The sequence below is a fragment of the Chelonia mydas genome, chromosome 3 (assembly GCF_015237465.2).
Source record: "Chelonia mydas isolate rCheMyd1 chromosome 3, rCheMyd1.pri.v2, whole genome shotgun sequence".
NCBI lineage: Eukaryota > Metazoa > Chordata > Testudines > Cheloniidae > Chelonia > Chelonia mydas.
Window position 1 is genome coordinate 105217732 of NC_057851.1, and position 118570 is coordinate 105336301.

The following is a 118570-nucleotide window of genomic DNA, read 5'->3' on the forward strand; positions in this document are numbered from 1 at the left end:
AAACCTGCCAAGCAGAAAATCCCAGTCTTTTTTCTAGGCAGACATCTCTTTGCATTTGCTTCTCTATCCTGTCTCCCCCAGGAGACTACTAATCTTGAGTAAACCTCTCCGACACACAGAATGACCACAAGCTCTATGCGCAAAAGAGAATGGTAATCTCTCGACAGGTATTGAGAAAGTGAGGAAAAACTAGCCTATATTCAAGCAAATATAATGAATAGTATAGGCTTTAATAACCTATAAATCATATATGCACATAGTTTGAAATAACTTGCTCACCAAGTACTCAGAATATTTAGATTATTCTGAAAAAAGAACAGGAGGACTCGTGGCACCATAGAGACTAACAAATTTATTTGAGCATAAGCTTTCGTGAGCTACAGCTCACTTCATCGGATATTATTCTGGTATATCTTCCTTCACTTCTCTCAAAACTCTCTATTTATCCTTTCGTCAGCACTCTGGTATTTACTGTGAAGGTTCCCGAAACTGATGGAGGGACGCCAACACAAATTTATCCTCCAAGATCCACTCGATCCTAGTCTATAAGACTATCACCTGCAAACTCTATCATGTGAAGCATGGATAGCACATAAAGCAGAACGTGGCATGCGCACTGACACACTGTACGGATCAAAAGAAGAAAGACCACACTAACCCTAACATACAACTATGAGCTTGGCAGGGTTGCTTCATGACCACTGCTGTCTCTGACCTCACATTTTTCCTGATTTTTATCGGCAGAGAGATTATTTTATTTATTTAAATAAGTTTTGAAGGCACAGTCAGAATTTTACCAGTAGCAGCTGGCCAACAAAACGCTGCCTTAGGAGACTGATAGTATTTCTAAAAGTACAAGTGCTAAATGTAAGTACAGTTATTGTTTTTTCTCAGCCCTGGCCTCCCACCTGTCAATGAACAAGTAGTGAAGGGTTAGAGTATTTGTGTAGCCAGATGTGTATATTTTTGTCATATTTGAATGAAAATGTCTGTATAGAGAGACTCTCTTTCCCAGATCTCCTTTATTTATCAACTGATTTTGATTAAAATTTTAAACGGACTCTTTTCTTTAGAGACCCTAAGCTGTAATTTAGTTTATACTTTAATCAGGCGCTGGCTGCTGGTCATCCCAGTTCTGCCCGACAATGTAGTCCCATCACTCAGTGCTTGTGGTTCTGGTCCAGAACATCCAGAACAGGGAGATTCCTCAGCTATGAAAATCTTGTGAGTTGTCTCCACTCCACGCAATCTGCATGCAGACATGGTACGGGTCTCCTTACTAAAGCATATTACTGCCTTGTAAGAGTGAGAAGCCACTGCCAAAAGAACCTCCACTGCATCTTTTACTCCATATACACCTCGTGTTCCTAAAATGAGTACTAATGTGTTGCTGGTACCATTAGTACTAAAGTGATGCTGGTAAACCAGCTGCCAGCGCTTGCCAAGGCTGTAGGTGTCAGTAAAGCACTTACAAATTCATAGCTGGAAACCAGACCAGCTCACCTGTATGTTAATATTGTTAAAGATGGGTGTTGAATTTTGTAAGAATGTGTTTAGACTCTGTGGCCTGGTCTACACTATGAACTTAGTTTAATGGAAGCCACCTTACGTCAACCTAATAATGTATGTGTCTACACTAATAAGTCCCTTCTGCCAACCTAACTCACCTGTAATGCCAACTTCATTACTCTACCTCTGTGAGAAGTGTAGCACTTAATTCAGTGCTGATGGGTCGACAGAGAGCTAGTGTAGATGCAGTGTTGTGTAATTTGACTGAATTGGCCTCCAGGAGGTGTCCAACAATGCTTCGGTGTGACCGCTCTGGAGATCATTTTCAACTCTGCGGCACAGCAACCAGATTCACAGGAAACAGCCCCTCCCCTGTTAAAGCCCCAGAAGCTTTTCAATTGCCATTTCCTGTTTAATCAGTGTGGAGAGCTCGCCAGACCACCTGATCATGATGATGACTCAACATCCCAAATGCGCTCCAGCCTGGAGTACACAGGAGATGGTGGATCTTACTAGTCTGTGGGGAGAAGGGTCTGAGCAGTCACACCTCCGATCCTGCTGAAGAAACATAAGACATCTACGTAAAGATTGCAAGGGGCAACAATGAGGAGGACATTCAGGAGGAGGAGGAGAAGAATGGGAGACAGGTGAGCAGTGGATCCATTCTCCCAGAGAGCCAGGAGCTGTTTTTAACCCCAGAGCCCAGCTGGTCCCAGGACAGCATGGTGGTTGACTGTAATGCCAGGGAAGGCACCTCTGGTGAGTACACATTTCTAATCTAACTGTAGGGGTTACATGCTCTGATATTTTGTTTAATCTGAACAAAAAATGAGGTGCAATGGGTGTCTGCTCCCTGGTGGCTGCTCCAGCTAAGCCGAGGGTGCTCCCCGAAAAGACTGCTTATGTGCACAGACAAATCCTCCATGGAGAGCTCTAGGAAACTTCCATGTAGTTACTCTACAATCCTTTGCAGAAGGTTTCTGGGGAGAGCTGCCTTATTTGTTCCACCATGATAGGACACTTTTTCCCATGCCACTCCAGTATTCACTCGGCTGGCATCAGGGCCGGCTCCAGCTTTTTTGCCACCCCAAGCGGCGAAGGGAAAAAAAGAAAAAGAAAAGAAAAACCCGATTGAGCTGCCGCTGAAGTGCCGCCGAAGAGGAAGAAAGGGAACAAAGGACGTGCCGCCCTAATAACGCATGGAGTGCCGCCCCTGCCTAGTGGCTGCCCCAGGCACCTGCTTACTTCGCTGGTGCCTGGAGCTGGCCCTGGCTGGCATCACTGCAGTACACAGCAGAGCAGCATAAGGACCAGGTCTGTAGCATCTGCTCCTTTTCCAGTAGAGAGAGGGAAGTGTTAATACCGTTATACAAGGCATGGGTGAGACCTCATGTGGAATAGTGTGTACAGTTCTGGTCTCCCATGTTTAAGAAAGATGTATTCAAACTGGAACAGATGCAGAGAAGGGCTACTAAGATGATCAGAGGAATGGAAAACCTACCTTATAAGAGGAGACTCAAAGAGTTTGGCCTGTTTACCCTAACCTAAAGAAGGCTGAGGGGAGATATGATTGCTTTCTATAAATGCATCACAGGGATAAATACCAGGGAGGGAGAAGAATTGTTTAAGTTAAGAGCCAATGTGAACGCAAGAACAAATGGATATAAACTGGCCATCAACAAGTTTAGGCTTGAAATTAGACAAAGGTTTTTAACCATTAGAGGAGTGAAATTCTGGAACAGCCTTCCAAGGGGACCTTTGGGAGCAAAAAATCTAACTGACTTCAAGACTGAGCTTGATAAGTTTATGGAGGGGATGGTATGATGAGACTGCCTACCTGCCATTGTAGGCAATCTGTGATTACTTGCAAAAAAATAGCCCCAATGGCTGGTGATGGGACACTAGATAGGGAAGGCTCTGAGTTACTATAGAGAATTTTTCTTCCAGGTGTCTGTCTGGTGGGTTTTGCCCATATGCTCAGACTCTAACTGATGGCCATATTTGGGGCTGGGTCAGATTGGCAGAGACCCTGGCAGGTTTTTGCCTTCCTCTGCAGCGCGGTCACAGGTCACTTGCAGATTTAAACTAGAGTAAATTGTGGGTTCTCTGTAACTTGAACTCTTTAAAAACGAAGATTTGAAGACTTTAGTAATTCTGCGAGAGATTAGGGCTCTATTAGAGGAGAGGGTGGGTGAGGTTCTGTGGCTTGTAATGTGCAGAAGGTCGGACTAGATGATCATGATTGTCTGCTGATTACCAGAGAGGTAAGGCTACTGCTGAGAAGCTAAATAATTCTTTGCATGTCTTCACCACAGAGGATGTTGGGAAAATACCTACTCTAGAGGTATTCTGGTAGTACACCTTTATCACTAGAAAAGATTTCAGAGGTCAAAAGAAGAAATGGTGGAAGAAACTGAGAAATTAAAAAGCAACTGTGACGTTGCGTTCCATATGTATTACGGAAATATGCTGAGTGTGAATCTAATGTAACTGAAATATGCTTCATGCAAAAGGTCTCTTGTAAGGTATCATTACAAAGCTGATAATCCACTGAGTGTGTTCATCCTATTTGTATGAATGTATCATTCTTGTATCTAAAACTAGAAATATGAAGTATTACTCTGAGGTCCTATTGTAATGATACAAAGTGTGGGCCATTAATGGTGGCTTAGGATCCTGATGGTTCCCATTGACTAGGACAATTGGTTGTGAATGGGTTTATTTACCTGCAAGCCTTCCAGTGTACGTGACCTGGGTAATGAAGAATGAGGTCTTACAGTGATATGTGACCGTGTCACATGATACTGGAATCCATCTTAAATCTGGTGCTTTTCCATTTAGAAGGTGGGGTGGGGACAAAGGATTCCCATCTCGTGCCAAAGCTATAAAAGGGGGTGGAGCAGGACAAAGGGGTGCCAGTCATGAGAAATCCCCTAGATACCACCTGAGATGGAACTACAAGGACTGTACCAGAGGAAAGGATTGTTGCAGCAGGCTAGCGTGTCTGGCTCAACAAGACAGGGTTCTGGAGTCCAAAGCTGGTAAAGAAACCAGGCTCAGAGGTAGTTTCAGCACATCAGGTGACAGTCCCAAGGGCGTCTCTGTGACCAAACCTGTCACAGCAACAATTCAGCAGGCCCAGATTGTATATAAACAAAATGATGCCTAAGAATGAAGTGGCTACACTGCTAGCAAAAATGTGCATTTTCTCATTAATATCAACTACTGTACCAAAGGACTGAAAAGTAGCAAATGTGGTACTTATATTTTAGAAGGAGTGCTCGGGTGATCCAGGAAATGGCACACCAGTGAGTCACTTTTTTTTATCCGGTGAGCTGGTTGAAATGACAATTTAAAACTAGAATTAGAAAATGGTTAGAAGATCATGATATGATTACAGTCTAGCCAGTATAACTTCATGCCTTTTCTAACTGTTGGTTCTTTATATGTTTTGGTAAATTAGTGGACAAGGAAGAACATCTTGACATAATTTAGTTAGACTTTCAACAGGCTTTTGACAAACTTCTTCACAAGAGATTCTAAAGAAACTAAGCAGTCATAGGGTGAGAGATGAAGAAATCAAAGAGGAGGAATAAACAGTCAATTTTCATCATGGCAAAAGATTACCCATTGGGTGGCTTAGGGTTCCATGCTAGGATTGGTGTTGTTTTGTATATTTATTATCTGAAAAGGGGAGAGGGGGGCACAGTCCAAATTTTGCAGATGACACAATTCTGAAATTCAGTCAAGATCTAAATTTCAGGAACTTCAGAGAGCTAATCAGGGTAGGTGAATGGCCAGCCTGATGGCAGATGAAATTGACAAATGCAAAGTAATGCATGTTGGAGGGAATACTCTACCTTGGGTTCTTATTTAACAGCATCAGCTCCGGGGAAAGACTTGGGCATCAGTGCGGACATTTGGGCAGGGGTCTTGATTCAATGTATAGAAGCAGCCAAAGAAACAAACAAATACTAGGCTGTATGAGGAATGCTGGAGGGAGGATAACATTTTTCTAGTAAATAAATCAATGGAGTACTGGAGTACTGTATACAGTTCTGCTCACCCTATATCAAAAAGGATAAAACAGAAATAAAGGGGATTCAAAGATGGGTGGTGAGAGTGATGGACATGGAAAAGCTCTCATATGAAGAGACTGAAAAGACTGACTATTTTAACTTAGACAGGAGATGCATAAGGAGGGCATGACAAAATAATCAATACTATAGTCAGGGAACTTTTATTTACCCCTTCTCATAATACAAGAACAAGGAGAGATTCCACTAAACTGAAAGATGGCAAACTCAAAACTGATAAAAGGAGTACTTTAATTATTAGTCTATGGAACTCATTGCCACATGATATCTTTGAGAAGCTTAGCAAGACTCAGAAAATTAGACCTTTATATGGATAACAAGAATATCTAGAGTTCTAACACTGACAATTTCGACTCCATTGGCTGTATTTACTAAAAGTGCTAAGGGAAATAAAAATCTTCCAGTGCCTGCATAATTATAGTTCTGTTGAAGCATTAGGGCGTGCCAGTAACTCCAAATACAGATAATGGGGTGATCCTGCAAGATGCTAACCACATTCAGCTGCCATTGATATCAGTGGGAAGTGAGAGCACTCTAAAATGGACCCTTTACATAGGCTTAAAAATAGTCAAAGGCTCAGCATTCATCCTGGAAGAAGCTGCAGCACAACAGAAGTATCCAAGAGTTTTTTGGGCGGGAGGAGGTCTGTCCCACATTCTCTTAATGGGTGAGGGTCAAAGATATCTGATGTAAGGAGGTTAATTATCATGCCCTCTATCTTGAATATAAACATTTAAAAGGTAACCTATTTCCCCTTGTTTTTTCCTCCCCCCCCCCCCGACATTCTTGTTAAACCCTGGATTTGTGCTGGAAATGGCCCACCTTGATTATCATACACATTGTAAGGAGAGTGATCACTTTAGATAAGCTATTACCAGCAGGAGAGTGGGGTGGGAGGAGGTATTTTTTCATGCTTTGTGTGTATAAAAAGATCTTCTACACTTTCCACAGTATGCATCCGATGAAGTGAGCTGTAGCTCACGAAAGCTTATGCTCAAATAAATTGGTTAGTCTCTAAGGTGCCACAAGTACTCCTTTTCTTTTTGCAAACATTTAAAAGCTATAATTAGGGTCAATCCATGAGAAAAATAGGGATAAACAATTAACTCCATTGAAACGCGTTGGACCTTTATAAAGTTTTTTCAGAGTGAAAGACAGATTTTTAAAGAAAGGGAGAAATTAAAAATATAAGGACTGTCTCTCCTAAATATAGTAGGCATGGTTGGCACATATGTCTGGAGATTTAAGGTTAACTCCAAAACAAAAAGATGTAAGGCTTTGTTCAACAGAACTATAATTATGCAGGCACTGGAAGATATTTTTTATTATTATTAGTATTCCCCTTAGCGCTTTTACTCACAATTTAGACTCCAATGGATGTACTTAATTTTTAAAAAAAACCCTGCACTTTGCAGTTTACATTTGCATAGCGTAGGATTACTGTCAGGAACATATATCTGAAGATCCGGGGGAGGCATGAGCTGTTTTCAACATTTCAGTGGGATGGAGAGAAAACAATTTGAAGAAGGGTAGAGGGGAGGACTTTTTTTTTAAAGGAGCAATAAAAAAAAGCAGACAAATGTGTCAATCATGAGATATACTTTCTCTTTAATTTTATCACAAATACCAAAGTTCACAGTGTGTGTCTTGTGCAGATTATGCAGTCAAGGAAGCACAATGTGTCATAAGATGTGAATGTTGCCATGGTAATTGCTCCCTTTACTGAATATTAAGTTAACGAACAAGCCAGTTGACAATCAGGGATGTTAATTTATGAACTCACCTTCTTGGAAATGTTAAACAATATTTATCTGTTCCCTTGAATAGGCAAAACATTGTTTTCTACCCTAGGCCTCATAAGCCCCAATAAAATAAATTTCCCGGGCTCCCATGATGCAGATGCTTCTGTAGATAGAGATTTAATTGGATTCTGCATTTAGCTCTTTCCTAGTTTATCCTGTGTCCTTTGAATTGCAAACTTGTTAAGGAAGCCCCAAAGACACAGGCAATTCCGCTGTGGTGCACTTCTGCAAAAATCATTTTGCTGGTGTCAGGTTGCATGGCTTAGGTGATCCAGCACTCTTTACTTCTGCTTCATAAAGGAGGAATGTGTTCCCCTTTGCCCTGCTACCATTGGCAGTAGACACACAGAGGGACTGAGCCTGGGTTACTCCTCCCAACCAAAAAGGTCATACCACGTTGTGGCCATGGAGCACTACCAATCCCCCATTTAGTGCTCAGGATGCTCCAGGTTGGAATCCTAGGCATGCCAAGATAGGAAGAGGCTCCCTTCATATCCTGCTACTCTAACTGTGCATGATCTTTACATTAGATATAATATTCAGCTTCATTTCCTGCCCTAAACTTTGGTGTACTGTTGCTTTTGTAATTAAACCAACAGGCCAGCTCCATGCCAGAGGTGGTTACATTTCAGTGGCAGAAAAGATTGATTCCTGTGTTATAGGAAGAACTGGGAGCACCACCTATTATTAAGATTGCCCGAGATTTCCTGTTATAAGTCTGTTTTCAGATGCTTATAACTTTGCCAACCTTTAACCGTTTTCCATGCCTGGTATTTGCCTCCAGGAGCCTTTTTTTTTAAAAAAAAAGTTTTTTTAGTTTAAAGTAAAACTAAAATGATGGTGGTTTCCAAGAATGCAGTTAGGGGAAAATACATAATTTTGCCCATGTTAAAAAAAATATTGTGTAACTATTTCATTCAGAAGCTCTAGCACCTCAGTGCTATGGAGCAAAATCATGACGTCTTTCTCTAGCATTAGGCTTGTGCCTTCTTCTGATCCTGTGACCATCTGCCCAAATTTGGCCAAGTTAGGAGCCTTTGAAAAATCTCAGTTCACGCATTCAGCAGAGACTTGCTAGAATTTGGTCCCTAAATTCTCCAAAGATTTCATCTGCACCAGACATTCACCATCCTCTCACAGCTACTACGTGTGAGCAGACTGAGCATGCACCATCCCTGCAGAGCCAAGTAAGCATCTCCATCCTCGGGCTGAGCAGGACTTTTCCTGAACTTGTTCTTCTTGACAGCCAGGGACTGCTGTGGCACCAGGCACAAGAGCCGAGCGCAGGAAGACTGTGTCTCCTGTGCTATCAATGTCTTGGTGTACTGGTGCCCAGGCAGAGTGGAGAAGGAGGAAGCCCCCTGCTGAGAATATAAAGGATGAGTGGTGAATGAGATGGCTGCAAGGGAGAGAGTTACAGGAGCCATAAGGTGGAGAAGAGCAGAAGGGGTGGGGGCAGGAGCCAGGGTGGATAGGAGGAGAGAAGAAGGGGGATTTGGGAGAGGAGCTTAGGAGGGGGGCTGGGCTGTAGATTGGAGAGAAGGGACAGAGACAGGCTTGGAGCAGTGATGGGGACACAGCAGAAGGATCTATCACCAGCAGAACACACTCCACTCAAGAATCTAGAACTGAACCCAGGAGTCCTGAGTCTCACTATTCTCTGCTATCAATACAAATATCTGTGAAATCCACCAGGAAAGTGTGTGTCTCAGCCCCCCTAGTGCTGGTCCCCATAGAGGAAAACGGCCTACTACTGCTATCAGTTACTCCATTAACTCAGGTGACAGCAGTCTGTGCTCCTAATCTAAAGGTCTGTTGATAATTCTAGTTGGGGTCAATATGATGCCACATGATGGAATTTTCCACTTAACTTCCCACACACACACAACTTTTAAGAAAGTACATAGTCTTAATTATTTGTCATATACACTTTTCCACAGTATCCCTAAATTTTTCAGTGAACAGAATGGAGTGTACTCTGGGGATGAATTAGGGTTCTATAGTGAAGGAGACTGGTGTTTGTAGGGCCCCTAGCTTCTTTGCTAATTGTGTGTTCCTCATTTTCTGGGTCCTCAACATGAGACACTTGGGGCCAGATTCACAGAGGTGCTGAGCATTCACAGCTGCCACTGAAGTCAATGGGAATTGTGCTTTGAACATTTTTATGTGATATAAAACTGCTAAGCGCTCTGGAAAATCAGGTCCTAAGTGTCTCAATTTGGGCACCAAAAATTAGTTACTCCTAGGGGAATTCTGCACTACTCTGTGTGTGCATAATTAATGAGGCCCTGCATATTTAATTTTTTTGCACAGAAAAAAGCTTTTGCAGAAATGTTGCTGAAGTTCTGCCCTTTTGCCCACCAGAGGGTGCTGTGGAAATAGAACAAAGCAGCAGCTCCCCACCAGCTAGGGAAGAGAAAGAGCCTTCTTTGCAGCACCTGTCAGGTCAGGTCAGGAGACAGGGGCTACAGGGAGACAGAGTGGGGTGCTGGGGGGAGGGGGGTGTCAGACAGGCTTAGGGCTAGTGTCAGAGGACAGACTGGGGCAGGGGCTGAATGGGAGTGGAGGCACAGGGCTGCAGGGGGTGCAGGGCCACATGGTGATGGGGGAGGGGGTACAGGGACACATACGGACAGGGGAGTGGGTGGGTGGAGGCAGACACACATAGGGGAGAGGGTGCAGGGCCACATGGGGATGGGGGAATGGGTGTCTGAGTGGAGGTGGAGGGACACATGTGGACAGGGGGTGCAAGGACATATGGGGGTGCAGGATCAGATGTGCCTAACTGAATGGGAGAGGCTAGGGTTCAGCCAGGGTCTGTGTGGGGGAAGCTCCCTAACAATCCCTCCCTGCCCCACCAAAAACATGCTCCATACTTTTCCCACCCATACCCAACAACCCTCCAAGTTCACATCCACACTCCTTCCCAGCAATTTACTTCCCTCTCCCTCAGCTCCTCCATTACCCCTGACTCCCCAAAGCCTTTGCACTGCTTCTGAGGGGTGCAGGAAATACGGTTCTGTATGGTAGTTTAAATGAATTATTACTCAGAGTTCTATATTAATATGCCTAGGATTTATCAAAAAAAAATTCCTGAATCTTTTTTGTCTGTATTGCTACAGACATACTTGCTGACAGGTATTTTGAAATGAATGACCAAAAATAATTGAAACTGGTGTGATTATATTGTGTTGTTTTAACATACAATTTGCAGAATTTTTAATTTTTTGGTGCATAATTCCCCCAGGAGTAAAATTAGTGGACACATGCAAATGAAAAAAGGCAAATGACATTACTGTAAATGATGGCCTTGGAAAACTATATGTATCAAATCACCCAGGTGATCTCGGTGGAGAATTAAAGATACCTATTACATGTGTTTGTTTGATCCTACTATATGCAGTTACTGAGTAATAAGATCAACAGAAAATTATAATAATCCTTCACTGGGAAGAAGTTGACCAAACTCAAAAGATTCTCATCAGATGCACACATTGAGGATAACTGTCATGGTAGGAGCTATTTGTATATATCAGAAGAATGTTTTCATGATGGCAAGCCCATAAGTATGTGTAGGGCCCAAAGAAATCCCAGGGTGCAGAATATCTTCTGAAATCACAGAACCAGCTACTCCCCACAGAAATCTGATTCCTGTATGTATTACAGGGAAAGCACTCATTTTCTGAAGAAAACCCTTAAATAAATAGAAGAATTAGAAATTAAGGGCCTAATTCTAAAGTGCATACTCAATGCTAATTTAGGCAACAAAACTATCACTGAATTAATTATTAATTTTGCTTCTCTTTTGTGCAAGGCCAGTCGGGACAGTAATACTTACTCTAATGTCTGTGGTGGCTGGTCTGATGCAGAGACAGAGGTTAACTTCTGAGTGACGTGGCTTGGCAGTGAGATGTCAAAGACTTCACCTGCACAAAGTGTACAGGTTTCTGAAGTACTTACATGCGCAGGAGCCCTATCACAGAATGCTGCACTCACAGCCATCCAGACCTCACACTGTACTCTTCCAAACTTTTCTCTACTTCCATCCCACCTCATTTTGTTCTACAGGGCTTTGACCCGATTGATTTCAAAAGGCAAAACTATTGCATATACTGTGTGGGTTATTTTTGTTTGTTTGTTTTAGCAAAGTGGCTAGAAAAACAGGAGACCAAGAGATTTGTTTACAGAGTTCTTCGGTGTCTAGAAAATATAAGAAGTGGCTGCAAAAAATTTCTTTTTCAACTTGCATATAAAAATGCAGGCAAATCCATGGAATATGGATCAATGTTGTAGTATATGGAAATTGGGTGATAATTGGGTGAAATCTCTTTTAATAGTGTGCGCTCATCTAATGGGCCTCCCTGTCTTCTGTGGCAGAGGACATCAGAACCCTGCCAGAGCAGCAGTGTACTTAGGTAGCTAGGTCTTGCATATCTGTACATAGTTAATAAATGAAGTTATCTGGAATCCAGCTGTGCCAGTGTGGTTTCCCCATGGTCTCAAGGCTGTGTAGGGAGCAAGGACAAAACAGAGAGAGTCCTTTTCTGATTAACATCATCAGATACTACTGCCAGTCATGATGTTCTATTGCAGGTTATCTAGGACAGTCTCAAAATTGGGAAGACCATGCCCCAGGATGCACTGAGACGCTGACATTTCACTTTCCAGAAAGGTTCTTTTCTCTTATTGTTGGGTATTTTCTGTGTAATTACTGCAAGAGGACTTCTTAGTCCGTAGACTCCCCAGTGGTCCCAAACACTCTCCCTTCACTGCCTTTCCCTTGAGGTTAAAGGTTGTTTCACCTCTTTCAGAAGGTGTTTGAAATTCACAAATAACTGCATTAACTCACAGGAGCTGTAGTAAAACAAGCTTTATTAAGAGTGGGAGGTAGGGGGTGTGAATCTGATTAAAGCAAAATAAACAGTGCACACGACACATCAATTCTTCCGCTCTGCAGAAGCGAATCCCTTTTGTGTTACAGGCAAATAATCAATAGTTTATGTTTCTAGAGATTATCCTTTCTCCTCGCTGATTCTTTTGTGGGCAATAAGTCATAGACACAGCTAGTGCCCCAAATCTATTAAGGATTGCATTCATTACTGTGGACAGTTTCCGCCCTCGTTTTACCTGTACCATTTGTACACCCTAAAAGGTTCTATTGAAGGTGTTTACCCATAATCACTGTCTACAGACCCCACTTCATTTCTTATTTCTAAATAAGCATCCCCCTTTCTACGGGCTGCCTTCTCTTTGTTTTGCCTATCAAGATGTGAGGTTTCTAAATCAGATGTTCGGGGCGGGGTGGGGGGGGGGTCTTCTTATGTGCTCTTGAGAAAAGATAGTAACTCCTGTCAGAAATCTTGGCACTCTCACAGGATGCACTGACATCCCATGGCTTGATTTCTGAGACTGGAATGAACATGACACAAACTTACGAACACTGAATTCCTGTTTTTTCTTCCCTTCACCTCAGTCCCTTACCCTTCTCCCTCCCTCCCTCTCCTCATAACTCGCTGCTGTTTCCATCTCCACAAACTTTTGCTGGCTGGGAAGGCAAACAAGCACCTGCCCCTGAGCTGACACCACCGCTGCTTCTTGTCCAGCTGGCAGGGGCTGTAGTGTGCTGGGGAGCCTGACTTCACCACTTCCGTGACTCGCTCAAAAACCACCGACTTTGGGTGAAAGGCTCCATCCATCTTTTTGGTATCCTGAGTTCTCCTCCAGTGAATCATTGCCCGCAGCGACAGTGACGGGTGAAGATGAGCTGTATTAACCCATCAGTGGGTGGAGTGTTATTTTAAATACTGAACATTTTTTGAACTCCTCCTTAAAAGGACAAGCAGATGGAAATCCCCCAACTGCCCTGAATTCAGATTCCCTGTACTCCAGTTAAGGTTTGGGGCACATTTTATACACACTTTTTTGAATGATGGGCCATAGCATGGTCTGGTTTAAAGCTAATAATATGGTATTTCCTCCCCAATCACTGATCATGTACATTCAATAGCACCCAGTACTAGTCCCTGGTCACATTTCATTTTACCTCCACAGTGGGAATAACAGCAGGCTGTAACTTTTTAGCCATCACCCGATTTTCTGCATAACAGCTATTCGCTTTGGGCTCTCAGCATTTTTATGAGATATTAGTTCCAGGGCTTGTGGTTTGGCATAAAGAGCATATTATTCACACACTCACAACAACAACTGCATTAAAATAACATTAAGAATCTGGCTAAAGCTGACAAAAGCTAGGAAACTCAGAATTATGGCTGGAAAGTATGTCCTTAACTCACCCCAATGTGCTGTGGCTTCTGCAGCTTATTTAGTACGTTAAACTCTCTGGCTCCAATCCCTGAGTCCATTTGAGTACACGACTTGGTGGAGGGGAAGGAAAAAGAGACTGTATGCCACATCTGCACTCCCCACACACCCTCGGTTGCTGGGAGTTGCTTCAACTCCTCGCATAAAATAGACCAGCCCCTAGGCTACTCTAACTGAGGGCTGCTCTAATGAATGCTGGCTAGTAATGCCCCTCAAAGGGCTATTACCCCAGGTGGGGATTGCCAACTTCCCCTCTCCCCAGGCACCCCCCCCCCAATATGCCCCTACAATGGGACAGAAGGGGAATGCATATAGCCACTTGAGCTGGCTCTACACCTGCTAAGGATTTCCCCACGCCAGCTGTGCAGCCCCTTCATGCTGCTAGATTAGTGCAAAGGGGCTGTATAGTAGGCCTGAATGAGCCCCCTACCCCCACCCTGATCTGAAGCTCTCCAATCAAAGGCCATATCACCTGCAACACCTAAGCACAATCGGCTGAGGTAGGAACTGAGCTACCAAGTTGAAGGGGCCATGGCATGAGGCTCAAAACCAAACTGGCTGCTTCCCACCATGGTGCCACTTTGGAGTAACATCTTGAGATACCATTATGTTACCGCACCATGGTATGCTGCCATTGTGATAGCACAAAACTTTTTCACAAGGAGGTACATAGCTAGAGGTGATGGAAAATAATTGTCAGATACCATGGTGCCTTGCTCATCGTGTGGTGTCACCTGCTCCATGCTAGAGAGGAGAGAATTTTTTAAAATGTAATGACCTCACCCCCAAAGCCTCTCCAGCACACCTAACAGCATCTAAACTTACCAGGCTAGCAACAAGACTTTGGCAGAGGTCTCAGGCCATGCAAAAACTGCTGAAAAAGCCAAGACGAGCAGAAACACACCACCAAGAATGGAATCTTAGCCATGAGGCAGGAGCAGGTATTTCCACTGCTCAGAGAAATGTCAGAGAATATGGCTAGCATGATCTCTGCTATGGGAGCAGTTCAGTTGACCCTGCAGTCACTGGCTGCCTGAATGGCAGAGGCTTCAGACTGGGTTTAACATTGAAGGAGCAATCCCAGGCTGCACAATAACTGGGACAAAGCAAGGCGGACTAAGAAAAGCTTTTCACTAGAAAGAGCTGGAGCTAGTGAACAGATCCCAGTGCATAATTTAAGGATTTAATGAGGTATGGCCAGGAAGTGTATCAGGGATATAGAGCTGGAGTTTGAAAGGACATACAAATCACTGGTATTCACACTGGGGGGAGAAGAGGAGGACCAGACCTACTCCTTGGAGGCAAAATTGTTTTGCAAGGCCCATGAGCTGGGGAGCTGCATTCCTTGTGGTAATTAGATCTTTGCTCTTAAAACATATGTCATAACATCCCATGTCCGAAAAATAAGGGAAGGCCCTGGAAAGATGGGTGTGGTGAATGAGGAACACTGTGGCTTTGGCAAACTGAATGTAACTGGAGGATGCTGGCACTTTTTTAACCATTTCACTACTTGAGCCAGGGTGTTTGTCATCTTATTGTCCACCTTATAACATGTTGGCTTTTGTCACAGAACACAAATATCAAACCTTCCATCTGGCATTGCCTTTCCACAAGACACATTTGATCACTGGAAAAGATTACCTCAGCTGCTGAATCTTCATGGCACAAAGAATAAATAAAAGTAGCAATAACATCATGGGTCATATTCCAAGTATAGAATCGGCAGGTAGGTTCCTAGAACCCATGAGAAGGACCAGTGTGTCCACTCTGCTTCCTAGTGACAGCCCAGAGTGGTTGATTCTTAATGGCTTATTCCAAGGCCAAGAATTTGCCTCCAGACTGCAGCTAAATCATCTCCTCTGAAAACGTGTTTGAAGTGAGTTTCACTTTTTCTCTCTCCCCATTTTTTTAATGTGTGTGCTTTGCCATTTTACAGTAAACAGCCAAGAGGCTCAAGCGTGAGGCAGCTCTCTCTGATAAGTAACACCAAACGCACCAAGTGTAACAGCCAAAAAATAGCATGCATGTAAGCCTCATTGGGTATGATTTTTCCTTCAAGTGCTTCAAATACTGGAAGCAAAACAAATAGAATAAATATTACCTTTTCCAGCAAATGTTAATGCAGCTGGATTTAGTTGTGGTCTTTTTATTTGTATATTATAAACCAGCCCATTCCTTAGCAAATTGGCATTTGGGACAGACCACAACCATCACCACAGCTGGTAGTTTCAATGGAAAGACCAAGGATTGAGTTATTGTCTGCGCTTAAATATCCTGTGTATTGGGGAAATTCTATGTTATGCAAGAGGTCAGGCTAGATGATCACAATGGTCCCTTCTTGCCTGGGAATCTTGAATCCTCCTACTATTAGCGATCCCTCCATGTCAGGATTGAGACATACTGGGGGTAAGGAGATGAACACTGCCCCTGTCTTTGCTGTTCCTGTTCTGTTAATAAAGGACTTCACCTTTAGTTAGGCACCAGGAGCTTGGCAGCTTTTCTGAGCACTGAATTTATTGTAGGCCAATGCTGAGTTAAGTGTTAGGAGGACTTTTACTGTGAAATAAATGTTTGTTATATTGGGCCACATTTTTCAAGGTATTAACAAATTTTGGATACCCAACTTCAGACTTCCAGGGCCTGATATTCAAAGCTGCTGAGCGCCTATAGGTCCCATAAAAGCGGCAAAGAATCCTGTGGCACCTTATAGACTAACAGATATATTGGAGCGTAAGCTTTCGTGGGTGAATACCCACTTCATCAGATGCATGTAGTGGAAATTTCCAGAGGCAGGTATAAATATGCAAGCAAGAATCAGCCTAGGGATCACGAGGTTAGTTCAATCAGGGAGGATGAGGCCCTCTTCTAGCAGTTGAGGTGTGAACACCAAGGGAGGAGAAACTGCTTTTGTAGTTGGCTAGTCAGTCACAGTCTTTGTTTAATCCTGAGCTGATGGTGTCAAATTTGCAAATGAACTGAAGCTCAGCAGTTTCTCTTTGAAGTCTGGTCCTGAAGTTTATTTGCTGCAGGATGGCTACCTATAAATCTGCTATTGTGTGTCCAGGGAGGTTGAAGTGTTCTCCTACAGGTTTTTGTAAATTGCCATTCCTAATATCTGATTTGTGTCCATTTATCCTTTTACGTAGGGACTGTCCAGTTTCACCAATGTACATAGCAGAGGGGCATTGCAGGCACATAATGGCGTAGATTACATTGGTGGACGTGCAGGTGAATGAACCGGTGATGGTGTGACTGATCTGGTTAGGTCCTGTGATGGTGTTGCTGGTGTAGATATGTGGGCAGAGTTGGCATCGAGGTTTGTTGCATGGATTGGTTCCTGAGTTACAGTTACTATGGTGCGGTGTGTAGTTGCTGGTGAGAATATGCTTCGGGTTGGCGGGTTGTCTGTGGGCGAGGACTGGCCTGCCTCCTAAGGCCTGTGAAAGTGGGGGATCGTTGTCCAGGATGGGTTGTAGATCACTGATGATGCGTTGGAGAGGTTTTAGCTGAGGACTGTATGTGATGGCCAGTGAAGTTCTGTTGGTTTCTTATTGGGCTTGTCTTGCAGCAGGAAGCTTCTGGGTACGCTTCTGGCTCTGTTGATCTGTTTCCTTATTTCCTCATGTGGGTATTGTAGTTTTGAGAATGCTTGGTGAAGATCTTGTAGGTGTTGGTCTCTGTCTGAGGGGTTGGAGCAAATAGGTCCCATGGAAGTCAGCTGGAGTTGTGGGGGTCCAAATCTCTGAAAATCAGAGCCAAGCGTAGGTAGCCAAATTAGTGACGCTGGAACTAGGTGTCACACTGTCTGAAGTAGCTCACAACTGAGTGCCTACCTCAGGGCAGACTGTCAGAGAACAGGGCAGACACTTCAAACTGGTGGTGTGTTCTAAAATTAGATTTCACCAAGCCAGTAACAAATGTGAACTCCTGGATCACTATGCCAGTCTTATCATGGAGTCACAGACATTCCCCTTAGTCTCTCCAGTCTATCTTGCCAACCAAACAAACTGGACTTTGTGATAAAAGGTCACCTAAACCAAAAATCACATGACATCGGGTTGCTCCCCAGTTCCAAAAGACCAGTCACTTACCCCAAATCAGCTGGTACTCTAGATCTTACACCAAGGACAATGCTGGCAGCCAATTCTATAGTAAACGAACTAAAGGTTTATTAGCTAAGAACAGAAAGTGAGAGTTACTGAGGGGTTAAGCAGATAAAATATATGTACAGGTGAGTCACAGTTTGTAATTCCAAATAGTACTAGAGAGGTAGTAATCTGCCAGTTTCCCAAAAGTCTGTTAGGGCTACTCAGAATAACTCTGGGAATCTCTGTCTTCTCGTTCAGTTATTCTGCCCTGCTAGAATCCAAACAGTGCAGAGATGCAGGATCTTTCCATGAGTCCATACTTATAGCTTCTTCTCACAGAAAACAAGCTGACAGGGTCACTACCCACACGGGTTTTTCCTTTGATGATTGAGAGTGAGGAATGCATTTTGGACTTTGACCTCCAGTCATCACACACCAGGACCACTTGCTTTGAAATTAACACTTTTCTGTTACAGCTCTTCATTTTCATTTCACAAGGCTTCTTTCTTGTCTGATGGGTTATTTCGTTAAAGTGGTATTTCAATTATGTTCTAACAGGATACAGATAAGTAAAAGCAATGCATGTAACATCCCACTAGTTTTCACGAAGTTTAAACACCAAATACCCTTTTATGCATTTAACAATTACTTTCATTATACTCACAGACAAGTGAATGCACCTGGGGCTTCGGCATGAGCTGTCACCTGATCTTCCAGTGTCACGGTAGGCCACAGTGTACAGTGTATGTCAAGAGCGTCCAAGGGATGAACAAAGTGTCTATGCATACACCCAGGCCCTGACCCTGACCAAAATGCCTCTGCATAAACCTAGGCGCTAGCTATGCCTCCCAGAAGGCCTGGCCGAGTAGTGAGGCAAAGGCTGAAGGTAGCTTTATGTCACCCTTGCATGCCCCTAGATTCACGGGCTACTGAGAGCCCCTAGTACCAGCCCCAGCAGGAGCTAGAAAAGCACAAGGAGCTCATTTAGCTTACACAGTCCCAAAGGGAACGCTTGGCAGCCCAGAACAGCCAGAGCACAGAGCAATATGGTCACATCCCCTCCTTCTCCGAACAGATCCCCCTCCCATCCCTGGGCGGATCTAAAAGGAGAGCAAGCATAGCACTGTCACAGTGGCCTATAGCACTTGAGGAATGCCTCTGTACTGGGCAGACTTCCTGGATTATGAGATCCAGCTGTTTTAGGGTCCTTCTTCGTTGCTGGAGCACTGTAAAGAGACCAGAACACAGCCCAGAATCGGTGCCATTGTTATGGTGTGTGTCATTACAATTTCATGTCTAGGAGTCTGGGCAGGGACAGCTGCCATTTTGGTTAGGCAGAGTTGATGCAACATGTTACAGAAGATACCCACACAGCAAAGGAAAGTTTATTAATAGCAATTTAGCTGTGGGCCAATTACAATAAAACTACATCTAAAATTATAAAATGCTAAAATACTTATAAATAAAGATTACAAAGGACATACACCTTTAAATCATATATGATCCCCAGGCTACTTGCCCTTTCCTTTTTTTAGTTCAGACGGAGCAACTGTTCTGGTCACAGTTACATTGTCAGTTCCTACCAAATGGTCTGTTTTCTGAGGAGTCATAGACAAAGGCATCTAGGACAAAAACACAGAAAGCCACTTTGACCTCAAATGGCAATACACATTTCAATATAATAAGTAGTGCGGGATAGGGCTTCCATTTGCCTTAAGCCGCATGGACAGGAGCAGACACATTTCTCTGTGCCAGTATATTACTGGCTTTCTAAGTAAGCTGTCTGCATAGATTGAAAATGGAGAGCTGTAAAGGCCCTTCTTAGATGTGATTATACAACAATCTAAATATCTGGCATACCCACAAATCTTTTTAACAAAAGGGAACCAAGGTGGTATATCTGAAATAGATCTGTTTGCTTATTAATATCCAAAGACACACACTGCTTCCGCTTCCATCAACTGCAAGGTGTGTTTAGCAGGCACCAGTAACTGCCTCCTCCTCTGCACATGGGTACCAGCATCCAGGCCTATGAACTCTTGTTTGCTCTTTATATTTCCTGGAGGTAAATTTACAAAGATGTCTGAGTGGCAGGTGCAGACGAGACAATTGCACATGCACACGCTCTGCGTTGTGCATTCTCAACAGATGGCCTAAATCAGAAAACAAAAAAGAGAATGGGCCTTTGTCATAAACATACAGCTAAGGGTAGCATAAAATCCCTTGTTTACCTGTAAGGAGTTAAGAAGCTCAAATAACCTGTTTGGCACCTGACCAAAAGGACCAGTAAGGGAAGAAGCTCCTTTCAAATCTGTTGGGGGAGATTTTGTTTGTACTTTCTTTGTTTGTGCTCTCTCGGGACAGAGAGAGGGACCAGGCAGGAAAAAACCCCCTCCTAAAACCCTACCTGAAATAAGCATCCAAGATTACAAAAATTGTAAGTAAAGCAAGGAAATGCATTAGATTATCTTTTGTTTTAGCTTGTGAATTTTCCCTATGCTAGAAAGGAGGTTTATTCCTGTTTTTTGTAACATTAAAGTTTTGCCTAGACTGGAATCCTCTGTGTTTTAAATCTTATTACCCTGTAAAATTACCTTCCATCCTGATTTTACGGAGGTGCTTCTTTTACTTTTTTCTTTATAATAAAGTTCTGCTTTTAAGTATCTGATTGGTTTTTCGTGTCCTAAAAACCCAAGGGTCTGGTCTGTGCTCACCTTGTTTACCTATTTGGTTGGTATATTATTCTCAGACCTCCCCAGGAAAGGGGGTGAAAGGGTCTGGGGGGATACTTTGGGGAAACAGGAACTCCACATGGCCTTTTTCCTGAATCTTTGTCTAACTCACTTGGTGGTGGCAGCAATATTGTCCAAGGAAAAAGGAAGAATTTGTGCCTTGGGGAAGTTTTAACCTAAGCGGGTAGAAATAAGCTTAGGGGGTCTTTCATGCGGGTCCCCACATCTGCACGCCAGAGTTCAGAGTGGGGAGGGAACCCTGACAGCCTTCAGGGGTATTTCAGCATGCACAGGCACTTTCAACATAATGGCACAAACTCTGCTGTAAAATGTAGGTGGCCATTTCCATATTAAGGATTTAGAAATGAGTGACATGCTCTGCTTTTACCCTCTGATTTCTGCCAATCAAATTTCTGACGGAAAGAATGGATGGAGCATATTTAGAATATGTATTTTTAAAATGTCACTTCTGCCAACGCGTATTGACGTTAAGAAGTCATACACCAAAAAAACCACCCAACCAGCTGTGACTAAAATATAGCAAACAAAATAGAACAAGTAATCAGAATGAAAATATAGAACAATGTGGATAATTCCCAGCTAAAGCAGTTATGTTAGACAAACATCAGATCCATGTGCTCTCCACTAACACTTATGCAGATAAAAAAGAGCTCGAACCAAAGGGTGTGTTACATGCTCACATGCAAGGGCAACATTTAATCCTTTCCTTCCACCTTTGTTACCTCTCACTCTCCAGCCCTTTAATTTGGTGTGATTTGAGGACTGAAATAAAATTCTCTCCCCGACCCAGGGAGTGAGGTCCCCATGTGTTTGTCCTGATTACAGAGATTACAGTAAGAGTGGGATCCAGCTGGTAAAAATTCCTCATTAGGATGATGAGGATGAAAGTGCAAGACTTGGGTGAAGCCAAGCAGCTGCCTGAACAGAGCTGTTCTCTAGACCAGGAAAGACAGAGGTAGGCAAAGAAGCTGGCAGCAGGCTTATTTATAAATAGATATTTATTGCTTTTTTCATGATTTATGACCCAAAGAAGGTAGCACCATAAATGTGCATGGTGCTTTAAAATACAGATACAGATGGATTCCCTCGCCCCAAAAGCATATAATCTAAGGGCTATATTGTGACTAGCCCTAATGTGGCTAATCAGAGCAGTAAAGGGATCTAAGGCCTCATTTCATCCCCTGGCTCCAGCGCTACTCAGATCTTGGGTCCAGGTCCTGTGCAACACATGGGAGCTGTGCCCTGGATATTCCTCTCATTAAGTAAGTGCATGAGGAAGGGGCAGGGAGAATGGGCAAAGCCCAGATTCTGCTTTGTGCCCCACTATGTGCCAGTGAAAGCGGACAGCCCTGGTAGCAGGGGGGTATCTACTCAGACCATGCAGGAGATGAGCTGACTTTTTGTATCCCTGGGTAGCCTGTGACATCTGGCCTCCCTGGTCCTATCGGGAACACCATAAAGGGACACTGTTCCTATGTAAGTCACTATAACTAGAAACAGAATAAACCATCCCAGTAGGAGGTTTTAGATAGGAGGAAATAGGACACACAGTAATGAAAACAGCTGCTGGTCTCTAGGAGTCCCTACAGTCTCTGTGCTGCAGCTAGACTATCAGGGAAACTCTCTTATCTGCATCTAACAGGGCCAGTGAAAATTAAGCAGGACTATGCTGCTGCTGTCCATAGCTGACTGAAATCACTGGGTCCCAATTCAGCCCTCAATACCTCCATGTAATACCCTGGAAGTCAATGGGAGATGTGTGTGGATAGCTGAGGAATAATTGGTTCCACTCTTCATAACTTCTGTGTAGTTAGCACCTTGGCCTGACTCTTATTTGATTTTGTGCAATTAAGGAGTTGCATTGAGCACCACTTCCAGTTAAAATGCAAAGAACTCTGCTGTACATGCAAAGGAGGGCCGAAGAGGACCCTACTATAGTCTAATAATTGTATTTGTTTTGCTGCAGGGGTGTGCGCAGGAATTTAAATTTGACCCCTTTTGACAAGAAGCTCACTGCGCCCCCCTCTGGCCCCAGGAGGAGCTCGCTGCCCCCACACCCAGCCCTGGGAGGAGCTCAATCTTCCCTCCCTCCACCCTGCCCCGGCCCCAGGCAGGAGCTCAATCTTCCTTTCCACGCTGCCCTAGCCCGGCAGGAGCTCGATCTTCCCTGCCTCCATGGCCCTGGGGCTGGAGAAGTTCTGTGCCCCCGATGATTTGCCCCACCTTGCGCCTGCCCCTGCTTGATAATGATGATAAAACAGATACTGATATGATCTTACTCAGTTTGGGAAATCCCTCCATGTTCATTGAGTCTCCTTATTCACCGTCTTGTCCTTATTTTACACTTAAGATTGATGGCCTATGCCAGACACAGCAGGGTTTAAACCCTAATTTAACACATTTATTATTATTTGTATTACTGTAGAGCCTCGGAGCCCCAGTCATGAGCCAGGACTCCATTGTGGTAGGTGCTGTACAAACACAACAAAAAGACAGTGCCTGCCCCAAGAGCTTACAACCTAAGCATAAGAGACAACAGATGGATACAGACAGATAGGGGGGTACAAGAAAACCAAGAGACAATACTGGTCAGCATAACAAGCTGTGGTCTCAGCACACCAGCAGCCTAGCAATTGTCATGAGCTCCCCAAGCAAATCTTTGTGACAAAGGATGTTATCTCCACTCTTTGATGCAGATGCTGGGCCAAAATCAGCTCTCAATTACACTACTGTAACTCTGTTTCATCTCCTGTATTCTATTCCTGGGGAGAGAAGATTTTAAAAGCATATCAAATTAGCCTTTTTTTGTGTCTGGCAAAACACTAAAAAAGCCACTAAGTCACATCTTAGATCTAGATCGTTTACCCTAGTTCAGCTGAGGGCATCGCAAATATAAACAAGGTCTGAATGAGCTCTCCCCTGATGGCCACTGATGAGCTGGGGGGAAGGCTTCAGGACCAGACTATGTTTACATGAACAACCAAAGGCTATGGCTACACTACAGCTTAAGTCAACATATGTCACTCAGCGGTGTGAGCCAGTTGCGTTGGCAGCAGAGCTGAGGCATTGCTTGAAGTTTCTTCCCCCAGGCGGGAGGTGAACTCACGTGAAATGCACCTCCGGACTCTGGGTCTTCGCTGAACAAAGACAGCAGCTGTGAGCAGGGTGCGGTGGAGGGAGAGGGGAGTGGTGTGTTAAAGGGATGTTTGTTTGTTAGGGCACGTCTTCACTGGCAACGTTAAAGCGCTAACGTGGCTTGTGTAGTCGCAGCAGAGTGCTGGGAGAGAGCTCTCCCAGTGCTCAGAAAAAAACCACCTCCATGAGGAGCGTAGCTGCCAGCACTGAGAGCGCGGCTCCCAGTCTGTACTGGCACTTTACAGCTCTGAAACTTGCAGTGCTTGCGGGGGGGGGTTCACACCCCTGAGCAGGAAAGTTGCAGCGTTGTAAAGTGCCAATGTAGACAAGCCCTTAGACTCTCACACCACAAGGTGAGAAATGAAGGCAAAGGACACTGCCCAATGTAGTCTGGGGTACATTTAACAAACACAAATGGACGGCTAAGTTTCTGTGTTAACCCACCTCTTTCTTCTCTATTTCTTTCAGTGAAGGGAGGTTTTAAACCCTAATACGGAGAACAGTTATTATTGAGTCACTCGGATAACCGTGAAACTGGTTTACTGCTCCAGTCAGGCTGCTGCACTCCTTGTATTTAAATGTGAGGATTGTAACAGTGAGTAGTGACTGTCACTCTTTACTCCCTTCATGCACCAGTGAACTGTGCTTATGGCAGCACCAAACAATTAAACAGATTAACCTAATTGCTAACAAAGCACAACTCACTTTATCCTTATGGACTCTCCAGAGCTGAGTCATACTCAAACCATAATCCAACTACTGGGAAAAAAAAGTCATGTTTCTTCCTTCCCTTCACTTGGCGCTCCAGGCCAAATTCTCCTGAGTAAAGAGGCTCTGTGCTGTGTGTCCTGTGCAAGGACGGGGTGGGGAAAACAGCATCTCCAGGGGGGCTGTGGCTGCTACTGTAGCTAGCATGTGCCCACAAACTGTGCAATATTTGGGGGCAGTGGATCTGTGCTGTGCTTGTCCTAGTTGGCCACATTCCTACCACTCCCTGAGCTGCTCATAACATCCCCTCTCTTTTGCAGAGAAGTAGGGACGGGGCAGGGAAATGGGTTTCTGTTTGCCAGTCGCCTTAAGCAGAGGAAATGGAACACTTCTGCCTTGTGCACCTATAGAAGGAACCAAACGATGTTGCCATCAGTGTCTGAATTTAATCTTTCCACATCCATCTCCAAACTAAGCTCGGCCTTTCTGCGGATTCATTATGGTACATATGAATCTATTTGATCAGCTACCTTTCCCTAGAGATACTTTACACTTAATGAGAATCTCGTTGGAAGGCACCGAATTGCTTTGCAAATGCTAAGCTTCACAACAACCTTGTGAGGTATTATCATGTGCATTGCATTATAAAGGGATAAACTGAGACTCAGAGTGGTTATATTATTTGCACAAAGTCAATAGCAGAAGTGGAAAGAGAACCCCCGAGTTCTACTCAACCACTCCCTTCCTAAGTAGTACAGCAATAAACAATAACCATGTATGTATTATCAGGGTACTGGTACATGCCTCTGCTACATTTGACTAATGCTTTCACTCACCAATAGCCTACTGATGCACCTCCTGGTGTAGCTTATTCATATTTGAGTATGTTTAATAATTTAAATAGTAAACTCAGTAGGACAGGGACATTGTTTATTTCTATGTCTGGGAAGTGCCTAATACACTCTGGGAATTATATGAAAATGGTAATGGGATTCCAAAACAGGAATATTGAACAGTTGGGAATTTAGAATTATAAATGATAAAGGGCAGGGGATAGTTTAAATCTAATCACCTTTCTCCTCTTACTCCCTCTGGCTGCCTGTATTATCCCTGTCTCTTAATTCACTTTCTCAACCCCCCATTTAGTATAAGGGGCACAGGTTGGTTGGCTGGGTTTAAGTTGTTGCGGTTGTTGCTGATAAGGTCAATGCTAGGAGCTGGTGTACAGGTACAGAATCATCAAAAAGGCCCAGCCAGAATGTTGCTTTGGAAATGCTCTAAAAAAGTGTCAAGCATTTTCTTACCATACAGTAATTCTTTTCCAGTGTAGGGTCCTATGACAACGTAGGGAAACTGACTGTACAATTTATTAATTCTATGTGACATTATGAATTCTTTATATGTATTATGTATCTTTACCAGACTGTAGACTCTGTTTTGGATATGGGGTTCTTTACATTCTTTGTTTTCCTATTACCTACATGTTGGATTAAAATTCCAAAAGCAAATGGCAAAAGAATAACAGAAGAGGGTCACTGACTTAAGTGCCCAACCATTGAAACTGCTGTAGACAAAACACTGGATCCCAACTAGGAGAACTAATTTATCAGGGGAGAGCTTGCCTAGCAATGAAGTTACCTGATAAATATCTGGGATCACCTAAGAGGCTGATACAGAAATCACCTGACAGAGGGACTGGAAGACCATAAAGAGTAGAAGCTGGTTTTGGTGGGGTTTTTTGGTTGTTGTTGCTTTTTGGTTTTGTTGGGGTTGGGTTTTTTTGTTTGTTTTTTTGCTCTTTCCCTGGCCATTTTTTACTCTCTTAAGATGAGGGAAGCTGCTACAGGAGCTGGATGAACCGGGCAGTGGGGAGGACCCTTCCTACCTGAACACAGATCCCAAAGGACTCCCAAGATAAGGGTGAGCTATAGTGAGAGGAAGTGTGTGCACGGTTTTGCTTTTTTTTTTTTTTATGCATCTGTGTATTTCTGGGGTGATGAAGTAAAGAGCAACGTGTTTAGTTCTGTGCAAAGTGTCTGTCTGTTACATGCTACAGGTACCTGAGAGAGCTAAACCATAACCCAGAAGGCTGATACTTTTAATGGGCTTTTGGAAGAGGATGCGTTTAAGCTACAGAGGAATTTGATGGATCAGCATTGGTAGCATGGGCTGGGTAGCTGGACTGTGTGATAGCAGCTATCAGGAGGGGGTACTAGACAGAGTTGTCACTCTGACAGTGTCCCAAGGAATCCCAAGCGTAGGACAGTGCCTGGGGTCTGTTCAAAATCCATAGGCTTAAAACACCTGAGTATCCAGAGGCTGGGATTCCCCCACGGCAAAGTGGTGGGCTGCGGACAGGGAGATTATGACCAGATCTGTGACAAAGGCCCAGCCAGAGTGTGGCTTTGAAAATGTGTGCCCCATGCTAGGCTCCAAATAAGTATCAAGCATTTTCTTTTCTTACACTATAGTAATTTGTTTCCAGTATTGATTGTTTAGGTTCTATCTTGCAGCTTTTACTCCCTGTGAATAAAGGCTGCAGGATCGGGCCCAAGTTATTTGGGAGACTGACTGCCTCTCTATGGATCAACAGAACAACTGTAACACTAGCCGCAGCAGAGCAAGCTTTTCCCAGAATGCTGTGCCAGAATGCCTGTGCTGTGGGCTAAGGCTACATCTACACTGGGCACGAGACGCGTAGCTTATCAACTCCCATAGACACACTCACGCTAGGTGTCATCGAGCTAGCATGCGAACAGTCGTCGTGTAGCGATGGTAGCACAGGCAGTGGTGAGCAGTGGCATGGGTTAGCTCTGCCGAGTACATACCCAGGAATTCCAGGCAGGGTTGTACTCGGGGTGGCTAGCCGGTGTCGTTGCTCACCACGGCTCATTAAGAGCTCATGCAAGGACATCTACATGAGCTAGGAACCATGCCCCAAGCTCCAAGTGCAGACATAGCCTAAAGGTAAGAGGGTAGTTCATTCTCCGCTTATTCAGGCCTCTCTAGTGAGCCTATCAACAACTACACCAACGAATGCCAACCAAGGTGATTTTTTTTTTAATTTGTCTCTTGTCGATTAGGATTGGGAATGAGACCACCAACTCGTTTCACATGAGCCACTAAACAGCCAACAGATGGTAATAACTTTCAGTCACTGACAATATGGATTCAAAGCAGAAATATGGAAGTGAAAAACGATTCCATTGGCCATTTCTTGAACCATTCCTGGCTTTACTAATCCTAATACTGAATAGATTAAGGGCTTGGGCTCCTAAATCATCTAGGTGCCTTTGAAAATTTTATCCCATATTCCTTCTGGTTTAAATCCATTGAAGTTAATGGGGTTTCACAGGGGACTGAATCTAGCCAAATAAGTGTCAGTAGCTAGGAAGATTTAACTTTGATGTTCATTTTTTCTCTCTGTGGAATTCTAGTTAGAATGAGTGGCTTATTATTGATTTAAATATATTATTGCCTAGTCTTCCGTTTCATTGCTCATGTCTGGGTTCTAGGTATTTAGAAATCTATATAGCTAAATTATACGGTTATATTATGTAGTTGCATTAATCTTCCAGTATATTATATAGTGTGGAATAAAAAAAGGCATTTCCTAGCAAAGATAAGATGTTAATGAATGGTAAAATAGGCATTAATTTATTATCTACATCAAATCTATCTTTTTCAGCTGGTATAATTGCTATAATATGTAATGTATGCATATGAAACAGTTATTATAATGACAGGTTTCAGAGTAGCAGCCGTGTTAGTCTGTATCCGCAAAAAGAAAAGGAGGACTTGTGGCACCTTAGAGACTAACAAATTTATTTGAGCATAAGCTTTCGTGAGCTACAGCTCATGCTCAAATAAATTTGTTAGTCTCTAAGGTGCCACAAGTCCTCCTTTTCTTTTTGCAGTTATTATAATATAAATACAGAATTGAGACAGTTCTAGTCACCATCAATCTATAGCACACTATTTAGAAATAATTTATGGACTGTAGTTGTCTATTCCTCCTTTTTCTTTTTTTAGATTAAATGTACTGAAGGGGAACACAATTTAATGAACATGGAATTGATTTCATGTCAGCTAATTTTACACAAGTTAATATAATGGTATTAATGAATTGCCTGGTCACCCCTTGCTGTTGAGTTGTATTGTAGTCTCTCTTCAAATTGCTTAGTATTCTACAGGGAGTAACTATTTAATTGTTCAGAAAGTGACATGACCTACTGAAAAATAATTAAATATCTAAAAGGTGATTGCATGCTTACAAGGGGAGATAACGAATCGCTTGTTTCCATTAAATCGCTTGTTTCCATTTGCTCATACAAGACTCGAGTTCAAAGGTCAAATCCTTCTTTTATAGCAGGGATCGGCAACCTTTGGCACGTGTTTCACCAGGGTAAGCCCCCTGGCAGGCCGGGCAGGTTTGTTTACCTGCCGCGTCTGCAGGTTCGGCCGATCGCGGCTCCCACTGGCGTGGGCTGAGGAATGTGCTGGTCACTGCTTCCTGCAGCCCCCATCAGCCTGGAGTAGCGAACTGCAGCCAGTGGAAGCTGCGATCGGCCGAACCTGCGGACGCAGCAGGTAAACAAACAAACCGGTGCTTACCCTGGCGGGCCACGTGCCAAAGGTTGCCGATCCCTGCTTTATAGGCATTCATGGCCTCAAACACATCAGCACAAAGGCCTGGAAACAAAGTGACTCCGCTCTACCCTTGTGGAATAGATCTGGAGTGACAGTATATATAGGAGCACAGAGGGAGAGGGATTCTAAGCTGGTAAAGTAGTGGTATGTCCAGTGGGTCTGCACCTGGCATGGATCCACTGTTTCAACATACCAGGGGACACAGAAACTGGCCCTGTCCACTACTTCTCACTTATCTTTCAGATGTAGCTTCAGAGCAGCTTTAAAAGGGCTAGTAGTGAGGAGTAGAATCCTTAGCCCCACTGTATTCCCCTGAATGCACAGCTCATTTCTTCAACTAGTTTGAGTGCACAATATTTATTTTTTCCTCAGACCATTTTTCTCCTCTTCCCCCAATGATGATTCATTACAAACATGTTGTTAGCAAAACTTGTGGAAGCTTGTGGCCAGTGTATTAGAAATAGAACCATCTTCCTTTCCAAACGCTAACCTGACACAAATAGGTGCCCTGCATATGGAATATAATCTGGGCTTCAGTGAAGTAATACATGAGAGATGACTTTGGCTCACTGTATTTACTGTTCTATTAGAATTTTTCTGACCCACTCTCTACTCTCTTTTTCCCTCTGTCAAAATTTTCCACTTCCAACCCTATTCTTTCATTGTGAAGTAGGTAAATACATTTCTATAGGCCAGACTGATACCCTTAATTGCATTGAATAGTACTTTATAATCAGTCAATGGGATTAGCAGAGTAAGGTAATACATCAATCTGGCTCCATTCAACTGAATTTCTGATAAAGTCGGTATTCTTATGCCACATCAATCATCGTGATATGTGAGAGCTTCTGAATTCCAATGAGAGCTCACTATGCATCCTCATTCATTCAAATTACTCACCAAAGGAGCTTGAGTAATCTATAGGAGTGGCTATGTGGAAGTGATATGGAGGTGGGCGTTCTGTTGCTCACTGGAATCCAGACACAAAATTACATTTTATTTGTACTTACTTGAGGAGTGAAAGCAAAGATTCCTGACAAAATGGTGGATGTGGTCTTTCCCTATTATGACAAAGAAACCGTGAGCACAGGGAAATGGCCAGGAAGCTGCTGGCAGTGCAGTTTAAGAACAAGAAAGCGTGTGTAATATCATCTCTCTGCTTGGTCATCTGGTGCATGAGTTACAAAACCTCTGGACCTCAGTGATGTCTCTTGAGTTCTAAAAACCTACATAATTTAATCTGAGTCAGTTGCCACATCTGAACTGACTCAACGTCTCTTAAATAAAATGGAAATACCTATAATTCCTCAGGAAATTAGAGCACAATTAGGTAGTCCTATAGCAGAGGGGAAAAAAGAAGCCATAAAATCTCTGGGCTCTGGAAAAGCTCTGGGTGAAGACGATTTTCTAATAGAATGTTATAAGCTCTTTTAGTCTCATTTGGCTCCTAATCTACTGAAATGTTTTTAGAGATGTAGAGGAAAAGGGTTTCATTGCAGCATTAATTGCAGCCTAGATTTTTCTTACCTCTCTCCCCACCAGAAAACTCAATGATGGACCATTTGCAATAATTAAATTACAGGCCAAAATCCTTTGATTAATATGAATATAAAGACATAGACTAAAATATCATCCAGAAAATTCCAGAACAGTACCTTTTCTGGAGAATATTTTAGCATCTAATCTTGAGGTTCACATTAATCAGAAAAGGTGCTACAGAATCTATAGGCCTATTATAATTTGCTATTTTTAAAATTCTCAAGTAATCATAAAAATAAAACCCAACAGCCCCTAACTGGGCTGCACCCACCCATAAACAGCAGCTGACTTCTTTGTTTACCCAAAAACCATTTAGTGCTCTGCCTACTCCTCTGCCATACTACTATAATTGTATCCTTAATTTTTGTCTTGTTGCAAGTCTGCTGGAAAGCCAAGTGTGCGAGTCCTCATTAGCAGCAATTCATATGTAAATGGTTTAAGATGACATAAACAAAGTTTTTTTAAAAAAAAAGTTGTCCCAAAGACTTGCAAACATTGTGAAAGCTATTGCTCATCCTTCTCGGGTGTGATGATGGCTCAGCTGGGGTTATGATGCTTGGTGAATCTACTGTGCAGCGTGACGGATGCAGAGCACCCTCTCCATGCTATTTCCTTAGATGCTGGAGAAAGCATTTGACAAGAGAATACTTATCTCCAAATGCTATTATGCCACAGTTGCAGTATTGGAGGCACCTGAGTTGTAGCCTCATTAGCATAAGAGCAAGGGGCTGCTGGCAGGGTATTCTTCATTAGGTACAGGAGCTTTTGAAAGCATGTCTTCCCCTTGGTCTATACAGTGACCTGAATTTATTAATTTCCATGTGCATTGCAAGACTCATCTTTTCTACCCTGACCATAAAGAAATGGGTAGTGATGGAGTGGGAGTCTGGTGGGGACCTCATCACTGCTAAGGCAGAATAATTTTCCAAATTCATGGAATGTGTGTCAGGTGTGTTGCTCTATTGATACAAAGATGTATAAGGTAACTGTTAATGGTTTGTGTTAGAGTCCACATTTGATGAAGTTGGTGTTGCTTTTTGAGTACCTGTTGGAGCTGGGAATGAAACCCTCATGGACCGCTGGGGAGTGTCATTGATAGCTTTGTAGGCAATATGAAGGTTGAAAGGAACACACAATTCTTTCCCTTTATTTCCATACTTGTAGGGTGTTGGATGAATCGACATGAATCATCAGTTCATTCCAGCAAAAGTATTGTGATAACCACTGAGAAATTTGGGCTCCTATCCAGATTTTTAAAAAGTAGGATAAAAGCAAGGATACTCCTATCCAGTGGCGAAAACCTATGTTAAAACTGATGGCATCCAAAATCTCCATTGATTTTGATTCTAATGGGGAGTTTTGCTTTAAAAACTAATAGGACCACATGGATTCAGATTTAACCCTTAAAATTTTTAATAAATGGCAGATACATGATCCTGGAAAATGTAAAGTCAATCATGAGTTAATATCTCCAACTCCTTTTGGGCAAATCCTCTTTTGTAATTGGAAAAAAGATCTCCAATAGGAAGGTGCTAGAAATACATCAGACAGGACAGAGATTCATCACCTCTGATCCATGGAGCACTTGTTGGTCACATGGTGCAGGTTCATCATGTTTCCAACTGAGAGAAACAGAACAAACATGAGGCAGAAATGAAATGCACAGGAAAAAGAGAGAACCACATTCTTTAGTCTCGCTGGCTGTACTGAGTGCTAGACCAGATGTGGTGAGTGCAAAGATTGCTTTAAGTTACTTTTGCAGAACCCTGATCCTTGGCTGGCTCAGCACTGGACTAGGCTCACAACAGAGATTCATGTAGTCTGAAGGCTGCTGAAAACTGTGCCAGATAATGACTGGGGAAGACTGGAAAGATGGCCTAAAATGTGTAAGTATCAAAAGCATAGGAAATAACATCCTAAACACATCATAGTGCTCCCATTTATGCATCTGGCCTATGATACAGGGAATTTAGCAGTAAGAATAAAGACATGCCATATCTGCATTAAGAGCTGCCACAGTGAACAAAGAAACTATTGAAATAGGAGTGATAGTAAAACACAACAAAATGAGATAAACAAACACTTAAAAGACAGCCCTGGCACAAAGCTAAGGTAAAGAATGGGTGGGGTGGGAATGGACCAAGGAGTCAACTCACTGTGTAAGGCTCTGAGGCATCTATTGACATTCAGATCTCCAGCTGCCCCCTGCTGTGCAGGCAAGGTACAACACTGAACGCTGCTGGAATATTTTTTTTAAAAATCCCCAAACCTAAAGATTTCTCAAGCTGCAGTTGCTAGACATCCCCCAAGACGGAAATGCTATTAAGGTATCTTCAAGTCGAAGTAATTAAGAGTCCTGTTGTGCAAGAAGCTAGGGCCTTTGCTGAAGTCAATGGGAGTGAAGGCTCCTCAAGATCTCACTGGAGGTGCTAGATGCCCTACTAGAAAAAGCCCCAAGTTAGCAAATTATTACACAACGGATTTAAATACTACAGAACACACTCAGTAAGTCCATATGTGTGTGCATGTGAGTGATTCCTTTAGACTGCTATTGCCAACAGCAGCAGCCCTGCAAAAGTGGTTGGAAATAAACTGTAGACTCTGCAGTGTGGAGGATAAGCAAATGAATCACATTGAAATGAAGTAGCAGCTGTCTTTGTGGAGAGGATTAACAAGAACAGGTTTGGCCACTTAGGAGCTGTCCATCTCCTTTCAGAGCCTGGGGATTCTTGGCCTGATGACAGCATGAGTTTATGAGTGAAGCCAGAGAACACAAAGGTAGCTACACAATTCTGTTCAAACATTAAAGTGACATTTGCTTGTGTAATGCTGTAAATCATAAACAACCTGGATTGATTTCATGTTTAAAAGTAAGAACATTTTCTTAATACAAATAAAATAAAAACTACTCTTCTCTTCCCCTGGCAGCAAAATTATGTGAGATGCCCAAATTCATCTTCACCCATTTTTGAAAAAAGTTTACACCAATTTGATGCACTAGCCTGACTCATATGGATCGTTTGCAAAGCAAGGAGCAGGGCTATTACATGACTCCAACGTAAGTGCTCCTCTCCACTTGTCACTGCTCAATTTGATGGGGACTTTGGAGAAGCAAATCAAAGAAGAATGCATGAAGTGCAAGTGCAGGCAGGAAAAAGATGGCACATGGAATATCCCTACACACACAAACATCTATGTAGTTGCTAATGACACCTGCACAAAAATTCCACGTGGCAGACAGACCATACATAGGGACAGAGGTCAGGGAGTGGAAGAACCGGAGAACAGATGCTCTTAGCATATGTTCTCCAACTCTGTAAAATATTCTGGTTATTTAGTGATGCTTGGAACAGCATTATTTATTAATTATTACTTAGCTGTACTAATAAACACTCTCAGAGAAAGCTCTAGGTTTCCTAATTAATTATAGTTACAGAATGATGACCATCCAGCAACATTAAATAATAGTAAAAGGGGAACAAGCTAACTCATCCAGCCAGTAAATCAAAACAGAAAAGCCCCTTTCACTTCTCTCCCGAGGGATATATCCTCATCTTTTCCCTCAAACTGTGTCAAATGGGTGGCTTTTGCAGTATGCCTGGAAGGTTCTGAAGTTTGAGCAATATCAGACCAAGGTGGGAAACCAGTTAAAGTCCTGGGGCGCTTGCAGAGAAAACAGTACCAGCAGCCCCCTCATATTTATAAGGAGGAAAATCAAACTTGAGAGCCTCTGCTGATCACAGCTATGGCAGTATGTCATAGAAGAGATGAGGTCCCTCAGGTAGGCAGGTTCAAAGCCATTTAGGGCTCTATAGGTCAGAACTAATACCTTAAACTTCACTCAGAGACCGATGGGCAACCAGCTGAGATCCTGGAATTCTAGTGCTCCCAGGAAGATGCCCCACTCAGCAAGTGAACTGCTGTGTTCTGCACCAGCATCGGTCTCTGAAGGATTTTAAGCGGTCGCCCCACAGAGCATATTGCAGGTGGCAAAGGCATGGCTAGCAATAGCAACATGCACATCCAAAAGTAAAAGTTGCAACATCCTGGCTAGGCACAGAGTGTAAAAAGCCACCTTAGTTACTGCTGCAAGATGATCTTCTAACAGCAGCTGGCAGTCTAAAATCACTCCCTAAGTCCTGAACTTTGGTTATGAGTGGTGAACTCACTTCTTCAATGGAAGAGGTTGATCTATTATCTCTGCTATCTCTTCTGCAGCTTCCCCAAACCCAGTCCTCACCTCCATTTCTGATGAGCTGAGCTTCAGCCAGCTTGTTCTCATCCACAGCCCTGTCTGAACTGAACAGTGGCTGAGGCACTGGACCACAATGCTATTCAAGCAAGACAAGAGAGCCATACAGTTGGATGTTATCAGCATACTGAAATGGCTTCCCTGTGCTACCCCCTACATGAGAGCCTTTTGGGAAGGGGAGTCATAGCATTAGCTATTCTTAAAGTAGCCAGTGGCCACATGGCAAATCTGTCAACTGTGGTGACATTGCTAAGCATTCTTGTGTGAAATGATGGAGGACAGTCTGGGAGTTAGGGCCACAATTTCCCAGGAATCCTCAGTCTCCACATCTTTTATTAGTCCTTCCCCCTGCCCACACCCATTTATGCCTGGTCTATTCCCATCACCAGGGTATCTGAGCAATTAACATGTCACAGTGTAATGCAATCTAATGGCTGCATCTCAAAATTCAAGGCTTCTTTTTCACAGAAGTGGAATATAGGGTCCTGTGGACACTGAGTGAATTTTTCATGATAGTCACTTATAAATAAGCTTACAAAAGCCAAAAGCCTCGCAAAAAAATGTATTTTTAACCATATTAAAATGGAAAAACAGCAGGTGAAATCTTGGCTCCAACTATCCCAATGGCAGTTTTGCCATTGACTTCACTGGGGGCAGGATTTCACCCCATATCATTAAAATCTGACCAATTCCTTAATTCCAGAAATTGCCCCTACTTTACCCAACAGCATCATCAACACCTACATGTGCACATGCACACACACCTCTAAAAGGAGTGAGAGTAACTAGCAGACACATTTTTTTTCTCTCTCTCACACACACACACCCGTAAAAGGAATAAGAGTAGCTGGCTTGCTCTGTCTCTCTCTCACACACACATCCACTCTAAAAGAAATAAGAATAGCTGGTGGACACACACACACACACACTCGCTCTGTCTAGTTTTCTCGAAATAAGAATAGCTGGTGGACACATTCATAGCTGAGGTCACTGAGTTGCTCTTCAGCCAGAAAGCAACAAACCCACTCCTTCTGTCCTCAGGCTATATGAGGCTAACAAACATAACATCCCCTAAGAAAGGCAAGATTAATCAAACAGCTCTAAACCTTCATGTCTGCAGAGTCCTAAGCTTTTTATTTTATTTTAATCTTACCTTTTTCTTATTTTTTAATCATGCATATTTTGAAAGAGACAAAAGTAAGACAGCATTGAAAACATTTAACGTCTCTATGGAAACATAGGCTAACTCATATTTTATTGCCAAGTGACTACCTAACTAGAGTTTTACATCCTATTGGATCACTACAGGCCATCTGCCATACCAGAAACTTCTGAAAAAAAAATCAGTTAAAGAAAGAAATTATCATTCTTGGCTTAGAACAATTTTGAAAAATTCAAATAACCTCACTTCAGAGGTGGTTCCTTAAAAAGATAAAGGCCTGCCTTACAGAATTAATATAAAATGACCTATTTCTATGTGTATTTTAATTATAAGCTTGTATATTGGCAGCCACAAGGCAAAACAAATGATTAAACAGCTGTTTCTTGTTCTCTAGCACTAATTGTCTTCCTCTCTCCTTTCCTCTGTTAGTGTCAAAAGCCTTTTCTTTTAAGATTTAACAGTTACTGCCCACACTGGTGCTCCTGGCTGCAGGCTATCTCCCCAGAACTTGCTCCAAATACAACAGAGGAATAGGTTTCCTGCCAAGCCCTGTGAAAGTTTGAGGACTTTACTTTTAAAAATATAATCTTTTATCAGTGCTCCAAGCCTGCCAAGGTAATTATGGGCCATGCTGCATATACGTCTCTGCAAGAGACCTGCAGACATTTCAAACACTTAATAGAAGAACTCCATAAATGTACATATTTAAATAAATAAAACTGTCATGTAAAGGTATCACTTAATCTCAAATAGTGGAAGGAACTCATAATGAGAATGGAATGGCTCAATAAGCCTTTCAAAGCCCCAAGTTGTAATTTAAATTAATGCTTTCTCCTGCCGTGCCAGTCACAAAACATACTTATTATATCTTTGGATTGTCAATCACAGTCCATTTAGCACAGACAGAGCCATGTAGCTTTGTGCTCTTGCCCTTCAAGTTGGTTCAACAGATTTTCATGTCAAAATCTATTGACAAGCAAGCCAATGGCTGAAATAAGGTCACAGAATTTTGTGATTTAAACTGGAGAAGATACAGTCCAAGGTAAGTCTGATGTGGCAGCATATTTTGGGGGGTTGGGGAAGCCTGCATTTAAAATACTTAAATTAATTCTATGTTGTACAAGCTGTGGGTATGTTTTCTGTACCTTTTCATGTCTCTTGGCCACACTGTAAGAAACAAACAAAAATAGAAATAATGAAGCAAAAGTCATTTGAAAATAATTTGCATAATTAATAAGATTGCACTGAGATTTCCAGGTGGCATTGATAGCCAAGGATGCTCTGTTTAACATTCACTTGGGTCTTGAGGCAAGCCCAGTGAAGTCTAAGATTCCCATTGACTACAATAGGCTTTGGATAGGCCCCTGGTGAGGCTGTAATCATTTCTTCAGCATGTGGAACCTACCAGTTTTTCATGCCTTGGTCACCTCCACCTTGGTTTGCTGTAATGCTCTCTACACGTGAAACCTACTTGCCACATTGTGGCTACCTGCCTACTTGGCAAAGATTTTTCTATGGAACACATTACACCTGTGCTCCAAAAGCAGCAACGGATTCCTATTTGTTTCCAGCTGAGGTCAAGGTTCGATTTGGACAAGTAAATCATTATATGTTTTAAGTCCTGACTATAATGTCCTGCGTTCCATACCAATAATTGAGGTAGGCTGTGGAGATCTTCATGGTTCTGCCCCTGGAATTCTACTTCAAAGGAAGCAGGAACAGCATACTCTGGCAGAGAGTTCACAAATCTGAAACCTATCTTCCTGACGGTCTGACAGAGTCTGGGTTTGTAGAGCATAAAAACGTGATGCAAGGTCTATCAATTTTATTAAATTTTTCATGAAATAATGTTTTGACTGGTTGTTGAGGACATCTGAATTACTAGAACACCCCAACAGACAATCTAATATCCTGTCTCTGAGTGACCACTAACAGACAATTCAGAGGAAGGTATGCAAAAACTCATAATAGACAGTTATGGAATAACATGTCCTTTAGAGGAAGTTTCTTCTTAACCGCCATCTGTTAGTGGTTGGTTTATGCCCTAAAATATGAGGGTTTAGATCCCTTGTTAAAATAATAACTTCAGCTATGTAACTTATTGTGACTCTAACAGCATCCCAATGCCAGAGGGCAAGGGGCTCACGGGTATCTGGTAGTGAGTTTCAGTTGGCCTGATGAGTTCAGTGTAGCCCAATTCACTTATGTCATAATCCGTATTTCTTAGGTGTCGTGTAAGGTGTTATTGGAAAACCATAACAACCTGGTCCTTAATATTCTTGTGTGGTGCAGAAATAGTAAATGCCCAAAGGACTGTACAAATGTGAAGGAAACACGGGACTAAAATGTGTTTAGGGACAAGTCTGGGGAGTGGGTAAACAGATTTTTTCCAAAGGAAAGGCCGACACCTCCATTCAAGCACAATCACAAACAACTGGCAACCAGTCAAGTGGTGACTCACTGGTATATCGGAGGCTGCAGAAAAAGATTAATTTTCATTGTAGAAAGCACAGCAAGGAATAAACCTGCATGAAACTTTCTCCATCAGACTTCATGGCACATTTCCTCACAGCAGGGGCACGGGACTTTGCAAAAGATACATTTCAAAAGTTCATTGCATTATAAAAGAGAAGGGCATAGAACCCCAAGTTCCCTTTCACCTAAGATGACAAAGGAAACAAGTACTTTGGACTTGGTGGGAGATCCTTACCGACTGGGTGATCACCCATCTTGCTGGTAGGAAGCATGGTAAGAATCTTACCTTGAACCAAGACTGTAGTTTTGTTAAGTCTTAGTCATCAGAAAGTGTTTTTCACTTTTTTTTGCTTGTAACCATTTCTGACTTTATCCCTTATGCACGAACTCACTTAAAATCCTTTTTGTTAATAAACTCATTTTACTTTTAATCTCTACCAACCCAGTGCTGTATTTGAATTGAAGTGATTGTTAACACCACTTAAAGCAAAATAACTGCTACGTGTAGAGTAGCAGACCTTATTACTTGCCTACATATTCCAGGCCAGAGCTGGACGCTTCAGGGCAGAGTTTTGGGGAAATTCGGGACTGGGGTGTGTGTTGGGATCACATGGCTAGTAGTAACCAAGACTGGTGGAGACCAGAGTGTTGCTGTGGTGTGACAAGCAGGCTGCTGGAGTCAAAGTTGCTGAACCAGGGCTTTTTATCACACAGAGATTCAGTGCATGCTTATATGCTGGCTGGGCGCATCCAGACTGGGATGCTAAAGCAGTAGAGCATTTTAAGGCACTCAAGGTTACAGGATAAGTAGTGACACAACCTATCGCTACTCTGGGTTGCACCCCAAAATGTGACACTCATTAGCCATTAATAATGCACTGTATTAAAAATTCTCTTATTTGTAAATTTGATGCCTTTAATTGATCATTACCTTGTTCTTATACTGAGATGATACACAGGACATCCCATATACCTTTTCTATACCATCACTATTTTTAGACCTCTATCGTGTCCCCTCTTATTCATCTCCTCTATAAATTAATCCGTCCCAGCCTTTTCATTCTCTCCACATAGAAGTCTTTTCATTTTTGTCATTCACCTCTGAATTTCTCTTTCTACTATGTCTTTGAGATTGGGGGGGAGAGGGGATACAAACTGAAGAGTTTTTCAGGTGAGGGCTTGTAACCGTGCCTCAGTGAGCCACACAACTGAGAATGCCAGAATTCAGGACAAACCACTGAGAAATAGGGCAGATGCACCCCAAGACTGGTGGCTAATTCCCCATAGGATATACCAAACCAGCAACAAAAGTAAACGTCTGTTTCACCTCACTGGCTAACAAGAAGTCATAAAAGCAGTTTCCTTAGGCATTCCACTTCTTATATTGCCACCAAAAACACTGGATTTAGAGATGAGTGGTTCTTTAAAACCAATCTCTTCAAATAAAAGGTTATTCTGATCCCAAAGAACCAGCCACACACCCAGGTCAATATATAACTTAGATCTTACCCAAAAATCACGCTGTTGCCAATCCTTTAGTATCTAAAATCTAAAGGTTTATTCATAAAAAGAAAAAGAAAGAAAGGTGAGTGTTAAAAATGGTTAAAGGAATCAAATACATACAATAATTGCAAAGTTCTTGGTTCAGGCTTGTAGCAGTGATGGAATAAACTGCTGGCTTAAGTCTAGTCTCTGGCTGCTTCCAAATCATTGGAAGGTCCTCAGTCCATTGGTTAGAATGCTCCCACTAGTATAAGTTCATAGTCCAGAGGCTTGGGCTAGAAAGAGGCAAAATGGAGGTGTTTCCAGAGCCTTTTATATCTTCTGCCATGAGGAGAGAATCCCATTTTTCTTACCGTGGAAAATTACAGTAACAAGATGGTGTTTGGAGTCACATGTCCATGACCGATTTTGCTCAATCACAGCAGGAAATCATTACCCATACCACAGACAGCATGTTTGTAGGAAAATTCCATTAAGTGTAGATGGACGTCTCTCATGGTCCATTGTCAGTTAAGTGTCCTTTTGATGGGCCACTCAATTTGAATCGTCCCTCCAAGATGTGCTGGCTAACTACCTTGTGGGCGTTACCCCAGAATCAAACATTTGAAATCCAGGTATGGAGCCAATACTTGTAACTTCAAATACAAAACAGATACATGCATACAAATAGCATAATTGTAACCAGCAAATCATAACCTTTTCATAGACATCTTACACGCCACATTTGTGCAAGATTTGTTGCAAATATGTAACAGTGGTTGCAACAATGATCTATATGGTCATATTTTAATCAGATAACGTCACAGGCCCTACCATTGTTTGCTATAATAGGATGATACTTTCATTATCATTCTCTATTCTGGTCTTCATGCATTGTTCCTGTCTGTTTGCTTTTCTGACTGCAGCTTAACATCAAGCAAAGGTTTTTATTGAGCTTCCATATTGATATCTTGGTCTCTTTCCTTTAGAAAACTTAGAATCCAGCAATTTGCACAAGTAGCAAAAATTATTTCTTACAAAAGTACATTACCTTGCCTTTGTCATCTTGAATTTTATCAGTCATCTAGTTGCTGATTCACCTATCCTGTTAGGTCCCTCTGAAATCCCCCAGTCTTCTCTATTCTTGACTAATCCGAAGAATTTTGTTTCATCTGTAACCTTTACTGCTTCATTGTTCACTACCTTTTCTAAATCGATAATAAACATATTGAAACAATACAGGTCCTGATATTTCGGGTACTCCGTTGTTAACTTTTTGCCATGTTGAAAATGGCCCTTTTAATTTCTAATCAATAACAGAACTTCATCTCTCACTCCCTTCCTACTTAAATAGCCTTTTCTGAGGGACATTCAAAGGTTTATAAGAAACCCAGTAAATTGTGTCATCTGGCTCTTCTTTTCCCCTATATTGTTAATGCATGCAAAATATTGTAGTAGATTTGAGAGGCACAATTTTATTTTGAATAATTTTGCTTAGAGGGGTTGATTGGTTATTTTACACTGAAGGCTTCTTCTATGGTTTTATAAATGTGATGTGTTAATTTATGCAGTTTTAACGATTAAGTAAATGTGCACTGAGCTGGTGAAAAGGGCATATTATAAAATGGAATATATATATTAGTTCCAAGAGCAGCAAGAGTTGAGCCCAAGAATTTTAGGACTAAGATTTTTTGTTTAAGGTGACAGAATAACTAAAAGGTGGGTTACGTCCCAGTTCTAAATGGACACACTATAAAGCCTGTAGATTTTTTACATAGCTTGATTTCTCTATTAGGTTAAACTTCTCAAACTCAGCTGCCTAAAACTCAGACACGTATTTAGGTACATAATTTTCAAATGTATTGAACACCTACAGCCGCAACAGCAGTTAATAGGACTTGAGGCACCCAATATAAATACAGTACAATACAACAACGCCAACATTTTCTAACAGGCTTTGGGGGCATGTAGCTGTTAGGAGTATCTTTATCAATTGATCTATCAATGTATTTTTTCAAGTCAGGAGAGAGAGACTAAAATCCATGAATATTTTCCATGACAAGGAAATAGGTTTTGTAACCTAATTTTGCTTTTTCAGAGGAGAGAAATTGGTTCCCTTTCAAGTCCTTCATCAAGGATTCATCAATACCCAGGAGAGTCCGTTTTGGAAACCCAACAGACCAACATGAGGCTGGGGAACATGCAAATTTAGCATCAGTTCTAATGCTACAACAAGTGTTGGTAATAGAGACTAAAGCCTTGATCCTGAAAACAGTTAAGCGCATGAGCGGTCCCACTGACTTCAGGTGGGTTAGCACTGAAAAGATTTTTAGGAGCCTGTAACTGGCCTTTTTTTCTTTTCTGCTTTACCTGTTGAAGGGATAATCAACCCTACTAGAGACTTAGAAATGTCACCACCAGATTTAGTCTGGGTTTTTTCACTTCATTATAACTTTGTCCTAGAAGCTAGAATTTGACCAGATTAGAAAAAGCCAGTGGTTTGGGTAGGGCTTTCTCACCCCTGCTATCTGAAATATGACCCAGCAATATATTTGGCCTGTCACAAGGATCAATATCCTGACAATTTTAGAGAAAGAAGAACCTCCCTCTAAGATGGGTTTCTTCTAAAGAATCCCACTTGCCATCTTTTGTCCCAGTTCAAAAGCCCTAGATAGACTCTCACTGTGTCAACCACCTTCAGCTGTACCGTGTGCATTATGCAATCCTGCGACCCAACAGCTTGATTCTTCAGCCCTGGTTCTTGCTCAGTTATTACTCATGTGAATAGTCCCATTGACTTCAGTGACTACTCCTCATGCAAGTAAGCATTCCTCAATGTAAGTAAGGATGGCAAAATCAGGCATGGCTTCAGAAGTATTTAATTTTCCTATTAGCAGTGATCAATGTACTTAAATGGTTCCCACGACCAGTTTCAAATATTAATTAATTTGTCCTTTCAACACACTAGTGAGATAGGGAAGTATTGGTATCCATTTTACAGATGGAGAATGGAGGCAGAGAGTATAAGGCCCAGATCCTCAAAAAGTATTTAGGTGCCTAACTCCCATTTATTTCAAAGGGAATTAGGCACCTAAATACCTTTCAGGGATCTGGGCCTTAAAATGACTTGTTCAAAGTAATCAAAGAAGCTTGTGTTAAAGCCAGGAATTTAACTCCTACCCCAGCCACCAGTCAAGTGCCTTAACCACTGGTATATCCATCCCCACAGTGAGATCTGGACCTATGTTATCTAAATTGTGGATATTTAGGCAGTCTGTTTCAGGGTCCCTTGCAGCCCTTGCTTACTGAAGGAAGGGAATTGACAGAATCTCCTTTCAGCAGTACATAATCTCTGTTGATGCTGATGAATCTACAAATGCAGTAACATTTTATTTGGTTATAGGAAAGAAAAGACTCAGACCAGCAGCAACTGAGGTCCAATGGGTCAGGAAATTCAATAGACTGAAAATGTAAACAAAAGGAATAATTTTAAAATCTTGTAAATAATAGTAATATTTAAAAATAGCAAATAGGAGCCCAGCACAATTTTTTTTTTTTTAGTTCCTTTTCCCTCCATTCAGTAAACTATAAACAGTGAGAAAATTGTACAAAGAAAATAAATTTCAATGTGTTGGGGGAACTGGTGGCAAATTAGTTTTTTTATTTTACCATAAAACCCAAAAAATTCCACTTTTTCAACATGTTACTCTAATTGTAGAAAATATGTAATTGTACCGTGATTTTAACTTTTGTATCCATAGAATTCTAATCTCTCTTCTGTAATAAAAAATAAGACATTTCTCAAAATTTCTGCAAATCAACCAACTAAATCACAAGATGTTTTTTCCTCAAGATAAATATCCACCAAAAGCAATATAATCAAGGATTCAACTTGGACCTATATTTTTTACTCATTAGTGGAACAGTAAGGCCCTCTTCTGGATTATGAATTACAGCATGGCCAAGCAAAAGCATATGTAAGTGACATTTAAATAACAAATGCTCCAAAAGGTAGACTGTCATGCATCTGGTTCTCTTTTTCTTACTGCCATTTTCCTTTCCTAGTTTTCACATTTGTGATTACACATTTCAAATGCCATGATTTAGTAGTTTAGAATGAGTCCAACTGACTGGTGGATTTAATTCTTAACTGTAATCTTTTTCTATATGCTAACATTCAAGAGAGGGGTAAGAGGGACCAACTTTCATGGCAACCTCCAAAACCTTCACGTACAAATACTATGCAGGCAAAACTGGAATTTGTTTATGCAAATCACCATTTGTTTATGCAAATCAAGTAGTCTGACACGTAGTTTTGTATAAATATCTGCCTTTTCATATGTGACTTTTCAGAAGCTCTTTGAAAGTTTGGCCTATAGTAGATATACAGTGGAAAACAATGAACTGTTACACTGGTCTGATCTCAGTTTTCAAGATCGGTATAGTTGCTTAACTGTCCTTTTGTTACCCTCTTGTAACTCCTAATTGTATTCTAATTCAATATGCAGTACGGTATGTATATGAAAGTAACTTTCTAAGGGGCTTGTTTATCCACTTTTGGTACTGATCTATTCTCTACAAGTACCTTCGGTCTGACAGCAAGAGGCTGCTCCACAGACAAAAGGACACAGATATTCATCAATGTGCTGTACAGAATGGCAGTTACTCCAATGGAGCGCTGAATCTATATGGCTGAAAAGAAGTTCAGTCTGAACTAAAATTCAAAATATTCCCCACGAAACATAAGCCATATGTTCTTCATAAAGGCTATGTTTGGTGATTAAAAATCATTCAACCTACTCGCCATAGAAAATGACAGAAACCAATAACGTTCAACTAATGAAACCATACAGATAAACATATTTGAAGTTCATTAATGTTTCCATTCCATACCCAAATGCTGTATCAAAGGGAACTCTGAAGAGATCTTTTCCCACAAAACATTATTTTGTTATCTTTCAGTTTTCCATCAGTAGAGGACTATCACTTATTGCATTCCTTTTTCCGTACTTTTGATTTCGGTGCTGCCAGAAAGGACGGAGGGGAAAAAAGGACATGGAAAGTGAAAGATGACAATGCCTGTGCCAGAATTATTTTAACTAATGATTAGGGTTACGGTAATTGCAAAAAAAAAAAAAAAAAAAAAAAAAAGGGAAACTTACCATTTGGATTTTCTTGTCTGTAGAAGGTTTTTAACATGTCCACTGCTTCTTCAGCTCGATAACCAGCAATGCACTGTTGAAATTAGAACTCTATGTTCATTAAAGCATCCAAAACCAAGATGCCTTGTGCCACACCGTAACACCTGAGGTGTAGGATAATTGCACAGAATTTGTACTGCCTTTTCTGTTTACTGAGAGTATACCTCTAATTATCTGTGATCAGAAACCCTCATTTTCAGGATGAAGACCTTGTCTTGTTTTTAAAATTAGGCTGAGGCTTAGCATAGTAGTTGGCAGACCTGCTCATCCTCCATAGGAATTATAACAAAAACTCTTCTGCAACCACCCTTCCCTCCTCCACATACTAGCAGTGTACTTTCCGATTACTTCGTAAATCACACTAACTCTTGGGAATATAAGAAACATGCATGTGGGTATTTGTAAATTAGGTTCCTATCAAGTAGCTCTTCTATGATCCTATTCCTAGAAATCAGTTCTGAGGCCTCCTTGGCCCTTCAAAAGTAACACTCCCACCCACAAAATGTACAGTAACCTGCCCAAATATGTGAATGGGAATGATAGGAAAAATAACGAGCTAGGATGTTTTCAATAATACCACTAATTGCAGAGAGTACACCCACATAAAAAGAAGCTAACTTGTACACATTCATCCCACTGCAATTCCTTGAAAAAAACATTTACTATAGAAGTAGCCTTTTCCTTTACATAGTTGGGCATATCTGAGAGCTAATACCCATTTTCAGCTTGAATATCAGAATAATCTTTCAGGAGAAGACTGTACAAAGCTCTCAAACTGTAGTCTCACAAGCAAGTTTCCTTTCTCTCCCACCACTGATCAGCAGGTGGTCAATCTAAAAAGCAGGTGCTTATGAGGTGATGCCATCAGTACGTTCTTGCTGATGTCAGAAACCCTTTTACAGCCTCACTATCTCAGTTTCTCATCACCAACTGTAACTACATTCATTGTTTTAAACATTAAATACAAGAAGGCACACATCTTGATGTTCTACCTGAAATGGTTCCCCAGGGTCTGTTAAGTTAGCAGAGGAGATGTTCAAGACTGAGCCACAACCTCCAAATCGCTCATTTTGACAGCCATATACAACCAGTGGGATTTATATGAAAGAGTTAAGGAACTAAGTTAATGAGAAAAGAGTGGTATGAAGCAGAGTATTCTGATTTTACTGGCCCATCTGAGTTCAGTAAATTGTGCCTGTACTCTTAATAAAATTAGTCTGCACTCAACCCTCACTCCTGGGCTGGCTGTTCTGGGTAACACATGGAGCATGCCTTCTGCAGATGGAAGGATGGGGTCATCCTGCTCTAGCCTTTGAAGATGGGAGAGAAGAGATCCCAAAGGGGACAAACTTGAAACGACAGATAACTAGTTTGTTACATTTTCTAAAACTGGACACTTGCGTGGGATTAACTAATTGTATACAGTAACAGGCTCTTTCTGAGATTTACTTTCACACCCCTAAGAGAAAACAATGTATGTGCCAGGTTTGCAAATTGCTTTCTCTTATCCTTAAATCACTCATCCTTGGTCATATGGCCTCCATATAGGAACTGTAGCATGGGCACGTTCTCTGAGCAGATAAGCTGGTACCCTATAAAGCTTTGTTTGACAACATCAAGCTCTTCTCCACTGGTTCATTACCAAATGATTTACTTGAAAGTAACATACCGAGATATGGTTTCCCAGCATGAATCAGAACCAAAGGATACTCATCAAGCGCAGGGCAGCTGCACACATAATACAAGGCTCTACAGTTACGTACAACACTGTGTGTGCAAAAACTTCCGCAGGATCCTTGTCGTGTTGATGACACCAGTCTAGGACCTGATCGATTGCTACCATTTCTGCATGTCGAGTAGCCTGGGAATTTATAGGGAGACAAAAAAGGCTTGCATTGATCTGCAACTTTAAACATATTACCCCTATTAACCTTATCCACTCAAGTGAAATGAGAACACACCACCATAAAATTATCTCTTTTTAATAAAAACAAGATGGGCTACACCTTGTTTATTAAAAATCAGTTATTTTCATTTCTATTACAGTGGCAATGTATCAAGTATCAGAGAGTAGCCGTGTTTGAATGAATATTGCCTAGATAATTTTATTTTTTTAAATCCTTAGTTAGGAAAAGGATTTTTTTTGTGGCCCAGGCACTGAACTGGAATGTGGGAGATCTGAGTTCAACTCCCGGCTCTGCCACTCACTTCCTGTGTGACGCTGGCCAAGTCATTTCATCTTTGTGACTCTATTTTCAATCTGTAAAATAGGAATACCACCTTATTAGGGTGCCATGAAGCTAAATTCACTGTTGATTGTGATGTGCTTGGATATTAAGGTGATGGGGCCCATGTATACAGATAAATAGGTTACTAATAAAATCTTATGTTGCTAAAACTAATAATTGTAAATTCATATTTAGATTCACATTTAGAATCTATATGTGGATCTAAATCAATATTTAGATGTAATTCCCACCTACTTAGTGATGAAATGTGACCTTAACATTGCCTTAATATGGTAGCTGAGGATTCCTCAGTGAAGATTGACACTAAAAATGATTTGGGGATTCTGGTGGGTAACCTGCTGAACATGAGATCCCAGTGCAATGCTGTGGCCAAAAAGGCTAATGCAATCCATCGATGCATAAAAAGGGGACTCTTGAGTAGGAGTAGAGAGGCTATTTCCTCCCTGTATTTGGCACTGGTACAACTGTTACTGGAATACTGTGTCCAGTTCTGGTATCCAGAAGGATCCAATTCAAGATGTTGAAAAATCAGAGAGGGTTCAGAGAAGACCCATGAGAATGATTAAAGGATTAGAAAACAAAGTGACAGACTCAAGGAGCTCAATTTATTTAGCTTAACAAAGAGTAGGTTTGTTAAGGTTTATCAAGTGCAATGATTACAGTCTATAAATACTTACATAGGGAACAAATATTTGATAACGGGTTCTTCAATCTAGCTGAAAAAAGTATAACACGATTTAATGGCTGGAGATTGAAACTAGACAAATTCAGAGTGGAAATAAGGTGTAAATTTTTAACAGTGAGGGTAATTAACCGTTGGAACAATTGACCATGAGTCGTGGTGGATTCTCCATCACTGGCAATTTTTTAAATTGAGATTAGATGTTTTCCTAAAATTTATGCTCTAGGAAATATTTTGGGGAAAGTGTATGGCCTATGATCATCTAGTCTGATACAACAGTCCCTTCTGGCCTTGGACCCTAAGAATCTATGAAGGCTGTGTGCATTGAGAATGCCTGGGAGTTAGCTCACTGCACTCCATTAATCCCTGGCCAGCAGACTGATTCCCAGGAAACCATCATAGTCAATGTAATTTAGAGCAGCCCAGTTTGACTGCTCTAAAGTATGCCCTGAAGATCACAGGAGGCATGAAGATAGAGTCACTTCTCCTTGCCCCCACACCAACTCAACTGCACCAACCTTGAGCTGGATGTAGATAAGGATTGAGTCCACATTAGTGGAACAACACATGGCCTTAAAATATGACTTTGTAAACAGGTATATTGAAACAAACTTATGTGCCATTTTCATATGGGTTGTCCATGTGGTCACTTTCATATTACATCATATGAGTCCATTTATAATCTCCTTTAAGACCAATATATAAAAATTACTGTTTGCATAGCATTTGTGTCCTACATATTAATTAATTATTGTGTAAAGGAAAAAACAGATAAACAGAAACGATGGAATAAGAAAATAATTATTGTTATAGAAGAGCAATAAAAGGTGTTGGAAGAATAGGCATTACCTGAAAGTGAAGTCATTAGGGAAGAAACTTCTGATGCTATTAATACAGTGCCCAAAAGTATCCTGCCCTGAAGAACTAACAATCTAAATCTTACACAAGAATCAACAAGTGAGAGTGACAGGGCTAAAGCTGGTAGTTCTATTTTATCTCAGGGCATCATTAGTAATTTATGAGTGGAAACAATATTTCCTTTTCAGTGATTACACACGGTACTTGCAAGATGCTCTGGGCAAAGACGCATGCTGGCATGACTAAACAGGAGATAAATAGAGAGGAGAAGCCTCCATGTGGTAACAAAGAATCTTAAAGGGATAACAGTTTAGTGGGAGGGGTATGCCTGCTCATAAACAAATTCCAAAAATGTTTCTTGCTGGGAAGGCCACATGTATTATTACAGAGGAAATAGTAGGGTTGTCTGAGGAAAGACTGAGAACAATCAGGAAAGCGTGGGAGCTGCCAGAGGGAAAACAATGCTGGCTAGGTCTTGTGCACCTATTGCCAGGTTGTTTAAAAAGAATGCCTTACAAAGATATTTGTTGCATTGTTGCCCAACGAATTCAAGTAATGACAAGCCTAACAATCTTGAAGGGCTGAATCTAAATACATGCTCCTCCTAAGCAACACGAAAGATTCTGTAATATATACAGCCCTTCCTCCTATCCCCAACCTTAGCAAGAAGGAGGAACCAGATGATAAACAATTTTAAGATAAGGCTGGTAGACGAGGTTGCCTCACTGGTTTTACATATATTGCTATTGGCGTATGGAACAGAAAGAGAGCATATGTGACAATATGCAGAATAACTAGAGATTTCAATTGCTGGCAAAATTTGGAGAGATTTCAGAAAATAAATTTTTCGACAAAAATGACCAGTTTTGGAATAGGGAGAAGGGATGTTGAGTGCCCTTAGCAGTTCACTTTGTGCCTAGTCAACTAATGCCAGAAAATGGTGTGCGAAAATACGAGGAGAAATATTGAAGACATTTTGGTCTTTTCCTGCTTACATATTTTCTAGTAAGTAATCACTGTCACTATAACATGGGTGACCAGATGTCCCGATTTTATAGGGACAATCCCGATATTTGGGGCTTTTTCTTACATAGGATCCTATTACCCCCCACCCCCACCCCCGTCCCAATTTTTCACACTTGCTATCTGGTCACCCCACTGTAACACCATCTTTCATTCAAGACCCAGACTGCTTGTAGTCACTGAAGAACAAGGGTGAGATATTCAGAAGTGCTGAGCAACCTCATTTCCCAATTACTTCAATGTGAGTGGTGTGTGCTCAGCACTTCTGAAAATCAAGCCACAAAAATGTGAAACTTGGGTGCCTAAAGTTCCCTTCATACTTTTTTTCTGTAGGAGTAGGGATGCTACTGCTGATTTTTTGTGATTGACTTCTACCGTTACATTCTGTCTTATAACAGTACATTCTCCCTAATTGGATTTAGTATTCTTCACTTTATTTTCTAAATAATGGTGTAGTACTGATTAAATACGTGTTGTAGGTCATCCAAGAGGTGCCTGTATTTCAACGGTGGGAGAAGTGTTCATAAGGATTTTAAACTGAACCCCCTGACATGTACTACACTTCTAATTTTCATTAACTAGAGATGAGAAGCAAAGCTGCTACAAAAAGGTTGTGCATTATCGTCTAACACAAATGGAAGTGGGTCATTCGACTTACTACCATCTCTCTGAAACTGAATTTATAAGCCTCCTTTTTTTAATTTTGTTTTTGGACTGGATGAGACATAATACAAATCGAGGACCTGAATCTGCAATCAGATCCATTCGGGGGCAAACCTTTCTACCTGCACAGAGCCCCATTGACTTGTGTAGGGCTCTGTGGGGCTTAGCATCCACCCACACAGATCTGATTGCAAGAACTGGGTCTAAATGTTGAAAGCAGAAATTCAGTATAGCAAAAGTCTTTGTTATTGACATAATTTGGGTAAACAATACAGTTGAACTTTGCGAAAATGCCTATCCTATAACTTGCATACCAAAAACAGTAGTCCTGGTATTGTCTTTCTTCCCAGGGAAGTTTTCATAGAAGAATACTAGAGTTAGGTCTCATATTACTAAAACTAACTTTTGAGAACACACACTAACATCAATCCTATGACGTATTATTGTAAGTAAATAAAACCTAATTACACTTGTCAAAGTACATTTTGCAAAGAAATATCCTTGTTTTGTTCATTTAAATGCTAAACTAAAAAAATCAATTATTTGTCATCTCTCCCAGTCATTAGTGTGAATTAGCAAGGCTCTCCTGCATAATTTATGATGTCCACAAATATACGGAAAAAAATAAAAATTACCAGTAGTCTACATTATAATGCATTATCTTCAGTGTCCTATAGTCACAGGAAATTTGGATGCTGCTTTAACTGTAAATATGAATTCAGTAAAACATACAAGGTATAATATATGTATTTGTATATAGCCATGTTATATCTGTGTATATCAACTTCCTTTTCTGATTTTTGTTTATTTCTTGTCATAAATAGTTCTACCTAGAGGAATTACTGATAAGTAGATAAGTGGAAACTTCTGAAATCCATCACTCACATAAATTACAGTCAGTAAGTACACAGATGTCCCAGGTGATAGCAAAAGCATACTGAAATAACTAGACCATGCTCTGAAAAATAAACATGCAAAAAGTGATAGCAAAAAAAAAAAAAAAAAAGACAGAAAGGCTAATTTACTGAAAAGAGGGGTTAGGTGTGCAGAGATAGAAATTTGAAACATATATGAAAAGAAAACAAAATATGCACATACGGGGGAAATCCAGGCCCCACTGAGGTCAATTGTGAAATTCCCATTGCACGTAGTGTGTACTTTTTGATAGGGCTTTGTGACTTACATTCTTAGTCTCATTCACCTCATTCCTCCCCTTTCCTAGGATCTCATTGTTGTAGACCATAAGGCAGCCAACAGGAACTTCCCCATTTTCCAATGCTTCTTTAGCCTGCAAGACACGCAAGAAAATTAGGGGTGGAGGGGGAAATGTTAATGATAAGGCGCAGACAAAATAAAACCTAATTGCTATTTGCGTTCGTATACACTGTACATTTGATGGCAAAGTTACACTCTGTCACAGAAGCTCTTTCTGTATTTCCAGTATAGGTTTACCATATTGCAGGTTCCCAAAAAGAGGACACTGCCAGAGGGGGAAGGAGCTTGGGGGGAAGGGGGAGCGGGAGGGGTACAGTTGGGGGTACTGGAGGGGGTACCTACAGCAGAAGTACTCACTGGAGGTGAGGGGCAGTGACATTCCCTGTCGTGGTGGCTGTGTGGCTGGTGCAAGCCCGGGGCACAGCAACAGCCATCAGTCAGTACCTCCCGGCAGGACCCTCTCCCCAGGAATGGGAGCTGGGGCCTAGGTGTACGGGATCCGGCAACTGTGGCTGCAGGGGAACGAACCAATCAGCTGCGGATGTAAGGGAGGGATCAACTGAAGCTCTTTCTGAGCTGCTCTGCAAAAACCCTGGACATTTCCTGTTATTAGAAAAATCCACACAGACAGAGAAAGGAAGCTCAAAAAAGAGACTACGTCTGGGAAAACCAGGACGTATGGTAACCCTATTCCAGTCAGAAGACAGATCTGAGATATTTTATGTCTTTTCTAAATAAAGGGCCTGTTTCGTCCCAGAAAACCTTGTGGCAAAAATATTGTGCAAACAGCAACACATACACCTTCCGTGAAGGCAGAGTAACCACAAATGTGGGAGTGCTGATCGGGATGAGAATGTGATGAGAGACTGACTGAACGCATTCAAACATCTTCTGGTGTGGCTACTATGGCTCTCACTCAATGTACAATCCACGAAGGCAGGCAGATGGTTATACTCCTGCCTGCCCTCCCTTGGGTGAATCTCCTTCAGGCACAGAGGGCCAGCCTATTGCAGAAAGGTGCAACTGACACCTCCCTAGTCCAGGAGACACTAACCCAGACACTTTGCTTGCAGTTTATGTCCACATCCTGATTTGTAAGCTCCGTAAGGGTAATCTTAGATATCGGTGACCTTGACTGTACACATGCAGCTGGGCCACTCTGAACTCTCTAGTGTAGCTGTGCCCTTAGATGAGGGGTAAACTTGAGATGCTGACTTTTGGTCACTCGTGAGTAAACATACTAAATCCAGTGCCCAGACTCAGACATTTGCAAGCCTGGTACAAGCAGCTGAGTGTTGCTGGGCTATCCAGCTCTCTGCCTTCACTACTTATTTTGCCTCAAGTGAACGGATTGGCCAATTAATTCAAAGTAGGCAACTCTAGGGAAGACAAGCCCTGAGTGCTGGAGCCCACCACCCCGGTGCCCCAGCTCCAGTCTAGGCACAAAGCTGCACCAGTTTAACCCCAGCGGTGTCTTTTAACCTGGATCTGAAGATGAGCTCTGTGTAACTCCAAAGCTGGTCTCTCCCACCAACAGAAGCTGGTCCAATACAAGATATTACCTCGCCCCCGCACACACCCCCACACCCCTATTTTAACTCAGTTATAAGGGGGTGCAGCAGCTTCCCCTGCAGAGATTCCGCGCTGGGCTTGTCTCAAGAAATTAACAGGCGCCAACGAGCCTGTAAGCTCCGTGGGGCCGGGACCCGGGCGCTGTCCTGGCTCCGTCCAGCGCCTAGCACGGTGGGGACCAGGCGGGGGAGAGGGGGCGCGCCTAGGTGCCCGGGGCTACAAATAACAACAAGCGCCGCTCTCCAGCCTTTGCACGCTGGGGGCTTGGCCAGCTCGGGCTCTGTCCCCACTTCCTGCGCCCGGCGGCCCCGCACTCACCATGCGCAGGGCTCGGTCCATCCAGCGCTCCGCCGCCGCCTCCATCCCCCGCCGGCCGGGCCCGGAACGCGGCGCGCGAAGCGGCTGTTTCCGGGGGGGCCGGGCGGCGGCGGCACCGCGGGGAGGCGGCCGGGGGGGCGTGTCGGTGCCTGCGCGGCCGCCTCTCCCCGCCCGGCGGCACCCGCGGGGGCTGAGGCGGCGGCGGCCTCTCTCGGCTGGTCCGGGCTGGGGGCAGCCGGGCCGGGGGCAGGATGCTGGGAGCCCTGTGGAGCTTCCTCAAGCGCCACAAGAAGAAATGTCTCTTCCTGGGCACCTTCCTGGGCGGTGAGTGACCCGCCCCGGGCCGCGGCCTCCCGCCCGGCCCCCCTCACTCCCCCTTCCCGCCTCTGAGCCGCTCCCCCGCCCCGGACTCCCCCTTTCCCCGGCGTCTCTCCCCGCCGGGCACTTCCCCCTTGTAGGAGGCCGGTGCGGGAGCCACAGCCGCCCCCGAGCCGTGCCCTGCCCCGTCCCCCATGTGTGGGGGGGCCGGGCCCGGGGGGACGGGGGCGCTTTCAGATCGGGGCGCCCAGGGTCCGTGCAGCGGCTCCTGCGCAGCTCGGGAAACACTCGTGCCCACCCCGCCGCTGGCAGCCCCCGCGGCGCCCCCTGCGAAGGAATGGGGCGGGGGGGCTGCCCGGGACCCCACGGAGCGCGCTGTAATCTGCTGCCTCTCTGGCCGTGCCCTTCGGCTCAGCCTGCAGCCCCGGCGACACTCCTGCTTCGGGGAGATCGCCGGTCAATGATAGCTGCGTATGTCGGGTGGACATGCTTCCTCTGCGCTTACACCTCGCAATAGGTGCCGCCCAAAACCTTTTGGAGTATTAACTTGAAAGGCAGTTTTAAAAATATAATCTTCTGACTGGTTTGGATAAGACAGTTACATGTTCATATATAACTTTTGGGGCAAAATAACTTAAATTGATTAATTGGGTTGCTGAAAACCATATGAATGAATGAAATGCATAAAAATGAATAATTTTGGGATGCAGAATCAGTGGTTTTAAGAAGCACAACAGACAGATCTGGGTTTTACATGGTATTTATTCTTTGCAGTTATGTGGAGAGGATGATGGCACAGTAGCCAATGAGGCAACTAGTATTTTAAAATATTTTCTTCCTGTTACCATGTTTGTTTCCATAGTGATTGAGTTTTACTAAAATGTTACCGAGGACCATGGTCCCCCTATTGCTTGTGGGGAAACTAAGAGGATCAGCTGAAGCAAACAATATCAATAAAACTTTTAGGATGTGCCCATTCAGTTGCTAATAAATCTGAATTAACTTGAAGGCCTTGAAAGCAACACATACCTTGAATTATTTAAGTTTTTAATGATAGTTTAACAAAATTCATACTGCAGCACTGGAAAGCCATTACATATTTTGTATCATCCTTACAGGTACTAACTGTTGCAATAATTCAGTAAGCTAGCTGTGTATTTAGCTGAAATGCACATTTGCCATCACTGATAAAAACATCCCATGTGCTCATTTTAGCCCCAGTCTTGGAAAAGGCACTGCCCCAAAACTTAGTTGACTGGCAGTGCCATGTATGCTTCCAGGATGTTGAATGCACCTATACATAAACGTCTGAAAACCAGGAAATACAGAGTTTAGTTACACACAATAATTTGTCCTTGCTGTGGGGATTTGCGCTTGTCTGGTAGCGTACCTAACAGTACGCTATAGGGCAGAGGTAAGTGTGGGTGTTATTCTAGATGGAGTCCTTAAGACAAGCTTTAAGGGCTGGTAATACCTGGCAGCAAGTGGTCAAATATAAGCACACTAACCGTTTCTTTTATTGTACCCATGTGTTGTGTCCCCACAGGGCTCTGTATTTATCTGGAAAGATAGACATCATCTGTCAAGGCAGATTGGGACACAAAGGGCATGTCTACACTGCACTTGGGAGGTGTGATTGCAGCAAGCATAGCTGTACCTGAGCCAGCTTTGATATAGCTGGATCTAGTAGGCCCTGCTCCCCGAGGGCATCTCAGAGCTATCGCTGCCTGTACCTGGGCCTTATACCAAGAGGGCGTCTCAGAGCCACCTGGCTAACAGCTCTGCCTTCCTCCTGGCTCCTCTATTCCCCCCCATAGTAGAGCCCTGTAACCCAACCCAAACCCAACGGACCTGACTACAAGTGTTGGGGCTGGATTAATTGGGGAAAAAAACTGGACCCTTTGGAGGTATGGGGGGGTTGGCACAGTGGCGACTGCCTGCCCTACTCCTGCCAGCTGCCTGCAGTGCAGAGCGAGAGACTGTGGAGGAGTTGGTTCAGCAAATGGTGGCAGACAGCAGGAGCCAGTCACACAGACTCCTGTTCTTTTTGCCACTGATGCAAGCATCCACTGCTGCACTGACCCTATAGACAGGAGGTGGCTGACTCCGTTTCGGGGGAATGGGTCTGGGTCAGGTTAGTAAATGACTCAGCCCTCTCAGGATCAGGCCAGGTAGGCTCGAGTCTGAGTCAGATCTAAAGATTCGGGCCGAGCTGACCTGTACCTGTAGGAATGGAAGGGCCATGGGAAGGAAATAAAATGATAACCTATGGGCTGTGAGGAGCACATCTACCTGCTGGAGAGAGCAAGGGGAAGTGGATGGAAGCCCCCAGACTTCATATTCCACACTTCAGGAATAAGGTAGAGCTAGGGGAATCAGCAATATAGGAGGATTACTGAGGTGTGAAGTGTTTCATCTCAATAGGATGTGCTTGGGGGTGGGAGGGTGCGGATCAGACCATCCCATGGAGATGAATACAGCATGACATAATACCTCTGAGACATGTGAACTGACCCATTTATCTCAGTGGGGGTTTTCTGTTCGCGGTTCTTTTCCTGTTTACCTGGCCAGTGCTTCTGAGTTGAGAGTGCTGTCCAGAGCGGTCACAATAGAGCACTCTGGGATACCATCGAATTGTGTCCACAGTACCCCAAATTTGATCCGGCAAGGCCGATTTAAGCGCTAATCCACTTGTCAGGGGTGGAGTAAGGAAATCGATTTTAAGAGCCCTTTAAGTCGAAAAAAAGGGCTTCATCATGTGGACGGGTGCAGGTTTACATTGATTTAATGCTGCTAAATTCAACCTAAAGTCCAAGTGTAGACCAGGGCTTAAATACTGTTTGGGTTGATAGTAGTAACTTGCTTCCTCTTTCAAATATTTACTTTGTAGCCTGTGAATCTTGATTCAGTTGGGGGGAAAAAGTATAGATTTGTATTTACAGCTTTGTAAGTGCACTGTAGCATCAAGAGGAATTTTGAGTCAATATCTAAACTTGTTCTGTGTACTGTTATGTGATTCTCTCCAACGAGAAGAGCTGTATGAAGAGAATTAGTGTAGAAAAAGACATATATGTGGTCAAATAGCAGTGATGCTTATGGTAGTAGTGGTGATAATACAAAAAAATGTACTCTGGTAGGACTTGCATACCTCCAAAACAGTGTATTAAAGACCTGAATGCTTTAGATCCATATATGTCCTCTAAAACATCAGTTTGACTGGTAATCTAGGAAATTTCAACATTCTAAGATTGAGGTGGTGTTCATGTCCAAGCTCAAGTACAATAAATATAAAAATAACATTAACCATTGATCAGTTGGGGAAAAGTTACTTAAATCTGTCAATGTCATGACATGAGACAAGTGCTCAAAGGTCTTTTTAATAGAAGCATAGCAGGAATAGGGCAGGACTTCCCTTGAAGTCTGGAATCTTGTCTTTGCCATTAGTCAGTGCTAGATGTTTCAGTGGACAGTGAACCCCTATATAATGTCCTCTGCCAATTGTACCATACTACAATATTATAAGGTAAGGGGAGATTTCTTCTTGATCCCAGCTGCTGGTTATCTTAGGCCCCTGATCCTGCAATGTGTTGTATATAGCAGATCCCTGAAGCCAATAAGGGCTTATCTACGCTTGAAACACTACAATGGCACAACTGTAGCTCTTGAGTGTATGTACTCCCTATAGTGATGGGAGGGATTTTCCCCATCAGTGTAGGTAATCCGCTTCCCCAAAAGGCAGTAGCTAGGCTGATGGAAGAATTTATCCATTGACTAGCACTGTCTACACCAGGGATTATGTTGACTTAACTGTGTCACTCTGCAGTGTGGATTTTTCACACCCCGAGTAACATAGCCAGGTCTACCAAAATATTTAGTGTTGAGCAGGCCCACAAGTGGTTGATAGCCTTTGTGATTTTCATCCCAGTTAGAGATTTAATATCACTTCTGTATATTAGGACTCATCTACACCTTCAGATGCTGAGGAATTTATTTGACTTTTTTTGCTAACAGGCCCATACAAATATCTAAACAAAATATTTTTGTCTAAAATCGAGCTATCCATTTTCTTTTCTTTTGTATCTCGCTCTCTTCCCCCTTTCTTTGGGTTTTATGCATTTAACTTTTCTCACTGACCCTTTATTTCTACCACACTCTTGCGTTGTCTGCTTTTCATTCTCTAGTCTTTTTTTAAATATTTGTTGTTTGTACAGTAACTCCTCACTTAACGTTGTAGTTATGTTCCTGAAAAATGTGACTTAAGTGAAACGATGTTAAGCGAATCCAATTTCCCCGTAAGAATTAACGTAAATAGGGGAGGTGGGGTTAGGTTCCAGGGAAATTTTTTTCAGCAGACAAAAGACTAATACACACACATTGTAAGTTTTAAACAAACAATTTAATACTGTATCCAGCAATGATGATTGTGAAGGTTGGCTGAGGTGGTGAAGTCAGAGTGCGGGATATTTCCGAGGGAATGCATTACTGCTAAATGATGAACTAGTACTCGGCTGAGCCCTCAAGGGTTAACACGTTGTTAATGTAGCCCCACGCTCTCCAAGGCAGCACAAATGGAGGGAGGGGAGACAGCATGGCAGACAGATCCTGTGTGTGAGAGAGAGAGGCGCATTGCCCCTTTAAGTACGCTGACCACACTGTAAGTACATTGCCTTTTTAAGTAGATCAGCAAGTTGTGACAAGAAAACGAGTATTTGTGGCACCTTAGAGACTAACCAATTTATTTGAGCATAAGCTTTCGTGAGCTACAGCTCACTTCATCGGATGCATACTGTGGAAAGTGTAGAAGATCTTTTTATACACACAAAGCATGAAAAAATACCTCCTCCCCCCCCCCCCCTTGCTGGTAATAGCTTATCTAAAGTGATCACTCTCCTTACAATGTGTATGATAATCAAGTTGGGCCATTTGCAACACAAATCCAGGTTTTCTCCCCCCCCCCCCTCCCCCCCCCCCACACACACAAACCCACTCTCCTGCTGGTAATAGCTTATCTAAAGTGACCACTCTCCTTACAATGTGTATGATAATCAAGGTGGGCCATTTCCAGCACAAATCCAGGGTTTAATAAGAACATCTGGGGGGGGGGGGGGGGTGGTAGGAAAAAACAAGGGGAAATAGGTTACCTTGCATAATGACTTAGCCACTCCCAGTCTCTAGTCAAGCCTAAGTTAATTGTATCCAATTTGCAAATGAATTCCAATTCAACAGTTTCTCGCTGGAGTCTGGATTTGAAGTGTTTTTGTTGTAATATCGCAACTTTCATGTCTGTAATCGCGTGACCAGAGAGACTGAAGTGTTCTCCGACTGGTTTATGAATATTATAATTCTTGACATCTGATTTGTGTCCATTTATTCTTTTACGTAGAGACTGTCCAGTTTGACCAATGTACATGGCAGAGGGGCATTGCTGGCACATGATGGCATATATCACATTGGTGGATGTGCAGGTGAACGAGCCTCTGATAGTGTGGCAATATTGTTAACCTATCCAACTATACTCTCAGCCCAGCAGAAACAGCTGTCCTATCTCAGGGCCTCTCCTTCTGCCCCTCAACCCCCACGAACATGATACAGTTCTGTGGTGACCTAGAATCCTATTTTCGACGTCTCCGACTCAAGGAATATTTCCAACATACCTCTGAACAACATACTAATCCACAGAGACCTCCCTACCAACACTACAAAAAGAAGGATTCTAGGTGGCCTCCTCCTGAAGGTCGAAACAGCAGACTGGACTTCTACATAGAGTGCGTCCACCGACGTGCATGGGCTGAAATTGTGGAAAAGCAGCATCACTTGCCCCATAACCTCAGCCATGCGGAACACAATGCCATCCACAGCCTCAGAAACAACTCTGACATCATAATCAAAAAGGCTGACAAAGGAGGTGCTGTTGTCATCATGAATAGGTCGGAATATGAACAAGAGGCTGCTCAGCATCTCTCCAACACCACTTTCTACAAGCCATTACCCTCTGATCCCACTGAGAGTTACCAAAAGAAACTACAGCATTTGCTCAAGAAACTCCCTGAAAAAGCACAAGATCAAATCCGCACAGACACACCCCTGGAACCCCGACCTGGGATATTCTGTCTACTACCCAAGATCCATAAACCTGGAAATCCTGGACGACCCATCATCTCAGGCACTGGCACCCTGACAGCAGGATTGTCTGGCTATGTAGACTCCCTCCTCAGGCCCTACGCTACCAACACTCCCAGCTACCTTCGAGACACCACTGACTTCCTGAGGAGACTACAATCCATCGGTGATCTTCCTGATAATACCATCCTGGCCACTATGGATGTAGAAGCCCTCTACACCAACATTCCACACAAAGATGGACTACAAGCTGTCAAGAACACTATCCCCAATAATGTCACGGCTAACCTGGTGGCTGAACTTTGTGACTTTGTCCTTACCCATAACTATTTTACATTTGGGGACAATGTATACCTTCAGATCAGCGGCACTGCTATGGGTACCCGCATGGCCCCACAGTATGCCAACATTTTTATGGCTGACTTAGAACAACGCTTCCTCAGCTCTCGTCCCCTAACGCCCCTACTCTACTTGCGCTATATTGATGACATCTTCATCATCTGGACGTATGGAAAAGAAGCCCTTGAGGAATTCCACCATGATTTCAACAATTTCCATCCCACCACCAACCTCAGCCTGGTCCAGTCCACACAAGAGATCCACTTCCTGGACACTACAGTGCTAATAAACGATGGTCACATAAACATCACCCTATACCGGAAACCTACTGACTGCTATTCCTACCTACATGCCTCCAGCTTTCACCCTGACCACACCACACGATCCATCGTCTACAGCCAAGCTCTGCGATACAACCGCATTTGCTCCAACCCCTCAGACAGAGACAAACACCTACAAGATCTCTATCAAGCATTCTTACAACTACAGTACCCACCTGCGGAAGTGAAGAAACAGATTGACAGAGCCAGAAGAGTTCCCAGAAGTCACCTACTACAGGACAGGCCTAACAAAGAAAATAACAGAACGCCACTAGCCGTCACCTTCAGCCCCCAACTAAAACCCCTCCAACGCATTATTAAGGATCTACAGCCTATCCTGAAGGATGACCCAACACTCTCACAAATCTTGGGAGACAGGCCAGTCCTTGCCTACAGACAGCCCCCCAACCTGAAGCAAATACTCACCAACAACCACATACCACACAACAGAACCACTAACCCAGGAACCTATCCTTGCAACAAAGCCCGTTGCCAACTGTGCCCACATATCTGTTCAGGGGACACCATCACAGAGGCTAATAACATCAGCCACACTATCAGAGGCTCGTTCACCTGCACATCCATCAATGTGATATATGCCATCATGTGCCAGCAGTGCCCCTCTGCCATGTACATTGGTCAAACTGGACAGTCTCTACGTAAAAGAATAAATGGACACAAATCAGATGTCAAGAATTATAACATTCATAAACCAGTCAGAGAACACTTCAGTCTCTCTGGTCACGCGATTACAGACATGAAAGTTGCGATATTACAACAAAAACACTTCAGATCCAGACTCCAGCGAGAAACTGTTGAATTGGAATTCATTTGCAAATTGGATACAATTAACTTAGGTTACCTTGCATAATGACTTAGCCACTCCCAGTCTTTTTTCAAGCCTATTTCCCCTTGTTTTTTCCTACCACCCCCCCCCACCACCACCACCACCACCAGACGTTCTTGTTAAACCCTGGATTTGTGCTGGAAATGGCCCACCTTGATTATCATACACGTTGTAAGGAGAGTGATCACTTTAGATAAGCTATTACCAGCAGGAGAGTGGGGTGGGAGGAGGTATTTTTTCATGCTTTGTGTGTATATAAAAAGATCTTCTACACTTTCCACAGTATGCATCCGATGAAGTGAGCTGTAGCTCACGAAAGCTTATGCTCAAATAAATTGGTTTGCCTCTAAGGTACCACAAATACTCCTTTTCTTTTTGTGAATACAGACTAACACGGCTGTTACTCTGAAACAAGTTGTGACAGCAGCTGCTGTGAGCAAGCTCCCTCTGTCCTGAGCCTTGTCGTGTCTCCCCCCAGTTCTATGGAGATGGGGTAAGCAGGGGGTAGGGGGACACCCTGACACCCCCCCGTACAGCAAGCAGGAGGCTCGCAGGAGCAGCACATGGCAGTGGGGGAAGGGACAGCTGAACTGCTGGCAATTGATAGCCTGCTGGGTGGCTGTCGCACAGGGAACTTAGGGGAGCGGGGAGCTGATAGGGGGGCTGCCGGTCCACCCTTGTTCCAAGACCCCACCAGCTAATTCCAATGGGCTGCTCTTTTTGCAAGCAGTGGACAAAGCAAGCAGCTGCCAAACAACATTATAAGGGAGAATTGCATAACTTCAGACGAACATGTTCTCTGATTGATCAGCAACGTAACAACGTTAACCAGGACAACTTTAAGTGAGGAGTTACTGCATTGCAGTAGCACCAGAAGCCCCATTGTCAAATTGTGAGGAATCTCTGCTTGGAAGACATTTCTTGCATAAATTCAAAGCATTATGTCTGGCATTTTATTTCAACTTGAAGTTCCAGTTTTTAATAGTACTGTGGAAAAATTCGACCCCAAATAGTTGATACCCAGATTCTTGAAGAAGAATATGATGTTGTGGTTTTGTTAAATAAAGAGGGAGAGGTCGGTAGTAAAACAGAACAAAGGGGCAGAAGTAGGAGGAGCTTAATGACATTTTGTAAATCTGCTTGTTGTTTAAAAAAAATGTATATCTTTATAGGAGTCTACCTACTGGGAAAATACGGGCAGAAGAAAATTAAAGAAATCCAAGAAAGAGAAGCAGCTGAATATATTGCCCAAGCACGAAGGCAGTATCATTTTGAAAGTAATCAGAGGACCTGCAATATGACAGGTAAGGCAAGCAGATACATTTATCTGATCAACAGAATCCTTTGGGGACTTATTTAAACCCACAATATGGAAGGAGAAAATTAACACAGCAGCTAATTAGAACTCAGAAGCATCAGTGTTGAATGATTGTCTTATAAAGGCATAGTTCAAATAGTATTATTGGGCTCTATAATAATATAGATTACAGTTCTTGTAGGTTCAAGTTCTCTAAGGTCCTTAAGCACTATCTTATTCAAGAATAAAGTGGTCGCCAAACTAAAGGGGCGGGTAGATTTACAGCAAGCCACCAAGATGAGTAATATAAACAAACACTTATTAAGTTACATAGAATTAACTTGGCAGATAACCTTTAGTACATCCAGTAAGAAACTTTGCAGTTTAATAATTCCCTAACTTCGAAGATAGACCAGTTAAAAGGTGGAACATTAAGGTGGTGGTGATTATTCTTGTATTACAACATAATCTATACTTTAGAGATGGGGAATTATTTAGTCACAGGTGGTTCAAGGTTATTTATGTAGCACAGGGGTGGAGCAGTATTTCTTTTTTCCCCTTTGAAGTGCATAATGGCTCCCTGGGTTGCTGAAAGTGATTGAGGATACCAAGAGTGCATGGAAAGCAGTCTGGACTTCCTTTTAACTCAACAGAAAAACTTTTCCATTTCGTAGGGCTGGGTTGACTCTACAGAGGAAATTAGGTTTTATTTATCCTGCTCATCCCCAACAACTAAGTACCATCTATCTGAGGGTTTTTTTTTCCCTTTCTATGTGCATTATCATTATATACTGTGCATGTCTGTCTTTCATTTTATCCTCCTAACAGGATAGGAATTTGGCTCTGAAATCTTCAAAGAAGAAGGGAAGTTGGCCCCCAATATCCCTTTTATGTGTTTCTTGTTTTAAATATAAAACAGATCTCGCAGATATGCAGCATCCTTCCTCTTTAGAAATAAGATCAGTGTTTTCTTCTCCACTGAAGAAAGCCAAATTTTAGTTTTGGCCCAGCTGCAATATACATTTTAAGATTTTATATATCAAATAATTAGATATCTCCTATTTATATTGTAAAAATAATGACACACAAGTGGCACTAACAATTTGTGTACAAGTGGCCTCCTGAGCACTTTGCTTTTGTTGGGTTCCATTCTATCACCTTCCTTCAGTTTTTTTTTTTTCTTTCAGGTTCATAACTCTTTGAGGCAGTGACTGTTTTCTTATGTCTGTAAAGTACCTGGCATACTTTAAATTCTACTGCAGCATAAATTATAATAATTTAGGCCCTAAGAACTATATTTTGTAGTTTGTGTGTGGTAGCATAGTATTCAATTGTGAATCAGGTAAAAAGAGGAAAGATGCCTTAATGGTTGGGGTCCTACCCTGAGATTTGGGAAACCCGGGTTCAACTTCCTGCTCTACCACTGATTTCCTCTGGGATCTTGGGCAAGTCGCTCAATGCCTCAGTTTCCCATCTGTGAAATGGGGATAATAGCACTTACCCATCTCATGGAGCATTGTGATGATAAATGCATTAAAGACTGTGAGGCACTCAGATACTACAGTAAGGGAGGCTATCTAAGTACCTGAGAGACAGAAAAAGGAGGACTTGAAACAAAAGTCTAACTTGACCAGCCAATTAAGCCTGTCACAAAATATAACTAACTTGAGAACTAGCCTGGAGTTGAGGTTTATAGACGCCCGCTGTTTGCTAAGTTCATGCAAGTGCAGACTTTAGGAAGTAGGAAATACTCTAGCTGGAGCTGTTGTAAAGGCTGTTCCTAAACAAGCGGACCAGGCTTTGATATGAGCAGTTAGTATGGGCTGGTGCAAATTTGTTTCTTCCTGCACAAATAGGAGTTCCCAATCAGTAAACAGAACAAGCCAGGGTTTCTTTGAAGCAAACCGTCCCTGTGACTTTACATACTGTTAAAATGACGTAAGTTTGACTGTACTGTTTCTTTTTTGATGTAAACTGAAAAGGGCCTGCCTTAACCTCTAAAAATAGTGGTAACAGATGGGTAATGGCCACCCCAGTTTGATTTCCACAAGACTTATTGAATTAATGTTTGCTTTTGTTAAACTATGATTGGAAACCTTAGATCTTATGGTCATGCTGTAGTATACTTTCAGCCCCTTCTGTGTATCTTGTCCTTCCCTCCAGTCTCACACACCTACCAGGTATGTTGTAAATTAAGAAACAAAAATGAATTTTCTTGACTGTTGGAGGGAGGGACACACTTAGGCTGGTTGTTTTTCTTTGTTTACCAATTTATTTTCTTTTAATGATAGTGCTGTCAATGCTTCCAACACTGAAGGATGCCCTAATGCATCAGTTGAATTCTGAGAGCCTCACATCTTTACTTAAAAATAGGTAAGAATATTTTGCAGGTGGTCTTAAAAAATGTGCTAACTGATTCTGAGTCACAAATTTTCCCTGATTTGGGCTTTAAGTGATGCATTTGCAGTTTAAAGAGCATGAGAAATGTTGATTCTCTAGACCCTTAAATCAACAGTCTGTAATGGTATTCATTATATCATAATAAAATGATTATTTATTAAGTATGTAGTTTCATGTATATGGCACTTCACAAACATTAGAAGAAAAGATCCTTGCCCTACAGCACTTAGTCTAAGAGCCCTAGCTTCAAGCACTTAACATGTGGAATTGCTGCAGAGAAAGTGCTTACAGAATCAGGCCCCATCTGAAACAGGACAGTGAGTCTTTCAATGAGTTGCTTACAGTGAATTTGTAAAAATGTTTCTGTACTCTTATCAAGGTCAGGCATGAAAAGTATGCGCGATAGCTTTCCAATTGTAATCTCACATGGAAGAAGTGAGGTATTAGAAATTAATTTAAAGTAGAACAGGTAGGGGCACGTTCTACACTAATGAGTAATGCACAGTTTTAGGGACATACCTCTACCAATTGTGGTGATGGCTTTTGTGGCTGTGATTCCCAACCCATTGAATTTAGACTACTGAACAGCCATCATGTGGCAATGACTTCTTTACATTTGATCTGGTGTGTATTGAAACTAGTGACCTACAAGGGAAAAACTACACAGCATATAGCCAATTTTGACCTATCCAGTCCCCTCATTACTATCAGAAGATGCTTTCACTTACATTAATGCTACAAGGAAAGCATTGTAGCTACCAAATTTCACCACGGCAACTTAAAAGTTGTTGTTGTTGTTGTTTTTCTGAAAAAGCATCTGGAAAGGCTTTTTCAATAGTTCAGCCTTAATGAACTGATTAACTAGTCATTGTCTGTCTTAGTTACGTTAAGTCTCTTGCTAATTTTTTTAATGCTAATTAAAATGGTTATCAAACCACTAAGCAATTGACTTATAGTAGATGTTCCAACAGTGTCTTAATTGTAGTTGTCAGCTGCCAAAACAGTGGAAAAACACTCTACGTTTTTTCAGTGCTGATGTGTTAATTTTATACAGTATATTAAATCAGTAATTTTGTCACAATAAACCATGATTTTAAAATGGAAATGTATTGAAGAAAATTTTAAGTAAATATTTATAATTAAGGGACTCTGCAATCAATCAGGTTCATGTCCTGAACTAATCAGCAAAACAAGTTTGACTACATTCCTGGGTGTCCTTTGTTATAAGGCAGAGATGCACAGTAGCTGAAGTCATACACTGTAGTGTGTATTCTTGTATCAAAATTGATCTGTTTCTCACAGAATACAACGGTTGGACGGGACCTCAGGAGGTCATCTAGTCCAACCCCCTACTCAAAGCAGGATGAATCCCCAGTTTTTGCCCCAGATCCCAAATGGCCTCCTCAAGGATTGAACTCACAACCCTGGGTTTAGCAGGCCAATGCTCAAACCACTGAGCTATCCCTCATCTAATAGGTGATTGTTTTGATAAGCTTGCAGGTCAAAATGTAAGTGAGCTCTGAGATGTTGGTGAAATGGAGTTGGTTTTCTTCATGCCGTGGCAGTGGATGTGGGACAGGGCAGGCCAGGTAGTAACATAGCTTTTTTTTATCTAAATTTCTGAATTCAGATGTTACATGTAATTGCTAATCTCTTGTAGAGAGAGCTGGGCAGCCAGATCACAGATATTAAGACGATCAGGGATTCTGTACAGTAGCTTGCAAGCATGAATAATCTTTTTGGATAATGATGCAGGTTAGGGTACATTCTGATCAATTGCCTCTTGAGCTCACTGGTGCAGAGGAAGCATTGAATTTCATTTTGCTTGGAGGTAGGATTGTGAGTTATATTTTTTTGTGGAGAGACAGCTCATGAGATGAAGTAACTGACTGGATTGGGTATAAAGCCGGAGTTTTTCAAGTAGCTACGTATTCTTGGGCTCTGCCCAAAGATGCAGGGATGCTTTCTCACCTTCTCCTCTGGCAGAGAGGGATCAAACTACTTCAGTCCATGAGAGGTCATTTAGACTGAAGGAGGGAAAGAGAGTACATAGCAGGCAGATAGAAGGGATCACCATTTCCTAACACTACTATTTTGTACCGTGTAAAGGAGCAGAAATGGAGATTTCAGTTCTTGATGTCCCAGAGGATAACATTATCTTTCTGATATTTCAGTGTGTTAAGATTGTGCCATGCTTTAGTAAGTCTGCTGAAATATGAAAAGCTGGTCACTTTTTTTTTTTTTTTTTAGCATTGCTGTGGAAAAAATTTCCTCAGTCTTCCTAGGAAACTTGCTCCTATCTGATATTTCTTCTTCTCAGAGTATTCTGGTTCCATCTTGGTCTCCTCTCCCACACCAGAGCACTCCTGGCTGTTGTGACCAGGGAAGTGGTCTGCCACTGTATTCCTTATTCAACGCCTCCCATCTTCCAAGCTACTCTTTTACATTGTCTTCCCTAGTGAACAACTCCAGTGCTTGCTTCTGCTGCTAACTGTGGCTTTCCAGAGAAATAGGAATAAAGTCGATGTGATTCTGGTCAATTTTGCTGCCTCCTACGGGCGTCTGAGTAGCAACAGTGAAAACTAACATGACTGTGGTCTGTTTTCACTCTTCTGTCGCTTGATATTGGAGACTTAAGAAGACCACATCAGTTTACATTGAAAGGTTATTTTTATAATCACGAGCTCTAGAAACAGGTTTTATATTTAGATGAAAACATAGGTTCTGCAAAGGTTTATAGCATTGGTTCCTCTTCCCTATCCCATTTGGCATGGAAAGTTTTGTACTCATTATATACAAATAGAACAAGTATATTTTCAAGCCCTGTAATGTGCTGGCTTAAAGGAATGCTCTAGTATGGTTTTTTTATGTAGGATTTTTTTCTCTCAATTTTTTTAAAATATAGTTTTTAAAATTGTTGATACTTATACTTTGCAAAACAGAATAAAGTATGAGTTGCTGTTACATATGCCATAGCATTCCTTTGTCTCTTCCTTAATGTGTCTCCATCTGTCCACCAAAGTCATAGATTTGATAGCCTATTCTATTTCATTCAGTCTGTTGTATTATTTCTACTAGAGAACTGAGCAGTTGATTGATATTTTAAACAAATACCAAAATTCTGTGTGTTCCTTCCAAAAGGATGAAAATGGCCAGAAGTGTTGAGAGCCAGATCTATGAAGAACCATTAATTGGGGATCAAAAATCATAATTTAAATTTTATTATTTTACTGGAATTTCTTCCAGCCTGACTCAAGAGTAGATCATTGTTTCCTACATAAAAACAGCGATATTTATGTAACCTTTCACACCAAGGAATTACAAAATACTTCCCAGATTATTTTCAGGGATCATTTCATACAGCGCTGAAATGCTGTCATCTCTGGAGTGGAACGCAACAGGCATTCTGTATCAGCAATGCTTAAAAATAAGTATGGCTACATTATCTTATGAAAAATTAGGAAGAATTTAGGTAATAAATAAGGGTTAAATTTGGCCAAGATATTGAGGATAACATGCCTGTTTATTTAAAAAAAAAATGTGGGAGTGGCATTTTCTTTTCCACAGGTATCTCAGAGGATACATCATCTCTCTGATATTTCAGTGTGTTAAGATCGTGCCGTGCCATGCCTTAGTAAGTCTGGTCAGTTTAATCTTTCGAGCTTCAGTTTCATCTTTAAAAATCATCAGCTGTGCTCCATAAAGCCAAACTTGGCAATGGTTCGACTTGGAAGAAGGAATATGACTACTGAGACTCTGGTCCTGCAGTGCACTGCACTGTGCCCACCCAGAGCCCCATTAAGTCAGTGGGACTCCAGGTGGGCATAGATGTCTGTCTGTGTGAAACAAATGGTAGGATCTGGGCCCATGTCACCAACACCGCTTTCTGGATCATCAGGGTTTTCTCTTTAAATATTGAGTCACTAAGCTTATGAACTCAGACCAGATAATAGAGCTACAGAATCTAAATTGCCAAAAAAATTAATCTGGTACATGAAAGTTGTTTTGAAAAACCTCCAGGATTTTGTAGTTCTTTATTATAGACACACTTCTTCCTGAACTACAAACAAATGATGGTGGGCACAAACTTAATTTCAATAATTATTGTAGTTATATAAACTTGCCTTGCAACACTCTTATTTCTTTTAGTTTCTTTAATACTTTCTAGTTTCTCTTTGAATGTAAATGTTTTTAATATTTTTCATTATTTTTTCCCAATAGGCCACCAAACAAGTTAGAAATATGGGAGGATTTAAAGATAATAAGTAAGTCAAAATGAAAGATTTTTCTATACATATTATTGTAGCATAATAAGCCTAAAAAAGCATATCTCTTTTGTCTTCCCCTTTTAGAATATACATATCCATTTAGGTGCGCAGGAGCGGGTTGCTCTTGCTTCGGCAAATATTGTTTTATATAGTCACTATTCTACTACACTTCATAGCTACATTATACAGTATAAGCCATCACAGAAAGGTGCTACGGATAAGAGTTTTGTATCTCTTTGGAAAGTCATAGGGTCAGAGGCCAAGCTGAAGTATCTCACTGAGTCTTGGAAGGCTGTAAGACCCTCATGAAAATCTGAGAAGAGTGGAATAACAATGTAGAACTATGCATGCCACACTTTCTGCACCACTGTGAAGAATCTCCAAAATAGGTGCTCAGAAATGACTGTGATGGGCGCAGTATAAGAACCTGAACAAAAAAAAAATACATCATTGCTACTAGAATGTCTTGTCCAGTTGTACATATTATCAGCTGTTGATTTTGCTGAAGCCCAGACTCATGACAGTCTCATGTCAATGTCAACATATGAGGATTCAGCAAACGCTATAGGCAAACACATATATGTGAGGTCAGACCAATGTGAGAATCGAAAACACAGTTACATTGTCCATGACTGACCGGGGCAAGCTATTGTGTCCTTGCTCTGTGGTGGTCGGATTTTTCACATAAGGTATTAAGGTGCCTTGCTTCAAAGCAGTTAATGACAACATGACAAAACTGCTGCCACCTTGCTCTAACATGGGCTGTTGCTTCCCAGTTGCTGGGTCTATCTGACATGTTTTCAAGTTTTTTAGTGTATCTTTATATTGTTTGTACTTGTCATCATGAAACTGGATACCTTGCTTTAGCTGATCATAAAATATGGCCTTGTGTATTGAGTTGGCTTACGAATAAAATACCCAGAGCAAGGCAGCTGAACTTTTCTGAGCATGCCTTCAATGCCAGACATCCAACAGTGATTAAGGATTCCAATATTGGGAATCTCATCCCACTGTTTCATCCTGCAAACAAACTGAAGACTGAGCATATAGAACTAATCAGGTTGCCTGTGTCTTACAACCATATAAAAGTATTGTAAGTATGACTGTCCAATAGACATATGGCTTAGTGTTTTTTTTTTTTGATGTCTCTGTCACTCCATAGACAGTATGATAGCATTCCAAATGCAAACCTGGCCTTGCTTATGCACTGGGTAATCTCATAACCAATTATGGCATTTGGTGATGGCGTACTCCCTAAGTAGCAAAACTTCTCCACTGACTTGAGAGAAGCATGCTATCAGCTGTTGATTTTTTTTTTCTCAAGTTCATAGTAACCAATCATACCATAGGAGCCCCTTGTTTCATCATTGTACATGTTTTGGGGTAGAGGGAAAGGGAAGGATGCCATAGTGTATACATAGCTGAATAGCTGTGCAGTGAAATACCATTGGGCCAAGGTGGAATACCCCTTCCTGACTCCTAGCTACCATGTGGTGGTCTGTTTTTTCTCTGTTTCATTTTCCACTCCCTTTGGTTCTGTTTGTCTCTCCTCTACAGCTTTCTTATATATGCTACTTTGTTCATCTGGTCCCCTCCTTCTCCTTCCCTGTTTCCTAGTCCTTTTCTTCTCATGTTCTTATTGCTTGCTACTAAAGCAGACTTACTGCCTAGTTGCCTCATGTACCCTTCCATCCAGACATCCTCTCTTGCTCGTGGCTGGCTGCTCCAGTGCCAATGCTGGTTCCCGTTTCCTTTCTTAAGCAATATCAGCCCCAACCCTAGGTAGTTAGCAGGCTGCTTCTTGTTCCCAGGCTGCTGTTATGCTGCCTTTGTCTGAATTGCATGATGAAGTCTAATGTAGTGTTCTAAATCCGTTTCCATGGCCTAATGAAGAATGGAAATTTCAATACAACACCCCATTTTGCATTTTATATTAGCCCAATAAAAGGAATCACCTGGAAGTGCATATAGTTTGGGTAACTTGTGCAGTATCTTTTCTTTTTGCAAATAATTTTAATAGTATAATTTAGCATGTTTTACAGTGAATGATTGTGAATTTTATTAAGCATTTTAGCTATCACTACTGTACATATTTAGACTTATGTGATCATCTTGGTTGTGAACTTTCTTTGAGTGGTGTGTGATCTAAGAAAAGGAATGAAAAATGGAATGACATGAAAAAATGACTGTAAAAATGAAAGCTGATACTTATTGAGCTCTGGAGAATGCTCTCCTAGTGCCCTCCTAGTGATATAACTTCAAAATTATTTCCTTTTTCCTCTTTAAGGTTTTACCAGAAGCATTGTAGCTGTGTATAGTACGTGTATGCTTGTAGTTCTTCTGCGAGTCCAATTAAATATTATTGGTGGTTACATCTACCTGGATAATGCGGCAATCTGCAAAAACAGCACAGTAAGTATTTATTCATGGAAAGAAATTATTCAGTGAGAGATGAAAGGGTATATAACCAGGAATATTGGGATGAAATTATGGAAGGGAAAACTTAGGTTGAAATCAGGAGTCGGGGTATGAGAACTCTTCTGGCGGAGAGATGTATTAGTCTATGGAATAGTCTCTCAGTGGAAGTAGTGATAGTCCTGTTGCTTAAAACCCTTAAAACTGAGCTGAACAAAATACTAATAACCTCACCTAACACCCTTTCTGAGCAACACAGGTGCAAATTGAGAGGGTTATTTGTTATTAAAAGACCCAAATAAATACATTTCTTATTAATTTTCTGAGAGCTTGTCTACATTACCTGCTGGATTGACGGGCAGCAGTCAACCCAGCTGGGGTCGATCTATCGCGTCTAGTCTAGACATGATAAATCAACCGCCGAGCACTCTCCTGTCGACTCCGGTACTCCACCAGGGCGAGAGTCGACGGGAGAGCGTTAGCTGTCGACTTAACCGCTGTGTCTTCACTGAGGTAAGTAGATTTAAGTACGTCATAACTTAGATTCCCCCCCACCCCGGTAGACCAGGCCTGAGATGTAGCAATATCAGTATGGACAAATCAGCCTGTGGTAGGTAATCCAGGTGCAGGATTTTCATGCCTAGTTCTTCCCAGCATATAGGCAGGCTGCCCCAAGTTACAATCTCCCACATCCAGGCTTCCTGACTGGATGTTCTCATTGGTGTTGCTAGATCATGGAAAACAGCTAGCAAGGTAAGAGATTTGGTTTTCTTTTCTGTGTTATGGCTCTCACCAACAGGAACAAATGGGTCCAGCTAGGGTGTCAGATAAGATCTCAGTGAGCTACTGAGTGGCTGCTCTAAAAGCATGAGATGTGGGCATTAATAGTTATCTGAGTGCTTCTCTATATTGTTAACCGCTCCTTCCACCTTCCTTTCCAGAGTCATGAAGGGACATGCTGGTCTCTAGAGACAGGCCTGGGGGCTTAGGAGGATCCACTTTCCAGTAAGGCAGCCAGAGGTGGTGGAAGTCAGGGTCCAGTTGGTAAAATCTAAGGAGGTTCTTGGGCAGGGTGAGTGTAGAGGGAGAAGCACTCTCTGTTTCTGCCATCTTCCGAGGAGTGGAGTGGATTGGCAGGATCCAGTCTGAGAGGTTGCCTTGGAGCAAAGCAGATGGCCTCCGCTTCATGTCCTGAGAATTTGTTTCACCACAGAGAGTTTTAAGGCTTTTATGAGACTTGAGTTGATGTTACCCCATTCCATCAGAGTGGCTTTCCTGAGGTGATCTGAGGAGCAGGAAGGTGGAGAGTGGACTGGTTCCAACTCTAGCTTGCCCTCTTCAGGAGAATTCCTATCTGAGCAAAGGGTGAATGAGGGATGAGGTTTTTCCTGCCACTAGGGATGGAGAAGAGGTCCCTATAATACAGTGGAGGGGAAAAGATCAGGGAGCTTATCTGCAGAAAGCTCTTTTTGGAGGAGAGGTAAAAGGATCCTTTAGGATGGAAGGAAGCAGAAGCCATACCCTGAATAAAGGGTCTCCTTTTTATTGGAGAAGGAGGAATGGCTGAGAGAGACTTGTCATCTCCCACCTCCAGCGTATCTGCTTGTGAGCTCTGGTTTGAGTTGATTTATTGTGGAGGTTCTCTTCTTGGGTGTGCTAGGACACATAGGAGCAGTCCTGCTGTTCCTCAAAGTCCCCGGTGGGGCAGGGGTTGCTAAATTAGATTGGCTACTCCCATTGTTTGCTCAGGCTTGTGTATAGCAATTCTACACAAGGCTGGGAGAGGAAAGATGAGCAGAATGACCTGCTGCTAAAGAATGGATGTGCCGCAGAAGACATTTTTAGCTCTTCTTCTCAATTTTCCTTTAAGGAAGTCTTTGTCCTACCCTGCTCCATGCTGTGAAACTACTGATGTCTGGAAGAAAGATGGTGCCTCACCAGTGAGGCAGAGTTGGGGAAGCCCATGCATGATATTAGAAGGATCTGGGGGAAACCCACATACGGTGTTGAAGGACTCGGGAGAATAAAATCCACATCCAGAATGACTACAACCTACATGAAAGCAAAGGAGGAGGACTCATGCATTAATCTATACTAGTGGCTGGCACATCTTTAAATTGTTCGGGTTTTTTTTTCTTTACAGACACCTCTAGCTCCCCCTGAAGTCCAACAGCAATATTTATCAAGTATTCAACACCTTCTAGGAGATGGTATGACACTTGTAAACTTACTATTTTTATATCATGCCATTGTATGCAATATTTCAACAAATAAGACTTGAATAATTTTTGGTACCTTTTTTCTGCCCACAGGTCTGACTGAGTTAATAACTGTAGTTAAACAAGCTGTGCAGAAAGTTTTTGGAAGGTAAAGGTGACTTTTTTTATCTTTTCCCTGGTAGTTGCTTCCAAATAGTGTCGGGGGGTAAAAATATTAAAATGAGGAAACTTTTTATTATTTGAAAATAGTATCTGAAAATGTCTGATTTATCTATTAATGTGCATTGGCAGGCTTAGCTTGTTGCAACAGATTTCTGGGTTGATCAATATCTAAAAATGGTGATTGTTGTTTGAATGTAATTTTGTCACGAGCAAATAAATGAAATCTATGTTGTTGACTCTGCAATTAACATTTTGGTCCTTTCTTTCCACAGTGTTTCTCTTAAACATACTCTGTCTCTTTTGGAGTTGGAGCAGAAACTTAAAGAAATCAGAAAGTTGATAGAACAGCATAAAGACTTGTCTCACTCAGATAAGATTGGATCTAGATCTCTGTTGTGTCATTATATGATGCCAGATGAAGAAAACCCATTAGCCACCCAGGTACTTGTTTAATTTTATGTGCATCATTTTTATTCTATTTTGTGCACCACATTATTATTGTAGCATGGTAACTATACCCTTAATGAGAGCCAATGCCAGTTATTTCACATTAAGTCAAGTGTCCTGGTTTCTTTAATCTAGGCAATGTAATGTATGGACTAGAAGAGTTAAGACAGAATTGCTTTTTATTCTAATGTCAATTTCATCCTCCAGCATGGAGAAACAAAGGTTAGAGAGGAGAAGAAAACTTCAGTGGCAATCAGTTGTTTCACCAAAACAGTCAGCATCATAGTTACATATCTAATCCACATCTCACACTGAGAGGAGATTTAGCTCTTAACTTGATATAAAACTAGTTTTAAAGAATAAACTTTCCCCAGAAGGGGTGATAAGATACTCCATCTCATGTTAAATGACTAAATATAAACGTGTTGAATTATTTCAACTTTAGAGGGCTAAGGAATACCGAATATCTCGCTAAGTTACTCTGTTTCCCAGAAAACTTTCTGAAAGAAAACAGCAGTGATGAAATTAGTGAATGCTTCTGCGAACACAGAGATTATAAAGAGACTTGATAAGCACAATTTAAACTTGGTTTCCAGTTGGACATTTGTTACAATGATTTTCTTATTACATTTTTGGCTTGACTTCTCTCCCTTTTCCCTGTTGCTCTTACGTTTTAATCCTTATTTTTGGTCGCTCATGGGATGTTCACTGTGAGGCTGCCTACCCAAGGCATGAGGAAGCCTTGTCTGTGCTTGCCCTGGTTCAGCTCCCCAACCCTACTGGCCGTTGACAACACAAGCACTGCCCTCTTGGCCTCACTGTCACTCTACAGATTAGTGATTGGCATATGCCAACCCCCAAGACCTCCCAGCATCTCCCTGGAGTGTCCAGCCCCATGTCCACTGGACACTTGCAGTATTTACAAATCCACTGCTTCCTTCAAACAAACCATGCACTTCAGTTTACCAGTTCCACCTCAGATCACCACTCTGCTTTACACACAGCACATAGATATCTTTATAGTGAACTCAAGTACAGTAAAACCTCCGAGTTACGAACACCTTGGGAATGGAGGTTATAACTCTGAACAAAATGTTATGGTTGTTCTTTGAAAAGTTTACAACTGAACATTGACTTAATATAGCTTTAAAATTTTACTATGCAAAAAAATTCTGCTTTTAACCATCTTACTTTAAATGAAACAAGCACAGAAACAGTTTCCTTACCTTGTCAAATCTTTTTTATACTTTATTTTTGTAGTAGTGTATATTTAACATAGTACTGTACTGTATTTACTTTTTTTTTTTTTTTTGTTGGTCTCTGCTGTGGCTTGATTGTGTACTTCCGGTTCCAAATGAGGTGTGTAGTTGACTGACCAGTTAATAACTTTGTTTGTAACTCTGAGGTTCTACTGTATAAGTCTATTTACAAAGCATAGAGATTCAAGTAGCAGCAAGTAGTAGTATTGGAAACAAATGGTTACATGTAAAATAAAATCATAACACACATTCTAGTGCCTAGACTTACTTAAGATGATACTCTCATGTCTAATAAAGTATTGCTCACCCAAAATCTTTGTAGCCCAGGCTGGCTGCAACACTTTTCGCGAGACTAGAACACTGTCAGTTGTTTCCTAGGTGAAGGATTCGGTATGTCTTCTTGCACTCCAAGATATACTGGAACAGATATACCTTTGTCTTTATTCATAAACCAGACACTTCCCCTGCTGTTTGTTCTTGTAGATTTTGCTGTCTCTCAATCTGCACCTGATTCGGTATTCATGTAGGTATATAATACACAAAACGCAAATAGCCAGGGAGATAGGTGTCTTGCCTCTTGCCTGAAAGGAACATATCTGAGATATGTCACTTTCTGGCGACCTGCCTTAATTCCAAGACATTGCGAATATAATTTTCAGTATAGCTACATAGCTCTGTAAATATCTGTACATACATTTTGCAATGATTATGACAACCAGCAAGCTACTACTGACTCTTGTTAGAGATCTCACATGCCACCGTCAGTCAACTACAGATATTGACCCAGGGGATCCCTGTAAAGCACTTTGCACCCCCTGTGCACTCTGCCAGTTGGTATCAAGTGGTCCCCGGGTCACTTACTCCCATTTTACTAAATTTCTGAAATGAACGCTAGAGGAACGCCAGCCTGGTTCTGCAACAGTGACTTCAAAACTAGACCATTATATTTGTAGTCTAACTGTATTCCAGTTGCTAATGGAGTTCCTATTAAATTGGATGTTTTGTTTGCTTTTTCTAGGCCTGTGGACTTACCGAAAGAGACGTTGCTACTATTAAATTACTTAATGAAACCAGAGATATGTTGGAAAGGTAAAGAGAGAACCTGTATTAGCATTAAAATCTTTATAATAATTGCAATTTTCATATATGTACCGGTGGTGGTGGTGGTTCCCCTCATAAAATTTGATCCTTAAATTATTAATACTGTATTAAAATTTAATGAGCTAAAGGCTTTTAGGCTGCCATTTTCAAAAGTGCTTAAGGGGCTTGAGTGCTCAAATTCAATGGGATTTGAACACTAAACTCATTGGGCCTTTTCGAAAAACCAAGCTTTAGCTTTTAAAAACAAAAAATTCTGATTAATCACTGTAAACATTACTAGACACATCACTAGAAAATATACTTGCAAGAAGAAATAATCTTGCAGTGACAAGCTGATACGACAGGTCTTTTTCCCCCCTCATTTTCTGTGGTTCTGCAATAACTTGGGCCAACTTCTCCTCTCTATTAGATCAGTGTAAGTCCAGAGTTGTTTCATTGAAATCAGTGGCTGTCCTCCACTCTTACTCGTACGTAAAAGTGCAGAAATTTGGGCTCAATTTTCATTTTCAGATTCTATTTTTAAATGGATTCCAATTGACACCTTTTTATGCAGGGTTTTAGCAGTGCATTAAATGTTTTCTTCTACAAGGGAGTTATAAAAGTGAGGGGTTTTGCATTGAAAATGTTGACAGAGATTGAATATGGATTCACTGAACTATGGGTAGGTTGTTCTTTTCATTGATCTTCGAGAGGTATTGGGGATTTTTTTGTGCCCATCACCACAATTTCTTAGCACTAAGTAAGAATGATTATTGAAGTTCTAGTTCTCCTGTATTAGTGATAAATGCTTGATCTGCGCTGGCTTTTATTCAGCTTGCAGGTGGATTTCAATGTGTTGGTTATAACCTGTAAAGCCCTAAATGATTTGGGACTTGGTTACTCTCTCTGTGGTATACTGCCTCAATTAAGAACAGGACTGGTGCTTAAGGTGGAATTGCCTCAATAGAAATAAGAGGGAACCACTGGCAGGGTGTTCTGTGACTTTTTTTTTTCTTTTTTTTTTTTTTTTCTTTTTGGAACCTGTGTCTGCCAGAACCCATACTTGTTAATCTTCTGGACATGCTGCAAAGACCGTCTGTTTGGTGGGCTGAGGAACATATATTTTCGAGCAGTCCTTTGTCTCTGTTGTAACCTTTAATTTATGGGATAGGCATCCAGATTGCTGGAGGGGTGCCTATGGGTGTATTTTAAAAATGTGACGAACTACATATTAGGAACCAGAACAGCAATTTTTAAAAACTTTTTTTCTTTTTACAGCCCAGATTTTAGTACAGTTTTGAGCACGTGTTTAAACAGGGGATTCAGTCGACTATTGGACAATATGGCAGAGTTCTTTAGACCCACTGAACAGGACTTATGTCAGAGTGGCTCTGTAAATAGGTAAATATTGCTTTGATGGTATTTTACGTGTTTTCTGTCTTGATTATGCTTTCGACTTCACAGTAATCTCTGCACATGGTTATAGATTCCATGGCCCCGTATAATGGAAGTAACTGGTGATGAGAAGAATTCTAGCACTTCATAAACAAACATGGATTTTAGGATTTTACTCACTTTAGTGAGGTAGGGAGGTACTAGCTTTGTCATTTTACAGGTGAGAAAACAGCAATATAAGCTGTGATTTGGCAAAGGTCCCACACAGTCAGTTGCAGCGTTAAAGCTCGAACTTCAGAGTTCTTGGCTCTCTATCCCATGCTTAGTCTGCTAGAGCATGCTGATAATTATTTTAGCAATAGTTTTTACAAACCCTGAGTTCAGAGTCCTGCAGCCTAACCACTGGGCCAGACTCATCCCTGTTGTGACTCTGTTGTCTGTTTTAATCCCCTACTTCCTAACACACTCCAGACTCCTTATAAAGCTTTGTGTTAGCACTCTTTGATATGAAGTTTCACTCCTTGACTGCCAGATGCTTAGTTTAACCCCTTCTGAACTACGTTCCACCTATAATACAGTCAGAGTACACAGAACTATACAATAATTGGAGTGTGCTGAATACAGAATAGGTCCTTCCTGGAAGAATGGATGCTGAAAGGCAAAGTGGATTTTAAAAACCCCACACAGGATAAACATAGAATAATATGAGGTCATTTTTATAGCTGAAATACTTACAGAATAGATAAATTGTGGGCATTTCCAAGGGAGCTTGACTTAATTGCACTTCCCTTATAACACACTCTTTATGCCCTGATCCTGCGTTGGAGGACATATAGGCAAACTCCTGCACCTAGTGAGAACCCTGTTGGTTTCAGTGAGGCTCTACGTGTGTACAGGGGTCTGCTTACAAAGATCTGTTTCAATGCAGGATTGAGTTTTGAGATGGACTGTGAAAGGGGCATGCGGAGGGGCTTTATTACTCTGATATGTTTAGTAGTAAGATGAAAGGGAAATATGTGTACTTTTTGGGTGAGATCCTGGCTACACTGAAATCAATGGCAAAACACCTTATTTGAAAACTCCACACTCATCCAGTTCTTAAAAAATCATTTTCAAATGGGAAAAAGATTATCATTGTCAATAACAAAAAAGCAGAACTGTGATTTATTTAAAAATGCTTGATAGTCCCCTTAAATATCATTTATTTAAATGGATACAATTACTGTACTATTTTGGATTGCTATTAATCTCCCATCTGTCCTACTTGACTCCTCACGCTACCTCCAATAGTATTTGAAAGAGGATGGGACTGCAAACTGACATAGGTAGTGATACAAACAGTACAAACTTTGGTTGAACTATAGTTCTTGCTACATGTGACACACCTATGTTGTTGAATGGAGTACAGTCACCAACAGATCAGTTGCTGCTTGTTGTGCTTGTTTTCTATGTGTGTGCTTTTAACAAAAGACCTGATAAAGAACAAATAAGTAAACTTAAAACCACACACAATGCAAATCTGAAACTTACTCTTTCAAGGGCAAAAGAGATGGAAGTGACTTCTTCAGAGTTGTAACAATCCCAAAGAATTTATATATAGTTTTTCAATATAAAAAGGAGACTTATGCCTGCCTCTTATGTGTTTTTTATTCCTTCTAGTCTTTCCAGTGTCAGTCTTCCTCTGGCAAAGATAATACCCATCATAAATGGACAGATCCATTCGGTGTGCAGTGAAACCCCTAGTCATTTTATTCAGGTAAGAAGCCTTTGTACTTAGTATCTTAAAAGTATCCCAAGTCTGCTAAAATATTCATTGTTAAATGCAACATTTTATATCAAAACTGTATTGCCCAATTCTCATGTGATGAGTTTTAGTTCAGTTTCTTTTAAGAAGTGGGAACAACTGGTGCCACTTAAGAAAAGGCTCCCTCTCCCAAAAAAAGGTCGGTCTCTCTCTCATCCCTGCCACCTGCTGTTGTCAGTGGAAGGGTAGGGAGAGCAAGGGAGAAGACGAGAAGGATGGTGGTAAATGCAGAATGATCTCTTGATCAGACTGCTTTGGCAATTTTGTTTTTCAAATGTGACAAACTTTCATATTTGAGTAAAACACTCAACACTTCCTGGTATCAGGCTCTGTCATGTTTAACCATGTGTAAGTACTTCAGCAAGAAAAGGTCATGGTTCTTAAACTAGTTATTTTTTACTTCCATCTTCTTCCAGGACCTGTTGATGATGGAACAAATGAAAGACTTTGCTGCTAATGTGTATGAAGCTTTTAGTACTCCTCAACAATTAGAGAAGTGAACTGTGCATCAAAAGGAACAGATCATGTCTTTATATAGTACATCCCTTGTGAATACCTGGTGGGAACTTAAGGATTTTGGTTAATTTCATGATAGTGTAGGATTGCTAGACCTTCAGAAAGAATACACTTATTGAAATACTTGGGAATGCACCTGCTATTGTTTATATAATAGAATTCTGTTACAACACCTGATGAAAAACTTTGTGTTGGAAGAATCACTGTTCACTAAGACTTTGTATTAAGAAGGTTTCAGCTGTATTTAATTAACTCATTTAGAACTACTTTTATTGTACACAGAAGGCCAATATTAAGATACCTACAGTTATTAAAACTGACTTGCTTCGGATGTGGTGAATTTTGGAAGAAGCAATCTCTCTGATCATAAAACTCTAGAAACTGCAACAGACAGTAAGATGGGTGAAGTCAGGCTTCTCTCTCCTTTCCCCACAAAAACTTTAAAAAACCCTTCTTTCCTCAATTCTATAAATGCCATCCTAGAGGATTTAATTTCCAGAGGCAAAAGCACAGTCTCTGCCAACTGATGCAGGTGCCTGACCAATGTTCTGGGTGCTTGCCTTCTTGCTGAAGACTTAGAATACATTGATTTTTAGAGGGTCTGTTGTGTTTGTGCTGTCGATGAACAGCTATCGAGGTACACATTTGTAAATATTTTATCTTACTTTGTATTAATTTTGATCCCAGTACACTGTCTGTATTGCAATAAAGAATTTTAATGTAAAATTTGTGTGCAATAACTTTACCAACATAAAAGAATGTCTATACCTAAATAGACCACCATTTTAAAACTTTACATATATTAAAATTTCTCTACGTTTCAGTCTTGTATTTATTTTCATTGGTTTCCTACAGAAACTTGCAAAGACTAGAAAAATATAACTCTTTGGCACATAAGGTGGGACTACGGGAGAGCAATTTTCATGTATATATGGATTTATAAGTCCACACGAGATACCTATTTAAAAACCCAATCAGCATAAATAAGAGAAACTACAGCAGCCCTACTGACTATAAGAATAGCTAAATGAACCACACAGCACAGGTGCATAACATCAATTCACCACTCAGACTTTTAATATGCCCATCACTATAGCATAAGTACAGATTTTGTAACTCAGGCCTACTCCTATTCACAATCTCCTAAATTCTACACAGTAGATAAAATTTCACACATAAAATTAAGATTTTGTGTTAAATTCCTCACCAAAGGGAGCTGCTTGAAATAGTTCCAATTACATGATTTTCCTAGTCTATTACTTGCAGCCAGTCAGACTAGAGCCCTGATCTTGAAAAGACTTAAGCACATGCATAACCTTATATGTTGTGACTACTCCTATTAAAATCAGTGCAACTACTCAGTATAACGCTATGGATGTGCATAACTCCTTGCAAGATTGCTGCCCAGGGTAGGATATACAATGGAATATTAGATAATGATTAATATTTCTGAAGTAGGATAGAAGCTACAGCTGTACTAAATTCCCCAGCTCTCTAGAAATGTGGCACTGAAGCTTTGTCTTTGACAAAATAAGTTGTAGTAGACTTTGACTCTTCTGAAGGCTGTGAAAATAGCCTAGTTAATCTTTCTTCATTTAGAATTCTGTCTAGCCACTTATACCATGTTCAATACCACAGTCCTGTTACCCAAAGATCAATATTGATTGGCCAGTTGGGCCTTTTTGGTGTCCCAACTGCACCCAGCCTCATAGTCACTGAAACACAAATCTCTACATCCCTTTGGTTAAGTGGGTATTGAGGAAGAGAGAAAGGGTTTGTCATAAATGGACAGCCCATGCCATAGGAGGAAGGAAGGATTAGAATGACTTTTAAACGGTTTTCTCCCACAAGTGCTATTTGGCTATTTAGAGCAATATTTGGCCCTTTCAGTCACTTAACTCACCTTCTGCTGTAAAAAGGTAAACCTGGAACTGCTAAATACACAGTGAGTTGAAAATTATTGGGGGACACAATGTTGCTGAAAGGACAGCCATGTTCCTAGAAGGCAGCAGAGGTCCAGATATTTCTAGAAATATCTTTTCTGCTCTCTTATATCCTTCACGAGGAGTGCCTTTCACAGTGAAAGGATGTGTTGCTCAAGTTCTCCATAACTTAAAAATTAACCATACCCCTCATAGCAATAACCTGCAGCATAGCGGAGATTCTGCTAGACTCAGTGTATTTCTAGTATGGCTGAAAGTGCCTTATTCATGATTTACTACCACAGCTGGTCAAATTTTTTCATGTGAAATTATTTTTAATGAAAGATAGCCTTTTTTCAATAACAAACTTCAAAACTTTGCTTTTGATTAATTTTATTTTTGGCTCTTTTTCCTTTTTCAGTGGAAAAGAGGGAGAGAGGAAACAACTGAAATATTTCCATTAGAAAAAAAATAAATATCTGGTTTTAAAAAGTACACAAAATAACTTCAAAAAGGCTGACTGGTACAACTAACCCTTGCCCTGTACACCTGCTTTTTGATCAACTTATCACTGCAGAATTTGGCTACATTCACAACCTTGCTCCTGCTGTTGTGGGCTGCTTAAGGAAGATGCACCATGGGTCAGTGCACAGACCTTTTTTGAAGAGATGAATTGAAACCAGTAGATCAGAAATCTAATATTATGTAATCTTACAAATCCACCCCACCACTTAAAGCTAACCAGTCTTTCAAATCAAAGAGGTTAAATGCTGGAAGTGAAAGGCCAAATGCCCATTCCACTGAATCTGGAACAGCATTTGTCTGCATTTAATCTGCTCCCATCAATCTCAATTTCAGCTGTACATGGGGAGTTCAATACAGCGTGTATATATAAGCAAGTTAGAAATCTGAAGTGTTCTCAGTTACATTTGTGAAGAAACAGCAACTGAAGTCTCCATTTGTATCGTTCAGTTTACATTCATCAGTTGCAGAGTCCAGCCCCATTGACAGGGTAACTGACTAGGGGTTAGCTGAGGCACAGCCACTATCATCCCCTTTTCTCCCAGTGAAACCCACTTCAATTGTCCTTTATGTCCAATCAGCTTCACCTGGAAAAAAAAAAAACAATTAAATTGAAATCTATCCAAAGTGACTGTTGTCCCAATGATTCAAATTGCAGTCTATTCAAAGTGACTGTTGGCCCAATAATTACATGCATATATTTTTCCACTACTTAACAGCAGTGATGAGCTTCCCAAATCTGAAGAACCGGTTCCTTCAGTCGCTCCGGGTCTTTGGCGGTATGTCCTGAAGTACCAGCCGCCGAAGTGCCGCCAAAGACCCGGAGCGAGTAAAGGGCCCGCTGCCGAAGACCCGGAGCGCCACCGGGTGAGTGAAAATTAAAAAGGGATTCTCAGCCAGGGGAGCCTCCCCAGCCGGGAGCTCAGGCAGCCCGGACAGGACGGTCCTGCAGGCCAGATGTGGCCCGCGGGCTGGAGTTTGCCCACCCCTTTAACAACCGGTTCTAAACTGGCTTCAAACTTTAACAACCGGTTCGCGCGAACCGGCTCCAGCTCACCACTGCTTAACAGGTCCTTTTAACATAATGGATTAACTGTAGGCACCACTTTGCCAGCCACATGAATGGTCAGAGGCTGTCCAAAGGTTCTAAACATGCTTCTAAGGTGGTCATATAAATAAGCTGGCAAATGTAATGATGCTGTGTCCTATGATTTGGGCCAGATTATGGTTATTATGTTCTACATGCAGATGGCAATGGGAAATCAAAAGGATTTTGAGATACTAGCTCCCTATGTGAAGGGCCAGGTTTCACAATACAAACCAGATCATTATCTTACAAATAATGGAGTAGTTTACATTTTTTTTTAATATATACTACCACAAAAATAGAGCAAAGTGACTATACACAAACAATGTTCAGATGATTAAGCAGAACATGTACATGAAGGTGAAGAGGTTCCAAACATAATAATGCAATGTTACACTTTTGGAAAGTTAGTTAACAGTTTCTTAAACTTGCACTACTTCTTGCCTATAGGAAGAAGTCAGATGCCAACATGGGTATTTTATGGGAAGCAGGAGTTTTTGTTTTTTTAAAAGATAAGATATTCTGGAATCTGCTTTTAAACTGAATTGTACTTTACTGTAATGGAAATAACCATTCTGCTCAGCTCAGAAAAAAATCAATGATTTTTTAAATATACTACTGCTTCATTTAAAAAGCATATTAGAAAGCAGGACGGGGGGGGGGGGGGAAATCACTTAAGTAGCTATATAGAAATTATACCATTGCACATAGTACTTAGGGTGGTATAAATTCTATTCTCAATTTACTCTGCTGTAAATCAGGAGTAATTGTTTGATTTAGTACAACTGACACTTCCATTACACACACTGTTAACAGTAAGTAAAATTTTGGCAGATTAACATTTTTTTAAAAAAACCTATAGTGTTCTTTGAACAAGTCTTTGAAATAACTTTTCCTATTTGTCTACATTACACTACACCTCCTCTGAAATTTTGGCCCTGTGTTGTGACCAGCTGAAGTCATGAGGAGTATTAATATTTAGAAAGGAAGGAGGGACTTGTGTCAAAGCATTGGCCAGGGAAAAGGCAATTTGGGTTCAATTCCCAGCTCTGCCACAGCCTTCTCCTGTGACCTTGGGCAAGTCCCAATCTATGCCTCAGTTCCCCCTTCTGTAAAATGGGGATAACATGTCCTTTTGCCCGTCTTTTGCCAGTCTTGTTTATTTAGATTGTAAGCTCTTTAGGAGAGGGATTCTCTCTTATGATGTTTGTACAAGGCCTAGCACATTAAAGCTCTAGTATTGGTAGGGGCCTTTAGGCATTACCATAATGCTGCTACTAATAATGATTAAAAATGCAAAACTAAGAATGATCTATTCATTTTAAAGTCTCCCCATTCCTTGCCTTTCATCTGAGGAGTGCAGGCCAAATTCTTCAGTGTCATGATAGTGTAATTCAGTTGCCAACTGTAATTTGTGCTACAGTAGCACTCTGTGTGTAACACAAGCACCCCCATTTATATACCAAGGTGTCATTATGGGGGAGTGTACTGAAGTGGGAACAGAGCTGGTCAAAAATTGGGCATGTCAAGAGGAAAGTCACATTAAGCTAGAGTAGTGCAAGCAGCCAAAAAGCTACTCACAAGAGGGTGTAACACATCATCCCTTGGGGATAGAGGAATTACCACCTGCCCTAATTTACACTCCCATCTTTATGGTTTTTGGGGTTCTTCACTAAGAAGAAAAGTCAGGGTCGACTGGCTCAGAAAGACACCCTTAGAACCAAGGAAACATACTCTAGACCAGTGGTTCTTAACCTGGGGTGCACGCATCCTCTGGGGGCGCGAGATGCCCTTTCTGGGGGTGCGAGATATGCCAGATTTTTTTAGAAGGTAAATCATTGAAAACACCAGTTAAGCACAGGCACGTAAGTACAACTACTTTGTTTCATCAGACCTATGTATTTATTAACATTATACATTTTTTAACGATTGCTGTAATATACAAACAAAAAATATATCTAGGTTTAGAGAACTGACCTACTTCAACGATTTTTGATAAGGGGTGTGAGAACATATTTTGAGAACCAAAGAGGTGAAGGCTGCAGTAAAGGTTAAGAACCACTGCTCTAGACTATCTAGCCGCACAGGGCATCATAGGCCCGGTTGGAAGCCTATTGATGAACCTATTTGCATCCATGACCAGTTTGAAAAAACAAGAGGTTCTACCTGAGAAAGAGACACTCCCTTATGTCAGAAATAGGCCTCCTTTATGCCATTCCTCCCTCAGCCACTCAGAGTCTCTCAACACAAACACCTAGTTCACAGCAAGCCGGGGTGTAAATCTATGTCACACTAGCCTGCCACACATTAAGTGTCTGTGTGGACCTTGCTGTCAGGCACTAGAAGTTCCCTGGTGAGCTGGATCTACCCCACTTTGAAATGGGAGTCGATTAAAGCACACTAGGGAACTTTTTGTGCGCAGCAACAAGGTCCACACAGATACTTAATTCACACCTCAGCCTTAATTTACAGCTGAATCCTCCCCCTTCCAAGGGATGACTTGCTGCTTTTTGCATGCCACTGTGAAGGCTGTCTGACATGGAGGGGACTGGGCTTGTCTTCACTATCAGTGTAAGTCGACCTAAGTTACGCTACTCCAGTTATGTGAATAACGTTGCTGGAGTCGACATAGCTTAGGTCGACGTACTCCGGTGTCTTCACTGTGCTGCGTCGATGGGAGATACTCTATGATTGACTTACCTTATTCTTCTCAGGGAGCTGGAGTACAGGGGTCGGCCGGAGAGTGCTCTGTTGTCGATTTAGCGGGTCTTCACTAGATCCGCTAAATCGACACCCACTGCATCAACTGCAGCAGCGTTGATCTCCTGGTAGTGAAGACAAGTCTTCAAATAGGGACAATTCTGTCTTACCTGTGCATTTTCATTCTAGGAACCTCCAGGTCAGACAGCCAGACCCTCCCTGTGGAGAACTGCATTAAGTTTGCTGGAGAGGGGCATCTGCCTATTGCTTGCTTGTTGAGTAGTTTGAAAGGCAAGTGGGTATTCCTCCAGGAAATCTCTAAATTTAATGTCAAGGTTCTGCTGTGGGTGGTTTGAGTTGAACAGCACTTTTACACTTCGATATAGTTAGCATTTTTCAGCTTTGGAAGCTATCATCCTGGGCAGTTCTTCCTAAGAGGTGGCCCTAAGCCCGAGCTCAGAGCAAAGATCTGCTTGGCCCCCAGTTGTCATGGACCAAGAGAACGCCCTACTATCAAGTCTGACATAGAGGGACCTAGACTTAAAGTTAACAGTGACGACAGAATTTTCCCTTTTTCAACATATTCTATTCTGTTTTTACATATCACCAAAGGTGACAGGTATGTATTATTTGAAAACAAAAATGTTCGCAGTGTTGATGGCACATTTTTCAGATATTTTCTGATCTATCTTATGAATATATTCCTTGACAATGCGTTAGAAAGCTCACAGAAGTAGCAAAAAAGACAGTGGTCACTTACTTGTGTTGCTCCAATTTTGGTTTTTGGGTCACCAAGTACCAGAGTCTCCGAGATTGGCCAATTAAGGAAAATGGCATAGACTGTCTCTTCTTTAGGTTTGAACGTGTACCTGGTTGGAAATGGGGAGTCATATAATTTAGGTCCAGTTGTTGTTGTTTTTTTGTGATTATCCACACACTTGAGAGTAATGTACATGTAAAGATTTCAGGACTGGAAAAGGAATTTTAAAAGTTGATGGCAATTAGGGTCACAAACACCACAAGAACTGTTTACATCAGAACTACAGCAATGCAGTCCTCATCCTGCCAAACTACTATTTAAAAAAGTTTGGATTCCAGCAGAGCTTTTTTCCAAGTATAATTTATTCTCTACCAAACAATCGTGCAAATATTTGTAACACTTCTCTTTCTCTTCTTACATATTAATGTTTCTCATGAGTTTTACTTCTAGCTTTTTATTGTGTCTAGACGTGATATTTATATTTAATAGCCGATGATGGGGTCAGGAGTACAGAACGGCCCACGAGGGAAGGAGAAGGAGTAGGGCCAGAATGCAGATGAGGGATGGTTGTGGATTACTGGCACAGCAAAGGCACAGAAGCTAAGGGATAGAGCAGGGTCCAGAGACTAAAAAGGGGTGAATCTGATGGGTGATTTCACCAGAAATGACATTAACATTATCTTACCAAATAATTTATCCATCATACTCAATTTGACAGGGCTCATGGCCATCCTACTATTGATCAGAGTTGTTTTCTAGGAACTTTTTTTAAAAAAAATTCCAGCTTTGGAAGCTATTATTGTGAGGAGTTCTTTCTAAGCGTCCTTAAAAAAGTGGCTAATTTTAAAAAGTACCTTAACATTTCTGTCTTTCTCATGATAGTGATATTGACTTATTTCTTAACATCAGTTTTATATTGTATCGATCAATATTCTATAAAAAGAACAGGAGTACTTGTGGCACCTTAGAGACTAACAAATTTATTAGAGCATAAGCTTTCATGGGCCCAGGAAAGCTTATGCTCTAATAAATTTGTTAGTCTCTAAGGTGCCACAAGTACTCCTGTTCTTTTTGCGGATACAGACTAACACGGCTGCTACTCTGAAACCTGCCAATATTCTACAGTAATTCCTAGGTTCTGCTTTAGTTTTTCAGCTACTTTTGCTGAAAGGCATAAACAGGCCAAAGATACATATTGAGCCTTTGTTTCAGTCTGCATTGGAAGCATGCACTCTCTTGTCTCCCAGTTTTTTCCCCTAATCATTAGGACGTACCAACTTCACTAATGTCCAATATATATATTCTTCCTTTAGGCACCTATCTTGGCTTTCCGAAAGGGTTCTTTTCTAAGACAGCCAAATAACATACAAATTAAGGTAGTGGTTTCTTTACTGTAAACACTTGTCCACTAGAAATTGCACAACTTCACAAAAGGGTCTCAATAGTTATATTTTCTGCATATTGTTTCACTAGTCTTACCACACTCCTGGTGTGACAGTGTCATTCTGCGTTCTCCATGGTTTAGTTCCGTAAATGGCTTCTCCATTGACTCTCAGCCAGACACCCATCTGCCTTAGGCGTTCTTGGAATATAACATCAATGCGACCATCATGGGTGGGCCCAATGTTCATCAGGAGATTTCCCCCACATGATACTGTTTCTACGAGTTGCTGAAACATTTAGCAAAGTCAGAATGTTAAGATTATGGCCAATGAAGGTATACACATTGTCTGGTGTTCTTACCAAAACTTAGAACTCTGCTCCAGACACATGGGTTGAAAGAGCTAAATCAGTATTTGACACTGCAATATGCAAAGTAGTATGTTAGTGGTTCCAACAGTTTCTACAAAATTTAAGCTTCCATTAAAAATGTTACATTTTTGGCTCGTATGGCTCAAGAAAACCTTCCAAATGTGATCTCACTCTGTGATGCCTGACTAACTCTGCATTTTTTCAGTCTGTCTGCATTATGAGTTATCTGCTTCCCATTTGTTTAACTGGGGGCTGAGTCTAAACCCTAATGATGACTGATATCAGTCATTTTATATTGTAAACATCCAGATATTCTGAAATGGTGGTCAGATTCTGGGATTGTAGTTGGATACCGTGAAGAGTCCCTGATACATACACACACACACACACACACACACACCTTACTTCTGAGAGTGGGTAACTATTACACGAAAAAAAAAAACTACTTGTACCACAGAATAAAACGAAATTAAACAAATATCTTTGGTTTCTGCAGCTAAATACTTCTCATTTCTTTTCAGAACTATCTTGTATACAGTACAAGAGTTTAAAGTAAACTGCAGCACCTAAACTATTAAGAGAGCTTACACACTAAGACCTCGTTCCTACAACTGATTTCAGGTAGGTGGACCTCCTGTGTCTGCAAAAAGCCCCACTGAACTCAATGAGGCAGGTGCAGGGGTCCACCTGCAAAGAACCAGCTGCAGGATCAGGATCCTACCTTACCTTACTAATTTGTTTTAAATCACAATTATCTGCATGTCCAACTTTAATGAACAGACAAAGTATTTTAATTTAAAAATGTAAGTATAAGATTGGATTGCATTGGGGAAATAAACCACCTAAAAAAAAAAAAAGATGCAAAGTAACAAGGAAGTCATTCCTGAAACAACCAAATATATCAAAGCCTTTTGCATTTCTCTCACACCAGAGATTGATGAACACCTGGAGCCCATGCACTTTGAAATAATTCCCTACTGTTGTATTAGGTAAAATTCTCATTGACTTCAGCAGACATTAGAAGTGTTTAAAAGCTATAGCATCTTCTCCAAATTTGGGTATATGAGGTACAACATGTACATACAGCTGTATGAATGTTTGTTTCTTTCCTGGACATAATGTTTTTGTTTGACATGCTGTACATCAAATGACTTAACCCGTAGAAGAACTTAGTTGTTAACAGACCAATTAAAAGACTTTGTAGGTTCATTTGGAAGTCTCGAACTGGTAGGATGGAAACATCAATTTTATTATCACAAATTTTACAGGATTACCTGTGGGAGAAGTTAGAATTAGCCAGCAGAAATTCAACCCATTCCCTAGGAACTACTTCCTTTGTGATTAACTGTCACTGAAATCCCTAGTCTGTGGTCACACTTCTATTGGAAACTTTCCTAGCATGCTTTTCCGGCAACTGGCCCTTTACATTTGGAAAAGCAAAACAGCTACAACCATAAAGTTGCTACTTTGTAGCTGACTGCTGAGGGCTACGTCTCACTTCCTTCTACCTGGCAAGTACTGATAGTTCTTACTATGGTTTACCTTGGTATTTCTTTCACGCCTCAGAAAAGGCCACCTTCATATTTTTATATCTATACCTGCAGATTTTTTAAGCTAGTGGGCACTGATAGCTTGCATTATACTTAAGGTTAGTTCCATCTTGCATTCTAACTTATTTAAAAAATTGTAAGAAATTACATGTAAGACCTACACCTAAGATAAAAATTTAACTCAGCTATTGACTGTTAGATGTTAACTCTAACCCAGCTGTTAGACTGCAAAGTCCAGCCATCAAACAAAAGCTAGATTTGGGTTATGTGATAATATCAAACTATACACACCCACAAAATAATTGAGTGTTACAACAACTGCAAATTTCACTGTGTTGTGACTACTCCTCAGAGATTAAAGTTTCGAGTTGATCTGATGGCTTGTCTCTAAATGTGTGCAAGACATGAGCTTGGGAGCACCCTTTGAACTCTGGAGGGCAATGAAAGTTGCCGGTGGAGGCAGAAGTGTATTTGATTTCTTTGGATGAGTCAGCAATCTGTTCTCAGCACCGTCTGTTGTCAAACTCATAAGGTGATGTTGAGGGTGAAATGAGAAAAGTGTCCCCTCAATGAAGAGGGACAGGCAAACCCAAATTCCTCCACATGGACCAGCCTTCAAATCTGGGTCAGATGTAGAGAATTCAGACTTGGATTGCTATTTCCACCAATCTGTAAAACACATTAATATTTCTATCCTGTCTTTGGAAAACTTTTATCCTTTTGTATTTATGAAATAGCAACATTTAATGTAGAGTATCGCTCTTTGCATTGCATGAACGTAGACTCTTTTTTGGAAACAATTAGTTATATGCTATGTAAACAGGGATTCAGCAGACATAAAGCCCATCCACTTCTATGGAATTTAATGCATGTTTTGCCATTGACTTCAGTAGCAGCAGGATTGGTTCCCTGAGTGTTGCTAGCAGAATATTCTGGGAGATATGAGTAGAAAACTACAGAAACAATAATGACTCTTTTGTATTTAAATGCCACAAACACTTAAAGTGTGTAATTTGCATAAAATACTTAGAAGAATACTAAATACTTAGAAGAATACTAAATATCCATGGCTTATTATTACTTCATATTTGTCACCACAGAGTAGGAGCAGAGAGAACCTTAAAGACAGAAAGAAGAGGAAGTGCTTGCCTTTCATTTGCAATAAAAGTAACTGAGTGGAATTTATGGGCCTGATCCTCATCTTGCTTACACGTGTGTAAATCACGAATAATTCCACTGAAGTCAAACTGGTGTAAGAGAGAGGAGAATCAAACCATAGGATTTGCACAGTTAAGACAGAGCCATTACTGAACTTAGTCTGATAATATAATCAAAGGAAATGATCATCAAGAGGTCACATAATTAGTTATTTCTTACCATTACATTGGTGAACTATAATAATCAGAAGTACTGGCCAGATGTTGTATACCATATCTCTGTCTTACTGTACCTTTACCAGTTCTTCAATCGTGAGGTAATCACTTAGCTGCGTATTCCTCCTATAACCCCATGACCATTTGTCTATGGTCATACAGTTTTCCCACTTATGAGGCAGAAGGTGTCCTGGGTTATAGCGGTCGCTGCAGGTGTAGTATCCACCATGTTTACAAATGCTGCCAACTCCCCAACGATCATTTGTTACAACTGTATCCCGAACTGGGCTGAAATTACAGAAATTTTAAACAAATGATTATGATTTTTAATTATTTAGACTAAATGTCAGCTCTTTTCCCCAGAAATTCACATTCAAGATGACTTCTGTATTCCTAATTTTCCTCTTTACATAATGCAAATGGGTAAGAAATCTGAGGTCTTACACAGAATGAGAGTAGTGAATGGACCCGCTTCTGCACTCCTTACTCAGGCACGCCTCCGACTGTCTGCCATGGAAATAGATTACAGTACAGATCCCTGAATATGTACTGTGTCTTATGTGCAGTGTCAAAGGCACGGTCTGTGAAGAAAGTGTCCTGATCATGGACTATAAGGTGGATAGAAAGCTGACTAGATCGTCGGGCTCAACGGGTAGTGATCAATGGCTCCATGTCTAGTTGGCAGCCAATATCAAGCGGCGTGCCCCAAGGGTCGGTCCTGGGGCCGGTTTTGTTCAATATCTTCATTAATGATCTGGAGGATGGCGTGGATTGCACCCTCAGCAAGTTTGCAGATGACACTAAACTGGGAGGAGAGGTAGATACCCTGGAGGATAGGGATAGGATACAGAGGGATCCAGACAAATAAGAGGATTGGGCCAAAAGAAATCTGATGAGGTTCAACAAGGACAAGTGCAGAGTCCTGCACTAAGGACGGAAGAATCCTATGCACCACTACAGACTAGGGACCGAATGGCTCAACAGCAGTTCTGCAGAAAAGGACCTAGGGGTTACAGTGGACGAGAAGCTGGATATGAGTCAACAGTGTGCCCTTGTTGCCAAGAAGGCCAATGGCATTTTGGGATGTATAAGTAGGGGCATTGCCAGCAGATCAAGGGATGTGATCGTTCCCCTCTATTCAACACTGGTGAGGCCTCATCTGGAGGAATGTGTCCAGTTTTGGGGCCCACACTACAAGAAGGATGTGGAAAAACTGGAAAGCATCCAGCAGAGGGCAACAAAAATTATTAGGGGACTGGAACACATGACTTATGAAAAGAGGCTGAGGGAACTGGGATTGTTTAGTCTGCAGAAGAGAAGAATGATTTGAAAGCTGCTTCCAACTACCTGAAAGGGGGTTCCAAAGAGGATAGATCTAGACTGTTCTCAGTGGTACCAGATGACAGAACAAGGAGTAATGGTCTCAAGTTGCAATGGGGGATGTTTAGATTGGATATTAGGAAAAAAAATTTCACTAGGAGGGTGGTGAAGCACTGGAATGCGTTACCTAGGGAGGTGGTGGAATCTACTTCCTTTGGGGTTTTTAAGGTCAGGCTTGACAAAGCCCTGGCTGGGATGATTTAGTTGGGGATTGGTCCTGCTTTGAGCAGGGGGTTGGACTAGATGACCTCCTGAGGTCCCTTCCAACCCTGATATTCTATGATCATATTCTTAACAAAACCACCCTACTTGCCATCATGGTAGATGACTGTTACTTACAGGAGAATAAAAATAGATAGAATGGCCAGACCATGTTGATGGAACAACTTATGGACCTGCTTGACATTTTTCATGAAAAATGTTCATAATTTTTTAGCCATGTCTAATAATTTGGTTGTTAAAGGGAATACTCTTCCCTGACTTGATCCCTTATATTGCAGGGAAATTAAGTGGGAGATGACATGGTTAAGTGCCCATTAAGTGAAACAATGGATCCCACACAATATATGGAAAATGAGACAGAAGCTATAGCCTGGCCAAAGTTCCAATTTAAGAGCTAAATATATGATAAAAACAAGACACCTGTCATTATACAGCCAGGCTAAAAATCCAGTGCTGTTCCAGTAAGTATCTGGTGCATTACCAGCCCCATCAGACCAGAGGATCTCTGGTTGGTATTTAGCCACAATCTCATAGAGCTCAGGCAATGACTTGGCTGTTGGAAACTGTCTTGTCTTGAATACATTGGAGGCATCATAAAGGAAGAGAGGATTGAACCATTCAAAGAGAGAGTGATACAGCCCAAAGTGCAAATCCGTCCTGTTTCTTATAGATGTTGCTAGTTCAGCCACAATGTCCCGTTTTGGTCCTATGTTGACAGCATTCCAGTTCCAAGAGTATTTGGACCCCCACAAAGTAAAACCTAGAAAGAGAAAGTTGAAGGATAAAAAGAGAATAAAAAGCACTGTAAGCATATTCTTATATATGCTATGCTATTAGTCAAACACACATGCTGATTGCAGCTCCCCAGGAAGAGGAAGTAGGCTCTTCCCTCTTCTGCAGCTCCCCAGAAAGAAGAAGTAGGCTCTCCCCACTTCTGCTTGCCCTATCACTGAAATCTCTAGTTATGTATAACCATAATATTCCTTCCTTTAGAAGAAGAATCCAATACCAAGATGTTGTTTAAAAATTGTTTATACCATGTCTACAAATGACACATAACTCTCAGTTTCTGCACTAAGCAGTCTCTTACTATGGGTATGTATAGCACCTAGTACCACGGAGACCTGATCTTGATTTGGGCTTCTAGCTGCAGCAGTAATAATAGGAATCAGGCTACTAATGTTGAAATATAATTGTGCATATTTCAAAATCTTAACCGACTCCCAAGAGCACATTGTACATTTCTTGGAGAAAGGTACAGAGCTAACAAACTCTCTGCACACAGTAATGTTCTATATGAAACAGAACACGATTTACTCTTCTGGTTCATTAAGCAATAAAAAGCCTAGAGCTAAATTACGCAACGGTCAGACATTAACAACTTCTGTGGCTGTTGTAGGAAGCTCTGCAGCACTCTTAACTTCAGTCATTGCAACCTATAGCAGGAGGAATAATGTGATAACAAATTCTTCCTTCTATCAATGTTCCAGCCTTTTATAGGGGATATGGGCTAACAAATACCACTTTTATTCTTGCCAGGTTTTTAGCATCTAGTCAGCTGGACAAGATAACTTCACCTGGGTTTTTGTTCTGCTAGAAGAAATGAACCATGAACTGCAACAATTGCCAGCACTTGCACACGTTCTATTTACCTTCATGATGTTTTGAAGTCAAGACAACATATTTTGCACCAGAAGCCTTCAGAATATCTGCCCACTGGTTGGCATCAAAAAACTCGGCTGTAAACAAAGGGCCAAAATCTTCATAACTGAAGCCAGGAGGGTAATTTGTCTCCATAAATTTTACATAGGCCGGTCTCTTTTCCTTCTGCCAATACCACCTTCCAAATACACAATAAAAATATCCAATGACATTTAAAAAATATATACAGTTATAATAATCAATTCCTGTTTTGCCATTCTACAGGGTGGTGCACACTGTCACAGACATACTGTGGAAGTACACTGGAAATAACATAAAACTGCCTCAGGCAATAATAGCTTTGATATTTGGAGGCACCTTGGTCTACCTTCCTCAAGGACTTCATTTGAGGGACTCCCAGAGTTTCCTACTGAGCTGTGTTGTACACCAGCTAAAATTTGATGGGGGTAGGGAAAAGATAGTCTTATTTAGGGGCCAAATGCTGAAAACTTACTACCAGGCATACAGGGCTGGTGTGGGACGTAGGCAGCTACGTTGGGTGCCAGTTTTGTAGGAACACCCCTGGTTCTGGGCCAGCACAGGCATGGACTTCTTTAACTGTGTCCCCCTGTAGAAGAGTAAGAGCAGCCATACCACCAAGCACAGCACAGCTTTTTTGCTTCTGCCTCTTAAAGGGCACCCCCACTTTGCAGTAGCTACTTGGGATGACAGCCATCTCACTGCTCCATCTACCCCCACCCCAAGCACAACTTTTAGGGAGTTTTGCTCCGTTAAGGATGGGCCTCTACCCCACATGAGCAGCAGCCAAAAATTGCTACACAGACAGAAGCAGGTCTCCAGTGTGGTTGTCCCCCACACCAGCACAGGTATGAGGAGGTGTGACAGGGTGGACTAGGTCTAGAAGCCTCACGGCCCTGCCATAGCCTGCTCCAGAAAAGAGCAGAGGAGAAGTCCTCCCAGCAGCCTAGAGTGGTTTTAGGAGAACTGCTAATCAGAGGGGCTCCTGGAGTGACCAATCAGGGGGCAGAAGGGCCATATAAAAAGAAGCAGCAGAGCAGTCAGTTACTGCCTGGAGTTTGCAGAGGGAGAAATGGGTGCTTGGCTGGCTGGAAGAGCAGCAGGACTGCTGACAGATCAGTGAGGGCAAGCTGAGTCCAGGGGACCAAGCCCAGAAGTTCACCACACCAGGTGAGGGTACCATGATGGACTCTGCTGGTCTGGTTGAAAGCTGAGCCCAGTCAAGGGCTGCCAAAAGGACACCTACTGAGATGGACCCCTCTTGGGCTGTTAAAGAAAGTAGTGCCTTGGGGAAGGATGCCCTTGTGCTATGGCCCCATAGTAGGGCCATGAGCAAGAACTAGAGACTGTATACTAGAGAAGCGGGGACAGTGTATGTGACTCAGCTGGAGGGCTAGTCAATGAAGACCTGCCAAAAGAACCACCAGCCAGGGGAGTGCTTCCCCATTCAAAGCTGAGCGATTGCAGGCATGAATCAGCCAGAGAGGTGGATGCCAGCCCAATTACAGGTAGGAGGAATTCTTAGGGCAGCAAAATGTCCAGCACCAGTCCTGTGGATTAGTGTTTTCCACAGAGAGGAAAAAAGGTGGGTGAAATCATATCTTTTATTGAACCAACTTCTGTTGGTCAAAGAAACAAGCTCTGTGTAGCTCTTAATCTTGTCTCTTTCACCAACAGAAGTTAGGCCAACAAAATATATTACCTCATGCACCTTGTTATCCTGGGACCGACATGGCTAAAACAATACTGCTTACTACATAAACAGTTCTATTGTCTATGGGCAATAGACATGGGGTAGCATGGGGTAGCATGAGTCTGTCACTGTAGAAATGCTATGGCCAGTAGTAAGTGTTTGTGGGGTTACAGTCATTAGGTTTCAGAGAGTGAGGCAGAGCAGCAAAGACCTAGGTAAGCTTAGACACACACTGGTCATTCAAAATTGGGGAGGAAAATAAACTGAATTTTTTAAAAATGTGTTTAAATCCCAAATTGAGGATCAGAGTCTGATCTCAGCAATACTCACATAAATCCAGAGTAACTCTGCTGACAGCAATAAAGTTAACCCAAATTAACATGGACATAAGTGAGAACAGAACCTGGCCCCTTGTGGGGAAAAAGCTGGACGAAAAGGCCCAGAAATCGTCCTGTGGAAAAATAGTTGCAATCTCAAGACATTTTAGTGTCTAAGGAAACTGACCCCCACCTTCCCCTCTCTTCTCCTTTGCCATGCACCGGTTGCTAATGACGTTAAAACGGACAGAATTGAAATTCCAAAAGAAACAAACTGAAAAGTGATCTGCTGAGCTCAGAGAAGTAGGAACAGCTGCAGGCCAAGGAAGAAAGTTGGTACTAACAAATAGAAGGCTGTAATGACAGGGTAAATGAGGGTAAACCACAAGTGTAAATGCTATTTACAGTCAATAGTTACTATTTACAGTCAATAGTCCACATTAACACCGATGTAAGAGCAAAATCTGGAACATGGCTAATAAATAACAGCTCAATTACAAAATGCGGGAGGACATAACCAAGCAGCCTCATCCATTGCTTTAAAGTGAGTTTATTTTAATCTTGTACCACCTTAACATTTCTTTTTTGTGTAATCAAACATTGTAGTTTATCATAGGAAAGTCTGCAGTCAGGATTGGGGAGAGGAGGGGGTTACAAGATCATTTCTATTTTAGGGGGAAATTCTGCCCTCATTTACAGCCTGTACAACTCCATTATTTTCTAAATGACTGCACAGAGTGCCCAGCCCATAAAAAAAATCCACATATAAAAGTTTGAGGACAACTGGCACTGAACGTGTAAGGGAGGATTTGGAAATATTTTACAAAAGGAGGATAGTTTTGCCAGTGGATGGATCTGTATGGTTAATATACTAGGAAGGAAAAGTGATTTTTTTGCAATGACATTTCAACTATAACCTTTCTTTTGGAAGGGTCTGTATCATGGCCAAAGCTTTCTTTTCTATTTTTGGTACATTTAGTATATTTATGATTGAGGTAGAGCCTTTTTGCTCTACATCAGATGCATGAGTACTTTCAGGAGTTAATAGAATAGACAGCATTAACACTCTCAAACTAGAGATGGCATTTCAGTCAAGAATATTTTACACTGTACTAAGAATATTCTATTAAACTGTAGTTGGTATCAAAGGCAGTCAAGACATCATCTTTATTCTTTGTCCAGAAAAGTTAAGTAGTAAAGTGCAGCCCACATCAGAGCTGTTTAAACCCACCCCCTGCAGCTCTACTATGTGTTGTCAAAATTCTGCCTTCAGAAAATCATGTTTTGCATGTATATACCTTTACTAAAATTATTTAATTAAGCCTTATAATATCCCTGTGACAGAGATCTTATTACCTCAATTTTACAAATAGCAGAAGAGATTTGTGACTTCTTCAAGATCACACAGAAAGTCAGTGGCAGACTATGGCATAGAAATGGTAAATCAGTTTACCAGACAAAGGGATTGATTCTGTGAACACTCACATGTGTCAAATAGTTTACCCATGTGTAAGTGTTTGCAGGACCTGAGTTTTCTCTTTTCTGTGGAAAGGATCTCTTTAAAAATGACAACCATTAACATAACATTAAAAAAATCCAATTTCATTAGTTCACTAAATATAGGCTCAAACGTCAGACCTGGATTATGGATACCACAAAACTCCACAATTGCTCTGATTTGTGTTTTTTGGCCAGCCCGCTATAAATACAGGAGCACACTTGCAAAATTTGTTTGTGGGGTTACATTTTAAACACTCCCCACGTTCAAGGATGCTCAGATGTGAGGTTTTGGTTCAATTCACTTACATCATGGGGATCCACATCTAGGTTTGGGTTGAAAATATTCTCCAAATTAGGGAGCTGTGTTCAGACTAGCTGGGGCCAGATTTTACTGCTAAGAGACAAGGGAATAATTACCACATACACTGGGGGAGGGAGGGAATGGAGATTGAAAGGTTGTTTACTAGAGGGTGCAGCTTTGTTAGGGAAAGAAGAAAGAACAACAGGCTGCTCTGTCGACAGAAAGAGCAAGGGGAGATTAAAGAGGCATAAAAGAGGAAGTGAGGAGCTGAGAGTCAAACGCATGGAAGGCTCACCAGAACCACTCACTGCCGAAGCTGGGCACGGAGAACACGCCCCAGTGGATGAAGATGCCAAACTTGACTTCATCAAACCAGGTCGGAAGTGGTCTGGAATCCAGAGACTCCCAGGTAGGATCATAGCGCGCACTGCATCCCTGCGGCCAAAGGAGCAGGCAGAGGAGCAGCAGCAGCATGGCTGGCAATGGGGAGAATGCAGCAGTCTTTGGCTGGGGATGGTGTGTTTAACGTCTCACGTGAGAGCAGTCAGATGACAGCTCGCGGCAGGCAGGGCTGCTTCCTGCTCCTTGTTCTTACACCCAGCGAGGCTGCTGGGTGCAGTTTAGTGCATTGTTTAGCAAGGGCGGGGCACTGGAGGACAAGGAGGTTACGAGAATAATTTCTTAGACTCTGATTTTTCTTCCAGGCTTGCTGAGCAAGGAAAGGAGGCTTGGAGGGAAGTTGAAACCAGGCCCTACATCAGTGTCTCTTAGGGAACCCAGGATGAGTGGGCAGTGTGAAATTTGTAGTGCACACACTCACTGATTTAACGACTCAACCTGGTGCTATTTGCCCTCAATTGCTATATGAAAAGATGGGATTTGAGTGTCCAGGCACCATCCAGGGCCAGGACTTTGTTGCCCCGTTCCAAATGCAATTGGTTTGAGACAGACCTGCTGTTACATCTAGTATGATCACTAGCACAGTCGGTGCATAGAAATTGAGCAGTACCTTCTGAAAAATCCCAAGAACAAAGGAAATTTATCTCTTGTTATTTATAGGAAAATTAAGGAAAATTAAACTGTAGGCCTGCCCACCTTGCTCCCTGGAACTGAGTTCTGTAGACCAGTGGTTTTCAAACTGTGGGTTGTGACCCAGTACTGGGTCGTGGTGGCTCTAGTCAGCGGTGCTGCCTGGCTAAGGCAGGCTAGTTCCTACCTGTTCTGAAACCGTGCTGCGCCCCGGAAGTGGCCAGCAGCAGGTCCAGCTCCTAGGCGGGGGGGGGGGGAGGGGCCTTCACATGCTGCCCCCACCCCGAGCACCAGCTCCGCACTCCCATTGGCTGGGAATCGGCCAATGGGAGCTGAAGGGGGAACAGTGGGCGAGAGCCGCACAGAGTCGCTTGCACACCTCTGCCTAGGAGCCGGACCTGCTGCTGGCCACTTCCAGGGCGCAGTGCGGTCTGTGGTGCCAGGACAGGCAGGAAGCCTGCCTTAGCACCCCCTCTGTGCCGCTGACCAGGAGCCACCCAGGGTAAGCCCGTGCCCCACCCTGCGCCCCAATCGCCTGCCCCAGCCCTGAGCCCCCACCCAAACCAGGAGCCCCTTCCTGCACTCCAAACCCCTCATTGCTGGCCCCATCCCAGAGCCTGCATCCCCAGCCCAGAGTCCTGAGCCCCTCCCACACCTCAACCCTCTGCCCCAGCCCTGAACCCCCCCAAACCTGGACTTGATAGCCCCTCCCACACTCTGTAAACTACAACTGTGGAGGCACGACATAGACCGTGAACCTCTGAATAAATGTCTGGAAAAGTGCTTCATTGTGCTTGCTAGAGCTGTTTGAATTGTAAAAAAATTAAACTTCAGTACATTTTTCACAAAAAATATGCACCATTATAACCAGCCCTAGTGCTAAGTTATCATTTATTTCTGAATTTTTATTTGAGCACAACCGACTTCAGGACATATGCTCTGTGTCGGCCATAACTTTAAATTACCACAAAGTGGCAGTGTTTCAGAGCATTGCTGGTAGAAATGGAGGAGTTTCTGCAATGTACTTAGCACCAGTGCATAGTACATCAAGTAACAGAATTGCATGATTTCAAGTAGGACAGTCAATTAATCACAGTTAACTCATGCGATTAACTCAAAAAAATTAGTTGTGATTAAAAAAATTAATTGTGATTAATCGCAGTTTTAATCACACTGTTAAACAATAGAATACCAATTGAAATTTATTAAATATTTTTGGATGTTTTTCTACATTTTCAAATATATTGATTTCTGTTACAACACAGAATACCAAGTGTACAGTGCTCACTTTATATTATTATTTTTATTACAAATATTTGCACTGTAAAAATGATGAACAAAATAAATAGTATTTTTCAATTCACCTCATACAAGTACTGTAGTACAATCTCTTTATCATGAAAGTGTAACTTACAAATATCTATTTTTTTTGTTACATAACTGCACTCAAAAACAAAACAATGTAAAACTTTAGAGCCTACAAGTCCACTCACTCCTACTTCTTATTCAGCCAATTGCTAAGAGAAACAAGTTTGTTTACATTTATGGGAGATAATTCTGGCTGCTTTTTTTTACAGCGCAAATATTTGTAATCAAAAATAAATATAAAGTGAGCACTGTATACTTTGTATTCTGTGTTGTAACTGAAATCAATATATTTGAAAATATAGAAAATATTAAAAAATATTTAAATAAATGGTATTATTAATGATGCAATTAATTGCACGATTAATTGTGATTAGTTTTTTTAATCATGCGATTAATCATGATTCATTTTTTTAATCACTTGACAGCCCTAATTTCAAGGTTTCATAGCACAATGCTTATATTTAAGCAATATTACAATGGCCAAATGGCCAAAACTCTGAGGGAGAGGAGGAAGTTCCTGGAAGGTGCAGGGGAGTTTTCAGAAAAGATGATTTGGCAAACTCACCCTGAAGAAGAGCTCTGTGTTGTTCAATAGCTTGTCTCTCTCACCAACAGACATTGATCCAGTAAGAGATATTACCTCACCCACCTTGTCTCTCAAAAATCACAGGAATTTTCAAAGGTGAACATGGATATTGCTGGATTTTTGAAAAGTCAGCCCTGGCTCTGAGCATGCAATCTGCCTGGTCATTCTGTCTTAAGCTGTACATTCAGCCAGCAGGCTTCTCAGTTGTCACATGAAGCTATGGTACCCAACCACTGGAGTGCTCAATCATAACTAGGGTTACCAGATAGCAACTGTGAAAAAATGGGACAGGGGTGGGAGGTAATAGGCGCCCATACAAGAAAAAGTCCCAAAAAACAGGACTGTCCCTTTAAAAATGGGACATCTTGTCACCCTAATCATAACCAAATGCAGGGGTGACCCTATCCTCCTTTTGGACTCAGGCACCCATCTGGGTCTATATGGTGGCCTCTGAGTAATTGGAAGAACCCATACAGACCCAAGAAACTTACCAGACATCAGAAATGCAAAAGACCTATGTGAATGAGGTAAAAACCTCACATCGTGCCTGTTCAGGGTAAGCACAGGAGAAATATTACCAAAAAGAAATGTACCCTGCTAATGGCTACTGCACCATATTTTCATACCTGAATAATCCTTTCCCTATAAAAAATGGAACACTATATAAGGAACCATCCTGTAATATTCTTTCCATTCCACTAGTACCTCAGGAGGTTGTTAAAGAGCAGCTACTGATGTTAGACATTTTAAAATCAACAGGTTTGGATCACTTGCATCCAAGAGTTTTTAAAGAGCTGGCTGAGGGACTTGCTGAACCATTAACGTTGCTTTTCAATAAGTCTTGGAACACTGGGAAAGTTTCAGAAGACAAGAAAAAAGCTACTGTGGTGCCAATATTTTAAAAGGGTAAACAGGATAACCCAGGTAATTATAGGTCTTGTGCTCAAATAAAAATATCAATTTAGTTGATAAAGGTAATAGTGTTCATGTAATATACTAAGATTTCTATATGGTGTCTGACTTCGTACCACACAACATTTTGATTAAAAAACTAGCATAATACAAAATTAACATGGCACACATAAAATGGATTCAAAGATGGTCAACTGATAAGTCTCAAAAAGTAACCATAAATGGGAATCATCATCAAGCAAGTGTGTTTTTAGTGGGTCCCTCAGGGATCAGTTCTTGGCCCTACACTACTTAATATTTTTATCAGTGAGTTGGATGAAAACATAAAATCATCACTCATAAAGTTTTCAGATGACATAAAAATGGGGGGAGTGGTAAATAATGAAGAGGACAGGTCACTGATACACATCGATGTGGATCGCTTGGTAAGGTGGGTGCAAGCAAATAATATGCATTTTAAAATGGCTAGACATAAATGTATACATGTACGAACATAGAATATAAACCATACTTACAGGATAGTGGATTCTATTCTCAATCAAGGGTAACTCTGAAAAAGATTTGGGGCTTATGGTCAGTATTCCCTCTAATTTTTCTCACACATGTGCGGAATGAATTTTGTTATATGCACCAATATGGAGGTGATGTGTGACACATCACCTTCATATCAGTGCACATAACAAAATTAATGTGTTGGGGGTGGAGCCGAGGGGTTCAGCGTGTGGGGGGGAGCTCAGGGCTGGGTCAGAGGGTTGGGGTGCAGGGATGTGAGGGCTCTGGCTGGGGGTGCGGGCTCTGGGGTGGGGCCGGGGATGAGGGGCTCAGGGCTGGGGTAGAGGGCTGGGGTGAGGGGGTGGGCTCCAGTTGAGGGTGCAGGCTCTGGGGTGGGGCCGGGGATGAGGGGTTTTGGGTTCAGGAGGGAGCTCCAGGGCTACAGTGAGGAGAGAGGACTCCCCCCAGCTCTCTCCCTGCAGCACCACCTGGGCTGCGGGGGAGGGGCGCCTCTCCCCGCCGTGGCAGCCCAGGGGCTGGCGCCTCAGGATAGGCGCCCCTCCCCCAGCCCCCACAGGTCCAGGCCAGGGCTGGGTTCAGGGAGGGGCACCCCTGGCACCACAGGTCTGGGTTGGGGCTGGGTTTCGGCAGGGGTGCTCCACAACAGATCAGGCTGGGCCGCCCGGGTCCAGGCTGAGCCGCCCCCGCTGTGGCTGGATCCAGGCTGCACCACGCTGCCCCGGCCACGGCTGGGTCTGGGCCATGCTGCTGTGGCAGGTTGGGGGCTGGGCTAGTTTGGAGCTGGGGGAGGACCACCCCACCCCCGCCGCGGCAGATCCCAGGGTGGGTTCCCTGAGTGCCTGTGCGGTACTAAATATGCTGCTGCACAGCCGTGCAGCTTACAGGGAACTTAGGTCATGGTGAATGATTAGCTGACCATGAGCTGCCTGTGTCACACTGTGGCCAAAGGAGCTAATGTGATCTTTGGAGTTATAAACAGGAATATCAAGTAGGAATGGGGAGGTTATTTTACTTCTGTATTTGCCAATGGTGACACCGCTGCTGTGTCCAGTTCTGGTGTCCACAATTCGAGAAAGATGTTGGTGAATTGGAGAGGGCTCAGAGAAGAGCCACCAGAATGACTAAAGACTAGAAAAAAATACCTTAGAGAGCGAGGGATTCAAAGAACTCAGTCGATCTATCTTATGAAAAGAACATTAATGAGTAACTTGATTATGGTCTATAAGTATGTACAGGAGCAACAACTATTTGATAGCGGGCTTCTCAATGTAGCAGAGAAAGGTATAACCCAATCCAATGGCTGAAGGCAGACAAATTCCGACATGAAATAAGGTGTGCATTTTTAACAATGAGGGTAATTAACCATTAGAACAGAGGGGGGAGCTGCAGAGGAATGTTTTGGGGGGTAAAGCTGGGGCCCAGGCCAACCCCCGTGGGATGTGGGGAGGGAGCACCACCCAGCTCCACTCCTGGCCTCGCTTCCAGGGCCCTGGCTGCCAGCCTAAGCACCCCTGCCCCATCTTTGGCCCCAGCCGAGGCCCTCTTACCCCATCTATGTCCCCCCTCTCCCACAGCTGCAGCCTCGTTCCCAGCCTTGGCTCTGGGGGCAGGGTGTGGACAAGAGTAAGGGGGGCACAAGGTAAAAGGTTTGGGGACCACTGCATTAGAACAATGTACCGAGGGTCATGGTGGATTATCCATTACTGACAATTTTTAAATCAAACTTGGATGTTTTTCTAAAAGATCTGCTCTAGGAATTATTCGGCGGAAATGTTACAGACTGTGTTATACAGGAGGTCAGACCAGATAATCACAATGGTCCCTTCTGGCCGTAGAATCTATGTATCTATTCACCAAAGGACTGCACAGCACCCTGATTCTGGAACACCTTCATCTATAATATGGTAAACTTGCTCTGTGATAGGCAAATAGGCCATTGGAAGGGAGGAAGACTAGGGAAGCGCTTTGTAATGGACAGGTACTGCGAGTGCACTCTACTGGTTGTAAGCACCAAGAGAGAGAAAGAGACCACAAAACCACCCATGGAGAACACTACTCAACGGTCCCCTGCCCACAAGAAATCAGCTCCGTGCAAAGTGCAGTGAGTCACCAGGCAGCTTTGCTCTCAAGTTGTTCAAAACAACAAAACCAGCTCCGATAATAGAATTTAAGCATAATGCTAGCTTCACTGGGGGCAATAGAAAAAGGTCTCTGCTTGATATACAGAAAGATACAATGATCACCTTGATTTTGTTTATCCCAAGGGCCAGGACTGGGCTAAGATCAGGTTGAAAAAGTCAATAATATTTGAGACACATGAACAGCAGCCTATGCCACTGCCCCAAACCAAGACACCACTGATGGGCAGCAGCTTTGTATACAGGCTTCTGTGATGCAAACCAGACTCTCCTGTTTGCTTCATGATGTGCAGCAGCAGAAAAGTTGTCTGTTATCTAGAAACCACTGCTTCTTTGTAGGTTAGATTAAACTAAAGGGGCTGTGCTCAGTGGGTAGGGTGTTATATGAGGTTGAGGAAGTGTATGTGTGTGTGTGTGTGTGCGCGTGCATGTATGCAACCAATGGAAAAAAGCATAGTGACTGGGAACCAATAGGGCTCTCTCATTGGAGGCTCTGAGCATAGGGATTGACCCTAAGTATAAAATAAGATATATGTTGAATGACATACCCCCAAAAACATGGAGGTGTAGGTTACTACCCCTATTTCAACACCCCTCTGCCTATGTCTTGCTTTGCAATTGCAAGGCATCCTGCACTCCACTTCCCCTTTACACAGCAGCCCTGTAATTATAACTAGAGCTGGACAGGACATTTTTGACTAAACTAAATTTCAACAAAATATGCTGTTTGTGAAACTGAAACATTTTGGGAGACATAATGGTTTCAAAAGGTTTTTGAGTCCAGGATGGACAGAACGAAAGAGAGATTCTGTAGCTGGATGGTGATGGAACTGTCCTGGGATATGCTGATTTGGAGTGATATGGGACAACGAAAACTACTGAGTCAGGCAGAATCAGGGTCCCCCAGGGTATGTCTATACAGCAAGCAGGATTCCAGGACAGTAAGTCTCAGAACTTGGGTCTATGGACTCAGATTCACAGGGCTTGCACTATGGTGCAAAAAATAGCAATGTAGGAGTTTGAGCTCGGGCTCTGAAGCTCACCCTCCTGCCTAGAGCTCCAGCCCAAGCCTGACTGTCCACGCTGCCATAGTATAAGCCTGAGTCTGTAGACTTGCTCCTGTGGGATCTGGTTTGCTGTGTAGATGTACCCCTGGTCAGTACCTATAGCGTGTCTCACACACTCTCCCTCTTTTTATTGCGCGCGTGTGTGTGTGAAAATGTTCTAAAGGTTTTGTTTTCATTCCAGTATGGAAGAAAAACAGATTCTGAAACCTTGAAAGTTGATATGAAACAGAATTGTTCTCTTCCAATAAGCTCCAATTATAACAAACACACTAAGATACTCAGTTTCCAGCTGTGCCACACTTTGCTGCTCTGACGGTATTCACAAGTGAGAAATTGTGCTGATTGAGACTGTGGTGGGGCGGTGCCCCAGCCCCCTGAGAAGAAGGGCTGAACCAGGCCAGAGAAGCTGCGCAGACCCACAGCCAATCAGAGAAGGCCTGAGGAGAGCCAGTCGGGGCAGGGGGAGAGGCAGCCAATCAGGGCCGTCATAGGCCCTATATAAAGGCTGCCTAGCAAAGAGCAAGGTAGTCTCTCCCTGGTGGGCAAGGGAGGAGAGCTGGCTCTTGAGCTGAAAGGTAGCACCTTGGCCAGAGCAGTGCTGGGGAAGAGCAGAAGGAGCTGGGGAGCTCTGGCCAAGGAAAATCCCAGGCTGCTGGCCTAGATACCAAGGGCTGGGCAGGTGCATAGAGCTGAAGGGGAAGCAACCCAGTGACAATAGCAAGGCAAGGGGAGGGAAGAAGGGTGGGTAGGCTGCTGCTAGAGGGTTCCTGGGTCAGGACCCAGAATAGCGGGTGGGCCTGGGTCCCCCTCTACCCTCTTATGCTACACCTGGCTGAAGAGGAGCATGGCTGGTCCCAGCAACAAGGGGCTAGACTCTGAGGCTGCAGCTGGCCACTACCACAAGTGTAGATTGTGGACTGCTGATAACACCAAACCCCTGGAAGGGGGCTAGACTGGAGCAGTGGGCACTGCTGGAGGGCAGCGTCCTGAAGAGGATGCTGCTGAGCAAGGAGCAACATGGGTCCAGATGCCAGCAGGGCGAGAGATGGATGGGACACCACCAGCAGAGGTTGATCTGCACTGACAGACCTAATTCCCTGAGAGGCCAGCGGGAGATGCTGCAGTGGTGAGTCCTGAACCCCGTCACAGAGACCCTGCTGCACCATTCGTCATTTGTATTATCATCATTGTTATATGGTTGTAGTGCCTAGAGCCCCCTACCAGGTCAGGGCCCCATTATACTCGGGATCATACAAATATATAGTAAATTACAATCCATTCCCCAAAGAGCTTACTGTATAAAAGACAAGATGTAATAGTTGGATAAAACACATAAATGTTATGGGGAGGGTAACAAAAGGACAGGGTAAAGAAAATAATAGGATGCTTTGGTATAGACTAGCTGCCTGCACAGTCCTTAGCCAATCATTTGCATTAATCACAGCTCTCCACCTACCTCACTGCCCCACCTGTCCATATTCTCCAACCACACTCCTGTATGTTGCTATATCTTTGAATCAAGGACTCCGCTTGGGTCATGATCTCTGCAGGTTGCTGTGTGATCTGTGAAGGATGGGTTCAACTCTTCAGTGCTGCTTCTGTGTCATGATTTCAGATACCTCTACTTACTGGTCCATTTACACCCTCTCTAGCCACCACTCAGCTTCTAATTCCTGTCCTCACTTGTCTGCAGAAGACCATCAGGTTCACCAGGAGTCTCCAATAGTCCTCAGGCTCTCCCCCAAATAGTCTCCTACCCCAAGAGGAGAGAGAAGAATCCCTCCCCAAACTCACCCTGTTTCCCTCCCTAGTCATTTGTTTGTTCCCTAATCTGACCTTTCACCAAAGGCAAGGTCTCTGCAGGGCCACCCGGGGCACATTGCTGCAGCACACTCTCCAATAGCTGATGCCTGTGGTGGGGCAGGACAGGAGACAAGACACCTTTTGTTGTACAGATAGAAATGGGAGGCTTGTCTCAGAGTGTCATGGTTACCTTTAGCAGACTCCAAGTCTGAAGGAAGCAGGGTGGATTTGATTTAAATCAATTCAGGAAGACTCTATTTAATCATGGATTTCTACATAAAAGTGCATTCTTGTTGGTGGTTATAATACATATTCTTTACAACTCAGGGGTAGATGTAGCCTTCATTTTTAGAAGGTACACACTGTGATGGTGCCCCTCAAGGATTTATGGAAATATGCTCATGAACATATATGACATAACTGGAATGTTCTGATACATATGCCATGTAACATATCTATGTAAAGGTTATGATCTACTGAATCTATTAATCCTATTTGTATGCATGTATCATTTTTGTATTCAAAGCTATGAATATTGGCCCTGTACTGGCTTGATTACTAAACCTTAGTAGAGCATTTGGTCAGTTCCTGGAGAAAGGAATTGGCAAAGTAAGTGCCCAATCAAGAAGCACTTAAGGAACAATGCATCTTGGAATGCACCAATCCACAAGTCGTCTTGGAGACATTCGAAATACCATGTGGGCAATGGCTTCTGCCTGTAAAACTGAGTCATGCATGGACATGTGACTGGCCCAGGTGACTCCAGAACTCCATCTTGGAGCTGGACTTTGCACAGGAGAAAGGAGGGGGGTCTCCACCCCAGGAGTCTATTTAAGCCTGTGGGAGACCCCTCCATTTTGTCTTCAGCTGGCTAAGGAGATAGCCTCTCCACCCCAAGGATACCTGAAAGAAACTGGAACAAAAGACCGTAACTACAGGGGGTATGAGTGATTGCTGGACCCGGACTAGAAGGAGATTAGTCTGTAAAAGGAAGCTTACTGGAACTGGTGAGGTTTTGTCTGTAGTCAGTTTTATTAGACATAGACTTGCGGGTTTTATTTTGCTTGGTAATTCACTTTGTTCTGTTACTACTTGGAACCACTTAAATCCTAATTTCTGTAATTAATAAAATCACTTTTTTACTTAACCCAGAGTATGTATTAATACTGCAGGGGGGGACAGCTGTGCATATCTCTGTTATAGAGGGCAAACAATTTATGAGTTTGCCCTGTATAAGCTTTACAGGGTAAAATGGATTTATTTAGGGTTTGGACCCCATTGGGAGTTGGGCATCTGAGTGTCAAAGACAAACACTTCTGTAAACTGTTTTCAGTTAAGCCTACAGCTATTAGGGGATGTGGTTCAGACCTGAGTCTGGGTTTGCAGCAGGCTAGCAGGTCTGGCTCAAACTAGGCAGAGTACTGGAGTCCTAAGCTGCCAGGGCAGGAAAGCAGGAGCACAAGTAGTCTGGGCACATCAGGTGGCAGCTCCCAGGGGATTTCTGTGATCCAACCCATCACACACACTATACATTTTTAAAAGTATTTTGAAAACTTTTCAGATCAGTTTTACAGCTATATCAGAAAATAATGATTGTTTGGCTATTTCATTTAGCAAAGGTAATTGAAGCAGATAGTTCACATCCCAATGACTTCATAAATATCTCCAATTCAACATGTTAATCATTAATTGGAGGATTTTCTTGCCATTTTGTATTAGGTGGAGAACATCGACAGACACTTAACATTGTTGTTTTAGTTAACTAAAACAAATTTAATGTATTCTGGATTTTTCTTCAACAGCAAACATATAATTAACACAACAAGCTTGAATTTGAACATTCAAGTTTTTAAAATCAGGTTGGTTTTTGTTAAAATTGTTAACTAAAATAGACTTAATTTTTTTAATTTCATTTAACTATCTCCGCTAGGTTAACATGAGAAACTTAAAATATTGGCTTCTGCAGCTAAGTCGGTCGTCTTCACCTTCATTTTCCTGTTTGTTCATAATCTGGAAAAGAGAAACTTTTCTGCTTTTTTCAGGTCCCAAATGATTTCTCAATTTGGAATGAATTAGTCCAAAGGAGGAAAATATTCTTTCTACACTGGCGGCAGAAGCTACTGCTGTTAAAAGTGAGATGATCACTTCGACAGTCTCTGAATCCAAGTGCTTAAGTGACTTCCACCACTGGTGTGACTTTCTTTAAAACATTATCAGGAAACATATATATATTGAATGGTTCATCCCAAGCTCTGAAGTTTATTATAGTTGGCATTTATGGAGGGGTGATTGCTGGAGGTCCATGTCATAGCCAACTCTTCAGCAATTAAGGTTTGATCCTGGTACCAACTATTGAATATTCTCAAAATGAGCTTGAGATGGTGCTTGTCCCACTTTATTTTTTTTTAATGCTTGTAATTTAACTCTGTCTCTGCATATTTCTCTTTTTTTAAGATCTCTCAGTTCCTTCCAAATTTCAACAGCATCAGTAATAAAACAGCTATTTCCCTGCATTTTGTTCAAGGCTACAGAAATAGGCTTCAGGGTACTCAGCATGTGCTCAATATTGGGCTTAAGAGAAATATTGAGAACTTTGGCTGTGACAGTGTCATCCGTTTTTTCATGATTTTGTTCAGAAACTGTCATCAGATTAGGCCAGTTCTTGATATAGTGCTCAACACAGTCCACTACTGAATTCCATCACACATCTTGTGGGAGAATTCGCTTGGTTCCCCCACTTTTTTCAGAGCAGGTGCTGCAAAGTGATTTGTTACAGAAGTAATTTGCAATTTCAACAACATTAGCCTTTATTTCTGGAACACTGAAGTCATTGGCTAGGAGGTGAATCAAATGAGCACTGCAACTGTGTTATTAGCTTGGGACTCTCTTCTAAATTTCTTCTCTTCCTGGATACACTTGCAGCATTCTGTGACCAAGCTGCATACTAGACATGTGAATTTTTTTTTCACAGCTTGTTATAGCTTTTACTACTGCTACTTGTAAGTATTCTGGTGTGTATGCATTTCCTGATGTATCAATTGCTTCTGTAGGGAAGATATTCCCTTCTTTTGTTGTCATACAAGCACATACACCAAGATCATTGTGGACATTGCTCCATCCATCAAGACTCAGGTTAACAACACTACTCAATTTCTCTTTCATACACTTTATCCAGCAATTTACCTGCAACATCTGCTCTGTTAGGTGGACTGTATCCTGGTCTTAATGACTGAACCATGTTAATGAAGTGTGAGTTCTCAATCATAAGGAAGGGAGAATTTGTTGCATAAACAACCTGGGCAATTTTTTCATCAATTACCTCTTTTTGTAATCTGCAATTCTATCACAAATTTATTTATGGTTGTATCTTGATTTTTTTTTTTTTTTTTTTTTTTTTTGCTACAGGTGATATACTGTGGCTATGTGACATACATGATGTGACTAACACTATCATTGGCAGATAACTCTGAAACTATAGAAAATGATGGTGACTAAAACACTATCATTGGCAGATAACTCTGAAACTATAGAAAATGATGGATAGTCTTCAGAATCCTCTGAGGATGGATTCTCCTAAACAAATAAGTCAATGTAGTTATTTAATTATTACCATACTAATTTAGTATTCAATGCATTCACTACCACTCTGTACTACTTTAAAGGTGAAATTGTAAAAGGAAGATCTGTCTATTTCAGCTATTTATTTTTTATCACAACTGCATCTAAAATGATAGTACCATAGAGTTGTAACTAATATATAATATGCATTTTTTTGCTCAAACATGAGAATTCAAGAATAGCAGAAGGAGGACCAGCAGTCCTTAAGAAAGAAGTATGAAATGAAAGGGTACCAACCTGAAGATCTTGCATGTTCAGACATGTTGCTTTCATTATCTTCAACACAACTTCCTCCTGAGAAGGAACACTTCTCATAATGTTATTTCATTTGGGCAACCAGGTCTTGCACTTCTTTGTTGCACTGTTTGCATTTTGCACGCATGCCTCTTAACCACAGGTAGAGGAACTTAATTAAAATATTCCTAAACTGGGTCTCTCTTTATGGGCTGCTGCCGTTATAGGTTTTCCCCTCTAGTGAGAGAATGGTATGGTAGATTTCAAATCAACGAAGGCTACACTCAAAAGACCTCAAGACTTCTAGAATATGCTGCTCAAACAGTTTCACTTTTGTTTCTACTGTCTGTCCCCTCCCTTCTCACATTTATCTCCAGACTTCTTCTCCTTGTCCAGATCTATTCCACCCCCAACAATCTTCTATTCATTGAAACTTTGCACCCTTAGAGAGACACCCTGTGACACAAATTTTCAGAGGGACAATAGGGCTGAGGTCTGTTGTTTCTCTATATATTTTTAAAAAATTTTCGCTCTTATATCTGGAGAGACAAATCCACAGTTTGAGAACTGCAAAACTAAGCATCTCTGATGGTATCTTCTAGACTGAGCACTGCGTCCTATTGGATAGATAGAAAGATTAACCTAAAGAATCTATACAGGAACCCCTGGAACTCCATAAGATTGGGTCCCTAATCCATGAACTATTGGAACTCATTTACAAAACTCTTCTTAATCATTACGTGAATATATTGTCTCATACTATAGAATTAGAATTTATAATCCCTATTCCATGATATATCTTTGAGCTATAATGTATCTTCCCCCCCCCCCCCTCAAAAAGCATTTTATCAAAAAAAATTGATTTTATTTAAAAAAAAAAATCATTGATTTTTATCTACCTGGGCAGGAAGATCATTTTTGAAAGGACTCTGGAACAATAGAGCACTGCCCCAGCCTGATTTAGCATTGACTCATACTTGGACCACTCGCAGTGAAGGAGCAAAGTGACCCTGTGAGGAATGTACCAGGCACTATTTCTCATGATACTGTCTTAAAAGATCACCACAGAATCAACAGCATCCTTTTCAGGTGTCAACACGCATTTACAAGGGCAGGCAGTGCAGCATCCATGTTCTCATTATTCCAGCTCTCCTCGTGTGGTGCTGAGTAACTGGTTAAGGCATTCCACTTCCTCTCCAAATCTTAATTCCCTACCACACCACAGTAGAGTGAGACTGATAAACTGATCTTTTACTTTTCTCCCTAACATCTCTAGATGCCTCAGGGAATGACTCTACATCCGCACCCATGTTACCCAACCTTGCCCCTCCCTCTGCCTCTCCACATTTTCTCCAAAATCTTAATTCTCCTATTCCTGCATCTACCATACCAGAACATCATGGTGCTCTTCCTTCTGCAGAAAACAATGAACAACCACATGGTTCTGTATCTATCAGTGTCCCTTTACCTAGATCCTGTACCAGGTATAGGCAGAAGCTGAACAAGGGCCCAAAAGAAAAACATAACCAACTTTTAGCCTCCTCCCACAGGACAGCTGTTTTTGCATTAGCCACATGCCTGTTGCAATAAATCTGCATATTCACTGCCCATCTATCAGTATCTCTCTACTTGTCTTATTGATCGTTCCTCATTCACTGGTCACTTGCAGAACTGTTTGCAATGAACCAGGCCTTTGTGGTTCTGGGGCTTGGGCCAGTTGGCTGCTGTTTTTGTCTCCCTGGTCCACCACCTCCTTTGGGTTCCTAAGGCCTTGTCTACACTACCAAGTTTTGTCGCTAAAAGTGATGTCGACGCCCAAAAGTCAAAAAAATAAAAATTGCAATTTCATGTTCACACTTGTTCCCTCTGTTGGCAGATTGCATCCAGAGTGGGGGCACCATCATGAACAGTGTGAGCAATGCACTGTGGGTACCTATCCTACAGTCCTTCTGTCGCTAGGTTTTGTGGGACAACGGAGCGGATCGCAGTGCATCTTGGGACAGTGCCAAATGTCCTGTGATGCATTGCTTTCTGTCCCAGTACTCCATGGGCTTTCTTAAGGACTTTCTTTCGTGGCATTTTTTCAACGGCCCTTCTTTGCTGTGCACCCCAGCATCTTTGTGAGAAGGGATGGATCCCGCACTGCTCTCCTATGCTCTGTTAACTGTCATGAAGACATCATGGATGGCAGTGCAATTAATCGTGAAGTTCCTAACTGAAGAAGACTCGCAGGCACCTGACATTCTGCATGATATGGATAGGAGCAACTTTAGATTGCTTTTGGCATTCACAGAGCAAATGCATAGATAGGGCAGACCATCGCTTTTGGGCTCTTGAAACAAGCACTGAATGGTGGGATCATATCATCATGCAGGTGTGGGATGACAAGCAGTGGCTACAGAACTTTTGGCTGCAGAAAGCCTCCTTCTTGGAACGATGCACAGAGCTCGCCCTAGACCTGCAGCGCAAGGACACCAGAATGAGAGCTGCCTTCTCAGTACAGAAGTGTGTGGCAATTTCTGTGTGGAAGCTGGCAACGCCAGACTGCTATTGGTCCATCGCAAATCAGTTTGGAGTGGGGAAGTTGAGCGTTGGGGCTGCATTAATGCAAGTGTGTAGGGCAATAAATCACATCCTGCCACGAAGGACCATGACTCTGGGAAATGTGTGTGAAATAGTGGAAGGCTTTGCAGACATGGGCTTCCCTAACTGTGGAGAGGCGATAGGTGGCACACACACATTCCAATTTTGGCACCAGACCACCTTGCAATGGAGTATATCAATAGGAAGAGGTACTTCTCTGTGGTGTTACAGGCTTGTGGATCACTGCAGGTGTTTCACTGACATCAACGCAGGGTGCTCTGGGAAGGTGCATGACGCATGCATCTTTAGGAACACCAGCCTGTACAGAAAACTGCAAGGGGGACTTTCTTTCCTACCAGAAGATTATAGTGGGGGGGTGTTGAAATGGCCATAGTGATCCTGGGGGACCCTGCGTACCCCTTACAGCCGTGGCTCACGAAACCTTACACAGGACACCTGGACAGCAGTAAGGAGTGGTTCAACAACAGGCTGAGTAGGTGCTGGATGACAGTTGAATGTGCCTTTGGCAGATTAAAGGAATGCTGGTGATGCCTTTATGACAGGTTGGACCTCACTGAGGATAATATTCCTATGGTCATAGCTGTATGCTATACATTGCATAATCTCTGTGAAGAAAGGTTTGCTCGGGGTGGAGTGCTGAGGCAGACCGTTGGCTGCTGATTTTGAGCAGCCAGATGCCAGGGCTGTCAGAGGAGCCCAGAGGGGAGCTATTTGAATCAGGGAAGCTTTGAGGCAGCACTTTGACTATGACCACCAGTAACCAATGTTCCCTCTAATTTTTGACAGGCTGTGTGCGCAACAAATTTTTTTTGTGCACGCAGTGTTTCGCTGTATGCATGGGGTTTAGGATCTGTGTGCGCGCGCACACGCACACAGAGGGAACAGTGCCAGTAACATATATCTGTGTCTGAGTTGCTTCAATGTTCCATGACATGTAGTTTTCCTAGGGTGAGATTGGGGGCCTTATATTCCTGTAATAAAGTGATTACAATGCCTGTGCATGTATTGGCAGTGCCTACAATCTCACCTTGTAGAAAAAAAATAAAGATGATTTATCATTATAAAAGTTTCCTTTCAGTGCACGAGAAACAGCACACACAAACGCACAGATGCTTGGCGGGAAAGGAGAAACCAGGGAAGGGCAGACTTTCACAACTGTGTGTCGGTCCAGCTATCATTGGGAAAGTTGTCCGAGGGGGTGGAGTGAAAGGGAAACCAGGAAAGGACTGGGTGGGCAGCGTTTGGGGGAGCATGGAAAAGAGTTCTGAATGTGCTGCAGTCGAGGTTGAGCATGGATCTGCTCAGTCTGCAGCATTATTGAGGACTTCAGCATCTGTGTTTGCTCCTCCATTATTTTAATCATCTGCTCAGTGGTGTCCTTAACAAATGTGATTCTCTTTTCTGTCCTGCCATCGGCTTCCCAGCACTCCTTTTGTTCCCTATTTTCTGCATTGGAGCAGGACCTCCCAGAGCATGTCTTCTTTGCTGCATCTTGGGCACTTTCCTATCTGGCAGAGACACTCGGCTGAGGTGCATGGGGTGTTCCTGAAGGCCACATCTGGTGAAGCACAGGGGACAATGTACAGAAGTGGGATTGTTAAATTCACGCACAGCATTGAAACATTTCTGTTAAATACACCTTTTGCAACATTGCCATCATTTTCTCACTGACCCTAGCCAGGCGCACACCTCTGCAAACACCCAAAGCATGGTGAGTGTTGGCTGGGGGCGCTCCATATAGGGGAAAGAGCACACACTCTTTGCAAGGGTCATGGTGCAGCTTTCTAGAACAAATTCTAAAATTCTCCCATACTTTTCCACAGGCAGGGGTAATTCTAGCAGACATCTCACTGCTAAGGGTAAGCAGGGAAATGAGGGTACATCTACTCCATGCTTGTGGCTTCCATCCTGCTCCCTATGCTGCTCATCTATGTGCCGCCTTGGTCCCTGCACACAGAGGAGAGGTAATCCTCTGCCAAAGGTCTGCTTTGTTTCTTCCCCCGCTGTAGGAAACTTTCCCTTGCCGCTTCCCACAGCTCCCATTGGCCGGGAACACCAAACCGCGGCCACTGGGAGCTGCAGGCAGCCGTGCCTGCAGATGGTCAATGTAAACAAACTGTCTCGTGGCCCGCCAGCGGATTACCCTAACAGGCCGCATGCAGCCTGTGGGTCGCAGGTTGCCCACCACTGCCTTAGACCTACTAGCTACTGCTTACTGTCTGTCTGTCTTCTGCCTGAGGCCACTAATGGCTGTTGGGGTGGCCTCTGTCAAATTAGTTGCTTTAATCCCATTTCTTAGTGAACAAATATGCACTTCCCAAAATCAGCACCACAACCGGGACCCAGGTTGGCAATCTTGTCAGAAAGGCCAAGGACTGAATTGACAGGCAATTGAAGTAATCTCTCCCCATTAGAATGGCCCCTCCTTCACGGTAGGGCTGGTAGGGCTATATGAAGAAGTTTATGCCTCACTTTGTTGTGTGTGCTTTTCCTGTTCTGCGGATAGAGGGCTTCAGTCTCCAGAGCTGTCGATCACAAACATTATGTTCACCCCCAAAAAATTCAGTGGCCTTAAAAAAAAAGGACATAACATTTAATATTCTCATCAGTTGTATGTGTTGCTGAGCATATCAACTTAGTGGCTGATTAAAACATTGTGGTTCCCATGGCATCATTCATTCTGATTATTCACATTACTCTGATTTCTAATGGTGTTTTAAATTTAGAAATACAAGCACCTGAACTTTTACTTTTCATCCTGCCTTTTCATATTGGTATCTGCTTATTTTATTCTCAAAGTTGACCTACTTTCTGCAAGATATTTTTTTACCTTCATTCCTTTCTATGTCACTTTGCTTCTCACCAGGTATTATCATGCATCTTCTGTCTCTTGCTACTTTGTTGCTTTACTCTTCCAGTTTCTCTGTTCTTTTAGCTTTCTTACATGCTGTAGCCTGTGTCTTCTCCCTTTGATATTTG

The 118570-nt window shown here is 42.1% G+C and overlaps 3 protein-coding genes and 1 long non-coding RNA gene across 12 annotated transcripts; 1 reads left to right on the forward strand and 3 right to left on the reverse strand.

Moving 5' to 3' along the window:
* Nucleotides 1-17365: 17365 nt before the first annotated feature.
* ADAT2 (adenosine deaminase tRNA specific 2) lies at nucleotides 17366-53871 on the reverse strand. 9 transcript variants are annotated; one of them, XM_037894914.2, is made up of 8 exons: nucleotides 53755-53871; nucleotides 51833-51937; nucleotides 46885-47035; nucleotides 46167-46273; nucleotides 45136-45208; nucleotides 40001-40040; nucleotides 37162-37183; nucleotides 17366-19439 (listed from the first exon to the last, which is right to left on the reverse strand). In XM_037894914.2, the coding sequence occupies exons 1-6, from the start codon at nucleotides 53797-53799 to the stop codon at nucleotides 40027-40029; spliced, it is 495 nt and encodes a 164-aa protein (XP_037750842.1). In that variant the 5' UTR covers nucleotides 53800-53871; the 3' UTR covers nucleotides 17366-19439; nucleotides 37162-37183; nucleotides 40001-40026. The 9 variants fall into 9 exon arrangements, 7 of the variants coding, with proteins under 7 accessions (XP_037750842.1, XP_037750837.1, XP_043399006.1 ...); XR_006289633.1 differs by lacking the exons at nucleotides 17366-19439; nucleotides 37162-37183; nucleotides 40001-40040 and adding exons at nucleotides 41978-43435; nucleotides 43709-43750; nucleotides 44867-44997; XR_005224743.2 differs by lacking the exons at nucleotides 17366-19439; nucleotides 37162-37183; nucleotides 40001-40040 and adding exons at nucleotides 41978-43435; nucleotides 44867-44997.
* Nucleotides 53872-53937: 66 nt separating this feature from the next.
* PEX3 (peroxisomal biogenesis factor 3) lies at nucleotides 53938-81686 on the forward strand. Its single transcript, XM_037894908.2, has 12 exons — nucleotides 53938-54078; nucleotides 62871-63002; nucleotides 65287-65368; nucleotides 69617-69660; nucleotides 71951-72075; nucleotides 74222-74288; nucleotides 74391-74445; nucleotides 74732-74900; nucleotides 77184-77254; nucleotides 78524-78646; nucleotides 80300-80396; nucleotides 80861-81686. The coding sequence occupies exons 1-12, from the start codon at nucleotides 54006-54008 to the stop codon at nucleotides 80942-80944; spliced, it is 1122 nt and encodes a 373-aa protein (XP_037750836.1). The 5' UTR covers nucleotides 53938-54005; the 3' UTR covers nucleotides 80945-81686.
* Nucleotides 81687-82010: 324 nt separating this feature from the next.
* On the reverse strand, nucleotides 82011-100256 carry FUCA2 (alpha-L-fucosidase 2). Its single transcript, XM_007056272.4, has 7 exons — nucleotides 100015-100256; nucleotides 95881-96068; nucleotides 94649-94988; nucleotides 92704-92914; nucleotides 89431-89621; nucleotides 87952-88060; nucleotides 82011-83991 (listed from the first exon to the last, which is right to left on the reverse strand). The coding sequence occupies exons 1-7, from the start codon at nucleotides 100191-100193 to the stop codon at nucleotides 83851-83853; spliced, it is 1359 nt and encodes a 452-aa protein (XP_007056334.1). The 5' UTR covers nucleotides 100194-100256; the 3' UTR covers nucleotides 82011-83850.
* A 12358-nt stretch (nucleotides 100257-112614) lies between these two features.
* Nucleotides 112615-113399, reverse strand: LOC122465068. The gene is made up of 3 exons (XR_006289634.1): nucleotides 112991-113399; nucleotides 112661-112708; nucleotides 112615-112626 (listed from the first exon to the last, which is right to left on the reverse strand). It is a non-coding gene; the product is annotated as an uncharacterized LOC122465068 (long non-coding RNA).
* Between the last annotated feature and the right edge of the window lie 5171 nt (nucleotides 113400-118570).

Excerpts from the sequence above, each read along its gene's own strand:
- PEX3 (XM_037894908.2), top strand. The coding sequence starts at position 54,006 with ATGCTGGGAGCCCTGTGGAGCTTCCTCAAGCGCCACAAGAAGAAATGT. Across the intron at positions 69,661-71,950 it reads GGAGGATTTAAAGATAATAA|GTTTTACCAGAAGCATTGTA; the intron begins GTAAGTCAAAAT and ends TTCCTCTTTAAG. Across the intron at positions 80,397-80,860 it reads CCCCTAGTCATTTTATTCAG|GACCTGTTGATGATGGAACA; the intron begins GTAAGAAGCCTT and ends ATCTTCTTCCAG.
- ADAT2 (XM_037894909.2), bottom strand. The coding sequence starts at position 53,799 with ATGGAGGCGGCGGCGGAGCGCTGGATGGACCGAGCCCTGCGCATG. Across the intron at positions 46,274-46,884 it reads AGCTGCCCTGCGCTTGATGA|AAATCCCACTGGTTGTATAT; the intron begins GTATCCTTTGGT and ends ACTCTTTCATAT. Across the intron at positions 19,971-45,135 it reads CAGACAAGAAAATCCAAATG|GCCATCTGTTGAGAATGCAC; the intron begins GTAAGTTTCCCT and ends TTTCTGATTTAG.
- FUCA2 (XM_007056272.4), bottom strand. The coding sequence starts at position 100,193 with ATGCTGCTGCTGCTCCTCTGCCTGCTCCTTTGGCCGCAGGGATGCAGT. Across the intron at positions 88,061-89,430 it reads ACTGTCACACCAGGAGTGTG|GTACACGTTCAAACCTAAAG; the intron begins GTAAGACTAGTG and ends ATTTCCAACCAG. Across the intron at positions 83,992-87,951 it reads CCAAAATTGGAGCAACACAA|GTGAAGCTGATTGGACATAA; the intron begins GTAAGTGACCAC and ends TTTTTTTTCCAG.